General features: G+C 38.5%; 4 protein-coding genes across 4 annotated transcripts in view; 2 read left to right on the top strand and 2 right to left on the bottom strand.

Annotated features, from left to right (window-relative positions):
• LOC117304034 overlaps nt 1-11390 on the bottom strand; it is a 45134-nt gene extending 33744 nt beyond the window's left edge. Inside the window, exons 1-5 of the mRNA XM_033788510.1 lie at nt 11154-11390; nt 9189-9411; nt 8348-8574; nt 6129-6226; nt 4129-4259 (exon numbers count right to left, since the gene is read on the bottom strand). Of these exons, the coding sequence (XP_033644401.1) occupies nt 4129-4259; nt 6129-6226; nt 8348-8574; nt 9189-9411; nt 11154-11257 (783 nt within the window). The 5' untranslated portion in view covers nt 11258-11390. The remainder of the gene's footprint in view (nt 1-4128; nt 4260-6128; nt 6227-8347; nt 8575-9188; nt 9412-11153) is intronic.
• A 17007-nt stretch (nt 11391-28397) lies between these two features.
• Nucleotides 28398-49137, bottom strand: LOC117303865 (growth hormone-inducible transmembrane protein-like). Its single transcript, XM_033788258.1, has 8 exons — nt 49022-49137; nt 47288-47566; nt 45305-45416; nt 43517-43658; nt 33543-33744; nt 32646-32744; nt 29282-29453; nt 28398-28514 (listed from the first exon to the last, which is right to left on the bottom strand). The coding sequence occupies exons 2-8, from the start codon at nt 47532-47534 to the stop codon at nt 28427-28429; spliced, it is 1062 nt and encodes a 353-aa protein (XP_033644149.1). The 5' UTR covers nt 47535-47566; nt 49022-49137; the 3' UTR covers nt 28398-28426.
• Nucleotides 49138-57138: 8001 nt separating this feature from the next.
• LOC117303991 (rhodopsin-like) lies at nt 57139-90656 on the top strand. The gene is made up of 3 exons (XM_033788462.1): nt 57139-57765; nt 57799-58017; nt 90405-90656. Exons 1-3 carry the CDS (start codon nt 57139-57141, stop codon nt 90654-90656), a joined length of 1098 nt encoding a protein of 365 aa, XP_033644353.1.
• An 8842-nt stretch (nt 90657-99498) lies between these two features.
• On the top strand, nt 99499-117692 carry LOC117303990. The gene is made up of 2 exons (XM_033788461.1): nt 99499-99636; nt 114662-117692. Exons 1-2 carry the CDS (start codon nt 99499-99501, stop codon nt 116294-116296), a joined length of 1773 nt encoding a protein of 590 aa, XP_033644352.1. The 3' UTR covers nt 116297-117692.
• Nucleotides 117693-144179: the final 26487 nt, after the last annotated feature.

Raw genomic sequence — 144179 nt, 5'->3', positions numbered from 1 at the left:
TTGCAGAGTCTTTCTTAAGAAGACTCTGCTAGGTCACTTTTTCGCAATGTTAAAAAAAAATTATTAAACAATTAGTAAAAAAGCCAACAGTTTGAACAATCTCATCCCTGTAAAATAATTTATAAGCCTCGAAGTTGTTTAGGAAACCATACTTGCAGGATCCCCACTGATTTTTAAACGGAACAAGCGGGTCCACGCAGACAGGTCAGGGCCCAATTTCATAGAGCTGCTAAGAACAAAAAATTGCTTAGCATGAAATTTCTTCCTTGATAAAAACGGGATTACCAACCAAATTTCCATTTGCATATTGCTTGTTACTGGTATTCAGCTGTTGTTTGCTTATCCTTAATAAAAATAATGTGGAAATTTGGTTGGTATTCCCGTTTTTTGTGTGCTTAGCAGCTCTATGAAATTGGGCCCTGGTGTCTGACAAGTACAAATGTCTAAATGTCACATCAGGCTTGGAATTACCCACAGAGGTCATGGCCTATGTTGCCCCTGGTCTTGGCCTTGGTGCCCTTTCAAACGTTTCCCAGTGCCTAAAGATTTTCCAATGGATGTTCGCTTTGCAAAACGAAAATGGCCTTGCCCTCTCAACATAGTAAAATATGAAATTCAAGTGCTGTGTCGGGCAAGCACAACTGTCTAAATATAACAGAAAAATCCATCCCATAATGGGAATTTACAATCCACCAATTAAACAAATCTTTACAAAAAAAACGAGTCTTAACATTTTACACTCGGTGATCCCAAGGGATCATTATCAGATTGCTCCATTGACACAGCAGGGGTAACCTTAGATCAATATCAAATCGATGAGGCGCAGACTGAAAGTGTGAGTTTGTGGCAAACAAAAATAATAAAACAAATTCCGTTCACATTGTGGTAAACATGCGAGCTGATTTGACTCGTTGTAAAGAGCATTGTCCTGAAGTACCAGGGTCAGTGACTTAGTGGTCAGAATCTGATGATCCAAGTGAAGTTCATTTAATGTCAATGACTGTTATACTGTTCCCGAGTCAACTCAATGTCTGGCCAGTGAACTGCTAATAGTGCTAATTACCCAAAGGAACAGGAAACTGAGAGTTGCTTAGACTTTATTAAAACTTCTTTTCCTTTCTGTCTATGTGTTTGTTGCAGACTGTTTCTCTTATAATGCATTCGTTTCTGTTTCATTTGAAATGCATTAAATACTGTCGGCTCAATTTGCATGAATTTTGATATTTAATGACCCGAGATTTGCAAAACAACAACATTCAATATTTGGTTTATAAAATACAAACTATAGAGAAGACTTGGTCTGAATATATTCGTGCAAAGGCGGAGGAAGAAACGTAATTCAGAAGGAAGGAATTCACTTTGCATATTTACATACATGTACATGGTACGGGCTGTTTTAAGTGTACCCCCCCCCCCCCCCCCACTATTGTTTGAAGTCTTTAAAGCCATTATACACTTTCGGTACAGAAAAAAAAAAGTTCACAGATTTACAAATAATTTACAGGGTTTTACAGAAGGTAATGGTGAAAGACTTTTTTTGAAATATTGTTCCATGAAATGCTTTACTTTTTGAGAAAACATTAAAACAATATAAAATTCTCGTTAGCGAGAATTACGGATTTATTTTGAACACATGTCATGACACGGCGAAACGCGCGGAAACAAGAATGGGTTTTCCCCGTTATTTTCTCCCGACTCCGATGACTGATTGAACCTAAATTTTCACAGGTTTGTTATTTTTTATATAAGTTGTGATACACGAAGTGTGGGACTTGGACAATACTGTTTACCGAAAGTGTATAATGGCTTTAAACAGCGCCCTTGACAGCACAAATGTGTAACAAATAATTTGCATCCAGTGTGACACATCGGTGTACATTGTATAGCTAAAAACCAAAAATTTAATATTTTTTGTCCCCGACGAAATTTGACATCTTTTATCTACATGTACACGTTTATAATACTTACATGTATTTATAACTTCATTTTCAGATGTAAATAATAAATTAAAAAAATGTTCATTAGTATTGAGTCTGTGAATTGAAACTTCATTTGACCACTTAACTTGTTGTGATGGCTACCATTAAAACATCAGAAGATACTTTTATGACAACAGTTTAAAATCTGGCAAATGAACGTTCTTTGGGCCAAGTAAAACGCAGTTTACTTCAGTTCAGCTAAAAGTCTGAAATACCTCATCCTTTAGTCAGTTCTGGGAAGAATGCTTACTCTGGGCAAAGCAGCATACATGTAGATGCTTTAGCTTTCTTTTTTAAAAGACCCTTTTCTAGCGAGAGATTTTGGAAAAAATGCAATGATTTTGCATAAAAATGCAATAAAGAAATACATGTGTGTAAGTTTCCTTCCCATCCAAAAATTAGAATGCGCTTAAAGCTAGATCACACCTAACTACGTAGATTTCTCAAAACGTCCCAACCCGTCCTAAAATATATTTTTTTTTAAAGGGGTTTGGTCTGGCTTTAAAGGGGAGGTACCTGTTTGGTAATTTTTCAAAACAAAATTTAACTTAAAAACTGACTCGGTAACGAGCATTGGAGAGCTGTTGATAGTATACAAAATTGAGGGAAACGACTCCCTTTGAAGTAATGTAGTTTTTGAGAAAGAGGTTATTTCTCACCAAAATAATAAAAGACTTCACATCTGAAAGCACACAATTTCGTCCAACAAGGGTGGTTTTTCTTTCTTCATTTTCACGCAACTTTGATGACCAATTGAGCCAAAATTGTCATGGGTTTGTTATTTTATGCTAATGATGGGATACTCCAAGTGAAGACACTGGTCTTTGACAATTACCAAACGTGTACAGTGCCTTTAACGTATAGCTTTGGCCACTGGATCACCCTTCCCAATCAAACCAGTCCGAGCCCATCCATGAAGTTTGTAAACAGATTGTAAAAAGTCCCTACAACATTGTATCCACTCCGTTTAAGCCTGTTCGGCTAGTTTTTTTCAGAACGAAATTAGACAAAGTTCAGTGTGATGGGGGGGGGGGGGGGGGGGGGGGGGCGCTTTTAGAGGTTGACTGGGGTACAGCTCTTGCAAGCCTCCCTCTCTAACATGTCAATGGAGTAACACTAGAGAAGTATTGGACACAGTGTGAAGCTTCAGATGGACAGAAAGTGTCAACAGAGGGGGCTATTGTAAACAAAATCGGATCTGCAGAACGGCTTCAACCTTGTGAGAATACCTTTTAATAGAGTTCTACAATATACACCCTCCCCTCCCATGTTAACCTTCAGGGTTGTACATGTACATGTAGCTAGACTAACTTTAATGGTTGGCAACGAAACAATTTTTTTTCAAAGTTCACCAAGGAAGTGTAGATCAACAAAATTATTCTTGTTTAATTATGAGGCCATTAATGCTGAAGTGGGGCAAAATTTCTAAACTTCGCGTTATGGGGCCATGCATTAAGTTGAATGGCCTTTGAAGTGTGTTCTTTCTTAGTGACATTTGATACTCTTTATCATTGGGCGGCACAGTGTACTTTGCTCAAGAGTGCTGGGCAAAACGTGAGTCCTGGGCAGGCCCGCCCAGAACCACCCACCATGGCTATAACACTGACCAGTGCTAACCTTCCTACCCTTGCTAGCTCATCCTTCGTACAGTCTCCCGTTTTTTTTTCCATTTGTATAAAAACAACGTATCATGCAATAATAGATTTCCAGGCACTGGACACCTTTGGTAATTGTCAAAGACCAGTCTTCTCACTTGGTGTATCTCAACATATGCATAAAATAATAAACCTGTGAAAATTTGGACTCATTTGGTAATCGAAGTTGCAAGAGAATAATAATAGAAAAAACACACTTGTTGCACAAATTTGTGAGCTTTCAGATGCCTAATAAAAGGCTTCAGGCCTAAAGTCTTTCATTATTTGAGTGAGAAATTACCCCTTTCTGTTTTATAATATCCGAAAGCACACAACTTCGTGTGACAAGGGTGTTTTTTCTTCCATTATTAACTCGCAACTTCAACGACCAATTGAGCTCAAATTTTCACAGGTTTGTGCATATGTTGAGATACACCAAGTGATAGTACTGGTCTTTGACAATTTGCAAAGGTGTCCAGGGTCTTTAAACAAAGTGAGTGTTTTTTCTGACTCACCTCAATGATGGCTTTGTGGCTTTGAGTGTCTTCAGTGATGAGATTCAATGTATTGACTGCCAGGAGAGCGATAGCACTGGATGAGACACCACAGAGTTGAAGAACAGGCTGTAACGCCCCATCTTGAATTACTAAGAAAGCAGAATGAAGAGTAAAACCCATCTTAGATAATCCCAAGACCAAACCACACACTTCGCCTTGAGCTGATATACCAAGTCCTTCTTATTAAACAGCGGCTACAGAATGCACAGAAATATAGAGTTGTTACTTTTTTGTAATACATGTAGATGAAGTCCACGGAAAACAGAAAAAACATATAACGAGTCTCGTACCTCAAGTTAAAACATGGTAAAAATGGTCTTTCCCCGCAACACTCCAAAATTCTGAAAAAGTGAGGTCAAACAAACCCGCGCGACAATGGAATCGTGATGTCAGTAGCGGCTATTTGATGTGGAAAATAGCGCCCTCAGTTGGACAAAGATGGAGAACTGTGTTCAAACCCGATTAGGGGACAATCGTCACTGGCGTCAAGGGGTCATTATGATAGATATGCCGTTTTGACTCTCGGCTCAAAAAGCCGTGCGGAGAGGTGCATTTTTGACTTGAGATATTTATTACCAAACGCAAATTTTAAGCGTAAAATGGTTATAAATCGGTATCTGCGATGTCTGTTTGGCCAAAAAAAGGGTAATAGTTAAAATATTGAGGTTATCCTGTAGCCGCTGTTTAATGATAGCACACTCACAAGAAATGGCTTTTAACTGTGGATCATCTTTGTTCAACTCTTTAGTCCCGACAAAGGCGTAACCCATCGTTTTTCTTATTTATTGTTTCCTATTGTCCCCTTTTTTGTAAGCCCTCGGTTTGATGTCAGAAACAGTATGCGCTTCCATGGCTTTGCCAACCGTGGGGCATTAAAAAGGCAGTCACAAGAGGGCAGCAGAACAGACTATCATCAAGAGACTATCAAATTTAAATTCAACATACAAGTGCCAAACTTCATCAGAATTCTTCACTTATGCTTCGAAGAATCACTTGCTTTTACTAAGGCAGTAGGAGAATGGAGGTAGAAATATTTCTACCTCCATGGTAGGAGGTACCACAGCCCAGTCCTTAGCGTCATACCAGTGACCTCACAACTAAATAAGTCCAGCCGCCTTTTATTTTTCCAAGCAGATCCTTTCTTTTTTTTTTTAATGTATTGACCCCTTGCAGAATCCGAACTCATCTCCCCATCCACTATTTCAACCAATTTGGGAGTCAACTTTCTTGTGATGTTTTGATTCCCAAACTGGTGGATAGGCGCTTGTAAGTGTACTGTGGCACCTTGTAACCCTTCCCTAAAAAAATCTCTTAAAACATTGTTGATAAGTGCTGTAAAGGCACTGGACACTTTTGGTAATACTCAAAATAATTGTTGGCATAAAAACTTACTTGGTAACGAGCAATAGAGAGCTGTGGATGGTATAAAACATAGTGAGAAACGGCTCCCTCTGAAGTAAAGTAGTTTAAAAAAAATAGATACAATCTCTTACTAAAATATTTGAATCAAATAAAAGACCTCAGCTGAGGTCTCGAATTCAAATCATCACGAAAGCACACAACTTATGCGACAAGGGTGTTTTTTCTTCCATAAGGTTTATCGCGAATAGCAAAATATCAAGAGAAGGCATTGTTAAACCCCACACAAAGCTATAGGCGTTGCGTGCGCGAGTCATAGAAACTGCATAGAAACCGCCACATATTCCTTCCCACACTGCAGTGCGGTTCTGAATCGCGATAAACCTTATTCTCTCGCAACTTCGATTACCAATTGAGTTCAAATTTTCATAGGTTTGTTATTTTATGCATATGTTGAGATACACCAAGTGAGAAGACTGGTCTTTGACAATTACCAAAGGTGTCCAGTGTCTTTGAAGCTCTAAATAAAATCTAGTTATTATTATTATACTATCGTGAAGGCAAGGTATCCAAAGTATGAACAAACGTTCGACTCTCACCTCTGGATTTGAGATCAGCCGATTTGCAGAAGATCATCAAGGCACTGAGTCCGTCAACTATTAATCTCTCTTGGGACTCCAAGACGTTTGTCAAGACACTGCAAAGACAACCAGAAGGAAAACACCAAACATCTTGTAAATGTAATAGCTATGATAAATGTGCATTGGGGATAAAAAGAATATTAATTTTGGTTTAACCCTTACACCATTGTACACCGATGTGTGTTATCACTGTAAACTTAGTACTCCCCCCCCCCCCCGAGTCCTGTTTAAAAAATCACAGGCATATTACTTGGGTAGGATTCGAAACAACGACCCTTGTAATTCTAGAGCAGTGTCTTACCAACTATAGACTACCGAGATTGCCAAGTGGCTAGAGGCACTTTGAATCTTATGTGATAGCAGCGGGTACCGTAACAATTTAATAGATTTTATTTTTGCATCGGGATAAATAATATCCTCTAGCAACCCACTCAAGTGATATGCCTGGGATTGACTGTGGATGTGTTTTTACAGAAATTGGGAAAGTACTGATTAAAAGGTGCTTAATAGACCATTATCATGGTCCGACCGTCTTGATTTTCTCCCATTCAAATCAATGTAATCAAACTGAGGCTGGAAGAAGTATTAGTCTGGTTCCTTTTTGTAGAATGAGTAGTAGAGTCCATTACTTTTGTTGGATACAGGGAACATGACCAAGATGGTGGCAGCGTGATGAAGGTCTATACACATCGGTGTAAGGGTTTAAACAAATTACGCTGTTTATCCCTGATGCAAAACTAAAATCTTTTAAATCTTGTACACTATTATATTATAGGTTTTTCTGTAATCACAATATAAAAAAATATTGGAAGATGATCAGTAATTTAAACATTCCAAAGAAATTACCAACGCACGCACAAAATCACTATCACTCTGGTACTAAATGCCTCATTGCATGTATACATGTACATCCAATGAAACATTGTGTCAAAAGACCAGTGGCTGGCTATCTGTTTGTTTGTTTGTTTGTTTGTTTAGATGATCTTCCCATCAAGGGAACTCGGCAAACTCCCACAGGGGGATATAAACACATAGCTGGCAACAACCAATCTCTCTCATACAGACATTGGTTTAACGTCTTATAACTATGAATTGCGCAAATCAAGAAAATGTGTAACTAGACGACGGTATTTATTTTAGTCATTGTGGAATCAACGTTTAATTGGTTGATTTGAATCCACAACCTTGTGATTGCAAGTCATGCAGTCTAACCACTTGACCACGATGATCTTGTCCTTGTCCATCTTTGTCCTTTCAGATAAATACAGGGGACCAGTCCCTTGTAAAGAGAGACTTTTGACAGTAGGTGGCAGCAGACCCAACCTCAAAATTCAGTAAAAAATGGAAAGTTACCTGGGAAGTCTGCTGCCCCCTAGTGTCCTAAAATCCTTCAGTTATCCCACTCACCAAATGGCTTAAAAGCACTGGACACTATTGGTAATTACTCAAATATTTGTTAGCATAAAAACTTACATTTACTTGGCAACGAGCGATAGAGAACTGTTGATAGTAAAAACATTCAAAGAAACAGCTCCCTCTGGAGAACTAAGTTTTTGAGAAAGAGGTTTTCTAATTCAAATTTAAAGACTTCAGACCTGAAGCCTTCACACAAGAGGTTGTTTTGCATTCATTATTCTCTTGCATGTTGGGATACACTAGGTTAGAATACTGGTCTTTGACGATGACCAAAGGTGTCTAGGGGTTGATTTCACAAAGAGTTAAGACTAGTCTTTTCTCGAGTTAAAGACACTGGACACCTTTGATAATTGTCAAGGACCAGTTTTCTCACTTGATGTATCTCAACTCATGCATTAAATAACAAACCTGTGAAAAACTGAGCTCAATTGGTCGTCGAAGTAGCGAGATAACTATGAAGATGAAAAAAAAACACCCTTGTCACATGAAGTTGTGGAAAATTACTTCTTTCTCGAAAACTACGTCACTTGATGACGTTTCTCACAATGTTTTATTCTATCAAACTCTCCCCATTACTTGTTACCAAGTAAGGTTTTATACTAGTAACTATTTTGAGTAATTACCATTAGTGTCCACTGTCTTTAAGATGCTTTACTCGTCCCAACTTAGAGGACTAGCCTTAATTAAAAACTCCTAGAACTAGTCCTAACTCTTTGTGAAATCGAACCTTGCGCCTCTCTAAAGTCCAACAATCTCTTTACCTGCATAGCGCTTTAATAGCTCCGGCCTCTGCCAGGACAAATAGCAACGGTTGATTCGTGGACAGGATATGCAGACCAGAGGCACAGGCTCGTTTGACCTGATCGCTGGAGTTGACTCTGGTTAGGTAGATCAGGGTCTGAATCCCTCCTAGCTCTACCATTGGGATGATGGTCTGAGGGTCCTGGACACCTTTAGAGATTCCGTTTGCCGCTTCGATCTGAAACGCCTGTTGAGAAGACGGTGAAATAATTAGAAATTGACGTTTCGACCCTAGCAGAGTCTGTCTCGAAGGCTTAATGTCAACACAACAAACATGAACAGGTAACTAAGTGTAACATGTGTGAATAATTAGGTGCCAGGTTCCGGGCCTGGAATTACACGAAGGTTACAGAGGCCTCTGTTGTCCCTGGGGTTGGCCTTGGTGCCCCTTCAAAAGATACAATTTACTTCTTTTTTTTTTTTTTTTTAAAACCACACAAAAAAACCACCCCACCAATATGTTTTACAACAAAAACCCTATTGTAAATTGTACTGTCTTTAGAGGACATTAAAACAATTACAAATCTGTTGTAAAAAGAAAAGTTTCATAATCTAAATGAAACTACGTTCATCTAAGGTTTTCCTTTTTCAGGGACTGGTCAGCAGGACCAGTTAGTTTTTCATTTCAAGTCCTGGTCAGTCACCTTTTTTACTAGCCCAAAATTCATATTAAAAAGGGATGCTTTTCAACACTGAACTATCCAGCCAGACCACTTGGATTGTACAGTTTGAGACTGGACCTTTAAACTAGCAATTGGCCAGCGGACCACTGTTATAAGGGAGAAAGAACGCCGTACGTACTGTTATTTTTGAGCGAGCTTTTGTGAGGAGTTCTGAAATCGGCAAACAGAGATCGCAGACTCTTTCCGGATCCTCAAGGCCTAGGTGGGGAAGAGGAACTTTCTCTTTGCAGCATTTGGCGCAGAGTACTCGTCCACATTGTCGGCAGTGATGCTTACGACGTAACTGGTTAAACTTGTTGTTGCATGCAATACAGATAGACACTTCTTCATCTCCGACCCATCTAGAGTAAAAAACAATGAGGAACTTAATTAGACGAGGATTGTCGTTTAAACAAATGCAAGAACAAACAGTGAATGACCTTTATCATTGCTGGTTTCTAATCTGATAATGGACTGATCCGGCCTATCAATCAAACTGTGCGCGTTCACCCATTTGACCAATCACAGCAATGATTGTGGTCAGACAAACTCGGTCATGCGTGCGCGTATGTTTGGCACGCGCGACAGAATCGTGCAGAATGTCATTGGGAATGTTCGTACACGTGTCTTGCTCACGTGCCCGGTGGGCGGAGCTTAGTGGAAAGCCGGAACGGTCCATTGAAGAGAGAATGTGCATTACTCATTACTCAATTTTGTATCTAGGCCCTTACTTTATCTAAACCCAAAGAATCTCAATACTGAGCTAGTACAAGGTATAGTTGCAATAATCGTAAACCTCTTCCGCCATAACGTTTATCTATCAACTAGTCCGTAAGTAGTAATAGTGTAACTATCCATTTAAATGAAGTGGGTCAATTTGTTATTTATAATATCTTAACAACATCTATAATAATTTCTTACTTATTGGGATAAAAGGAGCTTACACGTATCTCACTGAACCACGTAGTCTAAAATCACAGTATTCAATAAGTTCTTTCTAAATGTTGGTTACTTGTTTATTAATATCAGTAATAAAAAAATAAAACAAGCTGAGCCATATATAAGGATCTGCCTGGCGTAGCAATTTTAATATTTAGGTGTGGCAGAACATTCTGTCCCCCCCCCCACCCCCTCCCCGGAGATACTGGTCCCCCTTCTTCTAGAAACTATGGAAAATATGGCTTACCTAATAGAAGTAATGTCCCCCATGTATAGACCATGTGAACTTGGTTTACAATAGGGCCGAAGTGTGACCTTGTACATTCTTTGAGTATTCTGGCAGGCACAATACTGCACAGGTCATAAGGGAAAGTTGACATTCTGTGTCATAATTTCCACATTATGAAAGTAAAAGCTGGACAAGTTTTGAGATGTGCCCCCTTTCATCATATCAAAGGTTGATAAGAATTAGACAGTTCAATCTTCATAAAATATAAGATTTTATGGTTTCTTCCATTAATTAGGCTGTGTACAAATCGTGCCTGCAGGAAGTCCAGGCTCTGTGGCTCTTTTGTAAACATCTGATGTCACAGGTCACATCCTCTATACGGAAATCAGGTACAAACTACCTATGATGATAGCGCCCTCTTTTGAATCATTCCCCTCCAGCCCATAATTTCATAAAAGTGGGGGGGGGGGGGGGGGGACAGAAACTCCGGTGGACGAAATTCCCTGGGACTTCACTTTTAAATGATTTGAAATATAATTCACAAATTAATGGGACATCATCATTATCATTGACATTTGACCCTGTTGTTGACAATACACTTCTATTTTTGCAAGTTTTATTGTTTAGGCATAATAATACTCCCCTCTATAGTACATATATACAAAATGGGATTAAAAACCCTTTTTTTAGAAAAAGACAAACCGACCAATTGAACCGGTGAATTTTAAACAAAGTTTAAATAAAGTAGTAAACACCTGATAAACAGTGGTGCAGCCTACAGTTGACAGAATTATACAGTGCTAGTTAGACAGCAACACTCATTCAACATGCTCAAAAAATAAATAACAAAGTTACAATGTGACATTTTGAATTACAATTGAGTGTTATTAATAATAATAGATTAACTGCTTGGAAAGTTAACGTTTAATAACTTGCCTTGCTTTTGCAAGAATGAACGGTGTATCGACGCAAACGTTTGGATTTCCACCTTCTGTCTTCGCAGGAAAGATCTCCCGACCTTCAAGTTTTATCCTAGCCATCTCTTGACAATGCTAGATAGAGAGATTTAAAACCACTCATTGAATGTGTACTACGGAGGATCACGAGGTTATTGCTCAAAAACAATTCCCCATGTCAAAAAATGGTTGATGGTTGCTTGTTGGTGTTGTGGGCGGCGCCATTGTACTGATCTAGCGCCCTCTGTTGTTTATGGCTGAGGTCAAAGTCCATTATTCGTGACGCAACGCGTCATAAACCGTCGTTGTGTCGATATACAGTGGATACTATTAGTAATTGTCAAAAACTAGCCTTCACAGTTGGTGTATCTCAACATATGCATAAAATAACAAACCTGTGAAAATTGGAGCTTAATCGGTCATCGAACTTGCGAGATAATAATGAAAGAAAAAAAACACCCTTGTCACACGAAGTTGTGTGCGTTTAGATGGTTGATTTCGAGACCTCAAGTTCTAAATCTGAGGTCTCGAAATCAAATTCGTGGAAAGTTACTTCTTTCTCGAAAACTATGGCACTTCAGAGGGAGCCGTTTCTCACAATGTTTTATACCATCAACCTCTCCCCATTACTCGTCACCAAGAAAGGTTTTATGCTAACAATTATTTTGAGTAATTACCAACAGTGTCCACTACCTTCTTTTGATAATTACTCCAACGAGTTATGACCATAACAAAATTACTCGGTAAGAAGCACTGCAGTTGTTGATAATAGCATTTTTAGGAATAAATCCCTTCTTCATTTACATGGGATTAAAACAACATTTCCAAAACAGAGGTACATGTATACTTTGCATTTCAAAATTATTCGAAAGATTTACATAAATGTTGTTGATTTATGGAAAGGACTAGTCTTGGCCAAATGTTTATCTCCATGGCCCAACTAAGACGATAGTGCTCGATATTGGATGGTGTACTACGCGCAGCTGTAAATCGCTAAAGCGCGCCCTCTTACACTATGATTTAATTTACTGTCGAGCTTGAAATCTAGGCTCTTATAGTTGCTCGCCATTATTATAGTCTTCACTCGGATATAATATTAACTCTATGACTCGGCCCGAATACATAGTTTAGATTTCAAGCTCGCCAGAAAAATAAATCATACCGTAAGAGGGCGCGCTTTAGTGATTTACAACTGCGTGTAGTACACTATCCAATATCGAGCACTATCGTCTTGGGCCAAGACTAGACAAGGACAAAAAGATTACCTGTATATTTTTTATGAAAAAGAATATCTAGTTGATAATTCAGACATGTAAACACAAGAGATATAAAATTAAACATCACAAAATGTTGTTGTTTATATTTTCGGACAACCAATGATTGTTATTTTTTAAGCTAAGATTTGAAAAAATAACAACAAATCAGCTCAACCAATTAAATGCGCGTTGTGCTTTGTTTTGGAATGCAAAACATTTCAATTTGTTTCTTGATCATTCCTTTCTACAAAATAGTGAAATAATTTAAAATGATATCAAATTAAATGTGGAGGTGTAAGATATTCCCAAGCACATTTGACGCCCCTTTCTCAAAAAAGAGAACATGTTTGTAATAAATTACAATTGTACCTTGGTTCAAGACAAATTTAGATCCCAATTCAAATAATATTATTTTCTGTTGACATTCGCTGATGACCCCTTTGAAATCATACGATTCCTCAATCCGTTGGTTTTAATAGACACAGCTCTACTTCGCCCACCCTCTCACCAACGGCCAAAAGGTAGTAACCGAGGCAACCACTACCCGGCCTTAGTTTTAATGTGGTTAATCATTAACCCGAGTCGTGTGCCTGAAACCACTCGATACGAAACCTCGAATTGTTCTCGAACTATTTGCGGGGCCCTAAAAATGACGAGCGATCGACAAACAGACAGAGACTCATTAACACACTGTAGCACTTTGAACTGATGGTGTACTTTACATGTATACACAGAGGAAGGAACAAATAGGTTTCTAGTCTGAATTACCAATTAATCTACACAACGATTTTTAAAAGGTATTAGTTTGGTACTACTTCGATGTCTGCAGATTTCGTCGAAAAATCATCGATAAATTATTTTGACAATCTTTGAATGATCAGAAAGTGCGAAACATTCAGAACGTTTTTGGAAGACACTGGACACATTTGGTAATTATCAAAGACCAGTCTTCTCACTTCCAACATATGCATACAATAAAAAACCTCTGAAAATTTGGACTCAATCGGTCATCGAAGTTGCGAGATAATAATGGAAGAAAAAACACCCTTGTCAAACAAGGTGTGTGCTTTCAGATGCCTTGCATTTAAAACCTCAGCTGATGTCTCGAATTCAGATCAATTATTTCAGTGAGAAAATAAACTACGTTACTTCAGAGAGAGCAGTTTATCAAAATAATTTATACTCTTAAATTGCTCGTTTTTAAGATTTTAAGTTTTTATGCTGACAATTATTTTGAGTAATTACAAAAGTGTCCAGTGCCTTTAACTGTATTAAAAATAGAATTTGATTTTACTGCTGTGGAGATTGTTAACCTCTGCTGATTTTTCTCCCTCAGACAATAACAAAAAGAGCATGTTTTAGTTTGAATATTTAAGCCGGCAATAGGTAACCATTTTGGTAAACAAAATGTTGTCCGACCATCAGTTAACCATGACGTTGACAAGTTTTTTAATCATCTTAATTTTGTAGACTTTCTGCCAAATAAAAATACTGTGATTGGCTTGGCGTGTTTCGCGATCACACCGTGTCAAAAGGCATCTCTACAGATATTTAGTTTCATATAATTGATATGCATATATTGGACGTTAATGTCATTACTTTCAATTGACAGCAGTCTACGACTACAATACACCAAAGGTTAATATTTCACTAAAATGGCGCCCGCTACTTCCCACCACCTCCTCAATCTCCAATGCAAACTCCCGAATGCTGATAATGCTCTGTTCTTCAAATTAACGAACAAATATTTGAGTTATTTTATGTGAAAGCTGAAAAGAAGGGATCCCGGTCTTAAATGATGTATTGTAAAGCATTTCTCAGTTGGTTCGAGCGTTTTAATTTAAACACGAAAGTAAAAACTGACAACTTAAAGTTTAGGCATTGATTTAAATGAAGTTGTGGGATTTTTTGTTCTTAGATGGTATCTTGTTTGCACACGAAATAGCAGTTGAGATCAAATTTGGAGACGAGAAAGAACTTTGGACGTTGCTATGGTGATAGAGCAAACACCAGACGGCCCAGTCTTTACACAGCCAAACCGTGTGGGAGGCAAAATGATCAAAGATGAAACTGTTCCATGTCTGGAAAACTCTGGTGACGGGATGCGTTTCTATGACAACCACAAGCGATACTTCACAACGCAATCATTCACGGGGCACAGAATAAGGGTGTGGTAGAACTATATTACACAATATTACTCAGCATGACGTCTGAGCATGCGCATGGATAATGACGAAGCAGACATTAAGGATTATTTTAGGGAAACTAGAGATTAGAAAGCGGTAGTTTAACAACCGGAAGACCCTATGACTGTCCTTATCATTTTGTAAGGGCAGATATTTCACTCAAAACCCTCAGCCGATACCACTGAAAATATTACCGTTATGTTTAAAACATGGACACTACTGGTAATTGTCAAAGACCAGTCTTCTCACTTGGTGCGTCTCAACTAACACTGCTGCAGTGTATGCATAACATAAAAAACCTGTGAAAATTTGAGCTCAGTTGGTCGTCGAAGTTGCGAGATAACTATGAAAGAAAAAACCCCACATTGTCACAAGTAGTTGTGTGCTTTCAGATGCTAAATTTCGAGACCTCGACATCTAATTCTGAGGTCTCGAAATCGAATTCGTGGAAATTTACCCCTTTCTCGAAAACTACGTGACTTCAGAGGGAGTCGGTTCTCACAATGTTGTACACCATCAACCGCTCCCCATTGCTCGTTACCAAGTAAGGTTTTATGCTGATAATTATTTTGAGTAATTACCGATAGTGTTCACTCTGGTGATTCCTCCAAAAAATCAGGTTCATAAAAAATACTTGGTTTGAAGCACGGCTAGCTGTTGATAAATGTAAAACATGGTGAGAAACAACTGCGGTTAAAGGGAAGGTACACGTTTGGTAATTACTCAAAATAAATATTAACTTAAAAACTGACTTGGTGACGAGCATTGGAGAGCTGTTGATAGTGCAAAACATTGTGGGAAACGACTCCCTCTATTAAAAGCAGTTTTTGAGCAAGAGGTAATTTCTCACTAAAATAATAAAAGACTTCCAGCCAGAAGTCTTTTATTCCTATCTGAAAGCACACAAATTCGTCCAACAAGGGAGTTTCTCGCAACTTCAATGACCAATTTGAGCTCAAATTTTCACAGGCTTGTTATTTTATGCTTATGATGGGATACACCAAGTGAGAAAACTGGTCTTTGACAATTACCAAACGTGTACCATGCCTTTAGGGACAGAGGGACTGAAAAACGTGTTACTCTGAGAAACGTTGCTGCTTGAAACGTTTCTCAGATTAAGTATTCCATTTACGAACTATTCTTCCTGCATGTACATAACCTGCTTAAAACGCTCCCACCTTTTCAAGTGAAGTGTTTACAGGCTTGTTTTAATGTTTATATCTACAATTATATTTAGTTAAAAACCATCGAACGGTTAAAGGCAGTGGACACTATTTGTAATTGTCAAAGACTAGCCTTCACAGTTGGTGTATCTCAACATATGTATAAAATAACAAACCTGTGAACATTTCAGCTCAATCGGTCATCAGAGTTGCGAGATAATAATGAAAGAAGAAAACACCCTTCTCACACGAAGTTGTGTGCGTTTAGATGGTTGATTTCGAGACCTCAAGTTCTAAATCCGAGGTCTCAAAATCAAATTCGTGGAAAATCACTTCTTTCTCGAAAACTATGGCACTTCAGAGGGAGCTGTTTCTCACAAAGTGTTATACCATCAACATCTTTCCATTACTCATCACCAAGAAAGGTTTTATGCCAATAATTGTTTTGAGTTATTACCAATAGTGTCCACTGCTTTTAAAGAAAAAAGGTTGCCTTTTCTGGAGTTATGATAATCAATCAACAAATGTATCGATTGATTGATTGACTAGTAATGACTGATTGATTGATATCCATGCGATCCAAACAGCTGTTGAAGCCAGTTATGGGTCCATCTTACCACTCTCCCACTTGGACCCAGCGAGCGTGCCACCTTTTACCCAGAGACAAGAACCCTCCCTGACGACCACAGTCAAAGCCATTGTCGTAGACCAAGTACCATCGAGGTTGGGGAACGAAGTTAAACATTCACAGGAAAATGGCATATTATTTCAGATAACCTACTTATAAAATACAGAGTGTTTTGTTATCCGTGTTTCTGATGAGAGGACATCATTCCATATGGACCTAGGTTTTGGCTGCTGAATGAGAATAACTCTGCAACTTCGTTCCTGGTCTTCTCTCCATTAGTTTCTTGGCTATGTTCAAATTCGCTTTTCTGGGAGTCCTTGGCTTCACAACCGGAACCTTTTTTTATTTTATTTTTTATTTTTTACAAAAGGTGTATTCATTGTCACCTAGAGATGTTCAAAAAGTAAATATCTGGAAAAATTTCCACAAAGCAAACACAAAACAAAAAACTCGGGGTGTTAGAAGAATTGACACACTGGGTTTTGTCGCATGTAGATACCGAAGAAAATAATCAAATTTAACATCATAGCGTGTTAAAAAAACACAAATGTATTAGTTTTTGGAAGATATTTGAACATCCTATGGTGTAAGTTTGGATTCTTTTATTATGTAACAGCACATAATTGACAATTTTACCACCGTTTTTTTTAAAAAATTTTTTTTGGCAGTGCAGTGAGTATCTTGATAATACATGTTTATGAGTAGGCATTCGTCTGTTCGATATATATCGAAAGCTAAATACGTTCGCAGATTCTTTTCCCGCCAAAATTACGTTCTAAATCATAACCGTGTAAATATCGATGAATGTGGGTGGTCATATCATAACAATGATACCTTAATTTAACGGAATGAAAAACGTTTTGGTTTTATTTTATAAGTGTTCATTGAAACGTCATAAAACCATATTTTCGAGAATTGCCACCAAAACAAGTATTGTTTTTAAAAAACAGTCTGTCTGATTTTAATCAGACAGACTGTTTTAAAACATCTTTTAAGATTCAGTGAAAATGAAAAAAAAAAAAAAAACACCCTTAAAAGTCCGAAAAATGACACCTAGCTGCAACAGTAACATTCTACGCCCATTCGATTACGACAGACGCTAGCCTAATATTCTGAACTGATGTTTGTATTTCACCATATTAAAAAAAAAACCGAGATAAAATATCTCATTTTTTTATCACAGACAACTAGGAGTTTTTGCCTACACTTAGCAACGCTCAGCCGACATTTTGTACAAAGAATCACATTGCAACAATTGCCATTGGGTTTGTACACGCAGCCTGTGTATATCGTGTGTTTACACAAAACGAACTGCCTTTTTCAACAAACGGGCAGGAAAAAGGCGGGCTGCTACGGGTACAAAGTGCAGCTTTTCGCTCTCCCGTCTGTACGGGTTGTTGGACATAAAGACATAAAGGAAAATATAACAGCGTGGGTTTTTGGAGACAAAGACCGATGACTCAAATTGACATTCAGGGACAAAGCGATTCACACAATATTGTAAAATAAACTCTTTTTGGAATTAAAACAAATGTAATAGCTAAGAGTTTTCGGTGAGTGCAACTTGGGTTACGCAAGGGGTGTGGTTCATCAAACTTCTACATTTGAAGTTTCTTGTGAAACGAGTGAATAAGACGTTCTATTCTTAAGTTAAGCAAGCCGACGAGAGAAAATGTCACAAATAATTATAAAAAACCCGATAACAGTGAATCGCACATCGTACAAAGCCCCATACTAGTCCGTTATTATGTTTTCTACCGGTATTAAACCGTTTGCTAGTCATCCAAAATTTATAACTTTCAAGAAAGCGTTTTGTAAAATAAATCAATGGATGAATGATTGGATAAATATTGATACGCTACTCGCCGAGGAGAATACATTTTTGCAACGCATGAGTTCATCAGTTCCAAGTCAACCGTCAAACCCGAAATAATTGTTTTGAATATTTAAGCCACACCGTCAAAAAGACGATAGGTAAGTCCTACACGCGACTGACAAACCACGAAATTATTGCAAACAGAAGACCAGAAAGATCAACAGAAAAACAAATAAATATCTCACAAACAACATTATAGGAGTGGTATTTGTCAAAGGCATAGCGCCTATAGTCACACGAGGCAACTTTTGCAGCAAACTTAGAGGCAACCAACTGCAGTGCATTTGCGCTGACTACAAGACCATTTTGGTATCGCATGAGTAATTCTTCATACAATGTATAACGGTCCCCAAGAAAACTATGGAAACATTCAAATGTGAACAGATTCCCTTCTTTGAGATTGCATGGTATGTTGTCTGCCAATTGACTCGTGTGATATAGCCCTATACGACTCCCAACTTGACGCTGCCGAAACAGTTTAAACTACATTATTTGGTTTGCGGTAACACCATGTGTGTATCCACATGAGTTTGCTCTTTAAAGCCAGTGGACACTATTGGTAATTGTCAAACACTAGCCTTCACAGTTGGTGTATCTCAACATATGCATAAAATAACAAACCTGTGAAGATTTGAGCTCAATCGGTCATGGAACTTGCGAGATAATAATGAAAGAAAAACACCCTTGTCATACGAAGTTGTGTGCGTTTAGATGGTTGATTTCGAGACCTCAAGTTCTAAATCTCGAAATCAAATTCGTGGGAAATTACTTCTTTCTCGAAAACTATGGCACTTCAGAGGGTGCCGTTTCTCACAATGTTTGATACCATCAACCTCTCCCCATTACCCGTCACCAAGAAAGGTTATATGCTGATAATTATTTTGAGTAATTACCAATAGTGTCCACTGCCTTTAAAGAACTGTCTTGCTATATTTATCGGATTTTTCCAGGAGATTTCTCAGTTCTGAAAAGAACTGCCCTGCTTATTAACTACTACCTGGATGGAAGGTATAGAAAATCGGCTGGGCTACCGCTTTAGCTTATGGTCGTTATTAACTGCACTACGGCGGCGTGAGTTCTTAAATTGGTCTCAATGTTTCGAATTTAAAATACACATCCAACGAAACCAATACATGTTTCCAACCATAGGTGGCCTATTTACTTTTCAGCTGAAGTTGGTCCTATCATGTTAATAATTTATTTGTTCTAGTTTCACCGAAGGGCACTCAGAGTTGAGCTGTTAGTCTCGGAACAAAATTCCACAAACGGTTAAGGAATAATTCTATTAAAACAATAATAACCATACAGCAGGTGGTGTGTGTAAAGTTTAACCATGTTCTGAATGATACAAATAAATTGAAACCACGCGAGAAAACGTAGATAAATTTGGCGCCAGAAAAGAGTGTGAAAGAGAAAAGTCGTCTGCTCTCAACTCAAAGGCTTTGAAAATGCTGACAAATCTTCAAAACAGTTGTAACAATTGAACATAGTAGAGTTGTTAAACGTGTTTTATAATTATACCCAAAAGTGAAACAGCTTCAAATTGGGAGTTCATATAACTATTGTGTAATACATGTTCATGTAATTCCAAAACTGCTTTCCGTAAAGTTGTTCCATGTCTCTAAATATTTATAAAAACAACTTATTTTATTCTAAATCTGTAGACATTTACACAAGGAATAGAGGTTTTTGTACACAATATAGAAACTGTTATCGACACTGCAGTTCGCAGTGCCAACTGTTATATCAAAATAGAGATAATTGCACACAAAGACTTTTTGAAATCACACAACAGTACACCATTATTAAAAACACTATTCACAGCAGCTATAAAACTAACAGGAAATCACTTACACATTACTGAGAAAACTACAATCGTTCATATAAATCGTAAAATTCTTCCAATGATATGCATAATTATTTCAATACGCAAAAAAAAATGCATATCTTATTTCCTCGTCTAAATCCACAGAATCATAATATCCATTGATGTACGTATGCTGTTACTATATAACTATTGATCCACCACACCAATGGTTTAGCCAATATTTTTTTTGGCAAATAATTAACCCGGACAATGTTTGCTGGGCCTTCGCGTTTTCTCCCGGCCGGTCGGGGCCTGGTCGTTGCAGACGCTCACAATTCACCGGGAGGTTCGCACGTAGACCACCGCCCAGCTCACACAGCTTCTCCTCGCTATGTGACAATGTTTCATCGCAGTTGACGAGTTTTTCCAAACATCAAAAAAAGAACATCATTGGTGAGTAATGTTTCGAAATTTATATTGTTCAAGTTGTAATTAGACATTGTAACAATGTCCAAAGCAACACATATTTGACAGATTTATTTTGGGTGCAAATATTTCGTTTGATAAAAAACAGTCTGGCCTTGTTTTTTTCCCCGTTTTTTTCTTTTTCGTTTAAGAATTAAAGGCAGTGGACACTATTGGTAATTACTCAAAATAATTATCAGCATAAAACATTTCTTGGTAACGAGTAATGGGGAGAGGTTGATAGTATCAAACCTTGTGAGAAACGGCTCCCTCTGAAGTGACGTAGTTTTCGAGAAAGAAGTAATTTTCCACGAATTTGATTTTGAGACCTCAAGTTTAGAACTTGAGGTCTCGAAATCAAGCATCTGAAAGCACACAACTCCGTGTGACAAGGGTGTTTTTTCTTTCATTATTATCTCGCAACTTCGATGACCGATTGAGCTCAAATTTTCACAGGTATAAGTTATTTTATGTATATGTTGAGATACATCAACTGTGAAGGCTAGTCTTTGACAATTACCAATAGTGTCCACTGCCTTTAAAGATTAAACGTTTAATCTCGTTCGGAAGAAATATTTATGTCCAATTCAAAATGTCTTCAATCAAAAACTATAATTTGGGAGCAGTTTGATTCATGAATAAGAACTCCTCAGTAATCAAACAAATTTACAGCGCCTCACGTAGGTTCGAATGCATTTTTCGTTAGCAGTGTTCATGACTTTCATTGCCACGGATGCATTATGATGCTAACACGAACGATGAAAAACAAAATTGTTCCAAAATTGTTCCAATAACATGTTACACTCTGGCGAATCTACTCACTAATTTTCTGACTTGCAAACGACATCAAGTTGATAAAAACACAAAATCCCCCCCCCCCCCAAAAAAAAACGAGAAAAAAAAACTCATGCTCATACCAAACCGTTTTCGAAAACGCAGATCAACGTGATTGTAATTTTTATGTGGTAGTTTGATTTTTAGAGTGAATCAAAAAGTTGCCAAAATTAATTTTCCTTTTTTTTTCAAAAAGTGTGCACTTGGTTCAAATCCCACGTGTAAATAAACTCTATGCATAGCAAATGTTGACATTATACCTTTGTCTAAAGTCGCGACACATACAAACAAAGCGGTTAGTTTGGTGGTGGTGGTGGTGGGGGGGGGGGGTATGGGTCTTTGTTGGACATGTGACGTTCTTTGTTGTCAAGCACGAGGGATATCACTTCAGTTCGGATGTGTGTTTTGGGTTATCAGCATCGGGCTGGGCCTATTTCCAATGACATGTGACAGGCAGAATGTGATTACGTTTATTTTCCAAAATATATGACTGGTTACACCCGTATGCGATTAGTTCCTCGTATAAATGTCGTACCTTTGCATGTCTTTATAAAAGTTGTAAGCCCTGTTCATGCTGCGAATTTGACGTCACAGGGCTAGTTTCGAAGCGTGTTTCGCAGGAGTTGCCCACATTTAAAACGTTGCGAATTATTCGTTGGGAATTTGTGAACTAAAGTATGAACCGGGGATGGTCGCAACCTGCACGTTCTGTAGTCATGAGACCCGTACGAACCGACGTTTCGGCGGTGTCTTCAAGGAAACCCACTGCTTAATACAGAGCGCGTGATCAAGAACTACACCTTTCATTGGTTGGCTCTGTGAATGATGCCAATAAGGCGGCATTGCTTCGGTTATTATGGCCATGATCATATCTACATTTTTATAAATTAATAATGTCTACATTTATTTATCTATATGTAAAAGAATGAAAAGCACTTGTTTTGCCCGCCATGACCGCTCTTTTTTTTTAGGGTGAAAGACGAGTACTTTCAAGCGTGAAGTTTGTTCCAATTTCACTCAAAAAGAGTGACACATATTGACTTTTACTCTCAAAAGAGTGAAACTGACGTCACTCGGACAAGAAAGTGAAATGTTCACTCTTTTTTCATTAAGAGAGTTAAATTTGAGAAAATGGAACCCCAATGAAACCTTGGGCAGAGGTTCAATCATCACTTAAAAGTTTGCTTTGTTGAGCAACCGACGAACTTAGCGTAAGCTACGAGTTTTGTAGTTGAGGAAAAGCGATGCAGGAAACAGCGAAGAACAGGGCGTGTATAGTGCACTTAGACCAGCAAAAGGGAAGAGGTTAAATGATTAACTTTGCTCGTTAAACGTAAACTATTTCCTCTTCTACCTTAACTCGATGAGTTCTAGAGTTCGATATGATTGGAGCTCACTAAAGGCAACTCTACACGTGACACATAAATGATGTGGCTTAAGCAGCAACCGGCCCCTGGAAAACTACTTGCGAAAACAACATCAAAATATATTTGGATGTTGACTTCCGAAAACAAAATCCAAATATTTGGATGTTGTTTTCGCAAGTATGTTTTCCCCACGGCCCAGTTATTTCATTGGGCTGCTTTAAATATGGGCAGCAAATATTGCTTAACTAAACTATTTTCCGCTAAAGCAACAATAAGCACCAGTCACAAATGGTACATGTGTATTTTTGCCGGTAACCTTATTCTGGTAAAGCATCATTCTGTTGTGTGTTTTTATGTTCAAGCAGCTCCATTGAAGCAATGGGCCCTGATGTTTTCTATGATGATCGCTATGCGTGTGATCAAAACGATGTCATACCAAAATTATATCAAAGAATCCTTTTGTGTGATTTGTTTGATATTTTTATATGAAATGAAATATAATTTGTTTTAAAGTAAAATCAAACGAATGTTTTGATGGAGTTTTAAGGATAATTTATAAAGTTTTATGAGGCTAAGTGCTTAAAAAAACTAATGCAAAACTTCACAAAACAAATTACAACGTTGCAGTGTGACTCTTTTGTTGTTTGAACTCTCTCTTTTTGTTTGAACTCTCTCTTTTTTGAACTTGTTCATTCTGGAAAAAAATACTCAAAGTATCAAGTAAAAGATGGTATACACAAAAATATTAAAGTCCAGGGACGCTAACAAAAAACTGTTTTGGGGGAATATTACACAAAGAGACACAAGTCACTGTGTCAATAACTCAAATCGTGTCTCAACCTTCTCGGTTTTCTGGTCCACCAGTGAGTCACGATCAACACCAATGTGATTAAAATCTTCAAATATTGACCAATAGCAAACAACTAGCGTGACATTGGCAGGTGGAGACATACTGCATGAAACGCGCCCTCCTTCCCCACAACCTACCATCATTCCCCCCGAAACAAAAAGTCAACAATTTTAGTTACTTTCACGACATTGGCAGGTGGGACCACAATGGATTGAACCAAGTTCACCCAACCCCTCTCTCACTCACACACACAACCTCGCCCCCAAATAATTCTCAATTTTTAGCTACCTTCACGACATTGGCAGGTGGAAAAACAATGCAGAACCAAGTCAGCCTACCTCTCTCTCTCTCACTCTCACAACCCACGCCCCCCACCCCCCCAAAAAAAAAAAAACACACAAAAAACCCCCAAAACTACCTCCATGGTTATAATACCGGCCGGCCTTTCTCTGTCTTTCATGGTTATACCCTCACGACAGAAGGTATTCGCTAAACGTTCACACAGTTAAAAACACGCACATATGAAGACAGATAACATTGTATCCGTACACACAGTCTGCCGTGATGTCAATACCGAATACTTCGGGCGGTTCCCCCCCCCCCCCCCCCCTCTTGGACAAACGATGTATCAGATTATCGTAAAGAGTCAACATCACGAACTATTGAAATATACCAACGGTTTGTTTACTCAGTCGGTCAAACCGCTAGAGTAAAGCAAATACACATGTATCATGGCTGGCATGACATTCTCGACGATCTATATTACGAATACTGAATTTCAAATCGCTCTTTGTCAAACAAAACGTTTAGGGGGACAACGGGGAAATGCTTACGCAGCCAAGCCTCCTTTTAAATTAAACAATATTTTTAATCACTTGAGATTACCAGTAATGAATATGAGCAATAAACAACCTGTTAATTAATCCTTTAAATTAATCGTTCACTTAACATAAACCGAACTCGTAATAAATTTTTGTTTCAGGTTGCTACGAATTCAAAACCTAAAATTGGCCGTATATAGCTTTTGAGAAAGACTCTGCTATGGTCGAAACTCTGTGTAATTATTTTGAATTTTATATACCGCTGTTTGCGACAGCTGTCGTTTTATTTTCGAATTCAAATTAAGCCTTAATTATTATTAAAAAGTCTTCCTCGGTCGAACGCATAAATTATTACTTTCTTGCTTAGTTGGCACGGCAAGATTTCTCGCAAGACTGTACAATTCTCGCAATTGCGTGAGTTCGAGTGACTGTTTGCCATTGATCTTAATTATTATTATCAAGATAATAAAACACAATGGAAACTGACTAAGTAAATATTAATTACTTGGGGTTGAACAAAGACACATTTACTAGAGCAGGGCTTGAACCTGTGAACTCTAGATCAATGCGCTAGTATCTGCAGTTGTGCGTGGTCCCCCCCCCCCACGTATGACGAACTGTGTACCACTAATCGCGCCCTCTTTTGAATCATCTTCCTCCAGCATATGATTCTATTTGGCACATGTTACTCTCCGATCCTGATGGTGACAGAGATTGCCCTAGGACAGCGGCGCTCTCTACTAACTAATTGATATGCCCCATATCAGCGGTCTCCCTATCTTTTTTTGAAGTGACACTAAATCTAGATCATATCAATGGCTTTGGGTTAAACTGTGCCATTGTTTTCGTCCTTGTTAGTTAGCATTTCTTATGACGTTTAATAGTGTAAAGATCAATGTTCAAAAAGGCGCGAAACATGCACGATATAGAACTTTCCTATCTTTCCCTTGCATTTCCGTTTGTATTAATATTAACCGAGCAAGGTGTTCAGGGGGAAATTGTGCGCGATATCACACACAAGTTGGGAACGAGGCCGGTGTACGTGGGAACCCGGTATTACGAGGTTCATAGGAAAGACTGGACAAACACGCGTGAAACTTGCATGATCTAGCAATGACCCTGGCAATTTCTCCAACTCACATAACATTTCCCTCGTTTTTGTTTCATCTCTGCAGATTAAAAAGCAACGGGAAGATGTAGCATTTGAATGAGCCACAAAGTAGAGCTATCAACAGTAGCCTGAACATCTGACGTCACACTTCGATGCCCGTGGCGGATAAAGACAACGGACCAGTCTAAGCTAACAGTTGGAAGCCAGACCGTCTGCGACAATAATTGAGGGGAATGGGGTAAAGTTCGAGCGCGAGGTGACAGTAAAATACATAGCCCACATAGCCATTAATTTATTTAGAGAGTTGCGATTAGAAGCCATAGGTTGCCTCCAAGTTTCCGATGTGGCAGTAGATTCTATCCCCCCCGAATAGTCGGTCCCCCAATTTCGAACTGTCCACAACCTTCTCCTGGCAGCGCCCTCTTCTGAAACTACCTCCTTAAGCCCCAATTAATTTCCCATCAGGGGGACCAAATCTCCGGTGGACAGAATTCCCTGGGACACCAGCAAGTTGTTACTATGTATAGCTCACCGGAGTCGCGCTTTAATAATGTCCATCTTTTACCCCGTATTAACACTGCGGCTGATGAGGGACGTTAATCCAACCATCAGCCTCGCTGTCAATACGAGGTAAGGGCTGACAGACATCGATGGATCGTCCAATCATCGACCAGAGAAAGAAGTAATATTGACCAAGCACTGTGTCACTCTGGAAGAGCGATCACTGCTGGAAAAGGTAAGATATTGGCGTTGTTCAAATGTCGACAACTGAGGGCGCTGTTGATAATTTACTTAGTTATCCGAAAGGGCACTTCGAGTAAAATAAATGTAAAACTTGTCATTATAGGAATTTTTGTTTACGAGACCACAATAATGCAGTTTGGATGTTAATGATGACATGTAAACTTTCAACCAATCAGAGATAAAGAGTGACCCATTGACCAAACACAGCTTCCTAGGTTTTAATGACAACGAATCAGAGCAGCTCACTGTGAACTTTTCTTATCAAACAATTATAATGTTCTTTTTTCGCCGGAAACAGTTTTAGTGCAACCTTTTTAGTTGTTGTTCTCAAACAACATTTTACGGCTGTTGTAAGGAAGAATTTGTTAGTAGTCACTTACAAGTTACAACAAATAAAATAGAACAATTGGGACAAATTTTAGTTTATCCCAATTGTTTTTTGTAATCACATTTTAATATTTATACAAACTGATCGGCATATTAGCATTGGAAACACCTTTTTTGTACATGTACAATTTTTTGTTTTTGTTCTTAAACAACATTTTATGGTCGTTGTAAGGAAGAATTTGTTAGTAGTCACTTTTTAAAACAAATAAAAAACAATTGCTGACAAATTAAGTTGTAATCACATTATAATCTTTGTACAAACTAATCCACTGTAGCATTGTAAACAATATTTGTACATGTATAATAAATTTGAACTTAATTTGAAGCTGAAACTTTGCATTTGATATCACTCCGTTTTGTCTGTTAAATCTATCAAACATTTAATTAAATATAAGTAAAAATATCACCCTGCAAGAGCAAATTTCTTGAACAAAATGTTTTAAACAAGTGTAGCAACTGTTTGTTTTTGTCAAAAATCGCCATGATTTTTGGCTTAAGTTTCAGACACAAAAAAGCAGACAATACAGAATTGCAGCATGCATCCTCAGAGAAAAACAACTGATGTGTTTGTGGAAGAATATTGGACCCTCCCCCAAAAGAGAGAAGAAAAACCCCCAAAACAAATTAAACAACAACATTGGGAATCATTCAATTTGAAACAATGGAGTACTTGAACATCAAAAGTTGAAGGTGCTCGTTAAATTTGAGTCAGTTAACGCAAAAATAGCTTATGTGGGTTGGTAAACGTTGGGTTTTCCCGTTATTTTCTCCCACCTCCGATGACCGATTGAGCCTAAATTTTCACAGGTTTGTTATTTTATATACAAGTTGTGATACAGGAAGTGTGGGCCTTTGGACAAAACTGTTTACCGAAAGTGTCCATGGCTTTAAGATCATAGATTGGTAAACACAAACAATTAATGACCACAAACATTTACTTGGTAACGTATCACTGCAGCCGTTACGTATAAATATATTTTGAGAAAGGATAACCTTCGAAGTAATAAGGTTTTAAATAAAATTTTCTGAGAAAAGAACCATGCGTGAATTGGGTTTACTGTAAATTCAAACTTCTATGGTGTCAGCTAGCATATGCCGCTGCCAGAGATGCAGTTGGAACCTGCAGTCATCTCGCTAAACTTGGATGGATTCAACATCCTTGATGAAAGCACCTTTTGCTGTTTTCTCACTGAGTAGACACTGTATTCAGCTGAGATTTCCACAGGTGACCTTTACTGTAACTTTCTTCATAAGTTTGCCTCTATGTCAGCATTACGTTGACAATAAAACAATCACTGACCCAACCTTAAAGGGAAGGTATACACTTAGCAATCGTTCTGAAAATTATAGAAATAAACACTTACTTGGTTAAAAGTACAACAGCTATTTATAAAATATAGCTTTTTGAGAGTCATTCCACTTTTAGATGTGGTTATGGAAAAAAATATCATTTCCCCCCCCCCCGACATTTGAATCTGAGAAGCGTTACTGGCAGCAACAACTCTCAGATTGTGTATACAGTATTCCTGCAGGGACATAAACGCTCTGAATTTTTGGCCATATCTCCTAACAAAACCATCTTTTGAAATGAAATTTTCACATACAAGTTTATTGCATACTATAGGACTAAAACTATCGTACGGTTCAAAAAAACAATCGTATACCTTCCCTTTAAAGTCAGAGAAAGAGGCAGCTTTTTCTTAAGGTAAGGGGGAATGTCTTACAATCATGGATGAAAATTTCTTCTTAGCTCGATGTTCATTTCCTGCGACCTCCAGAGGAATTCGACAAGATCATGGCGATTCTGATGAAGATGTTGACTGTATCCATGTAGATGCCCATCGCCCTGGGAGAAAGGAAAAGAGAGTAAGAAGGGGAAACTACGAAGCATCAAAAGGGTTAGTTGGGTTGGCGTAGAGGTGTCTTTCCTCGCCTTCCACCTCTAAAACCCCGTTTCGAATCATGCCGAGGGGCACTACGCCCATTGGGATTTCAGTCCCTACCTGACCGAGAGGGGGGTTTCCCTGAGGTTTTTTTACTCCCAAATCTAAATTTGAAACTTCCTTCTTTTTCTATAAGTTCTCGGCTTCACAACCAGAATATGTTAAGTGAATGCTGGGGACATAAGAGGGCGAGGATGGGGGTATATGGGAGGTGGAAGGGGAGGGGTGTTTGGCTGACCAGGAAACTAATCCATTTTGATCAAAAAATACTGGTTTCTACACCTCTGCATTATAGGAACAAATTATTTTAAATGTGTTTGTTTTACAGGAGGAGATGTAGAATTACAAGGGGTACACCAATCTGAGGTTAAGAACCATTAAAGGCATAGGCGTGTTTGGTAGATACTCCAAATATTTAATAGCATAAAAACATACTTGGTAATGAGCAACAGAGAGCTGTTGATAGTATAAAACAATGTGAGAAATGACTCCCTCTGAAGTAGCATAGTTTTTGAGAAAGAGGTAATTTCTCACTTAGATATTTGAATCTGAGATAGTATTAAGACTGCACACATTTTGTTTACACTGAAAATACTAAGCTCAGCTGATAGTTTATTTGAGCAGCAGTTGCAAAGTTTAACACCGATTATTTTCTGAAGAGTATACTTACGAGTTGATCGGGTCGTAAGGTTGCTGGGCCATGATGGGGTATGTCTCCGCTCGTTTCATAATCAACTGCGTGTCGTATAACAAGAACCCGCTGAACAGAATAAGACCACCGTACATACTGATGGCATAAAGGCCTGATCCCAGAGCCGTTGAAGGGGCAAAGAACATACCTCCTACAAACACAGGAAAATATAGGAGCCCGGTCAGAGAAGATTTCTATGTAGCGCCCTCTTTTGACATGAATAACTACAGAGGCTTCTACAAACAGCTGTAGACTGGGCCCCTGTCTTTATCCGCAAGGAACAGGTCCCAGCTTCTCAGCTCCAGTGATTCCATTGGATACAATCAAACGTGCACAGTGACATGAGCTTTCCATCCTGTCACGTCTGCAACAGAATTTGACTGCGTATCTCTATGTGAAATGTATGGGGTCAAAAGTCAAAACACACGCCGGTTTTTGATGCTGGTCTCTACTCTCTGGCGTTATTCTTCTGTATATATAGCCTGAACATCTGACGTCACACTTCGAGGCTCGTGAATAACGCCAGAGACCGGCATCAAAAACTGGTGTGTGGTTTAACCTTTGACCTCATTCATTTCACATAGAGATACGCAGTCACATTCTATTGCGGAAATGAGAGCAGTGTACTGTTTGGGCATAATGGGTGCGTGTTTATTCAATATCATTGTATCCAATGAGGCCACTCTCGGGCATTATTCACGAGACTGGAAGTGTGACGTCAGATGTTCAGGCTTCTGTAGATACAGCCTCGTTACCATGGGCAGTCTCTTATTAGAATCAGTTACTCCAATCCCCAAGGAGTCTATATCTACATGTACAACCACAAACAGTCTGTTAAACGGCCGTGTACTTCTTGAGATATGGTGCTACAAAGATTTCCCAATTAAATATGCAAATATGGGTCACGTAGTTAATTAATTACGAATTAAAAAAAAAATTGGTCGGTGGTTTGATGTTTGATCTAGTACAAGTTGATTTCACAGAACTCTTAACCACCATACTCTGCGCTTATGATCACCATTTTTCGCTTACTGTGTTTTTAAACATCATATCATGTCATGCATGCACACAGGTTATGTTGGGCTTACAATTGAGAAAAAGAAAAGGCAACACTATCGATATAAAGATAAGAATCAAACTTAAATATTACCAACAGAAATATACGTTTAGTTTTGGGGGATAAAAAAAAAAAAAAAAAAAATTCGGACGGAGATTCGAACTCGCAATTGTCAGATGTGTAGTCGCGACTGATGACCACTAGGCTAGAAGGGCACGATGCAAAAATGGTGGGTTTTTACATGTGTGCATCAACAGAGGGGATTATGATCCGGCGAAATAATTCTTGTTTCATGATTTTGCGACCATTGTCACTAAATATGAACTGCTTAAAACGCCTATAACTATTAAGTAGGGTTGAAATGTAGTATTAGATGCCTTTAGGGGTTTGTGACGACGACGTCGATGTTGTCAAAAACCCCTATCTAATGACGCACGTTCGTTTTAACGAAAACCCATGCACAGAGTAATTGGCCCACAACGCGGTTAGAAAAACAAGGACAGATTTAACGCACGTTCTAACGAAAATCCTAAATGTCCGTACTTTGTGCGTGTACAGAGTAATGTGTCCAGAACGCGGGTAGGAAACAAAATAGTATATACTCCTCTCAAGAAGTCAACAACTCATAGAGGTACATACTGTGTTGTATTACCAAAGAGAATATTTCACAATAACATGAAAGTGACTGCATCAAGTTTACAAATTAAAAATTCAAATGAAGACCACGTGGTTAATTAATTAAGAATTTTAACACTTTTTTGTTACAGTAAAGCTTATGTTCTAAGCTTCAATTTGATATATGATTTAACTCTTTTATCCTTATACTTTAGGAGACGGGGCCTAAACAAAAACGCTGTACAATCGCTATGGGGTTTTAGGCGGAAACAAAGAATAACAATAATAATAATAATAAAAATAATAAAAATCTCGACGAAAACAATAGCTGTTCCGACTGGATCGGAACAGCTATTAATGGGTCCTTCTAATAATCCTTGAAGCTAAACAACCTCGATTAAAAACACTGCACTAATGACTAAATTAAAAATTTAAATTAAACTGCCGGACGACAGAGAGACCATACAAGGATATTGATAATGGAGTCTCATATAGCGCAGTGTATCCAATAATAAGCTGCTCAAGAAACTTGAACAAAGAGAGACACTTTTTAAGAAGTTTTTACATTTTTAAGAGTTACATCAGAGACCCATTTATGAAGCACCTTAAAGGAACACGTTGCCTTGGATCGGTCGAGTTGGTCTTTGAAAAGCGTTTGTAACCGTTTGTTATAAAATGCATATGGGTAGAAAGATGTTGTAAAAGTAGAATACAATTATCCACACAAACATGCCTCGAAATTGCACGGTTTTCCTTTTACCTCGTTGACTAACAAGGTCGGCCATTTATGGAAGTCAAATTTTTGACTCCCACAAATGACCGACCGTGTTAGTTCGCACAGTAAATGGAAAACCACGCAATCTCGAGGCAAATTAGTGTGGATCATTGTATTCTACTTTTAAAACATCTTTCCAGCCATATGCATTTCATAAAAAAACGGTTACAAACGCTTTTTATAGACCAACTCGACCGATCCAAGGCAACGTGTTCCTTTAAATAAGAGTTTAAAAGGTACTGCCATAACGCACTCAGCAGCCACTACCAAAAACACCAGGTAAACCCTTTTTTTAAGCAATAAGTGTTACTAGGGTCCTTGTAACTTGCATTTAAAAATAATTGCATCTAGGCCTAATATTTCTATAATTGCTTGTTATTTTTCGTCTGTATTTTCTTTTTGCTGATTTATAACTGATTTTTATACTTAAGGGATCTTTTATAGAGATCTTTTGTAAATGTTACTCTGATAGCACCATTAGAGCATTGTATTTCGATGGATTAGGCACTAAATAAATTGTTGCTATTGTTAACAACACGGACAAAGCAAAAGTGGTTTAAGACTTTGAGTCTTGCTTGAGGACACAAGTGTCAAGACCAGCGCTCAAACTTACACTCTGTTTATCAGAAACACCAGAGCTTGAGTCTGGTGCGCTTAACCGCAACATACCATGTCAAGACTGAGACTAAAACCCACACTCAGAAAGATCAGAAACACCAGAGCTCACGACCAGTGCTTGACCCCTTAGCCACGACACGAAACCTTGCCTATTAATTTTTTTTCTAAGGATAGCATAGAATGGTTTATTAGCCAATGATTAAAAACAATCACAGAAATTTAAAGTATCAAACTCTCATTCAAAACAAAACAGTTATCGTCAAATTGTAGTGACTTACCGATGGATGCAGCAATAACTACTCCTAGACCCATCGCTAAGGGGCCACCGATGTAAAGAAACTTCTCACTTGGTGCACAGGTAGCAACGCAAGACAATCCTTATAAACAAATCAGAGGGGAAAAAGAAAAAAGTTATTTTCTTATCCAAAATCATGGAATTTCAATTTTGTTCAACTTTGTTTTCCTATTCACAACCCTTCAAAGACGAAGTGCGTGTTTGTTTGATTCTGTTGGACCGAGGATTACCAGAGTGAACTGATCATGCCAACACCTTAATGGAACACGTTGCCTTGGATCGGTCGAGTTGGTCTTTGAAAAGTGCTTGTTGCTGTTTGTTATAAAATGCATACGGTTAGAAAGATGTTTTAAAAGTAGTATACAATGATCCACACACATTTGCCTCGAAATTGCGTGGTGTTCCTTTTACTTTGCGAACTAACACGGTCGGCCATTTATGGGAGTCAAAAATCTGACTCCAATAAATGTTTGTCGACGAGGTAAAAGGAAAAACCACGCAATTTCGAGTGATGCTTGTGTGGATCATTATATTCTACTTTTAAAAATATTCTAATCATATGCATTTTTTAACAAATGAATACAAACGCTTTTCAAAGACCAACTCGACCGATCCAAGGCAACGTGTTGCTTTAATCAGAGTCTAACAGTTAGGTGTTCAGTTACTTACTGGTTTTAGACTGTAGCATGGGTGTAAAATTTTACAAAATTGTGAAAGGACAACAGTTTTTTCTACTGTCCAAGTTCTCTCGCAAAATCTTGTCAAACATTGCAACTTTTTCCAACCATGCTAAAATTAAGCAATTAACCCTAGTTAAATTGCTGTTGTGTATAAAGCATTATAGATGTAACCTCTCAGTGACCTTTGACCCAGTGATTACCTCCAACAACTCCAGCTGTGTACCATGCCGCCCTGATAAGAAGCTGACCTCCAAGAAGGGTCATGGGTGCCAACACCGCCCCCAAGAGTCCACTGTGTGCCAACCACGCGAGCTGTTTGCCTCCCATGATGCCTTCGGTGTAGGGAACCGACATGCAGATGAAGCCCGAACACATGACGACGCCCATCATACCAAGTGCTCCCTGAGGAAGAAATAAAAAAATGTACCGATTAGAAAAATTACACTTTAAACATGATTCAGAGATGGGTGTTTGGGCTCAACAAGCGTACCCGTTTTGGGCTCATGCTTTGCTTCTTAGTGAGCTCCCCTGCAATATCATAAAAGTGTATTTACATGTATATCTGCCTGGCTAAACTGTCGTCTTTGGAACATCTTTAAATTATTGCCTGTATTACATTTGTTACTGTGGAAACAATAAATCTTTGAAAACCTTGAAAGATGAAACTTTGTATGCAAAACAGGGGAATAAGGTCAAGTACACAAAACTTTGTTCTGAAGTGTCTGCATTTTCTTTGGACAATACAAGCTGAGGCAGAGCTGCTTAACCTTACATTACCCATACAATACCTACATAAAATTTGCTTACCATTAAGCAGTTACCATTAAGCAGTTGGCTGCTTAACGGTAAGAAATGCTTTACTTTTTGAGAAAACATTTTAAAAAAAAATCAATTCTCGATAGCAAGAATTACGAATTTACTTTGAACACATGTCATGACACGGCGAAACCGTGCGTACACAAGGGTTGGTTTTCCCATTATTTTCGCCTGAACCCAGAGACCAATTGAGCCTAAATTTTCACAGGTTTGTTATTTTATATACAAGTTGAGATGAAGTGTGGGCCTTGGAAAATACTGTTTACCGAAAGTGTCCAATGGCTTTAAAGGGTGGCTGCAGTGTTTTTATTATTCATTTAAACAATTAAACATGACTTTTTAAACCTGAAATATTTTTTTAAAAATATTTTTTATTAAATACGCAAGTATTTTAAAAATGGTTTTCAAGAGATTAGGGGAACCCACTCCGCCCCTAAAAGGGAGCCTTCATTTGCATAAATGTGACGTCATGTCGGTAACCCGAGCCCCCTGGCTGTGTGCATATAGAGATGTGTGCACTGTGTGGCCTAGGTACCAGGCCCTAACGTGTAGTTAGGGACCAGACTTTTTTTGCCGACGATATGTTTCAATTTCCGACGTGACGTCGATGGTAGGGGGGCAGTAACAATCCACAAAAGGGGGGGGGGTGGGGCATGACTTATTCGCTAATTACGCAAGTCAGATATTTCGGGAATAAACAAAACACATTTTATTGATGTTCAATACATATATCAGAAATAAATGACAGCAAAATTAACAGTTTTATTTGAATTCACTGCAGCATCCCTTTAAGTTCACTAGTCCGGCAATAGTTTATTATCTCAAATGAAACAGGACTGCTGTTCAACTTAGAACTAGCCAGCCGGACCACTTGGGGTGAATTTTGACTGGTCCTTACATAGGTATTTTAAGTGACCATTTGACCAGCGGGACCACTCTTAATCACTGTCTAGGTCAAGGTGAATTATCCAGGCTTCATTATTTGAAGAACAGCTTGGGGCAGGAGTTCAGGACATCCCAGCTGACAAATTGTCAGAGCTGATCCAAAATACACCTGTCAGTTTCCCTTGTGGTTTATATTGATATCTGAAACAAAAAGTCGCATCCCCTTAAGGTAATCCCCTGGCTGCCACTTCCCAGGTTGTATCTCAATTTGGGTGTGATCCCTGGCTACACGACAGTTAGCAGTATGGCTTCTGACTGGCACCCCCAAACAAAGATATTGACAAAATAGGGAGACCGCCAACATAGGGCTAGATAGCTCAGTTGGTATAGCTTTGGCACGTTAATCTGAAGGTCGTTGGTTCGAGTCCAACTCTGAGTCAATTCTTTGTTCAACCCCAATAATCATTCCACACAAGTTTGCTTCGAAATTTCATGGTTTTTATTTTACTGTGCGAACTAACACGGTCGGCCATTTATGGGAGTAAAAAAACTTCACCCTTCCTCAGAAATGTCAAAAAACAGCCTTAATCTTTCCAAAATCTGAGCTCACAAATGACCACGTTGAAGTGAAACCTTTAAATTATTGACCCAGGGAAAAGTTAATAGACCGGTGCAAATTGAATGACCAGTAAAATTAATGGACCGGTGAAATGACGAGCTATCTCAAAATGATTGCAATGGTTAAGTCACTGAAGGACTTAAAGGCAAAGCTTAGAACCATAATATGCTGAAATCCAAGAAAAGATATTTGAGATTCAATTTCAAGATTTGACTGATCATTTGTTTTAAATAGCACTGGTCAAATACCAGTGTTCTCACTTGGTGTCTTCCAACATGTATGCATAAAATAACAGGTATGCAAAAGATAACAAATCTGTGAAAATTTTGACTCAAGTGGTCATCACAGTTGACTCGATTGGTCATCGCAGTTGCCAGAGAATAATGAGAGAAAAAAACACAACTTTGTTGCACACCAGATGCATAATCAAAGGTTTCAGGCCTGAAATCTTTAGTTTGTTTGAGCGAAAAAAAAAAGAAAAAAAAAATTCTTTTTCAGAAACATTGTTACTTCAGAGAGAGTCGTTTCTCCACAAAATGTTATACTATGTTATGCCTATGTTGAGATACACCAACTGTGAAGGCTAGTCTTTGACAAATTACCAATAGTGTCCACTGCCTTTAAGTTTGCAGACAAAGCCATGATCAAACAGTGCTGTTCAACAGTGTACATGGTGTACCCCTCAACAGATTGTTCAAAACAAACTGTCCTCAAACACTCCAAAAGTTATTTCAGATGATAGCAGAGAACCACAGCTGAGCTCTATGTGTAAACTGACACGGTAATCAAACAAAAACTGATATTTTAGGATTGTCTCCTTGATTGATGAATATTGCCCTTTTGAAAAAGCTTAGTTTCTTGAGGCCATTCAAGTTATCTTCTTTCTTTGTGGATTTAAATCAAGATGAAGCATCTTGCTCAAGGGGGGTACTCAGGGTCCCATCTTGAAGATGATAATCAACAAGACAGTGAGAACTGGATAAGGGTTGTCCTTGTAGGGAGCCGTTATCAAGATTGTCTGAGATTGTTCTATAGAAGGGAAAACATATACCCATGTTTGTTCTTGCGTCAACTTTTTCTGTCCAACGGTTCAGTCGGATGCTAATGGCATGTCAAACATGAGCAAATATCTGTCAGTTGGAAGGATTGCGGCCGAGCGGTCAAGTGCACTGCACTCAAGCCCTTGTGTTGCTGATCAGCAGAGAGTGGGTTCGAGTCCCAGTCTTGACACTTGTGTCCTCGAGCAATACACAAAGCTACCATTGCTTCATCCTTCCAATGGCTGGGACATATATGATTTGAAAGGATTTTACAAAGAATCTGAGGTAAAGAAGTTAATTGTTTGTAAATGAGGCATTCATTTTCATTTTGTGTTTTAGCCTTTGAGAAAAACTCTCCCTATTTAAAAAAGAGAGGTCATTTGCATCAATTTTGCAATACTGTGTCTCCCTAATTAGCATTGGAGCCGGGAAACCACAAGGGAGACCAGTGAATGATTTCTCTTAGCATTTCAGAGCAATGCTTCACAATATGTTCAGTTGCTACACCAAAATCATCATTTGCTAACTCAATGTTGGTATTCAGTTTCAAAAGGACATGTCCAGTCTTTAGAATTTTTGCTATGCTCAAATTTCTTGATGAAAATAATCCCTGGAGACCAGTGAAGGCAAACCACACTATAATTGCAAGCACCTTGTACCGACTATAAAAATAAGCTGTTATGAGGAAGTCTTTTTCTTCCCATGGTCACAACACTCCTCTAAGGCACAACCAAAAAGAGGTTATGCTGACGTACATGTAACCTGACCTACCCTGAAAATACAGCCAACCCTGGATATTTTATTTTTTTTCAAGGGAAGAAATTTAATGATTAAAATCTATTAAAGACATTAAAACAAAATAAATGTCATCAAAAGTTTAAAAATATACTATTTGTTGTGTGTAGCCTTGTTTTCATGAACATGAATACTACCGGCTTAGAATTAATTAGAAAACATGTCATTTTCATTGCTGGGAGAAACAAAGGACCGGTAATGATACGATCATTATTTCTTCACTGACAGCGGTCTGATGGCCAGATATTATAGGCCTAACACCTGAGGACCACACACAATAATAAGCCCAACTAGTACAGTTTGTCTACATGTAATTTAGTAGTAATGCTCTTTTCATCGGACCTGCCACCGGGAATAACGGCTGGCCTTTTCACACTATGAGCCCTGTACCCCGGTCTTCCCCCCTCCCTCTCGGTCTACCACGGCGAATGGGCATTCACATGAGGATACATGTAGCCACCTGAGAATACATGTAGCCAGCCCTGCTCCTGAGAAGGGGTAAGTGGTAAAACCCTGGTGTATTCTTGAAACGTGCAGCTGGAACCCCAGGGAACCCCAGGGAACCCCAGGGAACCCCAGGGAACCCCAGGGAACCCCAGGGAACCCCAGGGAACCCATGCCACAAGTAATGGGGAGAGGTTGATAGTATAATAGTATAAAACATTGATTTTTGGGGTTGAACAAAGAATTGACTAGAGTGGGATTCGAACCAACGACCTCCGGATTAACGTGCCGGCGCTCTACCAACTGAGCTATCTAGCCCTATATTGGCGGTGTCCCTATTTTTGTCAATATCTTTGTTCGGGGGTGCCAGTCAGAAGCCATACAACCGTTAACTGCCGTGTAGCCAGGGATCACACCCAAATTACGATACAACCTGGGAAGCGGCAGCTAGGGGGATCACCTTAAGGGGATGCGACTTTTTGTTTCAGATATCAATATAAACCACAAGGGAAACTGACTGGGTAAATTTGTAAATGATTTTTGGGGTTGAACAAAGAATTGACTAGAGTGGGATTCGAACCAACGACCTCCGGATTAACGTGCCGGCGCTCTACCAACTGAGCTATCTAGCCCTATATTGGCGGTGTCCCTATTTACCCAGTCAGTTTCCCTTGTGGTTTATATTGATAGTATAAAACATTGTGAAAAACGACTACGTCTGAAGTGATGTAGTTTTCGATAAAGAAGTAATTTTCTAAGAATTTGATTTCGAGACCTCAGAATTAGATTTTGAGACATGTCTCAAAATCAAGCATCTGAAAGCACACCCATTCGTGTGACAAGGGTGTTTTTTCTTTAAATGTTCTCTCGCAACTTCGACAAACAATTGAGCTCAAAAGTTGAGATACATCAAGTGAAAATACTGGCCTTTGACAATCACCAAAGGTGTCCAGTGTCTTTAAAAATACAAGTACAAACATACAGTATCAAGTAAAATTAGCATAATTATTTCTCCTTCCTTGTCTCCTTGTTCCTTCTAATGAGATCTCAGCTTCATATAAACCAGTTTTCAAGATGCATTTTTTTTCTCCCACCCCCCACAGTTTACGTTACAGTATCAAGTAAAATCAGCATAATTATTTCTCCTTCCTTGTCTCTTCTAATGAGATCTCAGCTTCATATAAACCAGTTTTCAAGATGCATTTTTTTTCTCCCACCCCCCACAGTTTACGTTACAGTATCAAGTAAAATTAGCATAATTATTTCTCCTTCCTTGTCTCTTCTAATGAGATCTCAGCTTCATATAAACCAGTTTTCAAAATGCATTTTTTTTCTCCCACCCCCCACAGTTTACGTTACAGTATCAAGTAAAATTAGCATAATTATTTCTCCTTCCTTGTCTCTTCTAATGAGATCTCAGCTTCATATAAACCAGTTTTCAAGGTGCATTTTTTTCCCCCCATTTCCCCCACCCCCCACAGTTTACGTTACAAGCAGATGTTCCCATGATCACCCTGTCCTAGTGGGTCTATCACAATCACAATCGGAATTAAATCAACCTATCAAGAATGTTTTGCCAACCTATATAATAAACCGGTAGCATACATGTATGTTTTTAGCAATTATCGAACCAGCTTTACTGTACATGTGTACACTCCATTCTTGTCATATAACTATGAGGTCCCTTGGACTGGCTAAAGTTTATGTCCTCTTATGACAGGAGGATGTTGTTAAATACGAGGACAGCAAAACCAAGAAACACAAAGCGGAAATGAGATCTAGGACTTCAGAATGTACAATGTACCTTCTACAACACTGCTCTTTATGACGAGACTGCATTCAAGGCACTGGACACTAGTGGCAATTACTGAAATTAATTGTTAGCATAAAAACTAACTTGGTAATGAGCCATGGAGAGCTGTTGATACAGTAGTAAAAAAACATTGTAAGAAACGGCTCCCTCTGAAGTAACATCGTTTTTGAGAAAGAGGTAATTTCTCAATCAAACAATAACAGACCTCAGCTGAGCCTTTTATTGTTCATGTGAAACCAGTTACCAGACAAAGTAATGCAACACAGAGGGGCGTTTTTTCCTTTTTTGTTCTCTAGCAAGTTCGATGACAAAATTGAGCCAAACTTTTCACAGGTTTGTCATGTTCGTTATACCAAGTAGGAATACTGGCCTTTGACAATTACCAAATGTGTCCAGGGGTCAATTTCACTAAGAGTTACATGTAGAAATAGTCCTATTAGGCCTAAACTTTGCCATAGGAGATGTTAAAAATGTATGGCTACATGTAGTCCTAAGTTAGGACGAGTAACTCGTCCTAACTTGAGATAAGACTAGTCTTAACTATCTTTCCCAGTGCCTTTAAAGGGAAGGTACACTCTTGGTAACTGGCAAAGACTAGTCTTCACAGTTGGTGTATCTCAACATATGCATAAAATAACAAACCTGTGAAAATTTTAGCTCAATTGGTCATCGGAGTTGGTAGAAAATGATGAAAGAAAAAACACCCTTTTTGTGTGCTTTCAGATAGAAGTCTTTCTAGCTAAAAGTCTTTTATTATTTTTGTGAGAAACTACCTCTATTTCAAAATCTGGGCTACTTCAGAGGGAGCCGTTTCTCACATTATACTATCAACAGCTCTCCAATGCTCATTACCAAGTCAGTTTTTAAGTTAATATTTGTTTTGAGTTATTACCAAACGTGTACCTTCCCTTTCACAATCCTGACACAGGATTGCAGAGCAAGAAAATAAATTATAATTGCGGGGTCGATGGACAGTGAGAGTATTACAAATTTTCCAACGACGACGACGGTAAAAACAGAGCAGCTGCAATAAATTCATCTTATGGAAAGAGATGCAAGGTCATTTTAATAGCATTCCGTAATGATTGTAAGCAAAAACAAAAATACATTGGCCACACTCAGGCACAGAAGCATGGAAAACGAAAGAGGGGAAACCTTACTTGGTAACGAGTAATGGGGAGCTGTTGATAGTATAAAACATTAATGAGAAACGGCTCCCTCTGAATTAACAGTTTCCGAGAGTGAAGTAATTTTCCACGAATTTGATTTCATGACCTCAGATTTAGAATTTGAGGTCTCGAAATCAAGCATCTGAAAGCACACAAACTTCGTGTGACAAGGGTGTTTTTTTCTTTCATTAATATCTCGCAACTTCGACGACCAATTGAGCTCAAATTTTCACAGGTTTGTTTTTTTATGCATATGTTGAGATACACCAAGTGAGAAGACTGGTCTTCGACGATTACCAATCATAGTGTCCAGTGTCTTTAAACTACAAATTGCGGATATCTTGCATTCGTCATTTGAAAAACAAAAGACACACAAGACTTTGTTTGGTTTTAGTTTACTGGTTTAGGTCCAATGCTTTTGTCACTGGCCTACGATCCAGTGTATCAAGCGCAGCAGTGCCAGCTCCATGATGCAAAGGCTGTGTGGTGTGCAACTTCAATGTTTCAATGCATGGGAACTTTAGTGCTGTAGCCACAGCACCATACATGTATGCTAGGGTTCAAACTCCCTCTAGCCATGGGGGCTACACAAATAAGACAGCCACTGGAGCAATGCAAAGGTGGTGGGTTCCAATCACATCTGAGTGATTTGGCCGTGGAATTCTTTTTCACAGAACTCGGGAAAGGACTTTATGTGCTTAGTGGACAGTGCTTTACCGGTGTAAGGAGGGTAAAAACAGTTTGATATTCAAAGATGCTTAGTTGGATTTGGCCTCATAATACAAAACTCGTAGTTGAAAAAGAAACTAGAATGGTACTTTTGAAACTGGAAAATGTTCGGAAATATCCCCAAAATGCCAACAGACATTACAGATTGGACTGGTACAGGATGCTTCATATTCCTGAAGATTACGGTACATGTATGGGGAACGACTCTAGATGGGTTTGTAACGCCTCTCCCCCCCTCCCCATCCATGATAATGATGACAATAAACGCAGTTTGTGATTACAAAACCAAGGACTTCTGGATTGTTCATCGATCATCAAGTCCTGCATCAGTTGTTAATTTCAACACTTAATTACGTCGCCAGCAAGGGTCAACTGAACTCATCAATTAACAATATTAAGGACAAAGGCAGCAGCTTCTATCTCCATAAAAAAAAAAATTTTTTAAAGATTGGTAGTAAGTGGGAAAAACATATGATATCATAATAGTTCAAACTTGACTGACGTCAGACGTTTCCTTGCAAAGAATTTTGATGAAAAAAATCAAATGCATGAGAGAACTGTACTTCAAAACGCATATTTGTAATTGCAATGTATTCTCCACACATTTCGTAATGACTTACCGTTAGATACACGAAACTAGTCAAGCCTCGCAAGGTGTCAGCTAAACACACATGTTACATTGTAGCTTCTTCCCGTTTGTGTTATTAAAGGGAAGGTTTGCGTTTGGTTACCAGTCTTAAAGTTAATGGCAAATAACAGCTTTTTGTTAGAAACATACAGCAACGTTTGATACTGATCGAAAAAAATAGTTGATCGAAGTTCACACCTTGAAACGGCCTTCAGGCCTTGTGTGTCTGGTGACTTGCATACTATTTTTAGGCAGACTTTGGTGCTCCATAAATACAAAGTAGGGGAGAATGCTGTGTGATAGTTTGAGAAGCTATTTGACCACTTGATAAACCTAAAGCAGGCATACATTGTACATGTACTGTAGAAAACTACGCATTTCGCGCTCTATGAGTTACATGATCAGAGTATACTGATCGTAACGTCGAGTTGAAACCAACGGTTCTTTTCAGAACCACCCAAACTCATATGGAGATAGTCATTACATGGTGTTACTACAAACCTTTTCATATCTTATCTTTAATGTTGTTGTAATTTTGTACAATACCAAAAGAGTTACATATATGCAACATATGCGCACAGAAATATGAACGAATAGCTTAATAAGGGACCAATGGGGACCTTGAAATCTTGGTAAAACACCCTGGAATGACCAGAGTACGGACGACCGGGTACTGGGTAATGACCCTTGTCAAAGCAGTTAATGATGCGTTGGCTAATCTCTATGGAATACATGCACTTAATACTTGAGTAACGGTAATGGGCTTGTTACCATCACTTGGCGTTGCGTTCCTGTACCTTAACCTGGCCAAGTTTGAAATCTCACGGGACTAGTGCAAGTATTTTAGCCTTCGAGAAAGACTCTACTAGGGTTTGAAATGTCAGGCCATTAACTACTTTTTTCCTTCAAGAAGATATTGCTAACAAATTTTCTGCTTAGTAGAAATTAGCAGGTAACCAGTCAAAAATTGTATGTGACATGATTTTTGGCTGGTAACCCTGTTCTGGTGAGCATATCTTTGTTGTGCTAAAGCTACTTTTTGTGTGTAAGCAGCTCTATACAATTGGGCTCAGGGTTGCGATACCATGCAACCCCTGTTGCGATCATTGATGTAACATTTTAAATCAGATCGCAAACCGACAATCTATCACTTGGTATTTTTTTGAGTCATTACCAAGGGTATACCCTCCCTTAAGACTGCCCTCCCTTAATAAGAGACCCCATCCCTAGACTTACCACCCATGATTTAGGCATAAGGCGTGTCATCAAGGCGGGGTTTCTGGAGATCGCTATGGCCGAGGCGGCTGTTGATGCAATACCGACACCGAAGTATGCATACGTTGCTTGAATTCTCTCACGAACATAAGATGGCCACATCCTACAAAACAGTATTATAAACAAGGTGAAAATTACCACAAATTTACTGAACTTTGACCTCTTCTTCTTTCATAATACATTTGCACACGTACTCTTGCAACTGTGAAGACCAATGGAGATAAAAAGTTCACAGATTTTTTGTTCTTTACATATGTTGGGATACACTTGGTAAAAGACTGGTCTTTGACAGGTCTTTGAAAATAGATCGATCAATTAAGCTCCGCCCCATTGCGCATTGACCAATCACAACGCAACAAAGGTCCGACACTAAGGTCTGACATGCGTGCGCGTATCTTGGTGCGCGCGGCAGAGTTGTGCAGAAAGGCATTGGAGAGCCCCACAGTTCTTGCTCACATGTGCATCGTGGGCGGAGCCTACTGGATCGGTCAATTACCAGAGGTGTCCAGGGCCTAGGGAGAGTACACCTTTTGTGATTACTCCAAAAATTAATGACCAAAAAACATACATCTGTACTCTCAGTGGTATAACGACATGTACAAATATGTATAAAAACATTGTGAGAAAAGACAGCCTTTTTAAGTAATGTAATTTTAGAGTAGGTAATTTTCTACTACAAAATTTGAATCTGAGAACGGCTTTCACAAGCATCTGAAAAGACACAAATCTATGTGAGAATGTTTACATCTTTCATTATTCTCGTGCAACTTGGATGACCGATTGATCCAAAAGGTTTCACAAGGTTGATGCATATGTCGGGGCCACACCAAGTGTTTTTGAATTGATAAGAATAACAATAAAGCAATCCTAGTAAAGCAACATACGTATCCACCCAACAAGTAGGCGCTCAACCATGCGACAAAAAAGGATCAATTAACACAAAAACAAGCATTACCGTAATTTTCAGTTTATAAATTTGTTAATAATGGCGGACAAGGTTGGTGAAGTCGTCCTTATAGCATAAAATAATTTCTTTTTAAAGAATTTTCTGAGTGAGTTTGGCACGCCTGTGGCTGTTTTGTATTTGTTTTAAGAATATTTTACAAACGATCTTTCTTTTAAAAAACATGTTTGCTGTTTTTTTCTTCAATATTAACATGTCGGGATGTAAGCCGCTCAGCACATACATGTAAACTGCAGGTGTTCAAAAAAGGCCAAAATCAACGTATAAACCACGGTTTATAAACCACCAACTAGGGTAAGTGAATTATCAACAGTATTCCCAATATTCAATTGGAGATTACACTGCAGGCTGTAAAAAATTATTGTGCGAAACCACCCAAAAATTCATCAAAGTGTTTATAGTTATTCCCATCACTAGACTCTACATGTAGATGCCCCTTGCGTGACCACAATATTAGTTAAAGGCACTGGAAACAGCATAAAACCTTACTTGGTAACGAGTAATGGGGAGAGGTTCAATATATAAAACAATGTGAGAAACGGCTCCCTCTGAAGTAACGTAGTTTTTGAGAAAGAAGTAATTTTCCACGAATTTGATTTTGCGACCTCAGAATTAGATTTTGCTGAGCAGAACACCATAGCTTGAGGTCAGTGCTCTCATCGGCTCAGCCACGATACCCATGTGTGCGTATTGAATCTCATCACAGACTTGCATTGATCATGACGACAGTGCCCCTTTAACCCGAAGTCCTTGAAATCAATACTAAATCAAATCAAATTACTTACGCCGCTCTTTCTAGTGTGCCAACATCTTTAGACATCCCCAGGCCATAGTAGCAGAGAGCTCCAACGCCGATTGCCGCTGCCCCCGCAACTGCACCCCTTCCAATGCTGATGGCTGTTAACAAGAGGGGGCGGACAACAGGTGTTTAGACAAGACCATGTTTTTCAATAACATGCAGGGGCTGGATAATTCACACTGAACAGCAGACTGTTAGAAGCGTCGGGTTAGTAGAATTAAAACCATACAATACAAGTTCGGAGGTCTTGTGTTTTTGAATAACAACAGCCACTGAATTTTTAATTTGAAATGAAAATACAAGTATCTTTCAGTTCTGTTGAGTATTGAATTGTTACCCATGAGGCAAATGAGTTACACATTCTTGTTCCCCCCCCCCCAAACAGCTCAAATGTCAAACTGTAGTGGTCACTGGGCCATTTAATTCATTCCTCAAATTACCTCAGCTCCCTGGGAGTATACAGCCCGTGCAACAAATATGCCCAATCAACTAAGCTAAATCAATCACAAGAACTATTTCTGTTCTCACAGGTACCAATTTACCCATGGGTGGAGAGTAAAGCAATTATAGTTAAGTGTCTTGCTCAGGGACACAAGTGTCACGTAAGCTTAGTGTCACCACCGGGACCCACACTCTGCCTGCTGAACAGAAACAAAAGAGCTTGAGTTCTGCTAAGCAGAAATGATCAGGATACCAGTCAAAAAAGGTACAGATATCAATAAATGGTAGCTTGTAACCTTATTTTTTATGTGGCTGGCTACTTTTGCTTAAAGATGAAATTGGGCCCAGCTAATCAAAGCAAAAATTTTAAGTTGCATATACAATGAATTTCAGTGTTCTCCACACACGTAACTTGGGAGGGCGGGCCGCCCTCCTAAAATTTAGGCCGCCCTGCCAAAGAATTGGCCGCCCTGCTAAAATCATTACCCGCCCTGCCCAAAAAAAGGACCAAGAGACTATTTTTAGACTGCATTTAATAAGATCAAACGAGTACCTGACAAGCCAGAGCCGACTTCAAAATTATAGCATCAGAAATGCGATCGTAAACAAACGTTAAAACACGATGTACACATGGCCACATGGTTCGTATTTATATGATGCCGAGTGCCATGCATCACCATAGAACAAGACCAACCATGCACACACAAACACACCACGCACACCGTTGACAATGGGAATACCCACTGCATGCATAGTGCATGATTACAGTCCGCACGCTGTGATTGCTTGTTGATAGACTCCAACACAAAACGCACGTTCACAAACCGAGAACGAATTGCCTCACAGTGCCGCACGCATGTACAGAATGGTACAATGTACAGCCTCGAAGAATATTCAAACATGTCATCTTTCGCCCATTGAGGGCGTGCACGATGCGGGGCAAAGTTCATTGATAAATAAATTGTTCGGTGCGTTTACCGATCGTTGAATCACGATTATTTTATTACAAACGAAGTTCTTACCGACGGAACCGCTAATCACTAATTCATGGAAATGGTTTTGGATGGAAAAAGTATTATTTAGGGCCATAATTTGGGGATAAGATTGTCCAAAAATGTGGGTTTTGATTTTTTTTTTCCGTTTTGAAAATTGCACACGAAGACCGTCCAAATCATGGTCCGGCCACCCGCTTTCTAAATTCCAACGTGCGGCACGCTGATCATTCCTTTGAGGTATAGCGCGGCGCACAGAGCAAAATGTATATCAAATTGTAGTTTTGATTTAGCTTTTTAAAATAAGGTTGTTCCAATTGAAATAGATGCCCATCAATAGGTAGGTAGTGTCGTCGGGCCCAGGGGTTAATACATTGTTTTAAGAAAATGTTTTCTCAATCATTTGTTACTTTCACGTCCGATGACGTCATATCAAAATGGGCGCCATTTTGATTACGTCATATTGACGGGCGCCATTTTGATTACGTCATGCCGCCCTCCTAAAAATAAAAAAAAAGTCTGTGGAGAACACATACCTGACCCATCAGCCGGTGCCCCTGCCATCTCCTTTAAGGTCCTTGTCTTAGCAGCCCTCTTCAACCCAATCCTACTCTGTGAGGCGTAACGCTGTACTGCCACCAAGACATTGATCTTGGTTCTCACACATGATGTTGTCCCTCTAGCGTGGCGAGCAGGAAGGGAGATGGAGGCTCTAGTAGCCGGAAGGGAGACTGAGGCCCTCGCAGGGAGGGTGATGACGCCTCTACAGGCTAAAGCAAACATGATGACTCAAGGATGTCTACACTCAGTTAATTCTGATGGAAAATGAGAAAAGATGTCAAACTTGCATTCAGGATAAGAGTTGCATGAACAGCGGGCATCATTAACGGACAGCGCACACGCACTGCCGCATCGCTTTCACATAATGGTTTAGTCCATCTCGGCCATAGCTTGGTGGTTTGTCTATCAACTAGGGTAGTACCCGCGCGTATTGCGCCCGGTGACCAAACATACAAGCGTTGCATATTGAGAAGTCCAAAGACATGCGATGCAACAGAAAAACAACAGTGAGTAGGTCTACCGAGCAAAATTTTTCAATTTTTAAAGGTGTTAATAAATTTAACTCAACAAAAAGGCAATGAATGTATATCGAGTGTGTGGGGAAAGATTTGGTTGTGTCCTGAAGTTATTAATGGCAATCAATCAGAACATGTTCACCTATCAACGACGATTTTGAAAACGTTCAGAGTTAAGGAGTCCCAAAATAATAGACCCCCTATAATAAGGCTCACAGGGGAGCCTTATGGTCATACGAGTTTCTAGAAGAAGGCCATGTCATGTTGGTGGTTGGCTGTATACATATTATCTTTGCCACATTGGTTGAGTTTTGAGTCGTGTTTAATAAACACAATAAATACATTAATTATCCTCTTTGAATTGACACGTTTGTGGGAACTTTACGGACTTCCTTTGGATTGAGAAGATCATTAAGAACTAGTTATTATTTTGTATCATTATTCAGTATCCTGCCACCACATTTTTTTCATTCATTAAGTAATAAATTATAATCTTTTGACTTTAATTTTAGATTTTTATTATTTAACTTGTTTAACTTTAACACAACAAGAACTAGATAAGGATAACTGGAAACTTTCCGAATGGCGCCACCACCTTTTCACTCATGTTTACAAGAAGGGATATCTCATTGAGGTAAATTAGAAACTATATTATTTCATATCAAATGAAAAAGTGGTGGCGCCATATGGAAACTTTTCCTTAGTAAAGAGTAATATTCCGTAATCCTAAGTAACTTAATTAAACTTTTATTAAAAATTAGTAAAAACTAGTGAAAAAAGTGTTGGCAGGATCATGATGGATACAGAAATCTTTCCAAATAAACATCTTTCTCATTTTGTTACTTTATTGTACACTGTGCAGAAACATCGTCGTCTGTCAGGCATATAGAGACATTATATTGTCATTACATTGTTGGTTGAAGTGTAGAAACTTGAATAAGTGCAAAATGTAATGATATTTTATTATCTAATTGTATCATACTCATACTCATCCATAGCAGCGTAGTAGACTAGTAGTAGTAGACTCTGTTGATAGACCGTAGCCTAGCCGTAGAGAGCTCCATGTATGTACATAAATACATGAAATAGGTAGTACTGTAGTACCTGCAGGCAAACTCAACTCAGTTCAACAAGTGTAATTGTCTATCCAGATTTCTTTATTTAATAAACGACTGTAAGAACGTCTTTACTTACCTCGTGTTCAAGTTTAGTATTATTCCCTACTTGTAACAAATGTAATAAAAAGGAGCAAGATTAACGACGAATTACATCACTCAATCTCGTCTACTTTCTGTTCTGCGTCGATGATATTAAACGCTACGTAACCGTTCCCAAGAGTTTACCATCATTGTACACACTGGTTGGATCGGGGTTGAGTAATAATTCCGTTTGGGTACGAGGACTTGTGCTGTCTTGCATCTGTTGCTGTTTACATCAACGAACCGTTGATTTCGATAAGCAATGAAGTTGTATTACGGTAGGGGCTCAGACTAATAAAAATAGAGAGAAGGCACGTTGGGGGGGGGGGGGGGGGGGAGGCAGTGCAGGAGATGAGCATGTTGGAGATTGGACTTGGAGACTACTACGTGCAGAACTCAAAAGGAGTAAACTCGAGGAATTGTTTCAGCAATTAAATATTTACTGAAACTGTAAATTTACTGAAACTGTAATTTAAACAAGGATCGAGGCTTATAGACACTTTCCGGCACACTGCCTATTAGTTAAAACTTTCCAGTCAGTTTTTAGACGTTGTACAATCTGGCAACAAAATTAACACATTTAAAAGCCCTTTTACAACGGTTTGAGTCAATTTGTCTTGTATTTGTCTTGAGTAGACTTGGCGTTATCTTGAGTTGATATAAATAGTGAAATCACTATTGTCTGACTGATAGTCGACACCTAGCAATGTACAGGTACCGTACCAGGAAATCTCAAAGAAGAGCATCCATTTACACGTTATCATCTTAAAGGCAGTGGACTCTTATTGGTAATTGCCAAAGACATACAATAACAAACCTGTGAAAATTTGAGCTCAATTGGTCGTCGAAGTTGCGAGATAATAATGAAAGAAAAAACCCATTATCACACGAAGTTATGCGCTCTTCAGATGCTTGATTTCGAGACCTCACTGTTCAAATAATCTGAGGTCTCGAAATCAAATTTGTGGAAAATTACTTCTTTCTCGAAAACTACGTTACTTCAGAGTGAGCCGTTTCGCACAATGTTTTATACCAACAACCTCTCCCCGTTACTCGTTACCAAGTAAGGTTAAGCTAATAAATGTTTGAGTAATTACCATTAAATTGGTTGGCTCACAAGATGCCTGAACACCCAGCAGGGTGGATTGTCCGCATTACAAGTCTTATTATTATTATTATTATTATTATTATTATTATTATTATTATTATTATTATTATTATTATTATTATTATTATTATTATTATTATTATTATTATTATTATTATTATTATTATTATTATTATATTATTATTATTATTATTATTATTATTATTATTATTATTATTATTATTATTATTATTATTATTATTATTATTATTATTATTATTATATTATTATTATTATTATTATTATTATTATTATTATTATTATTATTATTATTATTATTATTATTATTATTATTATTATTATTATTATTATTATTATTATTATTATTATTATTATTATTATTATTATTATTATTATTATTATTATTATTATTATTATTATTATTATTATTATTATTATTATTATTATTATTATTATTATTATTATTATTATTATTATTATTATTATTATTATTAGTTGCATCACAGTCGTGTATATAGACGCAAAGGCCAATGACCTCACACTGGCCAAGAGATGAACTAGCCAAATACATACAAAAAAACCGCCACAAACATGTTTGTTGTTTTAAGGAAACTTTAAAAGGACCACTTGACTTGATGTTTGCAACCCGGTATATTTTACTGATGAGAGGTGGATGTCAAGTGCGAATTGCACGAAGATACCACGTGGGCGCCCAGTGCGGTACGTTGCCTTATAATCAGTAGTCATTAACGAGAATCAAGTGTCTTCAATTAGCCCACTTCATTTCGAAGCCACTTTAGGCCCTTGAAGGCACCGGACACCTTTGGTAATGGTCAGAGACCAGTGTGCTCACTTGCTGTTTCCAACATGTGCATAAAAGTTTGAATAACAAACCTGTGAACATTTGGACTCAGATGGTCATCGAAGTTGCAAAGGTGAAGGAATAAACCCCCACGTCATGTTCCACAAATTAATTTCTACTTTCAGATGCACAACTGCTTCAGATTCGAGCGAGAACCTCAGTCTTTCCCACTCAAGTATTAAAGACACTGGACACTGTTGGTAATTGTCAACTAGTCGTCACATGCAGCTGGATCTCAACATTATGCATAAAATAACAAACCTGTGAAAATTTGAGCTCAATCGGTCGTCGAAGTTGCCAGATATTAATGAAAGAAAAAACACCCTTGTCGCACCATGGTCACACGAAGTTTTGTGCTTTCTCTTGATTTCGAGACCACAAATTCTAAATCTGAGGTCTCGAAATCAAACTCGTGGAAAATTACTTCTTTCTCGAAAGCTACGCAACTTCATTGTGTTTCTCACAATGTTTTATAATTATTATCAACCTCTCCCCATTACTTGTACTCAAGAAAAGTTTTATGATATTAATTATTTTGAGTAATTACTAAAAGTGTCCACTGCCTTTAAAAGACTTCAGAACCGAAGCGTTTTATTAGGCATCTGAAAGCACACAAATTAATTGTGCAACTTAGGGTGTTTTTTCTTTCATTATTATTTAACTTATACATAATGTTGGGAAACACCAAATGAGACGACTGGTCTTCTACGTCCTGGGCCCAATTTTATAGAGCTGCTAAGCACAACAATTTGCTTAGCATGAAATCTTTTGCCTTGATAAAAACAGGATTACCAACCAAATTTTCGCGTGATTTTCACGATAAGCGAACAACAGCTTAGTACCTATAACAAGCAATATGCAATAAATGGAAAGTTGGTTGGTAATCCTTTATTTATCAAGGAAGAAAGTTCATGCTCAGCAAATTTTGTTTGCTAAGCAGCTCTAAGAAATTGGGCCCTGGTGGGGTGGATTTCACAAAGAGTTAGGTAGGACTACTCTGATATCTTGAGTTCGGACGAGTTCTATAGGGCCGTGGACACTATTGGTATAGCGGAGACTCTAGAGTAGTGTGGGTCAAACGCTTAGATTTAGGACAGGGCAGGCAACTGCATTAAAGACACTGGACACTGCAATTGTCAAAGACCGGTCTTCTAACTTTAGTGTATCTCAACATATTATGCGTAAAATAACAAACCTGTGAAAATTTGAGCTCAATTGGTCGTCGAAGTTGCGAGATAATTATGAAAGACCTCAAATTCTAAATCTGAGGTCTTGAAATCAAATTCGCAGAAATTTACTCTTTCTCGAAAACTACATCACTTCAGAGGGAGCCCTTTCTCACTTTTATACTATCAACCTCTCCCCATATGTAAGGTTTTATGATTATAATTATTTGAGTAATTACCAGTAATGTCTCAGCCTATATAAGATTAGTCCTATATAGAAAGTTACATGACTTGTCTTCACCCCGCTCCATTCGAAGGCCAACATCAATTACGTTACGCCACGCCAGGCGGCAAAGTGTCGGCTCGACTTTATAAAGGCTGAAGAAAAATGCACGAGTTTGACAAGGTAACTATCACATTTCCGTTATAGACGTGTTAAAAGCGTTCGTCCCCTGGGTTGGATTCTGTGCTGTGCTTACCGGTCAGGCGTGTACGTCTTCGTGTGCTCCTTTTTTTTTGAGCTCAAGGGGATAAGTTAATGATCCTGCATCTCAAAGTTTATCTTGAATATTCCTCCAAGATAAAATTGGGACAGGTTCGCGGTCAGGGACGAGGCCACCTTACATTTATCGGGGAACGTGGTGTTTATCATCTTCACCCTAAAGTTGATTTATATAGGCGTCCAATTATTCATAATTTGTACACGTGGCCACATAAGTCACTGGAGATCCATACATATTACATATTCCTGGTAGAAACCAAGGATGCCTCTGTTAACTTAAAGGCAGTGTGGACACTATTGGTAATTACTCAAAATAATTATTAGCATAAAATATAACTTGGTAACGAGTATAAAGCGTAGTGAGGAACGGCTCCCTCTGAAGTAATGTAGTTTTCGAGAAAGAAGTAATTTTCCACGAATTTGATTTCGAGACCTCAGATTTAGAATTTGAGGTCTCGAAATCAAGCATCGGAAAGCACACAACTTCATATGACAAGGGTGTTTTTCTTTCATTGTTGTGTCGCAATTTCAACGACCGATTGAGCTCAAATTTGTACTGGTTTGTTATTTTATGCATAAATGTTGAGATACACCAACTGTGAAGGCTATTTTTGACGTAGCAAGCACTCTTGATACAGGTTTCCTCAGGCCTACGTGAGCCAAAAACACTGGTGTTAAAAACCCTCATCTCTTCAACGGTAAGTGTTGTTCGTTTGGCGAAACCATGAACTTAAGTCTGGCTAGTTTTCCGCATGGCAACTTTTCTTCTGACAACGTTGAACTCAAATAGTTGGGGGGGGGGGGGGGCAGCCATGTCCCTCTCGCACAGAACATACCGGCAGGCCCCTCCCATCAAAATGAGACAAAACAAAGAGAAGGAGTGAACAGTGCGATGTTGGCCTACCCCTAAAGTGTCTTTATTTGTCGCCACTTACAACCCCACCCTCACCCCCTGTGTCTGGTAATTCGTCACTGCCGTATCCTTGAGAAATTCTGTATCTTTCAACTGCTTGTGGTTTTCACAACAAATATTCATTTTGTAGCGGCGTTTTCGACTGGCGAAACCAACACTTAAAAAAACCCGAAGAATGTTGTAAAAGTCTACACTCGTGACGAACACAATAGAGCTATTTGATTGTATAGGCTTTTAACATTCTTTGTTTTTGTAAGGGTTGGTTCGTCGGACAGTCGCCTGAAGACCTACACGCTTTTTCACTGGTGGTTTGTTTCCACACATCATTAAGTTTTATGTTGATACACATCAAGATAAAAATACATCCAAACAAACACATGAACAACAAACCTGTGAAAAATTTTGGCTCAATTTGGGAGTTGAAGTTGCGAGAGAATAATAGACGAAAATACGCCCTTGTCGCACAAGTTGTCTGCTTTCAGATGCTTAAAAAAAACTTTGAATAAATATTTGGGTGAGAAATTATACCTCTGTCTTGAAAAACTACGTTATTTCAGAGAGAGCGGTTTCTCACAATGTTTTACAATATCAACAGCTCTCCTTTGCTCGTTACCAATAATCTAATAATAATTAATCTATAAGCATTATACTATAGCGTTCTTACACAAAAAGGTACCACAACGCTTTACAAGTAAGTTTTTATGGTAAACATTATTTTGAGTAACTAACAAGAATGTCTTGCCTTTAATTAAAAACCCCTAATTGAGATAGTATTGATACTACACCGTCACCGGTCTCCGCAGGGACCTTGTGAGAAATTGTGGTCAGCCAACCATAGAGCTAGGACCCCAACAAGCCCCATTGAAACATACATGTACAACAACCAAGCCCGTTCATCGGGTACATTGTTTTGCAAATCATCAGTGGCGCTGGCGAACCGATAGGTAAATTGGCAGAAATTGTTAGCAAGGTTACTTCTATCCATCTGTTCAGACCAATTGAAGAAGTATTGTGTTCCCCAAACACTTTTAATCACCAGTCGAGATCATAGCAACATGGTTTGCGCAATATGCAGCCAATCCAGCCAAAAACACCGGGCGAACCCCTTCCTTTTTGATAAGTACACTATGTTATTTTACGTGCGTTACACACCACACGGGACCAACAGCTTTAGGTCCCATCCAAACGACGAAGCAATGCTTAAAGCCATTGGACCCTTTCGGTTAAAAAAAAAAAAAAAAAAAAGTTCACAGATTTACAAATAACTTACAGAGTTTACAGAAGGCAATGGTGAAAGACTTCTCTTGAAATATTATTCCATGAATTGCTTTACTTTTTGAGAAAACAGCAAAACAATATAAATTCTCGTTAACGAGAATTACGGATTTATTTTAAACACATGTCATGACACGGCGAAACGCGCGGAAACAAGGGTGGGTTTTTCCGTTGTTTTCTCCCGACTCCGATTGAGCCTAAATGTTCACAGGTTTGTTATTTGATATAGAAGTTGTGATACACGAAGTGTGGGCCTTGGACTTTACTGTTTACCGAAAGGGTCCAATGGCTTTAATAAGACATTGGGCCCAGCAGAGCTCAAGTCCGGTGCCTTTTACCACTCGGCCATGACACTTATTTTAAACATTTACATCAGCTTTAAAAAACAACCTTATTTGAGACAAAAAATACAATTAATAATATAAACAAATTACAGCTATGAATAGTTTATGTTATAAAGGATCCGTAAAGGCTACGTTTAGTAATGATGCTGTAAATTAATGACAATAAAAACTTATCCCCTTAAAACAAAAAGTACAGCGGCTTCGGGAATGCACTTTGAGAAATTGAACTTCATTTCGAAGTACTGTGATTATGGAAAAAAAGTTATCACTTTGTATCCCCCAACATTTGAATCTGAGAAGCGTTACTGACAGTAACATTTCTCAGATTGTGTATTCCAATTGAAGTTCTCCCTGCTTGGACATAACCGGTAGGCCTACATGTTTTAGGTAATATCTCAAAAAGCTACCACCTTTTGAAAGGAAAGTTTCACACCTTATTTTTGTCGATATATATCTACAACCATATGTAGAATTGAAAGAAACAGTGGATTCCAATCACCAAACGTGTACAATCCCTTTAAACGCCACAGTTTAGCATCAATTCGCGATCTTATAAACCACTCAATATTATAACGTCTTGTGCTAAAGTTAAACAGTCATTACACGTCTCAGAAGTCAACGATGCGAAGTAAACTCTGTATCAAGTTTCTTAAAAAAATCATAATCTTAAAAAAGTAATTACTAATTAGTGAAAGATGATACTATATATACTTGAGCGAGTGCATGTTTATTCCACACTGTCTGTATAACGCAAGCCAGATCCCATAATTTATATAATTAATTTTGGAAAACAAGTGCTCGTTAATTATCATTTTTTCAATCAATCAATCAGTTTATTTCCACAGTTTCAAAATCACAATCAGTATCAAATCATAGGCAATGTATTAGTTGGAAATAAACAAATAAATAGTTGTTTGATAAGATTAATTAAATGAATAATAAGCATTGACATTCGTGAAACTGTGGGGGACCCATACAGAAGCAAGGCTTGTAAGGGTATGGTTCCCTGAGCAAGCTTGTGCATTGAGCCGATAATTATTTAAATTGATGTATTGTAGAAGAAGATACCCCAAAACCCAAAATCTCGGTCCAAATTGGCTCACCAAGAAAAGAGTATTTTGGGACTTCATTTAAGACACTAGACACTATTGGTTAGTACTCAAAATAATTGAGCATAAACAATTATTGGTAACGAGCAATGGAGAGTTGTTGATAATATAAAACATTGTGAGAAACGGCTCACTCTGAAGTAACGTGGTAGGCCTGCTGCACGTGTTGCTAATTTAAGAGTAAGAGTAAGAGTAGGGTTGCCTCACATTAATCATTATTGTGCGTCAAAAGTATAGGCCTACCTTTTGCAAATTACAGTGTTTAAGGTCGACGCCAATTAAAACCACCAGCTGATGTGACGACATGACCTGTGAACTTGATTGCATTGTTAGAACTGCTTTCCGAAATAACACAGGACTGCAGGCAAGCCTGGGATATACGGCCGGCGGCAGAAAGCATCCACAATGTATCGCGAACGAGGCACTTAAGTCTAATCTCTTGATACACAAAGTAAATTTCCAGGTGACAATAGATTTGTTGGTGATCTGATGATTTTGATAGTACGAAAGAGACATGCTACTAAGTGAAAATCCTTGAGGCAGTTTATCCAAATGGCCGCCACAGTTTTAGCTAGCAGTGTGACGTCATCACCGTTGCAGCGTCACTGAGACTAATAAAAGGTACCTGCACCACATGTGCAATTGTCAGACGATCGAAACACAATGATGACGGAGTACGCGTGTGTAAACACGATTATTACCAAAGAATACAGCTTTTAGCTGAATATTGGATGTCTGTCAAACCTGTGTGAATAAGTAACCGCGTGTGTGTGTGAATAAGTAACTGTTGCAACATTCACGATATCCACTAATTGGATTCCACTGCAGCCAGCATGGTGGAGTATAGTAGCTATGCGGTCATAGGTGTCTACCTCTCGACCGTCATCCTGGCTGGTTTCGCCGGTAACGTTATCGTCATCGCAGCCTTCTTAAAATCAAAGAAACTCCGGACTCCCAATAACTATTTGATCATGAACTTATCCGTGAGTGACTTGGCTATGGCGCTAATTGGGACACCCATGTCATGTTCGAGTAGCTTCGCTGGGAGGTGGTTATACGGCAGTTTCGGGTGCTACTACTATGGGTTTATTAACTATTATTGCGGGTGCATCTCACTCAACACATTTGTGGTTATCGCAGTGTATAGATATTTAGTGGTCCTTAGACGACCAAACGGACCCCGTATAACAACTACAATGATACTCAGAGCCATCGTCGCCGTTCACATTATCACGTTGCTTTTCGCCACTCCCCCACTCTACGGTTGGAATGGGTTTGTACTTGAGGGTTTCTACACCCAATGCGACATTGACTATCGGACCAAATCGCCACTGTACGTCTCCTACGTGGTTTTCATGTTCATTGTCTTATTCACAGTTCCTCTTTCGGTCATCTGCTATTGCTACTGGAGCATCTTCTCGTTTCTCCGACGTAGGACGGGGGAGCAGATGTCTCAGTCCGTCTCCATCCAACTTCAATCGTCCGCTCGCGAGATGGAGAAACGGACCACAATGATGATGCTGATATGTGTGGTGCTGTTCTTAGTAGCCTGGACTCCATACTGTGTGGTGTCACTGTGGGCACTGTTTGGTGATCATCGTGGTATCTCCCAGGCTACCTCAGCAGCGCCCTCTCTAATCGCCAAGTCGTGTATCGTCTTTAATCCCATCGTTTACGGAGTGTTGAGCCCTCAGTATAGACGAGTATTTCAGGTAAGGTCATGACATCATAATACTATAAATAGTACAGCGACAGATTTGCAGGTAGTGTTTGCAATTAAGTTGTGTGCCATGTTGTTTATTGTCTGAGACAAGTAATTACAATTATTCAGTTGTAGAATAACATCTGCAAAACATCACTGTGTGAGGAATAATTGATCAATCACATTGATGTGTTTTTAGTGGAAACCGACACGCAGATATAGAATGTTAAAGGAACACTTTGCCTTGGATCTGACGAGTTGGTCTTTGAACAGCGTTTAAAACCGTTTGTTGTGAAATACGTTATCATGGTAAGAAAGATATTTTAAAAGTATAATATAGTGGCCGACCGTGTTTCTTAACGACGTAGTAGGAAAACCGTGCAATTTCGAGGCATGTTTGTGTTGATCATTACATTCTACCTTTAAATTATCTATCTAACCATTTGCATTTCACACAAAAAAAGGTTCCAAACGCTTTTCAAGACCAACTCACCCAATCCAAGCCAACCTGTTCCTTTATTGTAATTTTTACACCGGACTGAATCTGAGGTCTCAAAATCAAATTCGTGGAGAATTAATTCTTTCTCGAAAACTACGTCACTTCAAAGGGAGCTGTTTCTCACAATGTCTTATACTATCAACCTCTCCCCATTACTCGTAATCAGGTTAGGTTTTTATGATAATAATTATTTTGAGTAATTACCAATAGTGTCTTTGACCGTTACCATGACCAAAGTGTCCAGTGTTTTAAGTTTCTGAGATGTCGGTGGTGATCGTTTGAAAGCTCCCTCAAAATGTCGCTTCACTAATAAAGAGTAATTTGACCTTATTGATGAAACACCATGACATAGTTTTGCTTTTTTCCCAATAAGTATTCATTAAGAGTCCCTGCCTGTAAGAGTGTACCAAGTGGTGATTCATGGGTTCTCAGATCTTCTTCTAAAAAATTAGAGTGATACATCATCATACCAAACGAATAAATCCAAAATTTTAGTTTGCTGACGCGGCTTTCGTTTAATTTCAGTCCTTTTGTAACTTTTGTTGTCAATGTTTGTCTGTAATAAGTATATTTGAGAAAATATAATTAGCTGTTGCAAACAACTTACCAACCAAATGAACCGATGGTATAAAATGCAAAAATAGTTAATGGCCTGACGTTTCGACCCTAGCAGAGTCTTTACAGTAAGAAAAAAATACGTAAATATAAAAACTAACAAATAGAAAAATAAATGAATTTAAAGCTAGTGTTAAAGGAACACGTTGCCTTTAGATCGGTCGAGTTGGTCTTTGAAAACCGTTTGTAACCATTTGTTAAAAAAATGCACATGGGTAGTAAGATGTTGTAAAAGTAGAATACAATGATCCACACAAACATGCCTGGAAATTGCGTGGTTTTCCTTATACCTCGTCGACTAACACGGTCGGCCATTTATGGGAGTCAAATTTTTGACTCCCATAAATTGCCGGCCGTGTTAGTTCGCACAGTAAAAGGAAAACCACGCAATTTCGAGGAAAGTTTGTGTGGATCATTGTATTCTACTTTTAAAACATTTTTTCACCCATATGCTTTTTATAAAAAACGGTTTCAATAGACCAACTCGTCCGATCCAAGGCAACGCGTTCCTTTAAGGTTTTCGGTGTGAATGACATTCTCAGAATACCGTTTTGACTTTATGGCATTCCGAATTCCTAAAAAATTCCTGTCTGTCCACGGTCTTTACTGATGATCGCAAGGGCCGTGAGGTGACCCTATCCGTCATGCCTCACTCTCCACTAATTCTTTCTAATTACTGTGGAATGACCAACGCCATATCGGGTTTGATTTATTGTGTAATATTTATTATTATAGGAACCGAAGTATGAATCGTGTCCGAGAGCTACAACAACCATAGACAGCTTACTGTTGGAAAACTGGATTTGAAATATTAATTTTTTGTTTTTACCCATACACCGATGTTTGTTAGCACTGTATACTCAGTACTTTCTCGAGCCATGTGAAACAGATATCACAGGCACATTTACTCGGGTGGGATTCGAACCCATGACCTTAGCAATTCTACAGCAGTGTCTTATCAACTACCGAGATTGCCCGGTAGCTAGAGGCAGTTCGAATCATATAAAAAAATTATGTTTTGGTGTATGTTGGGTAAAAAAACAAAAATTAGTATTCTTTATCCCCGATGCATATTTAACACCTACTATTATATGGATTTGAAATGTTTTTGTTGTTGTTCTGTGTAATGGTTCTGTGATGAGAGCTATATGTGGGTGCTTACTTTTGAAAATTGGACTTGACAAACTACAGTGTTTTGGCAAAAATAAAATGTATGGAAGCTGAATCAACCATAGGCAGACAACTTTGTATTGAAACTTGACTTGAAAAATGTTGAGATAGCTATATGCACCTATGCTGTTGAAAATTAAACGTGACAAACTATTGTTTTGTAGTAATTCTTTATGATATCGGACTTGGAAAGCGTTGTTGTTGTTCGGTAAGAGATAAAGGCAGCTAACACTGGAAAACTAGACTTGACAAAATATTTCTGTTGTGTTTCTTTGTTAATGGGAGATATACAACCATAGGCAGTTTATTGTGGGATAACTGGACTTGAAAACAATGGTTGATTTTCGGTGGGAGCTAAAGGTAGCTTTGGAAAATTGGGTTTGACAAGTGTTGTTTTTATAATTATTTTGTGTGTGAGAGCTGCACCAACCATGTAGGCAGCTTTATGTGTATATAACTGCCTTGAAAACATGGTTGCTGTTCTGCGACACGAAGCTTACTGTTGAGAGCTAGATTTGACAAAATCTATATGTTGTATTTCTTTATGAAGAAGTCACCGCCACACGGCGGCGGCCATTTTGAAACGCTAAATACAAAAGCTGTTGAATGCACATGCGGGTATACAAAATACGATTTTTTTTTCTTTCCCAGAAGCCCTATATCGGTGGATCAGCCTCCCAAAATGGCGCGCGGCAAGGTCAATCACGTGATTGATGTGGGTCACTAGCATTCCGGTCAGCAGAGAGACGCAACGAGTACCAGCACAATCCGTTCATTTGCCTAATAAATTGTGTAGTATTGTCCTAAGCTGGGGTAATTCGAGTTCTGTTTATGAAGACTAATAGGTAAGCCTGGGCAACAACACCAGAATATAGAGATAATAAATTTTTAAAAATGGTGCAGCAACAAAAAGCAGGAGTAAATATGAGATGGTAAACAAATAAACCGAAACTAACAAGCTACAGACTGGGGGTAACTACAGATAAATTTAATTTCTTGAATATCAGTGAGTCTTCAACATTGATTTAAATGTTTGTATTGTAAAACAAAACAAATTTGGCTCCACAAAATGGCCGACCGTGTTAGTTCACGACGTGTAAGGAAAACCGTGCAGTTTCGAGGCATATTTCGTGTGTGGATCATTATATTCTACTTTTAAAACATCTTTCTGCCATATGGATTTTATAGCAAACGGTTTTAAACGCTTTTCGTCAACACTTACTCGCCCAATCCAAGGCAACGTGTCACTTTTAACTGTCTTTTCAATTTACCGCTTGACTGATATCTGCAAACTTTGCTCTAAACTCATTGATGATTGGAATTTGTATTTTAGAAATCGTCGGTGAATTGAGTTTATTCAAGTTTCACCATGCAAGGACCCACTGTGGGTGTTTTGTTTTCTTCTCTAAACATGCAACAAACAAAATTGTTACCATGTATCGTTCTGATGTATAATTGCTCACTAGACCAGCATAGACAGTGAAATGGGCACTGAAGTAGGAGTTGTTTGAGGGTTTTATTGGGGGATTTGTTAGGACTGTTTTGTTTGACTGGGAGTTTGAAAGGACCACTTACTGAGATTAGGCTATTTATCCATACATGTATGTCACATGTCATTCGAACAGGAATTGACTTCTCTCTCGAAAAAAAAAAAAGGACAGCGACATGCTGTTTAAAGGCACTGGACACATTTTGGTAATTTTGAAGGACCAGTCTTCTCACTTGGTGTATCTCAACATTTATTATGCATAAAATAACAAACCTGTGAAAACTTGAAGTCATTATTGGTCTTCGAAGTTGCGAGATGATAATGAAAGAAAAAACACCATTGTCACACGAAGTTGTGTACCTTCAGGTGATTGATTTCGGGACCTCAAAATCTAATTCTGAGGTCTCAAAATCAAATTCAAATATTTTAGTGGTAAATTACTCCTTTCTCGAAAACTACGTTTCTTCAGAGGGAGTCGTTTCTCACAATGTTTTACACTACCAACAGCTCTCTACTGCTTGTTACCAAGTAAGTTTTTATGCTAACAATTATTTTGAGTCATTACCAATTGTGTCCAGTGGCTTTAAAGCTTTTCTTGTTGTTTTTGTAATAAAGTGCGATGACCTGTTTTTCAGTTCACTTCGAGCTCCGCATTTTTCCACCTCCCATGGGGTTTACCCCACCTACGATGGGGTTAGGGGTCTGGGAGGGCACATTGCTTGGATGACAGATTTTAAAACCTTTGACTTACTCTGGACGGCCCCTGCCAACAAAGAATTATGTCCGAAGATTTAAAATAAATAAACAGACAACAATGGTTGATTGATGTTGTGAATCAAACATTAAAGACAGTGGACACTATTGGTAATATTGTCAAAGATCAGTCGTCTCACTTGGTGTATCTCAAAATATGCATAACATAACAAACCTGTGAAAATTTGAGCTCGATTGGTCGTCGGAGTTGCAAGATATTTATGAAAGAAGAAAAAACACCCTTGTCACACGAAGTTTCGTGCTTTCAGATTTCGAGACCTCTAAACTAGAGGTCTCGAAATCAAATTCGTGGAAAATGACTTCATTCTCTAAAAATACGTCACATTTCAGAGGGAGCCGATTCTCACAGTGTTTTATACTGTCAACCTCTCCCCATTACTCATTACCAAGTGAGGTTTTTTTGCTGATAGGTTTTTTGAGTAATAACCAAAAGTGTCCACTGCCTTTAAAGGCAGTGGACACTATGGGTAATTACTCAAAATATTTATTAGCATAAAACCTTACTAATTGGTAACAAGTAATGGAGAGAGGTTGGTAGTATGAAATATTGTGAGAAACGGCTCCCTCTGGAGTGGAGTAGTTTTCGAGAAAGAAATAATTTTCCTCGAATTTAGAACTTGAGGTCTCGAAATCAAGCATATGAAAGCACACAACTTCGTGTGACAAGGGTGTTTTTTTTTCTTTCATTATTATCTCCCAACTTCGATGACCGATCGAGCTCAAGTTTTCACAGGTTTGTTATTTTATGCATATGTTGAGATACACCAACTGTGAAGGCTAGTCTTTGACAGTTACCAATAGTGTCCACTGCCTTTAACTACTATCGCATGTACAATGTGACAGGTATCCTGCTAACCTTTTGTTCAGCAAGCTGGTTGTTGAACATAGTTTTCTGCAAAACACTCTTTGAAGTTGAGCACTGACAAGGGTGGTTGCTTTGTGTACCACCGGGGTCAACCCCTACTCTTCTTACACGACAGGTCTTCTGGGTTCACTTACGTGCATTATTCCTATATTAAAGGCCTCCATGGGACCTACGGTTAATGCCGTATCCAAACGACAAAGCAATTAATTACCGGGGAAAGTATTCTTGCCCAAGGAAACAGCTTGTTTCAAACAAGCGCCACGACCTGACGTTCCAGAGCACCCCGAGTCTAGTGCGCTGTCCAGTCAGTCACGACCTTGTTCGCAAGATGTTTCAAATAGAAATACAAACATTAATAATAACTAGACAACAAGAGTTTGTCAACAACACAAATCTGTTACTTTTTTTCTTTTCTTCCTTTTTTGCAGTGATTAAGCACTTTAAAGCTTTCAAGTGGATATGACTTTAAAGATAAAAGACCATGTATCTTCGATATGCCCTCATTTTGATATTCAATGCTCAAAGAGGCTCGCACCGAAAAAAAAAAGAAATTAAAAACCAGGTGTGTAGTATAACTATACTTTTTATAATAGCGCTTTATCTATGGACGTTGCAAAAGCGCTTATCATAGTTTATTTCCAGACAAGTTTTTAAAGAGTTTGAATCATGAGATCATTTTATATGTAACACGTTAATGCAAGGGGACGTTTACAAGGTGCTGCTGCACATTTCAACATCCACCGTCAGAAACGCTGGGGCTATAACCCCCTGCCCCCCCCCCGTCCGCAATCCCCCAGATGCGGAAAGCGTTTCTGTACATTATCGTGTAATCTCAAAGTTGCCAATTAATTTTATCAGATGTTCACAAGACTCACCAGGCCGTCTAAATAACATTGACTTTATAATATACAAAATTAATGTGGTCCGCAGCCGGGCACTGTCGACAGAGGGCGCTGTGGCGTTTATTTTGAAGGGGACGAGTAAACTTTATTCGGTACCTCTTTATGCCTCCCTCCCTGGTCCCAACGGGCTCATCGATGACCGCTGGGACGGGCTGAAAAAGAGGTTGACTTGTGCAAATTAATTCTTGTTCAGGATGTAGTGATGCATCATGGGAACGATCCGACAGTGTGCGCAGCACACACAATCACAACAGAGTAGCCATTTAGACTTATTTGAGGAACTTGTGCAAAATATTATATACACACACAATAATATAATGTTAATATATAATTATATGACAATACATGGGTAATGTAAGCGATAAATTAATAGTCAGTTGAGCGCCTCTGCCGGGGATGTACCCCACTAATAATCCCCCATAGCACACCGTGCCAAGTGCTTAAGTGGTCAAAATTACACGACAAATAATTACTGCTTGGAAATGTACTTAATTATTTGAAACACGGGCTGAACTAGGTTTAACAAGAGGGCGCTATCAGAAGGAAATTACACACAGCTCGCTCGTTGTTGCGGGGACAGAGTCTCATGCACACACATGTCCCCCACAGTACCAACTTGGAAGTCAAAAACCTAAGGTCACAACCGACACTGTACAGTATCCCTTTTCTTGAGCTCTAAAATAATTATGTTAAAGTTATGAGGGTCTACAGAAAATAAGGCCATTAATCTGCTTTCTCTCAATGAAGTATAGTAAGATGCGAATAATGATTTTTCTCAACTGCAGTATCGCCGATGAGGGCGGTAAACAGAGTTTTACAAGGGGTCAATCAGTACGAAATTTGGAGATCAGAATCATCGCAAATCAAAAACCTTGTACCAAGATGTTGTTTCTTCATGCACACGGGACGGGAGGAGAAAATGAGGGTAGATGCAGGAAAATGTGAAAAAGTTTGAAAAATGTAAGAGGCGAGTAACCCACTTTGCAAGCCGAGAATGCTGAAGGTATAATGTCAGTGCTCAATTTCATAAAGCCTTTGTAAGCACAACAACTTGCCGAACACAGTAGAAAAGTATTGCTTACAAATAGGTTACCGCCAATTGATGTGATTGGTGCTCTACTCAATTTTTGCCTAAGCAGAGAAATTTGCTGCGCTAGTCCCAAACGGCATTTCGCCTCAGAATTTCAGATCGACCAGTCGATCTTTATATTAATCGATCGAACAAACGATTACAGTAAAATCGACTACCCATCTTGGGCTTTAATCCCGGTCTGTCATCACTGAACTGGCGACTTTTACTACGCAAAATGGAAAGACCCTTTTTCGTCTTCTGTTCAACTTTGGCTGTTTTCGAAACTACGGCTCGGGCTTTGGGTATCGGCTTAGGCATTCGTTTGTCTGTTTGAAGCCCTGTGCCGAAAGTGTGCATTTTCAGCGACTGAGCCCATAAGCCTATCAGCCGACCAAAATGGTTTCGAAAAGGTTTTGATTTGGTTAAATTGACAGAAAACCAAGATGGCTTTAATGTCAGCGGCAACGGCAACGGCTGGATCGCCGCGTCATCATGCATTCAGCTAAACGAAGTCCTTAGCAAGAATCCGCCAATTCAGAAATCAGAACAAGGATCTGAATGGATAAAATGGTAGTCTTAGCCCCAGACGTCACCATCTCATACTCAAAGTTAACTTAACTTAATGTAACGTAACGTGACGTTACGTAATGTAACATAACGTAATGTAATGTAACGTAACGTAACGTAACGTGATAACCCGACAGAGGGCGCTATTCGTCTAAAACTCATTTCGATTGACGGCACTGCATGGTCTGCTTGAAATCGAACCAAGAATAGTAACGCCCTCTGTTGTTCGAATTGGTCCGTAAGGTGCGAACTACCAAGTTGTTAGATTTTATCCATGCGAAGGTCTCGGAACCAAGACTACAATACAAATTGTAGCCGAGCCCTCATCGGATCGGACGCCGGAATGAAGCTAAGATTATGGCTACGACTACTGTTTCGTCGTACCGTTAGTGTTATAAAACACTAATGTCCATATCCATAGACGGCAGCTGTGGATACGGCTATTGCTATCTCGGCCACGGCCTAAGCCGTTGCAATTATTTTAGTTTAGGTAGAAGCCACCAATTCAGAAGCGGACTGAAAATAAGCAGAAATCTCGTTTAGCAGATTGTGATTTGATGACCCACGATAGCCCCCCCCTCCTCCCCGTCTTCTGTTTCTCAGAACACAGACAGGACTTTTAATGAGACATTGTCAAAAACAAACAAAGTCAGCGACTACACAAAGATTTTAAGACAGAAGTTTTCTAGAAATCTCGTGTGAGAGAGTATGTTTTGTTGACACAGGATAGCCCCCCTCTTCCGTTTCTCAGAACACTATGGTGACATAATAAGACATTTTTGAAACACATACAAAGTGAGCGATTACAAATATTTTGAGATAGAAGATGTCCAGAAATCTCCTATGTAATTTGATGGCCCAGTGTACTAGCCCCCTAATACATCCCTCTCCTGGTTCTCAGAACACTCCGGTCCTCATTATGAGGGAGATTTTATGAGACATTTTTTCAAAAACAAAACAAGTAAAGCGATTGTGAAGACTACAAGGGAAGAGACACAGCAGATTGCCTTCCCCAAGTATGATTGAGGATTGTCTCCCCAGAATCAATCTAATCCCACTTCTAATGTCAAACGTCAACCCACTGATTTAAAAACCGAGCTGTGTTACTTAATACACAATTTTAAAAACACAGAGACTTAGACAATCTGGCGTTGGATTATGCAGCGAGAGAGTTTTTTTTTCCACGAAAGGATTTGAGAGTAAGGGGGGGGGGGGGGGGGCGGTAGGGGTTCGGGGGACACATCAAAATAAATGCAGTCTGGTACTCGTACGAGGCGTGTACACCAGACCACTGCGTGGTTTAACCATAGCGGTTTGGGAACGCACGTGCTACCACACGGCGTTCATTTTGCATAAGGTTGCTTGGCGGGAAGGACGTACTGTGTGAATGTCTCTTTCTGTGTGTGTGAATGGTGATCGATTGCGCTCTGATACAACTGGGCATACTGATAGACTACGCAGTGCGTCGTTGTGAATGAGTAAAATGTGTACATAGGTGTGTTGATACCATCACTGTGGTACCATCATGATTCAGGCTTCTAAGATGAAGGTAAGTGTAATCGAGAGATAACATCTGTATAAATTGTTTGCTTTCTTTTTGATCCTGCGAGATTCTATACGAGTCATCTCATCACCACTTTAAAGTCTGCACTTGTTTGCATACACAGTCATATTTAAATGCACTGGACACCTTTGGCAATTGTCAGAGACCAGTATTGTCACTAGGCGTATATCAATAAATGCATACATTGATAATAAACTTGTGACAATTTTGACTCACGTTGGTCATCGATTTTGCAAGAAAATAATGCAGGAAAAAAACACCCTTGTTTCACCAATGTGTGCTTCCAGATGCCCAATAAAGAAATTCAGGCTGGAATGAAGTCTTTTGATATTGGAGTGAGAACTAACCTTAAAAAAAACCCCGTTACTTCAGAGTGAGCCATTTTCTCGCAATGTTTTTTTTTCATACTATCAAGTTTTTATGCTAACGATTATTTTGAGTAATTACCAATTCTGTCAAGTGCCTTTAAATGCAATATGCATGACTTCTTAGGGAGAAGTAGGCTACATCCAGTCAACTGCTCTAATTTTCTGTGGGAATGTTATCGAAACGAAATCGGTGGTCATGTTTATGTGAACCAAACGTAAACTTTTGTGTTCATAAATCAGGTACTCGCCCGAGTCGTCTATGCTACACGGCAATTTAAAGAATCATCAGAAAGAGCGATTTTCTTTAAAGGCAGTGGACACTATTGGCAATTGTCAAAGACTAGCCTTCACAGTTGGTGTATCTCAACATATGCATAAAATAACAAACCTGTGAAAATTTGAGCTCAATCGGTCATCGAATTTGCGAGATAATAATGAAAGAAAAAACACCCTTGTCACACGAAGTTGTGTGCGTTTAGATTGTTGATTTCGAGACCTCAAGTTCTAAACTTGAGGTCTCGAAATCAAATTTGTGGAAAATTACTTCTTTCTCGAAAGCTATGACACTTCAGAGGGAGCCGTTTCTCACAATGTTTTATACTCAAGTGAGGTTTTACGCTAATAATTATTTTGAGTAATTACCAATAGTATCCTCTGCCTTTAAAGTCTACATCTGAAGTAACGTTTGTTTTGATTATTGTAACAGTAAATAAGTTATTGAAAAAGAACTACTATGGACAGTTATTTGTTGGTAAAACTTTACAATTTCTTTTAGACTGGATCATTCAATTTTTTTTTCCAGCAACCATAAAACTTAACGTTTCGATCAGTATTCCGATCCTCGATCAACCAACACTACTACTCAAAGAGAGGGTACTTAACCGTTCATCTCACCTGTTTATACTCCCAACATGTAAATGTTCAACCTGTTCGACAGTTATTACATAATTATTCCTTATTATATGTACACAACTAAAATTCCCTTAAGCTAGACAAGTCATCCTTGTGCCCGTCACGCCCTTGCACGTTTACGTAATTAAACTGCGATTGGTGGACAGTTTATCACCTTGTAAACCCTTAACAAGATGCTTCATAAATCGGTCTCATAAATCATACCAACTTTTTCAACCTGTCTTAAAGGGTTTGGGTACGTTTTACTCGTGTTCGGTTGGTGTTTTATTACTATTTTTTTTTTTTTTTAATAAGCGCTAACTGCTTTCAGGTGTAAGACGCTTCTAATTCCTGATGGATGATTTATCACCTCTCTGATTAAAAGGAAAAGTATACCCTTGGCTACTGGAACCTTTTAATTATTTTAATCAGCGTTATGTATACATGCAACAAAACTTAACTGTAAAAAAGTTCATTTCAAGACGTGGCTCAGCGTTTTTGAGATATCGCTAAAAAATCCACAGCGGTTATCTCACGCAGGAAGAAGAACTCATAAAAATACATAATTTTTCAGACAGAACCGTTTCGTGTCAAATTTGAATTTGGGGTGATAACGTCCGCAAACATTTACACAGAGCGCACTTTTGAATTTTTAAACCATATATAAAACATGTATATAGACGATACTTGTGTGCGATTTATTACGAAAGTTTGCGTAGGTCTTTCATTATGAAAAAGCATTATCTGTAAATATCCGTGCAGAGACAATAATTACTCTGAATATAAAAACTAAAAAAGGACAATTAGCTAGGCCATCCCCAACTCAACTCAATAAAGAAATACACGCAAAGCTAGATTATAGTAATTGTCTTTGTATATAATAATTATAATTATTGTGTTCATTATTCGCGCTCAACACACAGCAAAATAATCGCAATTTTAACGAGTAAGCATTAATTTATTTACACGGTGGTAAGTATAGTGGCATACTTCTCGAGTGACACACTACACACCGCTGCCACTGTGTTAGGAGCTAAACCATAAGGGACGTTGCCTTGGTAACCGAAGGTTGAATGCAAGCTTCTATTCATTCCAATTAGCAGTTACTGGAAGAATACCGAACGAAGCGTGAAGACAGTTAACGAAACAGTAGAATACATTAATACAGTTTGTTCTCTGAGTTGTTTGGTTCTAGAGTAGAATTATAGAATAAAACAAAATAAAACAATACAAACAGTATGGCGAATTATTAGTGCGAAAATTGTGTTTTCTTTCTTTCATCATTCTCTCGCAACTTCGTTGACCAATATTGAGTCAAAATGTTCACAAGTTTGTAAATTTTTTTTAATACGCCAAGTGAGTTTACTATTCTTTGACATTTACCAAACGTGTCCGGTGCCTTTAACCTGTTGATAAAGACAGGGACCAGTCTATTCGTAACAATGGATGCGTTCGTTCAGCTTCCCTGGGTCGACCCCGGTGTGTGGCGTTTTTTTTTTCAAGGACGAACGTGTGCCGGTAGTTTCCCACGTTCGTCTTGGAAAAAAACCCGCCACACACCGGGGTCGACCCAGGGAAGCAAAACGAACGCACGAAATACAAGGGAAACGCGTCGCAGTGTGTATAGTAATTCCAGCGTGCATTATTACAGTGCGGCGTATGATGAGCGCTATATTGAGCAGTCGTAATGGCTTCATGACCCTGGGGTAGAGTGGAGTTATAGTGTGGCAGGTTCGTTCCATATGATTTGTCATGGGAGGTCTTTGTGGACACCGAAGGTTCGGGTTGTGCCTTGATGTAGCTTGGTTGAGATGTAGTCTTTTTATACGGACTACTATTGCAGGTTTGTTTCCAAATAACTGACTAACGGGTCTTTTGTGGACTTAAATTTGTAGTTAGTGCCTTATTAGTTTAAAGACAGTGGACACCATTGGTAACTGTCAAAGACCAGTCCTCTCACTTGGTGTATCTCAACATATGCATAAAAATAACAAACCTGTGAACATTTGAGCTCGATTGATCGTCGAATGTGCAAGATAACTATAAAAGAAAAAACACCCTTGTCACACGTAGTTGTGTGCTTTCAGATGCTTTCGAGACCTCAAATTCTAAACTTGAGGTCTCGAAATCAAATTCCTGGAAAATTACTTCTTTCTCAAAAACTACGTCACTTCAGAGGGCAATTACCAATAGTGTCCACTGCCTTTAAGCCAGGGCCGTATTTCATACAGAGCTGCCTAAGCAGAAATAAATGTCTGCTAAACAATTGCTGGTAACCTTATTCTGGTAAGAATCTTTTTATTATGCTTAGCTACTTTTGAAATTGGACCCTTGTCTATTGAAACTGTAGCCTTTGAACCTATATCATTGTAATAAGGCGTTGTATAAAGGCAACATTAAAGCGTACACGAACAAACATTTCGAAAAGTCGTCTATATTTTATGCGATCTTTGGATATTATTTTTTTCTCGTAATGTCACTTTGATGATTCGTCGTTTTTCCGTCCGATCCAAAATTGTACGAACTTGTTTTCAATAAAACATGTTTAGTTTACATTTGAGAGCGTCTATATAAAAAGGAAAATGGATTTACCTTGTTCAAGTTCAACTTCAATTTCTGTCCACTCAAAATGACAAAATGTAACTTTACAGGGGAAAAAACACACAATATATTAAGTGAAGGAGGTTCCCTTTATGAAAGCTTGTTTGATGGAGATCCCCCGAGTTGTGTACAATACAACGTATTCATGAGAAAGAACAATGGAAAAGAATAGACTGAAATAATTGAAGGCACATAAACCATAATAGTTACGGGTACATGTTTGGGGCTACATTTAGGTCCGGGCTACATTTAGGTACATGTTTGGGGCTACATTTTGGTCAGGCTACATATAGGGCTCGGGCTAAATTAAGGTGCTGCACACACGGACAAAAGCATTTTGGATATCCCACAAACTGTAAAGTCCATTATGTTTTTCCCGCCTTATATGTCAACTAGGTCTCTTCATGCTCAGACACACCAGAAACCCAAGTCAAAGTCAAACTCATCGATTGATCCAAAATCACTGTTTTCAAACAAGACATTTCGTTCCAGCTCCAGGTCCCCACCACCATCACAGCAAGGAGACAGTCAAAGCACAAAGGCAGGATGGCCCTTATGAAAAATGCAAATGGGCAACCTAGGACAAAACCCAGCTCGGAATAAGCGTGACCCGATAAGAAGCACGTACGTGTTTGGTACACTTCCTTCGAACCGTGTATAGGAAGCTTTCCTAAAGATCGCCAGAGGCACATTGACGTCATTTCTGGTTGTAATTCAACGACCTTTTTTTTGGTGTGTACCTTTTGACAAGGGCCTTTTAAAAATGTGGGGGAAAAAACAAACCATCGACATTACACGGTGTAGTTGTAAATGATGATGATTGTAAGTGAAATGCGTTCACTAAAAGCTTGTTTACTTCACAGAGACCTAATTGAGTCAAGTTAAGTTCTAAATTTAATGCGTATGGTAAGATATACGTGCGCTTTTGCGCTGGCTACATTGACCTCGACGAGTCCCCCAACTCTAAAGGTGCATTTACCACAGACCACGCGGTCGGGGACCATGCTCTCTTGACATATACTTACACCGTTTTTGTATGATACATTTTTTGTGGCTTGTATAGTGCTTTTGTACTAAATGGTAAACATTTATTCTAGTATTCTCACTTGGTGTATCGCATTCCAATTTGGGCTCAATAAACCACTTCGGAATGTCAGCGGCACATTATGTCTGTTATTGCTGAAAACGGATTTTGTCTATCTCCCGTAACCTTTTAAATACCCGCTGGGATTGTCAAAAGGTTATGTTCGAATTTGCAAGAGAAAAACGAAAGGAAAAACACCATAGTATAAAGCTTCAGCTAAAGTATTTTATTATTTGAATGAGAAATTACCTCTTTCCAAAAAAACTACGTTACTTCAGAGGGAGCCGTTTCTCACCATGTTTTATACTTTCAACAGCTCTCCATTGCTCCTTACCAATTAAGTTTTTATAGTAACAATATTGAGGAAATACCAAAATGGTGTACAGTGCCTTTAATTTAATTTACAAAGTTATAGTAGTGGTTACTCAGTGCATCTCTTAATAATTTCCATATTTATTTTATTTAATTTAACCCATTTCCTTGCATAATTTAAAAACTCATGCATTTTTATCAGTTATTTCATAACTTCCTTAATGAAATTAAACCATTAATACCAATCTAAATATAAATTGAGGAAAATGAAGATTAGTGTACAGTTTAACTTTAATAGCCTCCGTCCCCATGTTGGTATAATACTAAACTTAAATAGCCTAAGTAAACTAAATTAAATCGAAGTAAATCTTATAAGTCGCTCTTGAAAGTTACTGATCAACAATTAGTGCTCATCGCATATATTGATAGAAGGACAAAAAGAAGAAAAAACAGAATAATATATTTTCCTGCATACTCTAATGCAAAAAAACATTAAAAAAAAACATCGTAGAGCGCCCCGGGCAACAACAGTTCTTGATAGGAGCCGATATTGTGTTTACTGTTGTACGTTACAAGGAATCAAATGTCACGAAGAATGCTGTGACAGCCATGAGCACTACAACTACAAGATTAAAAAACGAAATTCCGTTACAAAGGTATCTCTTTATATATATTCTTTTTTTTTGTATATTAAAAAAACCCTGTTATACCGTTACGTTTATTGGAACTCACTAACTGTCACTGACAGGTAAAGGAAATTGTAAACGAAGTTTCCTTTCGGTTGGTCCGAGTGGCGTGATGTACAGTTATTAAAAAGAGTGTTGTACTTTTATTTGATGCATGATTTATTTATTGGAAAGTGGCACAATGGGTTGAACGCCCACAGTCTATTGAGAGATATTTGGGTTCGTGAAAAGTGGTGTTCTTACACGACGATGCTACCTTAATCGGCCTCATAATACACAACAGTTTTAATAAGTTATGTTAATAACATGCTTCTGTCTATCAAAGCGCCTTGAATACCGCTTTGAGTAAAATTAGCTAGATACGTGCGCTATATAAGACTATTTAATTATCATATATTATTACTTTGTCTTTTGGGGTAGTTTGACACTGACCCTAAAATGATTCAAGATTATGTTGACTGTAAACGAATCTTGCGTATTTAAAATAGGAAGCCACACGAATTCTGACTGCAATTCGAGTCATAATTTTAGAGCAATTCATTTACCGCTACACCAAAATCATTGCGGTTGATGGATCACAGAGATTGTAGAGCTTCTCGGAAATATTTAATCGTATGATATCGAAGAAGGGGGACTACTTGTGGAATTCCTGGTAACTCTTTTATCAACGGAAGTACAAAGGCAGTTTCATTTCACTCAACATCCAAAATAAATCAGCCTTTTCGTAAATTCATGAGGTCGTCAATTCATGAGGAGTCTATCACAGGTTGTCCTCCAGGGAAGGTGGTATGACCTAATCAATAGACTCCTGGAAGAAAAGATCCAACTCATGAATGAATATTCCGTTAGGGCCAGAAGGTGCCTTGCCGAGAAAGGAGAAAGATTTGATTAGCGTAATCGGAGAGAAATGTAGTGCGGTATGGGGACGGGTAATTATTGCACAAACCACGGGGTTGTCTGTTCCCTGCCAATACACGGTGACTGAACACACTAACTACCATGGATGGAGGTAGAAAAAGGCTTCCAGCGAATGGAGCAGATTGCGTCTCCAGCAGTGTTCCTCCACTCCTTGTGCTTATTAATTTAAAGCCGGCGGCTTATAGGGGGAGGGGGCTATAGAAGTACAGACGTTTATTATGAGATATTTGTTTCATGTCTGTATTGGATTATTAAAGGCAGTGGACACTATTGGTAAAACTAAAAAATAATTGTTAGCATAAAACCTTACTTGGGGGCTGTTGATATTATAACACATTGTAAGAAACGGCTCCCTCTGAAGTAACGTAGTTTTCGAAAACAAGTGATTGTCCACGAATTTGATTTCAAGACCCCATAATTAGGTTTTGATGTCTCGAAATGAAACATGTGAAAGCACACAACTTCGTGTGACAAGGGTGTTTTTTTCTTTCATCATTATCTCGCAACTTTGACGACCAACTGAGCTCAAATTTTCACAAGTTTGTTACTGGATGCATAATATGTTGAGATACACCAAGTGACAAGACTGGTCTTTGGCAATTACTAAGAGTGTCCAGTGTCTTTAAGACTCCTGATAGAGCAGCTATGTGGCAGTTTCTCTGACTGTTTGGCAAATATCTCAGCTGTTTTCTATCAGACGTTAGGAGTTTCCCATGCCGTGCCTCCGTCGTATCGAGTTAGTTTAGATAAGGATAATCTGAAAAGTACAGTGATTCCACACACAAAATTACATTACAAAGTACATGTACAAGCACAATCCGACCATAGGCAGCGGCCATTTTGTTTTTTCGTTCGTACGCAAGCGTGACGTCAGTAGGCATATTAATTTATGGCACTGGGTCCTTACACAATTACATTACACAGTATATGCATAATCCAACTATAGGCCGCGGCCATTTTGTTTCTCGTTCGTACGCAACCGTGACGTCATCAAGCATATAGTATGGCACACGTTTTCAAACGATTAATGAAGCTTTAATCGTCGTTGTGTGAGGCAGGGACCTGGATTAAAGGATGTGGTAATGATAATAGATTCTGAGTCTGCGGGTGGTAGCCATCTGTTCTTCCTGGACTCTCTCTCTCTCTCTCTCTCTCACTCGGTGTCTTCACCAAAACATTTTTGACTTCATCTAAAAGTCAAACAATTATTCAAATTGTGCAGACTTGAATGAGCAATGATTCATGTGCAAAATCAGAAAGAACATGTAATTAGATCAACGACCCAGAGAGACATCTGAGGGTAAACCTTTTATCTCAACGTACTGTATAAAACATTGGGGAAAAGTCACTTATGAAATTGTCGTCTAATGGGCGATTTTTGAACACTAGGTGGCAGCAGACTTACCAGGTAAATTTCCATTGTTGACGTAGTTCTGAGCACGCGCCGTTACCGAGAACAATGGATTTTACCTGGTAAGTCTGCTGCCACTAAGCGTCCCAAAAGTCTCCCATTGCTGTCATTATTGTTGATCATTTATAGCTGTATGCCCAGGAGTCTCTAATAACTATAACATTTACATACAGCATTCGGCAATGCAATGACCACCTGAATAATCATAGCCACTCATTTTGGTAATAAATAAATAGGTTTATGAGTACTGAAAAAGTCAATATTATAAGCAGTAAGGAAAACTTCAACGCTGGTAACAGTATAGGATTGCTGTGTCACAACGTGAAAGTATGTTTTAACCATATGAGTGAATCAGAAAAGAGCGGATACATTTTATTCGACCGTGTTCAACCGCTCAAAAAAACCTGTTATGTGATTGCTTATTTACAGTGGTTGAGAAGCAACGTACAGGGAAAGTCGAAGCAAAGTCGAAGCAAAGAAATTTTAGTCATTGCCTGTTTTATACACATAAATACAGGTCTATAATGGTCTGGTATCTTTCATCAATGCTGTAAGGTATCTTTGTTGTATACGATTTATTTGATTTATAAAATGCAAATGTTACTCTGAATGTAAAGGACACGGTGTCCTCAACAAACCCACAACCTCTCGCACTCCTGGGGGAAAGAACATCATAAATTGGTCCTCGCCATGGTTGAATTTCACCTGCCCTTTTACGCCGTTTGCCTGCAACCATCTTAGTATTGCTGTCTGTATTTTAATTAGTGTAACCAGGTAGCTACTATAAACCATCGTGTGTAAACACACGGAGTGGGTTTTACCCGCGTGTTGGATTAAAACGCCCACACCGCCAGGGTAACCTATCTTCCATATTAAGTTTCACGTACACTTTCTGAGCTAAGACAGTTTAGTTTGTTGAAAGAGTGGACGCTGAAAGAAGTCTCAGGGGTGAACAAAACAAAATCGATATACTTTCGTTTCCTTCCAGTTTTAATTGTGATAAGAATATGGAAAGGAGGCTAGTCGAAATAGAAAATAAAAAATGTGAGCTATATAAGCGTCATGAACCAAAAGTCATAATTGTGACGTCACATTTGAGACGACCAATTTACCGCAAACCGAAACCAACGGGTTGCAATAGTGAAGCTAGTCTTCTGACCCAAACGTTAACAGCAATGCGACCAGTCGTGTAGCAATATTGAGGAAGGAGAGGTATATAATGGGGTTTATAGTAAACCTAAACCAACGTGTTGCAATAGTGGAGCTAGTCTACATTACCAGACGTTTGCAGCAATGTAACCAGTCGTGAAGCAGGGGTGAAACAGGGGAAGCCAAACTGTAGGTTTATAATTCAAAACTTAGAACTTGGTTGATAAATAATCATTCAGAAGAAGGAAAACGTATTGTTTAAAAAGTTGTTTAAAGGTTCTGCTAATGTGGTCTAATGTTCTAACATGGTCCTTTCTCTATGTTCTAATAAAGCCATTCTTAAAGTGCATCTTTCATGTCACACACAAACACAACAACAAGTCAGTTGATCACAAACAAGACGGCAATAGAAAGACTGAGAAACTTCAGCGCCATAGTACAGTTAGTAGCTAAAGAGCACTCATTTCCCATTGGAGACGACTTGAAACGCCACCGCACCATTTAGAGGGCACACTCGTCCCTGATCGGCGAGGGGCTTGTCGCTCCGTCTGCCCCGGTCGGCAAGGATGCAATCATGCGCTCTAGATACTTCCTTGCAGGGTCCAGTTTCTCTTCTCTCTGGAGAAGATGCGAAAAGTTCTCCGGTGATCTATGGAGTAGTGTTATGAGTGATCAGTCAATTACAGATGAAACGCGATTGCTGTGTACGGGCTTTAATTTGTATTCCTTGTTCATCACTGGCAGCTAGACTTCAGTCGTTCCAATCCTTTAACATTTCAACTGATACATCATCCTAGCCAAACGTGTGAAAACTTCAATAAAGACTCTGTTAGGGTCATGTAGGATTGGAACAAGCAGTTGGGTTTGATTACCAAACGTATCTTTTTAAAGGGTTTGGGTACCTTTTGTATGACATAAAACAGAAACGTCCACAGATTTATTTATTTCCTCAAAACCTCCAAAAATGGAGAAGATAAAAAAGATTTATAAAAAATTACATCAAAAATACAAAATAAGGGACATAAACAAGCGATCAGTCAATTACAGATGAAACGCGATTGCTGTGTACGGGCTTTTATTTGTATTCCTTGTTCATCACTGGCAGCTAGACTTCAGTCGTTCCAATCCTTTAACATTTCAACTGATACATCATCCTAGCCAAACGTGTGAAAACTTCAATAAAGACTCTGTTAGGGTCATGTAGGATTGGAACAAGCAGTTGGGTTTGATTACCAAACGTATCTTTTTAAAGGGTTTGGGTACCTTTTGTATGACATAAAACAGAAACGTCCACAGATTTATTTATTTCCTCAAAACCTCCAAAAACGGAGAAGATAAAAAAGATTTATAAAAAATTACATCAAAAATACAAAATAAGGGACATAAACAAGCAAATAAAAAACAGGATAACAGGACACTCTCGGACGACCCCCATACCATCCTGACACTTACACAATTTAAAGTTAGTGATCGTACAAAGCTTCCCTTAAAACATAACTTGCTGAGGTGCTGTAGTTTTTGAGAATTCAAATTAATTATTAAAACAATATTGTGCGAAAATAATTTTCGCCTCAGTGACATTGGATTTACGCGACTCTTCTGAAACATTGCTCTGTGATTTTCACATAATTCTTTTTCTTTCAAGAACTTGACGACTGAAAATTAAACTGAACATAATTTAAATTGAGTAAGGGTTCATATAATGACCGAAAACTTGAGCAACCAAAGGTCAAAACCCTTTAATGGCAGTGGAAACTATTTTTTATTATTCAAAATAGTTGTTAGCACAAAAACGTACTTGGTATGGAGACGTGATAAAAGTATAAAACATTGTGAGAAATGAAGTAAGGTGCAGTTTTCGAGAAATACGTAATTTTCCACGAATAGATTTCGAAAATCAAGCATCAGAAAGCTCACAGCTTCGTGTGACAAGGTTTTTTTTTTCTTCCATTGTTATCTCGCAACTTCAAAGACCAATTGATTTTAAACTTTCACAGGTTTGTTATTTTATGCATAAGTTGAGATACACCAAGTGAAAAGACTGGTCTTAAACACCAAAGGTGTCCAGTGGCTTTAACAACCCGTTACTAAAGAAGATAACTTGCTGCTGCTCGCAAAGATTGACAGATAAGTTCCTTTTGAGTTTTTTTTATAACCAAATTCTCATCCTGTAATCTATTAATTACGGCCAGCTAGATAAACAGTTTCTGCTGCCATAATGTTTGGACTAACATATAGAAACGCTTCGTAGCTCATGATTATTGACGTAAATATCTCAAATGTATAATACGGGTTGGCGAATTTAAGCGTACAGGAAGGATGTTATAGGCACAACCACCTGTCGAATTAAGGTTGATAAAAAAATTAAGATTGATTAGAGAACTTAAATACATTAAATGAAATGCGTTGTTCCGGAACATGGATTCGCAAAGATTGGGACATTGCCGGTCTTCACGTGATTAAAACATTCCAGTTTGTATTGGATTTGTGCAGGGGTGGTTGGGGGGGGGGGGGAGTTCCGTTGACGGGAAGGTCATCTAAACAAAACTTTGAAGAAAACAAAAATGAAAAAAAAAGGAAATAACGAAACTGTGTTTTTCTAATAAAATGTCTACATTTTTGTAAACCCTCCACGATTATGCATTCCCGTATGTACTGGTTTGTTTCTCAATGAAGAAGCTTAGAGACAGAGAGAGAGAGAGGGGGGGGGGACTGGTTCCAGGGGTGTGGGGGGGGGGGGCTCTTAAGAACGTTATTACACGCAAATACCAATCAGAATAGATAGCGTGATTCCTGCACATCACAACAGCGGGGCCCTATTTATACATAACGGACTTAAAGACGAAAATTGGAAATGCAAATCAAATCTCTGTTGGGGAAAAGCTAACAAAAAAGCAATTAGCGAATGGTAAATGGCGACCACTGGAGATTGGCTTGTCTTGTCGAACGACGACAAAGGTCGGCACTAATGTACATCAACAAGACAGAGGTTTGATGATGGGGGGAGGGGGGGGGTTGCAGAAGAGGGTTGCGCTAGGCGGAGAACGGGTTGACTTATTGTGGAGAGGGTGATAGTACCCAATTAATTAGCGAGATACGCTTCCGCCTCAGCGATTATGGTCAGTACGCAATTCGCCATTTGCCGCCAAATCTTTTGTTTTTTCGATTGCATGCTGGATTGTTTGATTAATAGACCAAGGACAACTACCAGTGTCCCTACCTTTGTTGAAATATTTTGTTTAAATTTAAATTTGATTTCTCAGGGGGCTGTGCCAGTCACTTAAAGAAAAAAAATCAGAAAAAAACTCTTTCATATTTACCCACATTGCATTGCGGCTTTAAAATGATAACGCAATAGCGTCATAGTTGAGTGTCACGTGGTTTGTTTCCCATAAGGAGACAGTGTCAAACCTTGTTGTCTCCACTCCTTGCCTATCATGTTAACTAATTAAAAATGCATAGGCTACAGGTTATCGTGTTACCAATATGCCTAAGCAACCTTGCGTTGGCGTATCGCTTATACATACCTCCCCCACCCCCCCCCCCCCCCCTGCAAGCGTGTATGTGTCACTTTTCATTCCTTTTCAGGCAGTGGACTTTTCAGGCAGCGGACACTATTGGTAATTACTCAAATAAATTACTGCATAAAACCTTATCATTGGTTATGAGTAACGGGGAGAGGTTTGGTAGTATAAAACATTGTCAGAAACGACTCCCTCTGAAGTGACGTAGTTTTCGAGAAAGAAGTAACTTTCCACGAGTTTGATTTCGAGTACTCAGATTTAGAATTTGAAATCAAGCATCTGAAAGCACGCAACTTCGTGTGACCAGGGTGTTTTTTCTTTCATTATTATCTCGCAACTTCGACGACTTATTGAGTTCAAATTGTCACAAGTTAGTTATTTTGTGCATATGTTGAAATACACCAAGTGAGAAGAGTACTGTGAGTGTCCACCGTCTTTACGGGCAATCACTCTTAAAATTAATGGCAATGCAAACTGGTGGTTAGAAGCATGTAAAGCAGCTTGTGAGAATCATTTCATTTCGTAGTAATGTTGGTATGGAAAACTATGAGGGTATTTATGCCCAAAAATTGAATCTGAGAAGCGTTACTGCCAGTAATGTTTCTCCGAATTGGATTTCCTTTAATGGAATATTCTTCCTGTTTGGTCTGAACCGCTCCGGATTTTCTGCAATAACTCAAAAACTGCGTCCACCTTAAAACAAAATAACGCACATCTATAACTCTTTACAATCGAACGGTTAAAAAGCAAACGGTGTCCTCTGCCTTTAAAGGGTCCGGGTACCTTTGTAACACAACACACAATGTCCATAGATTTACATTAAACTGAGTCACACAGTTTGAAGACAATGATGGTAGAAAGCTCACCTTAAAATATTTCTTGATCAGGGTGCTATGGTTTTTAAAAAGTGAGTAAAAGAATGTCACGAAACCCATACGTTTTACATGATAAAATAATTTTCATGACATTGTTTTACTAATTTCTCAAAAACTACAGCACCCTCAGCAGGTAATATGTTAAGGGAAGCTTTCTACCATCATTATCTTCCAACTGTGGTAGTTTAATATAAATCTAGGGACATTGTTTTTGTGTCCTATTGTTTTGGTTTTCTTGTTTTAAAAGCTACATCAATTTGTTCCATAATATAAATAAATTTGCTCATGGAACATTGGGAATTATTATAATTGCGTACCGTGACATATGTTTGTCCTCTTGATGACTCTTTCTATTATTTCCTTGAAAAAAAACCCGCGAAGGAACATACCGTGATACATAAACAATGAAATCAACTTCATCAGACAAAACCCAATCAAGTGGAACAAAACATTAAAATAATGCAGAAATTTTTTTGAAAATTGCCCCTTAACAGTGATACAATAAAAATGGTTATTAGAGAAAAATAGAATATCATTATAAATATGACCAGACAAATATGATCAATTAAAGCCATTGGACACTTTCGGTACGTTAGTCCCGGACCAAAATGATCAACGCTGTCAACAATTTAGTTAAAGGTAAAAAGTCCAATTGAAACAAGCACATCTCTGGTAAATGCATTGCAAAGGTAAACAATTAGAAATCGAAAATTTTGTTAAATTTTTTTTTTAAACATCCAATGATTGTGTTTTTTTATGACTCACTCGGTACATTGTGATAGTGAACAGAGTTTTGGAAAGGAAGAGTGAAGTCATACATGTAGCCTGCAGAGAAATTTTGCGAATAGGGAAGACAGTGTAGCACCGAAGACAGTTCTGATTGTTTTTTTTTTCACCAGGAAATGTGTGCATCAAACAACTTTGTTAGTGTATGTATAGAGGCCTTGAGACAAACAGAAAACGTTAAGAAACCGGTACACCCTCATGATGTTTCAAATATCTGTAACGGCAAATGAATGCATTAGTCCATTACAAATCAGCTTGTAGTTATGATAGTTTTATACAGTTATCACGGGTAAGAACAATGCTATTGATACCTAAAGGAGGGGATAAAGCAAGCATCAGGGGTGAATAATTTATCTATGGTATTCCACCTCTGTATTACCTTATTAGCCAGTGACCTTTTTGACTTCAGTCGGCATAGAGTCTTCGAAAAGTCAGATAAAAATTGCACAAATCCCCTATAGGCGAATTGTACTCTGACTCTTAATAAAAGAGTGCGGTTTCACTCTCTGGTCCGAGTGGTGCAGTTTCGCTCTTTTGAGAGTGGAAATCGAGCAATGCCACTCTTTTTGGATGAAATTTGAACAAAAGTGAGTCTAAATCGAGTTGAAAATACCAGTCTTTCATTCTTAAAGGGTTGTCCCGCCATGTGGCTCTTTGCAAGAGTGGTATGATGGCGGACAAAACGAGTGCATGGTTTTTCACTGTTTATACATTAAGAGAGTATGATAAGGGAAACATGATTCAAGACATGGCTATACGGCTTTAGATGTGGTTGAATTTAGCCTGACACGGCTTATGGATATGGCTACGACTGCTTGGTGTTGATGTGAACAAGCCCTGAAGCAGTCTTGGCTTACCGTGACGGCACAGAGCCACGGTGTATGTTGATCAGGTTTAAAGGTGTCACACGGTAAAGATGAAAAGCACTCAAACAGATTTAGGTTAACTAAGTATATTTTAGACGTAGAGGGATTTTTCGTATGATGATACAACAGCTCTACACAGCTGATCAGACTGCTCATTTTGCTAAAGAATAACGCATTCAAAATATTACAACTAATAGGTATCACAATAGGTATGGTTTTCGTTACATAAATGTCAGGACAACATTGAAAAAAAATGTAACTTTAAAAGGTGTAAAAAAATACTTTGTACGTGAGAGAAATAGCGTCGACAAACTGCGTAATAGTCACGCTTACAGCATGTTTTATTCATTCACACGCAATGGAGTATGAAACAGAGTAGGGCTCTTCAAAAAAAATGAGTCAACTACCTCACGAAAACCTTTAAAAAACAACGCTCCTATGTTTAGTCTGAATTCGTGCGCACACCGCACCTAATGATTCCGTGTGCATTATGGATCGAGCTGGCCGACCACACTCAAGTGCGCTGTTCCTGGCAAAAATTATGTCAGAGTTCTCATTGTGAATGAGAAAACGGTAACCCGAGCCGAGCCGAGGGCCCGTCATCGCAGATACAGGTTTTCATGCTATGACATTTTTCTCGACGGCTCATTCAGAATTTTTTTTTCCCCATTCATAAATTTTGTACTGACTCTCCGTGGGCTTGCTGTGGATGCACTGCATACAGCCTTTACAAACGTGGAGGGTAAAGCGTGGATTATGTGAGCTTTGAGTGGTGTAAAAGTGTTATCTGTAGCTCATGTTGGATGTTTCTAAAGTGCCATTCACACGACAGCAATTTAACTGGGGTCCTTCGCTTAATTTTAGCACGGTTGTAAAATATAGCAATATTAGGAATCCAAATCCCACCCGAGTAAAACTAAGATGGAAAATCACCACAAGTGGTATTCGCGATACCTCGGCTTATGCCCCGATTCCGGGCTTCATTTTGATGTTGAAAGCATCGCGAATAATGCACCTTCATCTGATTAGCTATCACAGAGCCGAAACAACTGTCCCTATATTTCGAAAAAGGCCCTATAGGATTCACGTTTTGAAAGAGAAATGTCAAAATCCAAATGATGGAAGGATTATAGTCATGGACTGTTTTTTTTTTTTTTTTTTTTTTTTTAATAATTGAATGTTGTCCCTTTTAATTGATATTTTCTGCTGACTAATGAGGTATAGGAGATCAGGGTATTAACGTTTAATTAGTAACAGACGGAAAGACATCCTCTCTTTAATTGTTTTTTTTTTGGAAAAACTCATTTCAGCTTCAACATACATGAATAGGCTGATTAAACTTTGATGGAAAACAAAGTGATATCATTAAAAGAAAATCATGATACCCAATTTAGTTGGTCTTAATATTTTAATTAGTAACGGACGGAAACATGTTCTCTATACAATATGTTTTTGGAAAATCTCATTTCAATTTCAACATACATGATAAGCTGATTAAATATTGATAGAAAACAAAGAGTGATACCGTTCAAGAAGTCTTGCTACCCAATTAGTCGGTCTGATTGGAATTTTGTAATTTAGATTAAAAACACATAATTATTATTGAACTTTGCATGAGTAAAGTGCCCGACCATTTCGTCTTCCAGCCTCGGTTAACATGCGTGTGTTTATGTACAGAAACACAAAATTATGGCTGTCCATCAAGGTCTAGTACCCAGAACGAGTATCATTGTAATGTTTTCCCCATTGCATTAGGAGGCCACGCGAGGCGATGTAATTAGCCTCGTATTCCAGCCGTTATAGTTTACATAAAGTTACCCTAAACAAACCTGACACGTCTGACATTTACCAATGCCACTGAGACCCGAGACTAGACTCGATCGCCGGGGCCTGCACTGGCTGCGTAGCTCAGCTCTCAATAACGAACGAAAACGTGAACATTCACAATTTGCTGATTTGCAAAGCGGTGTGATGTTTGCAGTGGATTTTTATTTGAGCAGCGTGTTTCAGACAATCAATTTATTCAGTCCATAAGAAAGATTCAGGAAACGCAGCCGTTTGTTTTTTACGTCCAGTTCTTATGAAGGCACTGGATATTATTGGTTTTACTAACAAATAATTGTTAGCACACAAACAAAAACCTTGGCAATAAGCAAAGGAGAGTTGTCTGTAGTAATACAACCTTCTCTGAAGAACGTTTTCTAAGATAGAGGTTATTTCTCACTCAAATAATAAAAGACGGCAGACCTGAAGCCTTTCATGGGGGATCTGAAAGCACAAAATAATTGTGTACAATTTGTGGGTTTTTTGTCCTGTCATCATTCTCTTGAAACTTCGAGGAGCAATTGAGTCAAACAGTTCACCGGTTTGTTTTATTGTGCATATGTTGGGGTGAACAAGGTGGGAATACTGGTAACCCAACAGTTACCCAACAGTTAATTATTAGCCCAAAAACCTTCTTTGTAATGAGTAATGGGAGAGGTTGATAGTATATGAAACATTCTGTGAGAAACGGCTCCCTCTGAAGTAATGTAGTTTTAGATCTAGAGTTTGGGGTCTCAAAATCAAGCATCCGAATGCACACAACTGCGTGTGATGACAAGAATGTTTTCATATTTCATATTATCTCGCAACTTCGACGACCGATTGAGCTCAAATTTTCACAGGTTTATTTCTTTGTGGATATGTTGAGATACACCAAGACTAGTCTTTGACAAAATTACCAATATAGTGTCCAGTGTCTTTAAAGTTTATGCTTCATTACATAACTGTGTCTTGACATTTCATAATAATGACAAAGCTTTTTGAACATTTTGAGTCCTAATTTTTTATTTATTTTTTAAACTGTCTATTCTCGAATACAATCAAACAAGATTTCTTTTCTTGTATGGTCTTATTGAATTATTCACCTGCACAAGCCATCACTCTTCCCTTTAACAAACAAATTTGTATTTAAATTATGCATCGAAGTGAAATATCACCAGGTTATGATGTGGTAATTACCAGTCTACATACATCATTATGGGGCATTATCAAATAATAATAATAATAATAGTTGCTTCTTATAGTTATAGCACGCATATCCGTCTCGCAGTGGCGCTAAAGGCGCTTTAACATACAGTATTTGAAATGCATGGTGGGACTGCGTTTGAATTATGAGACCCTCTTTAAAGCCATTATACACTTTCGGTACAGAAAAAAAAAAAAAAAAAAGTTCACAGATTTACAAATTATTTACAGGGTTTACAGAAGGTAATGGTGGAAGACTTCTCCTGAAATATTAGTCCATGAAATGCTTTACTTTTTGAGAAAACATTAAAACAATATAAATTCTCGATAGCGAGAATTACGGATTTATTTTAAACACATGTCATGACACGGCGAAAAGCGCGGAAACAAGAGGCGGTTTCCCCGTTATTTTCTCCCGACTCCGATGACCGATTGAGCCTAAATTTTTACAGGTTTATTGTTTTATATATTAGTTGTGATACACGAAGTGTGGGACTTGGACAATACTGTTTACCGAAAGTGTATAATGGCTTTTACAAGGTAAGTTTCGCAAATGCTTCCATCAAACCAGGAACACCGGGGCGAGCCCCTTCTCCTTCCGATAAGTGTATGTTGTTCGTTTACGTGCGTTACACCATAGAGCTGGGTCCTAGCTATATGGTTACACAAAGCACGGGACCAATGGCTTAACGTCCAAACCGAAGGACGAAGCATCGTGGTTAAGTGTCTCGCTAAAAGGAATTGAACACACATTCTAATTAGAAATACCATTGTTTGAATCTGGTGCACATTTAAACCGCTAGGCCACGACCCGCCTCACGTAAACTAACAAAACAGTTTTTGTGGTCAATACTGTTGGTCTCTTCGTTTGATTAGCCAGGGCCCAATTCAATGGCCCTGCATGCTTGCAAATAATCGGCTTTTACGAAAGCAGGGAATTCCGTGCTTATACTCGAGCGTATTTTCGGGTTAGCGGGGAATTTTTGCTTTTGCGCTTGCGTACTTCACGTTCCTAGAAATTCCACGCTGCACGTATGGGGATAATGGTGATCGTAAGCGCAGAATTCGGCGGTAAGCAGAGCCATGAAATTTGGCCCCGCACACGGCCACATGTATGATTAGTATTCCAATTATTCGACCAGATATTAGATATCACCATCAGGTCATTGTGTGGTAATTACCAGTTTACAGTCATCATGATAATAATAGTCTAGCCAAGATGCATGGCGTCACCATGACGCAGAGATCAATCATAGACTGGCCTCGTGACACTATCCTCTAGGCTCTGGACACTATTGACAGTTTACTCAAAATAATTGTTAGCATGAAAACTTACTTAGTAACGAGCAATTGAGAGCTGTTGTAGAAATGGGCCCTCTGAAGTAACAGTTTTTTAGAAAGAGGTAATGTTCACTCAAAATATAAAAGCAAAAAAACTTCAGACCTGCCGTCTTATTAATCAATCAATCAATCAATCATAGAACATTTATTTCAACATTGTTATGATAATACATAATACATACACCATTAAGTTAACACTATTATAACAACATATTTTAAAAGACGAAATAATCATTTAGGACTAATGACGGGTCCCAACCCGGCACTTAGCATGCAGACCTTAAGATTAATCCTAAGTTAGGACGAGTTACTCGTCCTAAACTCGAGATCAGACGAGTCCTAACTCTTTGTGAAATCGACCCCTGAAGTCCTTTAATCAAACATCTGAAAGCACACACATTTGTGCCACAAGGGTGTGTCTTCTTTCATCATTCTCTTGCAACTTTGATGACCAAATTCGATGATTCCAAATTTTCACAGGTTTGTTGCTTTATGTATAAGTTGGGATACACCAAGTGAGAATATTGGTCTTTGACAATTACCAAAGGTGTACAGTTCCTTTAAGTATAACGGTTCCAGAGGACCTTCAATCAGCGACGTATAAATCCATCAAGATTTGATACGTCTAAGCCCAGCCTCAACGTTTCCTCATTACAAAAAAAAACCTCTTCAATTCTTGGGGATTGCTCGTAGTAAACATTCTGCAAACCGAGTCGACAGTTAAACCTTAAAGCAAATGCTTTGGTCTTGTAATTATCGCAAACAAACATATTATTTTTCACTATAAAGCCCTCTGATTATAACAGTTTCTTGCAGTAGACCCTATACTGTTCAAAAAATATTGAAACACACACAAGCAAAATATATTAGTCAAAACAACACTATAGTAGTCATATGAGACACGATTTTGACTAACTTACATCAGGCTGTGAAGGGACGGCTGGGATGGCTGATTGTGCAGGCTGTGAAGGGAAGCATGTTTTTGCATGCTTCCCTAGCAAAACAAGCCTAGAATCTTGGGCCAATTGCATAGCTCTGCTAAGCACAAAACATTTGCTTAGCATGACATTTCTCCCTTGATAAAAACAGGAATGCCAACCCAATTTCCATGTGATTTTCAGAACAAGCAAACAACAGCTGAACACCAATGAGAAGCAACATGCAACCAATGGAAATTTGGTTGGTAATCCTGTTTTTATCAAGGAAGACATTTCATGCTAAGCAAATTTTTATGCCTAGGAGCTCTATGAAATTGGGCCCATGTCTTATACATGCTGTGTTCAAGGATGAGAGAGGGCCTCAGAATCTTGTCTTGTTACATTATGTGTTCCATAGCCCGCGGGCGTGCCCTCCGATCAGCTGAGACCACACGGTTACATCGATATTAAAATCTTCTAGGGGTTGCCACGATAAGAAATCTTCATTGCGTGAGAGGCGTGGGGTCACAATCGATGGTTGCAAGCTAATGTTTGCATATAGAGCAGCAAACCATCCAATTTCATAATTACAGCCCCCCCCCCCTAAAAAAAAAAAACCTTTCCTTTTTGTTTAAATAATTGTTAGCATGAAACTTACTTATAGTCTATAGGCGATTGGTGAAAAAATTACTCAGAATGTGATAGAAGCATGAAACTTGGCACAAATGATCATAACAACATTCTCAACCTTTTCAGGGGTGGAGCCACCGAGAATTGTATCCATCATAGCAACGGTTGCTATGTTACATATTTCCCATAGCAACTAACACAAAACATGCCCACAGGCACTTTGAAAATACAAATTTCAACTTTTTATTCATGTTTATCTTTACCCATCATGTTAACATCAATCTGGAGCAATTGGCAAATACAATAGGCTTAACATGGTTGCTAGGCAACATATTACCCTAAGCGACTAAGTTTTCCATAGCAACCAGCACAAAAACTGCCCACAGACAAATTTAACTTAAATATTTCATTTTTTATTTAAATTCAACCTAACCTCTCATGTTAATATCAATCTTGAGCGATTGGCAAATACAGAAGGCTTAACATGGTTGCTAGGCAACACATTTTCCTTAGCAACCAGTACATAGGATGTCTATACATACTATTTTTCACAACGATTATTATGCAATAAGCATTTTAAATATTAAAAAAAAAATCCTTAGATGCTTACTTCACTCATGATAAAAACTTACTATAGATTGCTTCATTACTTTACTAAGCAACATGTACATGTTGGTATCAACACGCCAGTCTACTAGTAGACATCATCCATTGACACTATGCCGCCCCTTTTTGCTTAGGTGACCACACCCCTCAATGACGGGTCACTGCTTTGAAGTTATTCACCCAGCCGTGCATACAACATGTCAACCTTTAGCCAGATTCCAGTTATAACTGTTTATCAGCCCCGTTTGTCAAGATGAGAGCAGTACATTGTCTATAAAGAGGCTGTGTGGTGAGGACTACATGTAGTTTGTCCTACGTCTTGGGGACGTCAACAGATGACTTTAAACAAAGTCTTTGGTCATTGATTTGAAGATAGTGGTTGGTGGGAAACTCTCCGAGAGGCAGAAGTGGCAGCCCCTGACATTGTGAAATCGATCTTGAAGGTATCCTATGTCTCCTGTACCCAACATGCCCAACAAGTCCACATGTCTTGAACTGAAACTACTTGTGTTGGCTCGTTCATTGTGTACGGCTGACTTTGAGTTGTACGACTCTTAACCAGTGCACCTATTGTCAGTCCACTAATAGGAGATATGTGTAACCTTGACAGGAACCAATACTGATGCTGCCCGATAATTTAATTGACACAGGAGGATGTCGGAAGCTCCATTGAAGGTCTAGTAACGCAGGGTCACAGGTCAGTCTTCCCAAAAGTGCATTCTCTCTCAGCAAGCATGTATGTTGCAGTTCCCTCCTCAACCAGCTCCCTGCTCACTTCTAGTCCCAAGCCAAAGACACACCAAAGTACTGTCATATCAAGCCCTCTGCATCCTCCTGCCCTCGTTTCTTCGGTCAACTCAAGATACACAATGCTGGTGTTTCTCTCTGCCCCAACATTGCATCCAGGGAGGGGGTTCACCAACCTACAACACAGCCAGTTGGCACACCAACGTCTCACCAACATCAGACGTCTCAAGTTTCACCCTTAGTGGGCCTCACACATCACCATATCACCAACTGGCAGATCGTCAACACCATAAGGACACTCAACTCAGTCAACCCGAAATTCTTGTCAGTTTTGAGGAAGTCTCTCTCTTCACCAACATACCAGAGAAGCACATAATCGCCAAACAACACTTCAAGCTGATCCCACAATGACTGACCGTACAAGCCTCACTCTTCAAGAAGTCGCCGATATGCTCATCACCTGCGTTTTTCACCAAGCTTCCAATTGAGGGACCGGTTGTACGAGCAAACCTATGGGACGGCTATGAGATCCCTCTATCCACGGTCCCCTGGTGAATTTTTTCATGGAAGAGCTCGAACTATCGAGAACCAAGATCTTCGCACATCAGACAAACCTCCCATCAGAATGACCATCACGCAAGCTCCAACGTGATCTTCAGTCAAGCTTAAGTCAAGACTTTCCACTTATTACCCAACTTGATTCATGCAGCACCCCATACACTCAAGGAAAAGCAAGACACCCAAGACATGACTGTTTTTTACTGCACTCACTGCCTATATGGTAAAGTATGTACCGGGGAGGCTGGTCACATATCTACATTTCTAGAATAAATGAGCATCAATCACATGGCATACTGGGACACCTGAACAAAATAAGCAACCATCTAGCATTCACAAGAAGAAGATCATTTCATCGACTGGAAGTCAAGACCATTGCTTGCAACACAGTTCCAAAAACACTTCATTGTCTTCATCAATGACATTTCCAGCAGCAGCTGACCACCATACTGATACACACCAGCGCAAACGAGTCCAGCCAACAGACAACTTCACAAGCATCAATGATCAATAATCAACATAATTATTGGATACTTTACTTTGCTGGTCGAGACCACACCGACTCGTTTCGGAGCCAAGCCCTTTTCACACTACTCTAATCACCAGGGTTTGCACCCAGGGATTAACGGCCGGTCTTTCCACACTATGGTTGCTTTTTCCTCAGTCTGCCCTAGTCTGTCTACCGCTGCAAATGGGCAATCCTTGGTGAAAAGCCACCCCTGCTCCAACTGCTCTGCAGCAGGGATAAGCCGTAAAATCCTAGGTATTCTTTAAACATGCAACCGGAACCACATGCAATACACAGTGTGAAAGTGAGATGGGGTCATCGCAGGGTAAAACAAGTCCCGGGGCATCCTGGGGCTGTTTCACACAGGGATAAGATATACATACAGTGTGAAAGGGCCAAAGGGCTATATATACACACTGTTATACACTCAATTTCACTGTTTAGTGTTATTTATTATCAATGCATTGTTTAACGCACAACAAGCAGTGACAACATTGTCAGTTGCTAGTTTCTTTCTTATACCTTTGATTTAGTACATAGCAACAATGTTTGGATTCCATGTAGGCTTAAGGTGTAAAATACCATTGCTCTCCTGGTATAAGGTAAACACTTCTTTTCAGTATTAGAATAAATGAGTTCAGTGAAAGTGAAACCTGTGTTCACAGGCAGTCTTCTATGTGTACTCGGATGGTTGCTATGGTAAATATGTTACTAAGCAAGTAAACATTAAAAAAATTGTTTTGTATAACAATTATGACAATCTTGAAAATTATTTTACCCATTAATTATTCTCTTCTATAGACCGAGAGGCAGTGTGAAATAGAAGCAACATTCTAACAAACAGTGGATAGACTATTCGTTCTGTTTATCCATTCCCTAGCAACAAAACAATTGTTTCTTTTGTTTTCTGGTGACACTTACAGTATTGTTTTGTCTCCTGATGACACTGACTGTCTTTGAAACATGTCCACTGATAGTTCTGATGTTCTTGAACATGGGACAAGGCTATCCGGGTGCACTAGGGAGGCTTAAAAGCGCCGTTGCTAGGGTAAATGAGTTACCTAGCAACCGTTGCTTAGAAAAATGCATTTTTCAATGGCTCCACCCCTAAAAACAATCAGTATGGGTTGAAGAATACTTGTGCCAAGTTTCATGCTTTTATCACTTACTGAGCAATTGTTACAGTATTTTGCACCCATCGCCTAGACTATTAGTAACAAGCAATGAGAGTATAAAACATTGTGAGAAACTGCTCCCTCTGAAGTAGCATAGTTTTCGAGACCGAAGTAATTTTCCACTCAAATAATATTTGAATTTTGATTTCGAAACCTCAGAATTATATTTTAAGGTCACAAATTCAAGCATCTCAAAGCACACAATTTCGTGTGACTAGGGTGTGTCCTCTTCCATTATTATCTTGCAACTATGATGACCAATTGAGTTCAAACTTTCACAGGTTTTGTTGTGTGTGTGTGTGCATATGTTGAGATACAACGTTGGAAGACTTGTCTTTGACAGTTACCAATGGTGTCCAGCTCCATGAAATCGGCCCCTGCCTATACACCCGGCCACATGTATGTCGTCACTCTCCCCTTTACACACGGGGGTGCGTACGTATTCCCCGAAATCACGACCAATTGATCTTTAATGTTTAATTCAAACACGGTCTAGATTTATTCCGGAACCCAGCCGTAGCTGGCTGACCTATCTAAGCAAATTACACTTGCAAAACTTCTCTCATTAGAATAACAGGAATCGAAAAGCAAATAACACGCATCCTGTCCAAATATATTATGGTAAAGAGTTATATTTCTAGACACTAGACACTATTGTTAACATATGTATCTCAACATATGTATAAACAAACCAGTAAAAATTATCAATTGGCCCTATAAACAAATACACAAACCCTTTTTTCCCGGTGTAAAATGAATGGTCAAAATGGTATCCAATACTTGTGGTTGCAAAAAATATAAATGTTAAAGTAATAGAAAAAACTAAGAAATTACTACTTCCATTTTTCTATATTTTTTTTTCTTCGAATCGGCCATGCTCATGACTCCTGGAAGAATTAATATATTATTTAAATGACATGTAAACTTAATAAGACATATGTCGGTACTTCCACCTCACGAAACACATTTAGTGTCACTGTAGCGCGATGCACTTTTGTTTTTAGTATTCAGTAGAGCTATTAACATCATCAGCCACTACTAATTTTGGTGATTAGTAAAACAAAATTATAAAGAAAAATGCAAAAATTCAAGGCCATTGTACTTTTTTAAGCTTGCACTATACACGTTCACCGCCACTTAACTGTTGTTGTCACCAGACAATACATATCACAAAGCCTTTTATGCCTCATAAATTATTGAAAATTTTATTATATGATGACAGGTTACGTCGCAATTTCTGCCGAATTATTACCTTCGTATATTGAGTTTCAGACGGGGATACAACATTTCAGGGGATGGTGTGTAGGCGAAATCTCGTTAAGACCGTGTTTTGTTGTTGTATGTATAAAATTTTGGTTTGTCTGCAGAAGAAAACAATATTATGTGAATTCCTTTTTTTTTCTGAGAGGAATCATACATGAGTCTATAGTAATGGAAAAGTAATCTGCTCGATCCATCTTTAAACGGGGGGGGGGGGGGGTATCTAACGTTACTTTTAAGAATTCCTACGCGGGATTTCAGCTTAAAATATCACCGGTCGCAAGGCTTTTCCCTACATGTAAAATAAAACCTGAGGCTCGCTGATGGACGTTTAAAAAAACAAAAACAATACAGCCTAGTTTTGACGATTATTAGAGCAAGCTAGCCGCAACGTTACAAGTTAAGAACTCACTCCGCATTTAGTGAAGTTAATACCAAGAAGTCCACTCGATCCACTAAAAGCTAAAGTAGTAGTCCCGATCAGTGTCCTACCTTCCGCCCACGTAAGTTCTCCCGAATTCCGAAAAATCTAGTCCGCGGTAGTAAAATAATATCAAGACAAGTTTGTAAAAGAACATCTACCCGGCAAAGTAGATTCACCACACACAGTGTTACCGCAAACCAACAGTCAAGTTATTAGGAGTAAATACAGCTCCCAACAACGAAGCTCACTTAACTTTCAGAACAGATAATAAACCTAACATCACATCCAACAAAAAAGGTACCCTTTTTCAGTAATACCTTTGTTAGATCGAACAATGTGGAACACAGATTACAAAGAGTAAACATTTGAAAGACCGCAATGCGTTAACTTTCGGGGTATACTTTCACGCTGATGGTAGTTTGCACAGTCAGAAAACAAATAATAATATCCTGTGTTCCTGGACTTGTTGTTTTCGTAATTCCCTGATCCTTGCCATCGACCCGACTAAGTGCATGGCGTGGAGAACCTTCTAGGTGGTGATGTAATTCATACAAGTAGGTTACTAGACTTGATTCAAGTCCCGTTCTCGTGCGAGGGGAAAGCATTATTCTCCGTCAAAATAAGGCTATTGATGGTCCCGAGAATGCCCCTCAGGTTGGGGGAATCTCACGGGATTGGGACTTTAGTCACGTCTAGTGGGTTACGGGAGTCAAAGTCTTTCGAACTCGAGCACCAAGAAACATCAAGTGAGACTCAATCCATGATCGGGGCCTCTGTCTACGACGTATTCCTACATTATTATTATTATTAACCCGAGACACCCACCGGTAGGTGTAGCACTCTGCATAATACAGGACAAAGCATAAACCTATTTTAAGCCGACAGCACTGTTCTAATTACATGTGACACTTGACCTATGTACAGAGCGAGGTCGTTGACGTTTCGTCTAGCACGCACTTGCCTTCATCTTTAAAGTTATCGTCCATTCTGATCATCGTTGTCTGTGTTTTACCTACCGGTTTCTTCACCAAATGAGGGCGGTATACCCAATCTGCTGCTCGGCACTACACTGTTTTTAGTAGAAAGAATTATTCGAGATCCGACATAGACCTTATCGCAAATACCAATGCGCAAGCGCAGACTGTTGAATGAGGTGCATTGTGGGATATATATGGATCAAATTTGGATACCAGCAAGACCACAATGCACCCAATTCCAAGCTTTACGCGCGCGCCCCGGTATTTGCGAAAAGGTCTATGAACGTGAATGAGAAGGCAGTAGAGCGCCCTCTGTTGGAATTGTGGGTGGAAAATGTGACAAGCAGTTCTTAGCTGGATGAAGTTGCGCCCTCTGATATGATGCAGTTATAATAGGGCGGGCCTTCAGTGCCGATTTAAAAAAAATACATTTAGGTTATGATACATTAAATTTGAAATTCTTTGTCCACCTTTTCAGATTATGTTAATGGCACAGACAAAAACATAATGACAACAAATAATCATGTATGCCTGTCATAAATTCATCTCATATATCCCTTCATCCACTTGAGGTAGAGGGGCCGGCATTGGGTGCGTTTGGGCCTTCACATGAGTTTTTCTCAATGCCTCTCTGTCCCACTGCATGGGATGGAGCCAGCCGTCCTTTACAACTGAGAGATTGTTATCGTTTTGGGTTACATACAACCTTATCGGTGATTTTAACTGGCTGAATACTTGTATTCCTAACATCAGAATGAAACCAGACGATACTCTACGTTCTGCCATCATTTCGTCGTATTCCATACATCTTAAAGCACGCCCTCTATATCCCAGATGCCATTATAACAACACGTTGTTTACAATACTTATGTTGCCTTGTGTATAGCCAGAATTAAACGTTAACCATAAGCCGTATACCCAAAGCAAAGCACTTTGTGAGGTTATCATTATATTCCTTTATATACATTGTTGTTATAACCACAAATATTTTGTTTACATTGGATAACCGTAAACATAAATTGTGTTGACATTATTGATAACCGTTACTATTATGTTTACATTGGATAACCGTAAATGGTTTGTTTAAATCGGATTATCGTAAACAATTTGTTTACATTGGATGACCGTAAACATTTTGATTACATTGAATAACTGTTAACATCAAATTGTTACATTTGATAAGCGCATTTTTTTGTTTACATTGGACAACCTTAAACATAATTTTTTTTACATATTGATAACTGTCAACATTTTGCTTACATTTGATAACTTTAAACATTTGTTTACTTTGGATAACCGTAAACAATTGGTTTACTTTCGATAACCGTAAAAATGATTCATGTATGTATGTACGTTGGATAACCGTAAATTAACAGGTTAATTATTTGAGTTATTTTGTAAAGCGTTCAGAGACTTTTTATTAGGCGCTATATAACTCGCATAAATTATTATTAAGGGAATAAACGAATAGCGACTACTTCTTTCACGGCCGGTTAAAAACCGACAGGGTCGAATTGCCGTGTGATAAAGGCCAATATCCGATCACAACCGGTTATAAACACTGGTCATAACCAAAGGTTTAAACACCCCCACGTGACGCGCTCTCCACCAATAGGAATAGCGAAACTGAAGGGTATTTATGAATTTTTGATTATCATACATTGTATAACCGTACGCAGTATGTGTCGCACATTGGATTAATAACCGTCATCTCCTACATTGTATAACTTTAACATTATAAACATAATTTGACATTGGACAATCGTAAACACTGTGTTTAAACAAAATTATCACTGTCGCTAATATGCACAACGTAACGTGAAGCGTCAGCCCACTCTGTGGCCAAATGAACCATAGCAACCCTCCGGGGACGAGGTTGAAGATATCCGCAGCCCATACTCAAGTGTCGTATCAAGCGAGTTGATTGTACTGTAAGAAACACCACGGGTTGAGTCGAACGAAGGGACAAGGTTGCGGCCGAAGCACTCTATACGAGTACACCACACTTTTGTGTCATACTCAATTAAGTCTTGTGAAACATCAGATAGATATGTCATCTGCACCGTGATTGCGTGCGAGAGTGTTTTTTTTTATTTTATTTTATTTTTTATTTTTTTTTACTTGGGCACAGTTTAGTCAACCTTTAAATGTTTTTCATCCAACAAATTAAAGGTTTATTAAAAGTCAAAGGTTGAAATGAGTGATACATCAAAATCAAGATGGACACACCAATGTATTAGGCTGGTTCTTTTCATGCACAACATAGCTGTTGTTATCACTGTATGTAGGGTACTTGACCAATAAAACGAAAGTGACACGATCAGATTCTGTTTATTTGGGTAGACTTACAACGCGTCCATCGCTCAGTTCCGGGCATTAGACTTGTACACAAGTCTAACACGGAGGAGACCGAACCGCCCACACTGCTCGAGTGTGATCAAGCGGGACACTTGAATGTTGAAGAGACTGCGACCGTCTCTAATCACGGGAGGTACGAGTGTTTGTTTTTGGAACAGGGTTAAGATGTTGAGAGAAAGATCCGGTTTGGAAGTCAACAGAAAGGTTCTTGGTAAAATTTGTATCATAGATGTTGACGCCAAATCGCTAAAAACTTAAAGATTCAGAAAGTTGTTTGCCTTTAATATGGATTATATAGAAAAACGATTTCATCAGAAATTCCAACACAGACGGCTGCATACCTTTCATTACATCTTGTTTTATGAAAACATCATTTTGAAATACAAAACTGTATTCACGCGCGCAGGAATAATAATCCCTATACGATTACGCTTCTTGTGATATACTTGTCCGTAATCGAAAACTTCAAAGTGCACTCACTGTTTCTCAAAATGCGTTATGAGCATTCTACCTTCATGATTAAACAATCCAAATGTACTTCTTACCACGTACGTTACTTTTCTTTGCCACTGATTTTCAGAGTCATTACGAAACCTAAGAGACACTTTAAAGGCACTTGTACACACACCGTTGGTAATTACTCAAAATAAAAGTTAGCATAAAAACCTACTTGGCAACAAGCAATGGAGAGCCACTGATAGTATAATAAAACATTGTGAGAAACGGCTCCTTCGAAAGTAACGTAGTTTTGAGAAAGATGCAATTTCTCAATAAAGTATTTGAATTGAATTCGAGACCTCAGCTGAGGTCTCGAAATCAAGCATCTAAAAGCTCACAACTTGTGCGACAAGGGTGTTTTTTTCTTCTCCATATTCTCGCTCGTAACTTCGACGACTAATTGAGTTCAAATTTTCACAGGTTTGTTATTTTATATGCATGTTGAGATACACCAAGTGAGAAGACTGGTCTTTGACATTTATAGTGTCCAGTGCCTTTAAATTGTAAGCGAAATGTCAAGCGGTTATGTCTATAGAGGAAAGGGGCGGGCAACCTTGCGCGGTGATAGTTCAGGAGGAAAGGATCGGTAATGTTCTGCAATCTTAAGAGGACAATGACTGTACTTGATGACTTCATCCTTTGGACTGCGTCTTGTCAAGGATGACCCGGGAAGAGGTTAAGAAAAGTACAGTCGAAGCTTGCTTCCCCTGGAACACTCAATGATTTAGTGTATGTTGACTAGAGAGTGGTTACGAGGTTGACGTCATGCGAGCTGTTATAAAAGCTATTCCGCGGCTTCTAAAAGGCACTGGACTCCTTATAAGTTACTATCAAAGACCAGTAATCTCACTATCTGTATCCTAACATTTTTCATAAAAATAAAAAATAAAATTGTGAAAGTTTGGACAAGAGAATAATGAAAAAACAAAAAACAAAACTTACACAATAATTTGTGTGCTTTCAAGATGCCTAAAAAGGCTTCAGGCCTGACGTCTTTTATCAGATTAAAACATTGCAGTGATTATTACTTCTTTCTCAAAAACTACGTTTCTTTTAGAGGGAGCCGTTGTTTACCATGTTTTATACAATCAACAGCTCTCCATTGCTCATTAGCAAGTAGGTTGTAATGCTAATAACTATTTTGAGTTATAACCAATAGTGACCAGCCGTCGATTTCACAAAACTCGTCCTAAATTAGGAGTAATCTTATGGGCTTAGGACGAGTCCCAACCCTGCACTGTAGCATGCAGACCTTAAGATTAATCCTAAGTTAGGACGAGTTACTCGTCCTAACTCGAGATAAGACGAGTTAACTCTTTGTGAAATCGACCGCAGGTCCTTTAAAGGTTGCGGTTGGTTGTATAAACGATTGCGGAGCTGCATGTGCACGAACCTCCTTCATTACTGATACGACCAAAATAAGGTTTACAAAAACGTCAATTCGCTATGGCTTTAAGCAATGAAGCCCGACAAGTTGTGCAACAATTTGAATAATATGAGACTGCATTTAAATAGTGGTTGGCGTGAGAGCCAGGAGTCTCGGGACTTACCGAAACCCACGCAGAAAAGTAAACAGAGACTCACCCGTAAGTCTGCTCCGGTCTGTAGGGAGTCTAACCGTGGTCTTCTGAGAGTCAGTACTCGAGAGATGCGCGTCAGTGCATCAATAGTTTCACCGCATGTGAACGACCTCACCTTCAACACGTCTTACTGGATATGGCAAGATAGTTGAAAACAAGAACATGATTTTATCGACCGTGAAATTGAACAACATTATCTTTGTAAACCACTATGTGTAAAGTTTATATCAGTAATTTTTGGGTATTTTGTTTCCCTATCTATTTTCTAATACATTTCCGTGGATTGGGGTGTCAATAGTTCAAAAGTTTCTTCAACAACTTATGGTCAATTTCATAAAGCTGTTGCGTAGAAAATACTGCTTAGCAGAACAAAGAATAAGTAAAGCATTTAGTTGCAACTGAACGTAAACTTGACGGGTAACCAATTTCTGTAAAAGCGAGTTTGTCTGTGCTTAGCAAGTTGTTGTGCTAACAAGTTTTATAAAATTGGGCTATGGATATATTGTTGCAGGGCTGCTAAAGCAGAAAGTATTGCATGTTAAGCAATCGTCTGCTAAAGAAGCAATAAGCAAGATATCAATCACGTTATATGCTACATGGTATAATCTTATTTTGGTGAGCATACGTTTGCTGCGCTTAGCCACATCTTCTACTTAAGCAGATCTATATAATTGGGACCTGTTGTTACATTTCTGCTCGTCAAAGTTGAAAAGTGTTAGGCATTGGTTTGTGACATAATTTGTTTTTAGATATACAACGTCACCTGGTTGACCTACTGTACCCCATGAGTTTAAAGGCACTGGACACCTTTAGTATTGTCTACCAGTATTCTCACTTAGTGTGTCCCAACATATCCACAAACTTGTGTACTCTCAGATGCATAATAAAAAGGGCCAGGCCTGAAGTCTTTTAACATTGGAGTGAGAAATTACCTCTTTCTCAAAAACTACGTTACCAACAGAGTGAGCCGTTTCTAACAATGTTTTATACTATCAACAGCTCTTTATTTCTCGTTACCAAGTAAAGTGTTTATGCTAACATTTTTGTTTGAGTAATAACCAATAGCGTCCAGTGCCTTTATAATAACAAACAGAAGATTGAGCCCATTTCCGATAATATGGACACAGGTGTGAGTCACAAGTTCATTACTCCCACTTCATCCTTATTTCTCAAGATTCTTATATCTACTCGTCATGCAGAAAAAAGATGCCAATATAACGTCTTCGTTTTTTCGTATAAGCACTAATGATGAGAAACACATAGTTCGTAGAAAAAAAAAGATACAATCAAACAGCAAAAAAAACAAAAAAAAACAGCCAAGGGCTGAACGAGGCCTTTCCCTTAAAATAAAATTAAAATAATATAAACGAATTTAAAAAATGGATGTTATTTTGCATCGGTGATAAATACCAATTTGTGTTATATATAATACCTTTTATCGATTGTGTGTTATTGAAAGCATTGTATACTCAGTACTTTTTCCCCTGAGATTATGTGAAAAGGTAAACACAAAATATACAAAACAGAATCTAAAAAATGTTGTTGACATTTTTTTTATTTTAGATTCGCTGGATTGCCTGCAAGCGTAGCGTTCTGGTTCGGCTTTATTGGTAATTGAGTAGTAAAAAAAACATTTCCCCTGCGAGTCATTTAAAGGGATTTTCCAAACACATTTCAAGATCAACAGACGGGATTTACAAAACACTTGTTTCTTTAAGGCACTGGACACTATTTGGTAATAACTCAAAATAATTGGTAGCATAAAAACTTACTTTTGGTAACGAGTAATGGAGAGCCGTTGATAGTATAAAACATATTTGTGAGAAACGGCTTCCTCTGAAGTTAGGTAGTGTTGAGAAAAATGCAATTTCTCACTGAAATAATTGAAATGAATTCGAGTTAACACATGTTAACTTTGAAGGATTGAACAGTAAATGGTTATCCACCCCATTGACAATTTGTTTTAAATGTCATTAAAAGCCAAACACTTGAAAGAAAAATAAGACGGAGCTTGTTTGTTTAAGTGATTGCATGGTACATGGTGAGTTAAGCCTAAGGAAGTAGATCCCTTCCACATTGCCCGAACAATTCAAATATCAAGTAGAAGTATTTCAGTCATCAGTTTATAAAAATAGACTGACTTAATTAGAAACGGTCAAAACACAAACCGCAAAAACCGGATGTATTATTTTAGCTACTTCTCCGAATGGTGAGCTATTGTTTTCCCTCAAGATTGATGGCAATAAGCTTTTTACAAATAATGCACGGATATGCGTAGCAGGTATTAATGAGGGGTTGGTTGTAAATAGTTTCAAGTCATGAGCCACACTGGAGTCTATTTTTAAAGATGAAGTGAGATTTGCATTGGTCAGCAAACAAACGTATTATGTGCTTTGGACGTCGAGTGATCCCTTTAATGGGGGATGTTTTTGACGTGGATTTAGATTTGGTGGATTTGTTTTACAGCGAAAAGAAAATCCGGGGGACAGGTTTTTTTCTAGGGTGGGAAAGACCTTCGGAGTATTATTTTGGAATTTTTAGCAGTTATTGGTTGTTTCGGGAGTTTGTCATCATGAGTTGCATGACTCTTTTACAATAGTCATGGTTCCGAGACGTTTGAAATACCAAACGTTAAGTACTTTACTTTAATTGACGTTACGTTACATTGCGTTACGTTACGTTGCGTTAGGTTACGTGTTTGAGATAGTGACGTCTTGAACCAAGACTTAGTTTACATTAGTCTTGAAGCTTGTCCTTGTTAGTATCTAATCAAGCATACCAAACGTTACGTTACGTTACATTACGTTACGATACGTTACTTTACATCATGTTACGTTACGAGTATGAGGAAGTGACGTCTTGTACCAAGACTACTTTTACACTAGTATTGAAGCTCGCAGCCATGTATGTATCTAATCAAGCATACCCAAGCCGTTTTAGCGAAACACAGAACTAAGACTATCTTTGAGAGAGAACGGGAGACAGAGCGGAAGACAGTGAGGCGTCGAGGGATATATATAGACATCTAAGATGCTTTAAGATGCTGGCAGAAAGGTAGACGTCAGCACAAACGATGGTCAGGTAGAGTGTTTCTGACACGTCATGGAAGTTATGATAAAGATGAGACGAAAGAACGTTGAATACCACTTTTTAGATGAATGTGTTTGCAAATTAATTTATTAAAGCCTTTATAAAAAAACTCTGATATAGGGTCAAAACGTCAAGCCTTGAACTGTTGTGCGCATTAATATAATAGAGTCTTTTGGTTTGTGCATTTTGCAACAGCTACTCCTTTTATCTCAGATAAGTTACTCCTTACGAATGTCGCAATGAATGAAAAACCCGTTAAAATACAGATTCCAATTAGTTTAGAAATAATGTAGAAACACGTTTTGCAACTGGAATGCTCACTCGGAACTTTCTGTTTTGACTTTACAATATAAAAATATATTTAATGTAAAGAACACAACAAGGTTTAACAAACTTTTAAATGAAGATCGCAAACCACCCGGCTGGCCTTTCCTTTTCTTAAAAGACAGTAGTGGAGACAATGTCCCGCGAACAGATTGTCAAGAAATTCCTTCGAGATTTGTTAATATCAAGACATTACTCTGACAGCGCAACCAACGATCAAAACAAGCTGACTTTAAACGCCTACAAACATGAAGGGATCCCTCCAATATTTGACGCTCCTCACCAATTCTTGTTTCACTTACAGGTAAAATTGAAGACGGTCCCCACAACAAACACAAAAACATCCAATATTCTCCGAGATCGAAACTTGACATAAACAAAACATTTCTTCGCAGCTCGACCTGTAAAAACAACACTCGAGACGAAGGCGAAACAACCTTCGAGGTTTTCTTTATATGTTTACGGAGCTTGCCTTCTAGGCTAGCGGTGACATTTTAACAAGTTCCACTGATCAAAGCTCTTGGGGTTACCATTGTCAATTAAAGGCCCGTCTGATCGGACTGCATAAGGTGCCCCATAGTCTTTTTAGTTTGGTTGACTTAGAGTCTATGTTTAGAGAATTAAAACTCTAGCCGGTCTTTCATGGCCCCCAGCCAAAGTGAGACGCCAAACAACCGAGGTTGCTTGCCGTGACAGAAACGTTCAACACACGCTAAAACATAACTACATTCAAGAGAGCTTGGTATTGACGATGTGACCTGTGACATCACATATTTACAAAAGAGCCACACAGTCTGGACTTCCTGCAGGCACGATTTGTACACAGCTCAATGGAAGAAAACATAAAATCTTATACTTTATGGAGATTGCACTGTCTAACTCCTATCATCTTTTGATATGATGAAAGGGGCACATCTCAAAACTTGTCCAGCTTTTACTTTCATAACTCTTGGATTAATGTGGAAATTATGACAAACAATGTCAACTTTCCCATATGACTAGTGCAGTATCTTGCCTGCCAGTACTCAATTTTTAAGAAATTAGAAATTAGAAATTAGAAATTAGGGTGGCTGGTTAGTACTCAAACATGGGTACCAACTCACTGGTACTTACACCCAGTCTCTATAAAGTTTAACTATACAGTAGTTTGGGTTGTGTTGATTTTATGAGTATCTATATCAGTGTTACCATTAAGTTGAGGACCAAGTACTACCGAGTACTATAGGGTGGCTGTTTAGTACTCGAGTTCGAGTGCCAAAAACTATCACACATTCTATTTTTGGCATTCCTGTGGATACATCGTATTTGCTTTCCTTTGTCCATGTGTTTAAAAAGAACCTCCCATAGATTTTGGTACACAATAATATTATGTGTCAAACTTTTTGACCAACGTTTTTGCAGTGCTGGCACTTTAAATACGGTTTTGAATGAAATCAAAATTCCTCTCTGATTACTAAACGAATCATGAAAAGGAAAATACTGGGGCGTTATCCAAGCGTCGCATCGTCAAGCTCCGGCTCCATGCTGAATCTGGTGTTCAAACAACCGGGGCAAAGTACACGCAGCCAAAGCTGGAGCCGGTGTGACAGGAGATTCGGTGTCCCCGGAGATTATGTACCCCCTTAAGGCGAACTGTGTACAAACTTCTTAGATAGCGCCCTCTTTTTAATCAACATCCTTTAGCCCATGTTACTTTCCAAAATGGCGTACATAGGCTTTGGGAAAAGGCCCGGAGCAAACCAAAATATGATAAATATAATGAAAGAGCAGCCATGCTTCGTTTCCCTCAAAATTAACACATTTCATCAAACTGAGGCCGTGTCCGAATTGGCGACTTTGGCTACAGCTACGTCTAGATCAGCGCGTCTGTCAGTGTTGAAGAATAGCAGACGCGCGCGCCCTAGCCGTAGCTGTAGCCGAAGTCGCCGTTTCGGACACGGCCTGAGACTGGAGCTGCAAAATAGTCGGATCCAGTTTCTCTATCGAGAAGCACTTTAAAACGCATACCGGATGCAGACAACCAGACGACAAGATGGCCGCTTCTGGATGAATCTAAAGGTCTTATCTGTCGTCATCAACTTCTCAAAGAAAGGTCTACGTGACTTTTTCCTCCATCCCAAATTACGATTTAATTCAGTTCACCTAATTTGCTCTTTCCCGTCTCTCTGAATGGCAAACGATTTTCCCCTCATCGTTCTGCAATGACTGTGTTTTTTTTTATCTAGACGAGCCTCAAATAATCATTTCACGAGTCGGTTTGCCTATTAAGAAAGAGCAGGTTGAAGTTAATAGCGAAACAAATCGCCAACTTAAATTTAACTGACTGTCTGAACTCTTCCCTTAAATTATGATTAAATTGTACTCGCTTTGCGTTGTTGGATTGTTTTATTACAAATTTTCCCGTTGATAGATTATACAACACAAAACATACGTGGTTAAAGGTAGAGTCGTCATAGATTGGGATTTGGGGGTCAAAGACAATGATAATTTATTGGGAACATTTTCAAGCTCAGTACAGTGTCTACTTGCAGAGACAAAAAGACAAACAAAAAAACACAAAAGCTGTCATGGTATTTTCACACGAACGTCGACTCCATCTATATTTAGCGAGGTGACAGCAGGTACCAACCACATCTCTTGCCGGCCGCAGCATTCGCTATAACAGAACATTAATGCACGAATCGTTTCGTAGATTCAAAATGTTTCTGGGTGAACAATTTATCCAAAACATTATTACTTCCAATTGGAATCCCTTCTCAAAATAGTTTATAGGCCTACACTCTTTCAACAGCTGAAGTTCTTCTCATGTAAGTTGCTACAATGGTCATTAAACTTGCTTGAGTTTGTTCACCCTAATGTTACATTTTTATAAAGTCATACACTCGCTTTGCGATGTAATTTTTTCCCCGTCTCTGTAACATATAAGATCTTATGTTTACTTCCATTGAGCTGTGTACAAATAATGCCTGCAGGAGGTCCAGGCTCTGTGGCTCTTTTGTAAATAAAGTGATGGTTGTACCAGTGTACAATGGGAGACTTTCTGGGACGATAGAGGGCAGCAGACTTACCGGGTAAATCCATTGTTCTCAGAATTATGCGCATGTTCAGAACTACGTAAACAATGGAAATTTACCCGGTATGTCTGCTGCCACCCAGTGTTGGAAAGTCTCCTATTATACAATTTTGCATTTTAAGTTTTACGTATCAGGATGAGGGTGTGACGACATGACATCAACGTTTGTAAATTTCGAAACAAACATACATTTCCGGAATTCTGTTTACGAGTTTTGATGGATTCTTTGAACTATTTGCATATTCTGTCCATGTTCTCGGTCAGTTTCACGAGGTGACCGCTCATTCCCCGTAGAAGGACTCTGTTATCGTAACAATTCAGTCGAGAGGACTTCACGCCACGGAGGAGCCTTTTTTTTGTAATTTCACACAAGACTGCGCCCTCACACGTCAAGGGATACCCAGGGATAACAATAACACGGCAATGTAAACACAGCAGTTAGCTCTAATAGCACGCCAAAAATAGGTCTCGCATTTTGGCTTTTATAGTTGGTTCGGTTGCGAAGATATCTACATGATTGTGTGTCCATTTTTATCCTAAAATCAATTTATATAGGGGCTCTAAGGTATGCTATATAGGCACGCGGGTTCGTGGTCTTAAACGCTACACAGAACAGAGGATAGTAACGGATACGAATCCCTTCGAGCTAAACCATATATAATTCAGAATATTCAAGAGGCACGTTTTGTTATTTACATACTATTGATCGAATCCATTTTGGTTTTGGAACAACAAAGAAACCTACTTTAAACCGTTTACCATGCAGGACGTTTGTAAAGTCTTACAATTTATTGATTTTAATTTCCTTAAAACTAATTCACCCTTTTCAAGAGTTGGCAAAGGGATTATTTAAACGGACAGGAAAACACTTCGCAATAGTTTAATAATTGATAGAATGCATTTTGGTTTTGGAACCATAGAGAACTTATTCAAAACGTTTTCCTGCAGAACGTTTAGTCTTCTACATTATAATTTCCTTAACTCATTCAACCTTTACAAGAGCCTGACAAGGGATTGGTTAAACGGACTGGGAAACACTAAACCAAGAGTACAATTATAGACATAACTGATAACATGCATTTTGGTTTTGGAACCATAAATAACTAATTCAAAACGTTTAGCCTGCAAAAGGTTTAGTCTTTTAGATTATAATTTCCTAAACTAGTTCACCCTTTTCAAGAATTGACACAGAGATTGGTTAAATGGACAGGACAAAACACTTAGCAATAGTTCAATTAATGGCATTTTGTCAAGGAACTCAATGAGCGGTCAGTGATATTTCTATAACCCATGCGGTGATGAAATACTTTGTTATTTTCGACTTGAGGTACAAGGTCTGAAAGCCAGGGGTCATCTCGGCTTGGATTCAGCTGGGAGAAAAACGACACCGAGAACCGTCATCAGTCGTGGATATTCTAACAGCAGACAAACTCTGATGAGTTGTCTGCACAAACCCTGAAGATATATCAGGGGATCAAATTGCTACGTTGTGCAGGCACGTTGTAGCAGAATCATTGCACTCAGGCTCGGAGGCAATATGGGGATACCATACTCTGCCTACTGCTGATAGCTGATGAAGGCGGTGGCCTATACTCCATGCATCCGTGTGCATTGACGTCATTGAGGAGAAATGATATTGATTAGACTGTTAGTATTTGTCTAAACGAACATTAAACATGTGGCTGCTACTCGATAGAAACAACAAGAGAAGACCTACTTCTGTTTTGTTCATTGTTTTTCTCGTCTTCCTGCTATTTGTTTGCGGAGAGAGTGTTTCGTTTTCGTGTTGCTTATTTGTAGAAGCGGCCAGCTGTTTGTTTTCCCCATATCCACGGTTTCGTTTTTGTTTACGTGTATCAATTACTTCTTTATTAATATGTTGGCCTTTTCATATCACCATGCCGACTGCATTCACACAAAAGATAGAAAATCTAACACCACTTGGCATTTGTACAGCACAGTTTCAAGAGTGTTATTTTGACGATGCACGGCGTCTAAAAATAGAACGATAGTTCTCGTACAATAAGACGGTGTTTGAGTGACCTGACCCACCCATCCATTCGAGCTATAGCACGCTGTCACTTTTATTTCAACGTCTTCTCCAAACCACCGTGTAACTTAACCTTTACATTGAGTCTTTGAAAGGGACAAATAACTCTGATGGGAAGAAATCACAACGGCGGAATATCATTTGCGCGCCATAATTTAATCAAGGTTTCAAAAAGGGTAAAACGACCCGGCGTGTGGAGAGAATTGAAAGGACGAACTGACGTTAAGGCTAGGCGTTCGTGAATAATTATATGGACATTTTTTTCTATGGGGTTCGGGTACTGCATGGTGTAGTTGCATTGCATGTACAATGCATATAGCTCTGTACGTTTCGTGAAATGTACATGTACATGTAATAAAAAATGAGTCAGATTACCAAGACTCGATATGTAGGCCAAAGTCGGAGGTTTTCTGTTGATTTTAATAACAGACGGCGATCGTAATAAAACAATAACACGTACGTACAGTCTAGTGTTGGTTAAAAAAGGGGCACATATTTTATTGATTTTAATAAGCACTATATAGTGAATATTTTCAGTCGATGTTGTGTTTAATATAAGGTGGACTTATCTTTTAATTTAAAAGAATCGAATATCACAACAAACAAAATTCCTCTGATAATTTTTTTTTTAAATGTAACTAATGTAACTTTTAATAAGCACTAGTGAATATTTTCAGTCGATGTTGTGTTTAATATAAGTGGACTTATTTTTTAATTTTAACGAATCGAATATCACAACAAACAAAATTCCTCTGAAGAAAAACAAATATAATGTAACTAAAAAATGTAACTATCTAGTGACCAATATCCGTAAGCAGAATTGGTTTGTACTTTGCTAAGTACTGTGCATCAGCAGCTCTATTTATTTGAGCCAATTTCATAGAGCTGCTTAAGCAAACAATTTGCTTAAGCACGAAAATAGCTCGCTTATTTTTCACATGTTATTGGCAAAAATGTCATTCCATATACAATGCTTGTGACTGGTTTTTAGCTATTGTTTACTTAGCATAACAATTGAGTGGAGTCTTGGTCGGTAATCCGATTTTACTAAGCAAGGATTTTTTTTTGCTTAAGCAAATTTTGTGCTTAAGCAGCTCTATGAAATTGGGTCCTGTGTTTAAACTTTTAAAAGGTTATGTCTTTTCTTACAGCGATCTATTTTAATCGTGATATAGGCCCCTACGTGATATGTATTTATGTTTGGAAATTATTTGATATTTCTTCGAACACATGTTTGAATATTTTAGTTCTATGGTGATTATAGGCAACATACCAAATAAAATGCTGTGTTTGTGTGGACAATATGAATGGAATCATTGTGAAATTGTGAAATTATTGTGAAATTGTAAAATCATTGTGAAATTGCAACAGATTTGTTAAAGGAACACGTTGCCTTGGATCGGACGAGTTGGTCTTTAAAAAGTGTTTGTAATCATCATTTTTTATAAAATGCGTCTGGTTGGAGAGATGTTTGAAAAGTAGAATACATTGATCCACACAAGTTTGCCTCGAAATTGCGTGGTTTTCTTTTTACTGTGCGAATTAACACTAACACGGTCGGCCATATAAATGGCCGACCGTGTTAGACGACGAGGTAAGGAAAACCGTGCAATTTCGAGGCATGTTTGTGTGGATCATTGTATTCTACTTTTACGACATCTTTCTACCCATATGCATTTTATAACAAACGGTTACAAACGCTTTTCAAAGACCAACTCGACCGATCCAAGGCAACGTGTTCCTTTAAGAGTAACAAACAAGATCTATGGGATTTCAGGCATTGCATGGTGTGGTATCAATATAAATAGGGGAATATTTATGTCCTACATGAAGCTTTGCTTTCAAACTGGGATATGCGAATTTTTTTAGTTGGAATAACTTGTGACATGAAGTACAAGCGGCCATTTTGGATAACGAGCCATCGTGCACGTATTGCACTTAGTCTCGAATAGTTTCTATTGCAAACAAAATACGCAAATGGTACGCACTGTTAAGCAATCTAAAGGCCAAGGGCTGGGGTGGGGAGTTCTACAGTGCTAAAACACGAGTGTTTATATTCTGACCCAATGGTCGCAGCATATAAATACAAAAACAAAATCTAAAATTATGCCATAGGATGTTTAAACGTACAAACTTACATGGTGAGAAACGGCCCCCCTATAATTTTTGAGAAAGAGGTAAATTCTCACTCAAATATTAACTTCAGGCATGAAGCCTTTTACTAGGCATCTGAAAACACACAAACTTGTGGTGAAAAATTAGATTAATAATTTTTAAACTTGAGCTAAATCACTTATGTAATTCAACCAGTTATTCTGCTGATTGGAAATAAAAACATCTGTGTGTCAAACTAAACGAAAGTTAAACTATTTGTTGATGAAGCATCATGGGGGCGTTTGCATAACTATAAATTAGTAAACACCACCGGTGGAATAAGTTAATCAATTTGAATAAATTAATGAAATTTGATTTAATTTATTTTTCCGGCGCTATATATTTTTATCGGGACTCGGTTTGTGGAAATGAGCGAAATGGGACGAGACAAAAAAAATTGGATTAAGATGGGATTTAAATTTAAGACCATGATTCAGCGAGACGAGGTTTTATCCTAAAGTAGTTTTGCATTTATTATTTGTTTTAAAACAAGGTCATAAAAAAGTGATCTCTCCTGCTTCGAGCGCCTTGGGCACATAAATAGATCTGTGTATTATGACTCAAATGTTATATACAATAAGAAACAGTTAATTATAGACTGATCTTGAAGGGGTCTAAATGACCACATTCAACTTGATCATTGTAATAAATATAAAAAAAACAAAAAAAAACTAAACAAACTATAAACATTAAAATAAACAGAAAATACATGCAGATTTATTTTTCAAAAATAAAAATAAAATCATGGTCGTGTTACAGGAATATCGTTGATCAAGCTGAATGGGATCAAGTTAAAGGAACACGTAGCCTTGGATCGGTCGAGTTGGTCGTTGATAAGCGTCTGTATAACCGTTTGTGATCAAATGCATATGGGCAGAAAGATGCTGTACAAATTGGAATACAAAGATCCACACAAACATGCCTCGAAATTGCACGATTTTCCTTTTACCTCGTCGACTAACAGGGTCGGCCATTTATGGGAGTCAATTATAAAAATTAACGGCCGACCGTGTTAGTTCGCTAAGTAAAAGGAAAACCACGCAATTTCGAGGCAAACTTATGTGGATCATTGTATTCTACTTTTATAACATAATTCCAACCATATGCATTTAAAAACAAACGGTTATAAACGCTTTTTTAATAGACCAATTCGTCCGATCCAAGGCAACCTGTTCCTTTAAACATAATATAAATATGTTTATTCTTCTGTCATGCTTGCATTCCTCTACGAATAAACGATTTCACAGTCATCCAACTACTGATTCGTCCCACCACAGTCACACTCTAACAGCGTCGTCATCAGTCGTATAATTTTTTGCACGCCAGTATCCAGATGTGGAAAATTCCACACTGCTCTCTAATAGCCGTTAAAGCCATTATACACTTTCGGAACAGACTGTTTTTTTTAAGTTCACAGATTTACAAATAACTTACAGGGTTTACAAAAGGTAATGGTGAAAGGCTTCTCTTGAAATATTCTTCCATGAAATGCTTTACTTTTTGAGAAAACATTAAAACAATTATCAATTCTCGATATCGAGAACTACGGATTTATTTGTGGGTTTTCCCACTTTATTTTCTCCCGACTCCGATGACCGATTGAGCCTAAATTTGCACAGGTTTGTTATTTTATATATAAGTTTTGATACACGAAGTGTGGGTCTTTGGACAATACTGTTTACCGAAGGTGTCCAATGGCTTTAAGGAACGAAAACCCTGTTGATTCAGTACTAACAATCCTTTTTAGACAGCACTTAAACTCAAATGTATAGAACCCATAAATGCTGGGGTTTTCTTGCTGGTATCACACACTTTAACATGAAGAAATTCAAATTTTAGTCAAGCGTACAGCCCGGTGGTTCGTTATCATTGTCACGTAAAGGTAAAGTGTACTTTTGGTTTGGGGAAACGTACGATTTTTTTAATCCTATTTGATTGTACGCAACAGTAAAACTAACACGTTAAAATTTCATTTCAAAACGCATTTGGTCGCGTTGAAATATCGCTGAAAGTCTGGAGCGAATAAATTATCCACGCTCGAAGAATCACCCATAGGTGTACACACTATGAGACGCGTTACTGCGGTAACGCTTCTCGGATTCCAATATGGCGTAAAACTGACAATTATTTTTAAATTGCTTCGTTGTGAAACGATTCTCAAAATGCTTCATCAACGCTGTTGTATAGGCTTGTAACCAGTCGTTTTAATATTGCCGTTGATGAATATAGGAGTGACTACCAAGCATACACACATTTCCTGGTGGAAAAAAATCAAATCAAACTGTCTTCGTGGCTACACTGTTTTCCCTATTCACACAATGTTCTCTGCAGGCTACATGTATGATTTCACTCTTCATTTCCAAAAATGTCATGCCATTGTCAGTTGTACACGAATATCATCATGCACTACAGCCAGTAGACCGTCAGGTTACGTGAACATCTCATTTGTATTGATTTAATATTTTTTGCAAAACTAATAACGTTCCCAGATGTTGAAGAGATAGTTCGAACAAAAAAACTAACAACAATTTATTTTATAATTTATTTATATTTAATATGCATCTTTGTTGACCATGATAAATGACCTGGGCTAAAGTGTGCAATCTTTTTCCTTTACCTATTGATATTATGCATGTATTGTTTTGCTCATCAATAAATATTGATTGCACACAGCTAGTCTGAAATACAGTTTTTTTTTAATACTTCGAAGATTAATCGGCTGAAATCTCACCAGGGCCCAATTTCATAGAGCTGCTAAGCCCAAACAGTCATTTGCTAAGCATGACATTTCTCCCCCGATAAAAACAGGATTACCAGCCAAACATCCATTTGTTGCATAGTGCTTGTTACTGGTATTCAGCTTTTGTTTGCTTATCCTGAAAATCACATGGAAATTTGGTTGGTAAACCTGTTGTTATCAAGGAAGAAATTTCGTGCTAAGCAAATTTTTGTGCTTAGCAGCTCTATGAAATTGGACCCAGATGTCACCACGAATACCCAGAAAAGGCAAATGCTGGGAAATATAAACATCTGTAAACATTTGTTTATGGTTCGAGAGTGGGAGTTAACTAACCGGTCGAAAAATATATATTTATTTATTTTATTTATTTATTTATTTCTTGTTTATCCTGGGAAATCCATTCAATAAGAAAAACTCACTGATCTCCCATGGATCCCAGCTAATAATATTCTACAGAAGTGAACTTAAGATAAAATATTAAAAATGTACACAGAAAAACATTGCACATTCATTTAAAAAAGCACTAGATCCAAGCACACATACATTTTGAAAACTACAAAAAAAACGTTTTTTTAGAAGAAATTTAATACACGGGGGTAAAATACACATCCATTAAAAACACGCAACCAAATAAAAAAAACCAGAAGAACCACAATGATGTAACAACCAAAGCAGATGTAACAACAACCAAAACAGATGTAACAACAACAACAACCAAAACAGATGTAACAACAACCAAAAATACCAAGAAACCAAAGAAATTTAAACAGGTGCAGAGTAGGCGTGAATCCCCAACCTACTCGGCATAATTAATGAATAACACTGGGACTGACGTGGTTTGTTTGTTTACTATTTCAAGAACTGTAGGAGCTTGGTGAAAACAATGGCTGAATATCACCGCTTTCACCCCGAGAATGCAAAGAATTGTACTTATTTAAACAGCTGACTTTTGCAGGCCGGAAGCCAAACTTTGTTCGTTAGTACTGTCTTCAAGGGTAAACGTCACATGTCCTTAGTTACAATAGACGGCCATGTGCTCAACAACAATTATCAATTTACTGATAGATTAGCTTTAAAGGTACTGGACGCCATTGGTAATTACTCAAATGGTTGGCATAAAAACTTACTTAGTAACGAGCGATGGAGAGCTGTTGATAGTATACAATATTGTGAGAAAGGACTCCCTCACTAAAATATTTGAATTGAATTCAGCGGAGGTTTCAAATGCAAAAGGTGTTTGAAAGCACGCAACTTGTGCGACAAGGGTGTTTTTTTTTTTCTTTTATTAATCTCTCGCAACTTCGACGACCAAGAGTTCAAATTTTCAAAGTTCGCTACTTAATGCATATGTTGAGATACACCTTTGACATAAAGGCCTACCACACATTATTCATCAGAGACTGCACAGAATAAATTAGACGGGAAGTGATTACTGCTAAACGACTTATAATTATTCTTTATTTTAATCGAGCCGAACAAATTATTCATTCGCATTCCAGCGAGTTACTCCTTCTTCGAAATTTGTTTATCGGGTCGTCATTTCAATTTGGCCAAGGCGCACCTTGCACGATTTAATGACCGGGGTAATTTCCGTTGACTTAATTGTTATGTAATTAAACATTTTGTTTGATCATCTTGTCTTTGTAGGGCCTGTTCCGAAGGAGGCGATCGCCACGACGTAGCAGCAGCGACACGGCAAACAGCGGTAGCAGACAAGTTGGATATAGCGGTACGGAATATGTCATCACTACACTGCCTAGCAACGTAGAGCCCAATAAAATGAGCTCCCAGGACAATGACACACCTGACATTAATGCAAATGAGCCGGACGTACCGGAGCAAGCAGCCAATCAGGAGACAGTCATCTCTGACGTAGGTAGATATAGGCGATCCCGTATGAAACGAACGAGCAAACTCAACCGATCCGCCAGCACGAGCAGTGCCGATACACCGCGTGCAAGTCTATCAACGTGTTCAGCCAGTAGCACAAGCAGCGATCGCTCGTGTACAAGCCTCGACGGGGTAGATATAAAATCACTTCGAGCCATCTCATTCGCAAGACGAAATCAGTCCTCATCGCTCCCACGAACACGATCGGAGACCCGATTTGGACCTAAATCACGCACGAGGCTGTATAAAAGATCCCTTCGCCACCAGTCGTCTGATAGTGTTGTGATCATCGGTAAAATGGACGGCGAGGGTAAGATATCACGCAGTCCGTCCGACACTACCATGTCGAGTTCCAGCTCAGTCGAACAGGTAGTTCTACCCAAACCTAAAACTGGACCACATCCAAAGAAGAAGATGCTCAGATCTCACAGTGAATCCGCCATTGATGTATCGATGCTGAGAAGACCACAGAACATGCTTCAAGATGACCCGCGACGTGGGACCCCAAAATCAGGCATCGTTTGCTCCAATGAAGACCTCATGAAGATACTCTCAGATGCCAAGAAGCACAAGTTCTCCAGAAAGAGGAACAACACCATCATATCTCGACTCGATGCCACCCCTGAGTTACCACAGGAGACATCGGTGAACGGGGAAGCAGAGACGTGTCTGGACGAGAATCTCGGTGAGCTACCCTCACCAAAGAGTAGCACCGTAGAAGCACCACCCATCACCAACTCGGCTATCGGGCCTCGTTCATGGGCCACTCGACACCACAGCATGCGAATCACAAATAACCACACCTCAGCAGCGGATCTCAACACCCGTGCAATGGACTTACAGGGCTGGTCCCCGAAACACATCAGTGCAACCCAGAACAACAATACCACAACCGCAAACTTTCCCGCTAAGATCTTCTCACGTGGCGAGAAGAGGAACTCGAACGGGTACTGCCGAGTCCGGTCCTACCCCACTACTGCCCAGTGCCCAACCGAACTGGAGCCCATGCTTGGAGAGGTTGAGGTCGAGAGCGACCAGGACGATAACGGTAACACGGTTGAGGTCGAGGTTGTTGATAAACCAGTCATCACGACCACCCCGACCGAACCCACCCCGAAACCAGTGACGAAATGTGAAGCTAAGGACCAACCGAGCACGAGTCAGGCCCCCGCCGCACCTCAGACCATCGTTTGTACGGGATTTGATCCGGAGCTCTTGGGGCAGGCAATCGAGAGGCACCTATCCATTGCTAAGGTGAGTCCAACACACGAGTCCAAACCGGACCGTAGCAGGTCCGGATCAATCAAGAACATGTGGACACAGAACAGAATCAGCAACCTTGTCACCAGGTTTCCGTTCAGAAGAGAAAATTCAACGACTGCAGCCGTTTGAAATAATACAAACAAACTCTTTAAACATTGATTAATAATCATATGTGTAAATTGTAAATATAAAATGTCTAGATTATTTATGAATGACGTTTTAAGACGGACGAAACTGCATTTGCTTTTTTATAAAAGGGAAGGTACAACAATTTTGTTACATGAAAGCTTCATCAAGCAAGCCAGTTTAGTAGACCTGAAGTCCATTGGTTCGTAACATGTTCCTCAAACATGAGCCTGCTCACAATTTATGAACTTTAGATGTAATTCTTTACTGGCTTTTTGCTCTCATGAGCAGTGCTTGAAAAAATGTCAGACAAATAATTTTGCTGACGACTAACTTTTTTTGAGAAATCAATTTCAATGACCTATGAGAAAACAATTTCATTTGGAATACTTGCAGAGTTGATAGTGTGACTCAAACAATAGATGTAAAAACAAGTTCTGAAGTTTTTACAAATCATACTTCATTACCAATGTTGTACCTCCCGTGCAGAAATGAGAAACGGGATATGTATTCGACAATGTTATAATACTGTCTTCATGAAATATCATGTAAGTGTGATCAGTAATCACGCACAACTCAATATTAATGTGTGTATTCATATTAGTGACTGGAGAGGAGATGGTTATATTTTGACTGAAATACAGCAGAACACTTATAGTAAAAAGGGACCAATTTTTAAAACTCTTCCAAAGTTGGAGTTGGGAACCGCATTGTTAAAATATATATTCAAAATATATAAGAACTATTTAAACAGAACGAATACTAGTTAGAGTTATCACCAGTTCCATAAATGCAAAATAACCAATTATCAATTCCATTAATATACATCTAATGTTGAGTGTAAAATTAGAATCATAAACGATATACTTGAGACTATAACATCTTGACATCATATTTTTAATAATAATTATACCACGGAGTATCAGAAACTATAAAATATATTGAAGTTATTATTTTTGCACGAATATCTTTATTTATTTTACAATTCGTCGCTGGTTCGATGTCTTATTAAACTCAAACCCAGAAAAAAAACTGGGAAATTTCACATTTTTCATTTGAAACTGTCAAAAAAAAAAACACGCAAAAGTGTTACTGAAACTGGACGCTGAATTATTAAAAAGCTTACATAGTTTTACAGTTTATTTTATTATTATGAAAAGATAACTTTATACGCAAATGGTTTGATATACATGTTTTGTATAGTTATTCCGTCGCCAGAGCCTATGATTAAACATATTGATCTACGTAATGGTCGGGAATACTATTTTAGAACGTCGATGAATCAAAACATAAAAGTCGAATGTTGTTTGCATTAATTTAGCCATGAAACTATCCCGAATAGTAACATTCTGGTTTTGTTAACGATGAGAGAAACATAGAATAATGAGTCAAAGAAGAACATAATTATATCAGCTGTAGGTTTACCAAGAACAACTTGAAGATTCTTTTCAGTCGCATCAAGAGAACTTTATAATAGTATATTATTAACAGTTTATAAAGATAGCTTAGAACTGTTATATATTACTACAACGAATAGCGACAGATATATGCCTATGATAATATACGGGAATATTGTTACTGAGAGTTGTCTGAAATCTTATAATAACTGAGATGGAGAATTGTAAGTTGTTAAGTAAGATATAGGCCTATTCCTCATGAAGCAAAACTCAACCTGATGCCGTGACACGTATCCATATGGTTGGGGTATGTTTATGAATTTCAAAGTAAACAGCCAATGACCAAGTTATGAACTGAAAACGGTCTGTTGCACTTTTAGTTTAAGTACCCTGTTGAGACTATCATAATTACTGTCAGCCGTCAAAATTTGCATTGGAGGAGGGCTCCGGGGTGAATTGTTTGAGAGCAAGGACGGGAAAACAAAGGCCATCTGCTCTTTCAAAAGCAAAGGACAACAAACTACACATTACACAATTTCCCGCTCTTTCTGTCACCACGCTCAGAATTTTTTTATATTTTGCTGAGCGGATATCACTATCAGTTCGTTTCTATGCTCAATCTTGTCGCAACTACTGTTTCTCGAATGAAACTATGCTAATCGCGTGTTTACAAAACATTTAGAGGGTTTTGAAATTCGAATTATGTCTTGATTTTGACGCGAAAGGGGAGGTCGATTTTGATGTTTACTAATTCAAAATCTTGGTAGGATGCGAACTGGTTATAAGTTCTATCTGGTTATAAGTTTGGAAAATAGAATTAGTTTTTGTTAACTGCTTGCCAACCAACCCGGCCTATGGTAAAAATGCAATACATGACTAATGGCATGACGTTTCGACCATAGATTGTTTTCGAAACCATTAAGAAAGAGTAAGACTCTGCTAGGGTCGAAAAGTCAGGCCATTTAGCTATAATTTGTTTTATATAATTAAAATCACAAGATGTTTAAATGTTCTCCTTGTTAACATCAACAAATTTGTACAAGGAAAAACAAGAGAACAGTTTTGGTTAAACCTGCAAGTTAACTTCTAGGTTTTTCTTATTTTAAAGATAATGGCATATTCCACACTGGAATTACGGCACACGTAGAAAACATGTATAGACACTGTTCTAGAAAAGCATGGTATACCAGCGACTCTGTTGTACATTACTGTGCAGAATGCAAAAGTCAATACTACACTATTTTAACCCATTGTGTCACCAACGCGGTTTACATGGTCATTTTAACTCCTTTACATGGCGCCTCCACTTTTCCCATTAACAATTTTGTAATTTGCATTTAGCCTTCAGACGAGCACACACACGTTGTAATGACGGTAGTAGTTTTATTACAATGCGTGGAAAAACTAGCATGTGACTCATAAGTCACACACGAATAAAATTTTCCTCAAGAATGACTATTCTTGATTTGTATTGTTTTAGAGGCAACGTACACGTTTGGTAAATTGTCAAAGACCAGTGTTCTCACTTGGCGTATCTCAACATTTGCATAAAATAACAAACCTGTGAAAGTTTGGGCTCAATTGGTCGTCGAAGTTGCGAGAGCACAATGAAAGAAAAACACCCTCGTTATACTTGGTGTGCTATTAGATACATTCAAAGGCTCAGCTGAAGTCTTTAATTATTTGAGTGAGAAATTATCTCTTTCTCAAAAACTACGTTACTTCAGAGGAAGCCGTTTCTCACAATGTTGTATACCATCAACAACTCTTCATTGCTCGTTACCAAGAATTGCTTACAATTATTTTGAGAAGTTACCAATGGTGCCCGGTGCCTTTAAGAAGGGAATTTATCCGGATGGAACTGTCCCCACTTGACACAGAGACGTTCGGGGTATTATACATGGCGCCGTGTCGACTTCTATTTGCAAGGTTGCCAGTCCCATGTATGAATTATGAAAATTACAGCAAGCACTGTGGAAGGTTTGCCCGAGATGTAATTAAGCGTAATATACGTTATGTTTAATTTAAGATTGTAGAACACCACTGCATATACCCGAGAAGGACTGCGCAATGAGGCGCTGACATAAATTGACTTTATATTTTTATGAAATATTATAATTCTACATATGATTTCATGTTATTAACAGTTCTATTGGAAAGCACACAGCGTGAACAATAATACGGTCACAAGGTTACAAATTAAATGTAATATTTTTCTTTAAATGGTTTTTGTTAACCGCACATGTAATATTTCTTTATGGTTTGTGTTTATTTATATTCTCACAGAGTTTGGTATACATGAAATTGAAATCCTTGATATATCGTGATATATTATGATATAACTGATATAAGTGAAGTATTACATTTTGTACTTATGTATAATGTGAACTATATCTTGCCGTTATAAAGATAGAATGAATAAATCGGCACATGAAAGGCAAAATAAATGTTAGTTTGAATTATTATACTGTCCGTCGTATCTGCTCTATCGTCGTCTCTTTCCTGCGATGAAGCTGATTGCAAGTTTTGATCAATACAAATAACAAAAACATTTGTTTTTCACTTATGACATTGCTGTCGGCATTTTCTAAATTACCTTTACTAAACAAAATGTTTTCTTCGCGTAACCACTTTACAAAGAGTGGCTTTACCCTTGTTTGAGAAAACTTTAATACAAAACACAAAACAACAAAGAATGTAGGCCTAGTAGGTATCAACGTATTTGGTTTGTGGTAATACCGTGGGTTTATCTTCGTTGATGTGTAGATTTTGTTTTTTTAGAACAAACACAAAATTTAGGAAAATAAACCGGCCTCAAAAGCTAATAAACCAAGACCCCCTGCCGGACCCCCTATACTGACCCTCAGCCGGCCCTAAGTTGGATCCCAAGCCGGACCCCTGCCGAAGCCTCAGGCGGACCCCAACTAAGAGGCCAAGCCGGACCCCCAGGATGACCCGAAGCCGAGCCCCCTGCCGAACCTTCAGCCAGACCCCCTGCCAAACCCTCAGCAAGACCCCCTATCAAAGCCCCAGCAGGGGAGCTGATGATAGTATACAACATTGTGAACTACAGTTCCGTCTGAAGTAACGTTATAGTTTTCGAGACAGAAGTATTCTTCCAGGAATTTGATTTCTAGATCTCAGATTTAGAACTTGAGGTCACGAAATCAAGCATCTGAAACCACACAACTTCGTGTGGCCAGGGTGTTTTTTCTTATCATCTCGCAACTTCGACAACAAATTGAGCTCAAACATCGGTTCATACATTGATTTGAACGAGAACAACAAAATGGCTGCTCATAATTAAACTCATAATTAAATAGTATGTCAAGCGCAACGGAATACTTGTTATCTCCCTTTACGGTTTTAACAAGCTGCATATCTAATAATTTCAATCGACATTTTCCGCGGACCTTTACATTTTATATGCTTCATTGAATAAATGTCTGGGTATGTTTATATTAACCTTTTATATAGCACAATTATTGAAAACTTGATTATTCATGCAATCATCACAATTCCCAAACGGAGTGCTATTTTCTGGTCAACATTTTAAAAACTCCGTCAATTTTAGTTCTTGAGTACAGGTTTTTTTATATTTATTTTTTTAACAACAGATTACGCGATTAACAATTGCAACTCCATCCATAAACCTAAGATATCCAATTGTCTTCTTTTGACCTTTAACAAAAAAAAACGATTAACCAACGACTTTGTGAATTGGATTTTAAGAATAATCTTCGCTAGAAAACAAGGGTCAATAAATAATTGCTTGAAAATGTCAAGACAGGTGGCGGAAATTTACATGGGGGTGATTGGGGAGGGGGGGGGGGCAGGCTGAAGAAGGACGAGCGAGACGTGGATGTTTTTTTTTTTTGGGGGGGGGGTGGTCGACAGGTGATGGAGGATGGAAGGGTCTGTATGAGGTCAGGCCTCGCGAACAGACAGCTGCATAGTTGGAATTTTACCTGAAATAGTCATCTTATTAGGGGAAATAGTAATCTTGTTATTAGGGGAAAACATTACGGGAAACAGTCATCACCAATGTGCAATCCATAATTAGTTTAGCTGGTAACCTATTTGACTTGACTGTTAACTGAAGTATTATGGCCGGGAAACGTAATTTGTGACCGAGTTTGCTCAAAAGGTATTGGACAATTGGTAATTATCAAGGACCTGTTCTCGCTTGTGTGTTCTAACATAATATGCATAACGAAAGAAAATATGTTAATAATTGGGCACAATTTGGCATCAAAGATGCAATAAATAAACACTATTGTATAATTAGCGTCATTTTAGATGTTTGGAAAAGGCTTCAAACAATGAAGTCCTTCTCATTATTTCAATATTTTAGCGATAAACTTCTTTCACAAAAACTACGTTAATTCAGAGGGAATTGTTTCTCACGATGTTTTATACCTTTAGCAGCTCTTCGTAGCTCGTTAGCAAGAAGGTGTTTATGCTCATACTACTTTTTAGTAATTACCAAACGCAGATACTTTGGTTTCACAGCTCAATGGATGCACGCCCATGGTAGATTTCCAGGTCAACTCTCTATAAATTATCCCGTGATTCCGTAGAATTTACGGTCAAATATTGACAGTCGTGGGTGTACTCTAAGAGACCGCGGTGGGTTTTTACCAAATGGACCGACCAATATTATTTGAATACATTTAAATACTTTATTATGTGGTTAAAAGCTTTCACTGTCCGACATGACACCCTACACCCTATATCTTGAATTATCCAAGATTTAGCTGCAGTAGTCTCGGAGTGTGGTAGAAATTATCAGTGCGGGGGTTGATGGAATAGACTACACTACTGCACTGAACTACAAAACAACATAAGAATAATAACCATGAAACGAAAGTACATTCTTTGTTATATTCACCAGAAATCAAATTCACAAGAACAGTGTCTGAGTCTCTATGGTAGCAATACTCAACTCAACTCGTTAATTATGCACCAGACTACAATGCCTCTCAGCCTCGTTTTGGGTTACATTAATTATCGAATGGAAGATAATAATGGCTGTACAATCAGGGAGGGTTTTAGGAGGAGAGTACACACGATCCTCAAATGCTGTTCTAATCCCCTTGCATTATTACCGCATTTATTTTTTGCAAAGTTCAATTTGACACCGTGCGTATAGTAAACATGCTTCTCAAATTACAACCCCTCGCATCAAAATATTCCCTCGGCCGCGGCTGCGTCCTGCATTCTACACACGGGACTGACCTTTGACCGATTCTACCGGGGATGAATTGAGATGAAATCTTCAGCCCGTTGCTAAGAGACACGAATTCAAGATCCATAACAAAATAATGTCAAGACAATCAATGAGAAGACGAAGGTATAGTATAGAGGGAAAGAAACAAATCGCGACCTTTGATTGTGAAATCTAAAAATGTGCTATTGCTGGCCCTAGGGCGGTCGTGGCATTGGTGTTTTTGCTTCTTCTTAATGGCGCGGAAACTAGACACCAATTTGAAGATGACATTGGGAAATTATCAAAGTCCCCCCAGGATTGCTGATTCATAATTGAATTCTCTACCCAGGGACTTATTGTGGTTGGAGGCAATTTCATCGTTGTCACAAGACAAGAAAACGGAACAGTCTCCAAAGACATACAAATGAAACAGTTATTTTCGCTACAAAAGAGCATCCGCAAAGTTTGCTTGGAGATAATTAGAACAAAAAACATATTGTCGGTGCCGATGGAAATGTCTCTGAGTCCGGATTGTCTGTTTTTTTTAATACTATATATGAGCTATCTAGAATCATAGCTATTTTGTTATAAAGAGCATCCTATTTACTGGAAGTGTGGATGAAAGCCGATACATTTAAAGCAATTTATAAGGAGCTGATGAAAACATCGGATATTTAATTTTGTCTGAGATTACCAAAGTCTGATGGGGGTGCCGAGTGAGTTGAGAACCCCGTTTCGTTGCAACTATCTTAACCTGTTTTCATCTTGCTCAATATTTCCGGAATCCATCCAGTTATTGGAGGAAATTGATCAAACTATTAGACCATATTGGAGGCGTCTTGGAGGTTGGAATTATCTAGCGAGAATTGAAGCGATCCGAATATTCGAGTTTGTGTTGCGATACACATTATCAAGTAAGGTTATCAAGGAAGTGCTTTGAGGAGTTATCATTTTTGTGCTGCTCATTCCTAAAGGATTTTGGGTACTTTTTGTAGGACGCAAAATACAAATGTTCATAGATTTACATTAAACTTACACGGTTTGAATATGATGTTAGAAATATTCCGTTAAAGTATTTCTTGCTGAGGTTCTGTAGTTTTTTTGGGACACGAGTAAAACAATTTCACGAAAATTATTTTAGCATGTAGGGCCTACATTGTACAACCGTACGGATTGACGCAACTCTCCAAGTAATGAAGCTGAAACTTCTACATTTCATTACATACATCTTCCTTCACAGTGAGTTGAGAGAACTAGTAATGGACAAAAACGTGATCTACAAAAGGTATCGTTACCCTTTAAGGTTGGATTTAAGACAGAATCTTTGATCGAAGATTTCCTTAAAATATGGACTATTCTTCAACCCCATGGGGGTGCCACAGCGCGGCAATAACAGCTTGACATTTACAATTATTATTCTATTATTCTCCAGGAATTTGAAAGCCATTATTTAAAATCAGTGAATACATTATTGTTCTACGTACAGCTAAAAATGTGAGGATTGTTTTTCCTCGAGTAAAATGTAATATGCCATATAACAATCCTTCATTATAGCAATGGGAATAAAATAATACATACCAATGACATTGGACATTATGCTCAGTAATTAAGCAAACTAGCTTAATCGTTAACATAATACCGCTATATTTGTAGAAGGCTCGATGTAAATAAACTGGCATGTCTATATTACGTTTGGTATATCAATCTTAAAATTAAAGGATTCGGGTACCTTTTCAAAATGTCTTTTCAAGATTACTGGACCAACAAAGTGGTAAATGCATTGGAGGTATTTATACAACTTAAATAATGTTTGTAAAGGAATACAACGATCGAACTTTGCCTTAAATAATCTTCGAAATAGTGCCGCTCTATTCTGAGAACAGACTCTACGTAATTAAACGGGGTTGTATTCACGACGCACGATGTTTAACTCTGGCATTATAAATGGTAATTGGCATCTTGATGTCATGGTCATGAGTAATCCCGAACATTGTTCAATTTAGCGTCGAAGTACATGTGTTTAGATACTGCCGCGTCTGTCTCCCCAAAACACAACCTCGCGAGGCATCTTGTCTCTTTCTTCTTTAAAGGCACTGAACACCTTTGGTAATTGTCAAAGACCAGTATTCTCACTTTGTGTATCCCAAAAATTATGCATACAATAACAAGTCAAAGTAAATGCTTCAGGCCTGAAGTCTTTTAATATTAGAGTGAGAAATTTCTTTCTCAAAAACTACATTACTTCATCAGAGGAAGCCGTTTGCCTCAATGTGTTTTCTTATCAACAGATTGCTCTCCATTGCTCGTTACCAATAAAGTTTTTATGCTGACAAACATTTTGTAGTTATTACCAAAAAGTGTCCAGTGCCTTTAAGATTTCTACCCCCGGGGTCAAATTAACACCTTAACAGCAGTGAGGGTACGCGGGTGAGGCTGGTTAACCAACCATAATAAAACAGGTTCAATATTCTCAACACCCAGCAAATTCATATTAATAACTGGGACAGGCTGATTTGATAATAAAAAAAAGTCTTGTAACAGGTGATTTTGGCTGGTATAGGATTTGTTATTTCTGTCAACAACATTTACGATCAGGAGATATAAATGTGACTTTTTCAACTCCATTTCTTCAGGGAAATTTGGAGGCAATGTAAAAATCCCAACCGCTACGGGACAAAATATTGATGCAGGTTTCTTAAATAGAGTTAAGTCATGTATTCAAAGCATTTACAATTATTTTGTTTTGTGTTCAAAGCATTAAAATTAGTGTTATTTTTTAAGAAACAAGTTGAGTAACCCAATGGATGCATATATGGCAGTGGTACGTTGTGCGGCTTTACATGGACACAGCCTTTAAGTTCGCGCAGTGGACAAAATATTGATGCAGATTTCTTTAACAGAGTTAAGTCTGTATGCACAGCATTACAATTAGTTTGTTTTTGTGCTCAAAGCATTAAAATTAGTTTTATGTATAAACAAGCATAGTAACACAATATATTACATGCAACACAGCTTTTAAAGGCATTGGACACTATTGGTAATTGTCAAATACTAGCCTTCACAGTTGGTGCATCTCGACATATGCATAAAATAACTAACCTGTGAAAATTTGGCCTCAATCGGTCATCAAAGTTGCGAGATAATAATGAAAGAACAAACACCCTTGTCACCCGAAGTTGTGTGCGTTTAGATGGTTGATTTCGAGACCTCAAGTTCTAAATCTGAGGTCTCGAAATCAAATTCGTGGAAAATTGCTTCTTTCTCGAAAATGTTTCTCACAATGTTTCATACTATCAACCTCTCCCCGTTACTCGTTACCAAGTGAGGTTTTATGCTGATAAATATTTTGAGTAATTACCAATAGTGTCCTCTGCCTTTAAGCATGGTGCGCAGTGGACATAATATTGATGCAGGTTTCTTTAATAGAGTGAAGTATGTAATCACAACATTCAAAATATAGTTTGTTTTTGTGTTCAGAGCATTTTATATAAGTAGAAACGAGCTAGCTATTGGTAACACGATGGGTGCATGGGCAGTTGTACGTCGTGCGTCTTTCATGGACACATCCTTTAAGATCGCGCAGTGGACATAATATTGAAGCAAGTTTCTTTAATACAGTTAAAGATGCTATGTCAGATGTTTGGCCCCAAACATTAAAAAATTGATTTTTTTTGAGTGAATAGTTTTTCAAAGAGTATCACCCGCTCTAACGAAAAAAAGTTTAACTTTTACTTTTAACGGTCAGGAACCATGACAAAAATTTAAAACGTTTCTTATAAAACACATAAAAATTGGTCACGTGATATATTGTCGGGATCCCGACAAAAACTAATTTTGAGCACTTCATTTCACTGCTACTAATAATTGGCGGACTTTTTCGAGCAATGGCTTAAATGAAATATTGTAACTTTCTCGACCCCAATCAAAATACCTATTTAATTTTAAATCACAATTTTTGGGTCAAATTGGTCAAAAATCTGACATAGCATCTTTAAGTGTGTAATATTCACTGCATTAAAATTAGTATGTTTTTGTGTTCAAAGAGTGTATTCGTATACTTATAAGTAACACAATAGATTCATTTGAACGTGCGTCTTCCATGGACACAAGCTTGTACAGTGGACATATGTCATCCAGGTTTCTTTCATCACAGCATTAACATTAGTTGTGTTTGTGTGCAAAGCATTAAAATTAGTTTTATTTTTGTAAATACAAGGGATGCATATAGGCTGTTGTACATCTCGTGTCTTTACATGGATACAGTCTTTAAGCTTGCGCAATACTGATGCAGGTTTCTGTAATAGAGTAAGTCTGTATTCACCAGCATAAAAACACAGTTTGTTTTTGTGTTCAAAGCATTAAAATAACTTTCATATTTGTAGAAACAAGGTATAGGCAACACAGAGGCTGCATAGGCAGTTGTACGTGCATCTTTTACCTGGACACTTTTTTGGCGCAGTATGGATTTTTTTCTTCTGTACGGGTTCTTTGTGGAAGGCAAGCGTATGAATTATCACATGATGCGTGGTACACTGCCGGGAATATCTTTATACCCGTTGCAATTATTCTTAAACATGGAGCATATGGTACCATATAATACACTGTGCATGGCTAGCCACGCTACGATATGATAATTATGTCATTGGGTATTTATAGGACAATCTATCGTGGGACTTCTGCATTTTGAATTCATTGTGAGAGATGTACTCAGTAAAAAAAAAAAAAAAAAACACACACACACACACAAAGTCTGCCCAGAGCCAACATGGCTAAACACGCCGATGTTTGTACCCAGTTTCAATTGGCATTAAACGACTGAGATTATTTCTATTTCCCCCTGGACAGGATGCCAGTCCATCGCAGATTATTCCCCAGCTCTTGTTAGTACCCATTGTACTCCTGAGTGGAGAGAAGCTATTATGATTAAATGCCTTGCCCAATGACACAAAAGAGTGTCGTGACTGTCCAGGCCAGGATTCGATCCCAAAATCTGTAAATTACGTAACACGAGTCCTGAGAAAATGGGCCATGACAGACGCACGATTTTGCATAATAATCGGGAGTCTTGGAATAAAAAGCCCTTATTATATTTTACAAGGCAAAGTGAGTTGAAATTTCTATGTATATTTAAAGAAACACGTTGCCTTGGATCGGACGAGTTGGTCTATATGAATCGTTTGTAAGCGTTTGTTATAAAATGAATATGGTTAGAAAGATGTTGTAAAAGTAGAATAAAACGATCTACACAAATATGCCTCAATTGCGTGGTTTTCCTTTTACTTGCAATTTTGAGGCGTGTTTGTGTGGATCATTGTATTCTACTTTTACAACATTTCTACCCGTATGCATTTTATAAAAAACAGTTACAAACGCTTTTCAAAGACCAACTCGTCTGATCCAAGGCAACGTGTTCCTTTAAGCACCTGAAAGCCTACACATTGTGCATCAGGGTTGCTTTTTCTGTCATTACTCTCTTGCAACTTCGAGGACTAATGGGGCCCTATTTTTAAAATTTGTTGTTTTATGTATAATGTTGGAATATACCAAATGAGTTTTTCTTTTGACAACTACCAAAGGTCTCCAATGCCTTTAGAATATTGATATTGCACTGCCTAATTAACCACTTTAATGTAGTTTGGAGTCCAACTCAAATTATTTAGTACAACTTTTTTGTTATTCCGAAAACAAGAGATAAATGTTCAAGTATATAAAATACGCAAACAATGATTTGAAACTTTGCATGGTGGAAATACGATTATAGTATAAAGGTTTGCGGGAGCGCCATGTAATGATAATCTCTAAATGAGTACGGGTGGTTCTGAAAAGAACCGATGGCTTCAGCTCGACGTTTCGATCAGATATGCTCGCATCGTCTTCTGGAGAAAGCTAAATAAGTGAAAGAATATCTTTCACAGATAGATGATATGATTTGAGGCATTGCATGGTGTTGCATCCTTTCCCCCCACCCTGAATGAAAAAGGGGGGGGGGGTCCCCCGACCCCCGATCCGTGCCAGATTTCACCTACATTCATATGCAGACGGACCAATCAAAACTGAGATATAAGTAGCTCATGGCCCTTTACTTATTATTATTGGTTTATAAAAAAGCAAACATGGCGACAAAAAAACCGAATTGCGTATGCATATATACAAAGAGTAAATACAATAATTATTACTATAAATATATTAAAATTTGAGAAAAAAGCATTTTACACAAGGGAGCAGGTATACAACAAAATCCAAAAAGGCACTAAAAATACCCCAAACGAGATTGCACATAAAAACAAACAGTCATATTAAAAACAAAACCTGAAAACTGGGTCAGCCAGAGAGTTGTTAAGAAAACAGAACACCACAGATAAAAACACTAAGATTTGTGATTAAGCAGACTAGTCAATTTAGGGATACAACTGTTATTATATCTGCTGAATATAGTCTGAATTATTATTGTTATTATTTACGTAGCCACCATTTCGGCTTTGGATTCGGCTTCAGTCTCCTTTTCTCGTCTGAAGCCATTATCACGTACGCGAAGCACGCGCAGTTGTCAAAACAACCGTGGGGCCAAGCTAGCCTGAGCCGAATCCGAAGTCGAAGCCGTGGTTTCACTGTCACTGCACGTTTATCCAATGAAACTGTGGGTGCGTTCGATTGGCTTCCCTGGGTCCACCCCACGCTGCTCACTCGGGTGAGCCCCTGACAAGAGCTAATCGAACGATCACACTCACCGCTCTCGTAGTGACGTCATGCACCTGGGGCCACCCCCCCCCCAAAAAAAAAAAAGTGACTAAGGCCGGATCCGAATTGGCGGCTACGGCCACGGCTACGGCCGGATCGCCGCGTCATCATGCATTGAAGTATAGGACGCCCTTAGCAACACCCCTGGCAACGGTCGTGGCCGCATCCGTAGCCACCAATTTGCGGATAAAGCCATAGTCTGGTCCCTGACCAAAGATTCCTTGACGTCTCTTGTTAAAAATCTTAGGTCAGGTATCACCCAGGGTCCTACTACTTGCCGTCAACTCGCCGTCAACTCACTTGTGCCGTCAACTCGCCGTCAACTCCTCCAATATACATTTAAAATCTACAAAAGAAGCATAGAACGGTGACGTATCGGCTAAAATAGAATTTGCGTAAGTTTTAGGTCATATTTCGGAATAAAATTGAGTTTTTTTTCTTGTAAAAAAATTATCTCGAAGCAGCAAAACCGTCGGCCGCCATCTTGCTTTTTCATATGGATTAATCTTGGCCCAAGATGTCAATGATTGGTACTTTTTTTATCAACACAAAGTCGTTTTTGTAAATGAATTTGTACCGAAAACCATGAGAAATATGTAGTTTAGCCCAGACTTAACACTTCCGTGCCCCATTTATAAATTGTTCAAGTAAATTTAATGAGTTGACGGCACGAAAATGATTTGACGGCGAGTTGACGGCAAGTCGGCGAGTTGACGGCAAGTAGTAGGACCGATCACCCACGGTTAAAAATAGAGCATGGCGCAACTTGTCTGGGTCGGGGGTCATCTTCAGTGAAACCATGTCTGCACTAGTTGCGATAACGTAACCCTCCTCCCGACGGCCGCCAGGCCGGAGGGTTACGAGATTCTTTTGATCGGCAAATGACAATCTGGTTCAACACGTATAATTTCGACAGCTAGTCACCAGATTTGCCCCATTTTTACCACTTTAAATCCTCAATGTCTAACTCTAATGAACACTCAAGTCAAAACACCATTGAGTTGACTAATACTGAGAAAATATTTATTGAAGAAAAAAGACAAAAACTTACCAGATCCCGGAGCGATTTCCCAGGTTTATATTTTGAACTTGTCGCATCGCTTTGTACAACGCCTGCATTGGCTTTAAATAACAATAGCATGGCATACAAACTCCTGGATCTACGGCCGACAGGACTGACAATATGATTCAATACCGACCATCAACGATACTGTCCGAATGTTGACGACAACACATTCTGAACATTTCGGATAACATCGAAAAAGGAGGAAATCCTCCTTTTTGTTCACGTGGTTTTGGGTGATACCGGACCCTAAATTCAACAGAGCCTAGTCGGAGATTTTGGGGTCTGGGAACCGGACTAATAAAGCCAGGGGCCAGTGTGTGGAGACTGGAGATATTAGAATAAAAGACGTCTTTAGGCCCCATAGCATCAAGTCTGTAGTGTAGCCTGCCCACAGTAATGAGTTTGGTCAGAGCCAACGCCCTTCTTTCATGCTTTACTGCTCATACATAGTGACTGCTCATACATAGCTCATACATAGTGACTGCTTTCAAACACATTCTTTCAAATAACGCGCTCAGGCTTGAACCGACTAAATTACATTGGAATTCGGCCGCTGGTGTATGTAACATTATTTTACAAGAGACATTTTGCAGCTTGTTGCATGTTTGATGTCCACACACCATTGAAGTTCTTATCGTGTTTCTGCAGTCGATAAGTTTAACTGCATAGTTTTTTAAAGACACTGGACACTTTTGGTAATTGTCAAAGACCAGTCTTCTCCCTTGATGTATCTCAACATGCACAATATAACAAACCGGTGAAAAGTTGAACTCAATATTGGTCGTCTAAGTTGCGAGATAATAATGGAAGAAGAAAACACTCTTGTCACATAATGTTGTGTGTGCTTTCAGATGCTTGATTTCGGGACCTTAAAATCTAATTCTAAGGTCTCGAAATCAAATTCAAATATGTTAGTGGCTTTCTCGAAAAACTACATTACTTCTGAGAGAGCTAGTTGCTTGTTTTGTTACCAAGTAAGTTTTTGTGCTAACAATTATTTTGAGTACTTATCAATAGTGTCCAGGGCCTTCTCAACAACTCTGACTAGTTTAGTAATTTCTGTGAGTTCATTCAGTCAAATGTTTTTGTATTCGGTTTTGGGGCTGGATTCTGTCCTATAAGATAGCAGTTGAGATATTATGTTTGGTTTCCATTAAAACACTTGTCTTATTTCTGAACATTCAAACAGGTATTTCAAAGCATTTAAAGGCACTAGACACGTTTGGCAATTATAGTAGGGAAGTGTTCTCACTCAGTGTATCCCAACATGTGCATAAAAAACAAACCTTTGAATTTTGAAATGTTGACACAATTTGTTCATCGAAGTTGCAAGAAAAGAATGAAACAAAAGGGGTTCTTGTTGCACAAGTTTCTGTGCTTTCATATGCCTAAAAAAAATGTGAGGGAGAAATTAATTACCTCTTTCTGAAAAATACGTTACTTCAGAGGAGCCGTTTCTCAAAATGTTTTACCCGACCACTAGCAGTCTAATGCTCGTTACCAAGTAAGTTTTTATGCTAACAATTATTTTGAGTTATGTACCAATAACTGTCCAGTGCCTTTATATAAGAAAATAAACGTTACTTGGAATTGTTTATTTCAGCCAATTACAGTCTGATTGATTGGTTGAAGAGTTCACCAAGAGCCGGATTTAAGATGAAATTGTTCCTGTTAGTCCTCGTTGCTGTGTTGCTTCTTGTACCCGACGATGGTAAGCTGTGTAAAAGTCACGGAACTGTTTATGAAATCAAAGGGTGCGTTCGTTTAGCTTCCCTGTGTTGACCCCGGTGTGTGGCGTTTTTTTTTTCCCAGGACAAACATGGGTAATTATCTGCACACGTTCGTCCTGGAAAAAGAAAACGCCACACACCGGGGTCGACCCAGGGAAGCTAAACGAACGCACCACAAATCAGTTTGAAGAGTCACGGGCAAAGCTAGCTATAGACGATGTGGCGTCTGACGTCACTCGAAAACCATGACATGTTTCGCGCGCATACCGCCGGGCAAAACCTTTGTGTTTTGGCAGCCAGCTTGAAAGGGTATGCAATCTTACCATGACTATACGCGTCTTTTTGCCCGGCGAAACACGACGTATATACAGGGTGGTTTCTTCTGAAAATGCTTATGCGCTTATAAACTCAGTGGAACAGTATCTTTTCTTAAGATTTCTGGATTGTTTGAACTATGTAAACCTCATAATGATAATCCCTCCATTGTCCGGAGTTTGGAATTAGCAATTGCTGACTGGATCGTGACTCCCGATTTCGGATTAGCGGTAGCGTCCACTTCACAAAACATCTCTTTTGTATGTCTTGTAAAAGCCACAAATAACAACTTTACAGTCTGTACAGGTATTTCCTTTGTTGGTTTTTGTATTGTTCTCGTTATAAAAGGGTTTTTAACAATGTCTTGCTCACTACTACCGTGCTCGTATAATCAGTATTTTAATGCATTGAAACACGCATGGGGCCGGCAAAAAACCTCGTAGTAACCGGAACCTCGTTATAATATGCGAGCTCCTAATAATGGGAGTCGACTGTACTGTCGGTGTTTTTTCAACAAAGGGCAGTTTGAATGTAAACATATACATGTAGGTTACATCATCTATAGGTTGCGGTGTCCCCAGTAAAATCTGTCCGCCATGGATTCTGTCCCCCATATAAAAGATTATTAAACACATTTTCGCGTGACTTTCAGCAGTAAGCAAACAAAAGCTGAATACCAGTTTAACAAGCAATAGGCAACAAATGGAAATTTGGTTGGTAATTCTGTCTTTATCTAGGAATAAATGTCATGCTAAGCACATTTTTGTGCTAAGCAGCTCTATGAAATTGGGTCAAGGTATATTGCAGGAGAGCAAGTTGTGGGTGCAGCTGCTAATTCAGTAGCGCGCCCACAAGATACTCGGCTTTTTTTTTCAGAACACTCCCCCAAAAGAGTTATTACATAATAATGGTTGTTCCCGCAACTTTGTATCAAAGTAAATTAAAATTTTCCACAGTAAGCAAAGCTTCAAACGTCACTTACTTTTAAGGTGTGAGTTAAAATTTACCTATAATCTCACCTTCGATAAGCCATGTCACAAAAAATCCAAACATTCTTGCTCACATTTCTGTTTATTTGAATAATGCTGGCCAATCGCTTCTGCTTGTTTTTTTTTTTGTTTTTTTTTTTGGCTTAGCAGTTGTTCAGGGCTATTATTTTATTACTAACTGTTACTTGTTTATTTTTATAGATTGTATTGTGGATTTTTTTTCACTTTCAGGATCGGCGGAGATAACTAGACTTCAAAGTAGAAGAAGAAGAAGAAGATCAGTTGTTCAAACACGAGGTTCTGTCGCCAGACGCGCTGAGCTAGGTATGAGTGTATTTTTGTCTAGTACACATTTTGAAATCAATGTTCCTGTGGCCCGTGTCCGGGTTACTCTGATTTAGAAAGTGGTTGCAAACTCATCGTGTTTCACTCCACTGCAGGAGGAATACCTCTTCACCAAGTCTCCATTTCACTCTATCCTGAGTTCAGTTGGTTGTTTAGCACGCCCATCTATTTTCATGCCTCATATAGCTGTTTATAGGTGGTCTGCCCATCTCGACTTAAAGCCATTATACACTTTCGGTAAACAGTATTGTCCAAATGCCCACACTTCGTGTATCACAACTTATTGTTTGAATATTATTGGTGTTTGTTGTTGTAATTTTAGAGTCGATGGTCGAAAGAGTGCTCGATGAAGAATTGGATCTTTACCAGGCTAAAAAGACGGCGAACGACAATACCGACACTTCCCCTGCTGGTTATCTTGCAGCTCTGCGAAATGTCGTTGGTAAGTGACACAAAACCAAGCCTCACAAGGTCCGGGTCATAATATTCAATAATCAGTAACATTTTATATCAATGCTGTAATTCATTACAAAAAAAGCACATTAAGTTGAAATTACTCATTAAGTAACACGTGACCATGAATAAGAGTATAGCTGATGTGGATGGTCACATCACCGTCCAGAACAGATATTCATCATGCATTGAGCACTGATGGACCACATTTAAAACTCTTGAAGGTTGTCCCAATTTTGTACACCTTTTACCCATTTCGTTCTGCAAACTATTAGGCCTATTCGAACACATAGAGACAGCAGAAAGCAAGAATCGATCCCTGTGAATTTAGAAAATTTGCATCCCGTTCACATTCGCAGGAAGAAACGGGATTTCAAGTGGTATAGATTCGTTACTAACTTTAGTGAATAGTTCAACTTAAAAATAGCTGTCTTTCCAAATTGAAAGATAATCGAATGATGTGCACCAGCAAATCTGTCAATTTTCCCCAAAAAACAAATTCTAGCTAACTTAACAATTCCTTCTTTTGCAGAATCCTATCAGGAGTCAAAGAAGCGTTAAACCGACGGTGACCTGGATCCTCTGGCCTCAGAGTGAAATTAACAACCAGGAAGAGCTCGCACATAATTTAAAAGTTATTTTGATATTGCTTCCAAATTTGGATTAATTTCTTGTATTTTCAAAGGCAGTGGACACTATTGGTAATTACTCAAAATAATAATTATTATAAAACGTTACTTGGTAACTGTAATGGGGAGAGGCTGATAGTATAAAACGTTGTGAGAAACTGGTCTTTGACAACTTACCAAAAGTGTCCATATTATTGTCTTTAGTATTTTCATATCTGGGTCTGTTGTTTCTAATGTCTTTAGTTTGTTTCTAGTTTTGTGTGCATTATTTAATCTTGTTAAATAGTCACTAAACAATGTTTTCCTTTTGCTAATATTGCTCATGGTTTTCTTTTGAGTTTTTGTGCTCATAATATACGGGCTTTATGAAAGAGGACCCAGAAGACTGACTCGCGTGTAATTTGAACATTAATTTTGAGTTTGTGTTCTTCATACGTGGACGAAGTGTTGTTCCACAAGAATGTTCAACCGGGTGAGCCTATTCCTGTAGCACGATTTACTCGTAAACTGTATTGCTTAACTATACAAGAATTTTGAATTAGGGAGTTGGCAGTTTCGAGAACTTTTTGCTTGTTTATAAACTTCAATGTGGTGGGATTTCATTTTGTTTTCTTCTGATTTACGTATTGAAGACAAGGCAAAAAAGTCTATTATCTCCCAGGCGGATTACTACTACACTACGAGCGGACTTTTCTTCTCCAAAATGCAGTAAGCACTTTAGAAGTCCACCATTATACATAAACTGAAGAAGAAGTTCGAAGAAGTAGAAGTTCGAAATCGATCGGCCATCTGGATCACGAGAGATTAGGGAAAACACGATTACAAATTAGTGCATCGATGAACATGAATAAAACGCCCACTGAGCGATCAACTCCACACGCGAAATTATATTTGTTTACTTCTCATCAATTAATACGAAAATTCAGACAGAAATTTCAAGGGATGTTATCTACTATCATCGTCATTAGACCGGTTAAGTTTCATGTAAATCTGTAATCTTCACGATTTTCAATTCTTACCAATATTCTGTAACATTCTTTTAATACTTATTAATTCCGTATTTACATGTAACTGTTTTTCTTTATTTCTTTTTTAAATATTAACCAATTTGAACAAAAAAAACTACCTGTATAACAAAAACAAAGTTTTATATTGTTGAGACTTCTTTGTCAGTAGATTTTTTTTCTTGATGTAATGATAATAATATGATTTAAAAACAAAACAACAACTGTCACTCAACACCAGTGAAGATTTAGACACCACTTATTTCTTGCTTGTCTGAGGAAACGCAAAGAAGAATAAAATTGACCATGCTTGGCTGAACTTTATTATCCGAGTAAGTAGCGAAGGGTATTTATAACATGTCCAATGTAATTAATTTGTTTTGTCACGTATTCCGCGGACAGCTTGCAAAATGAGTACCTTTATTAAGACACTGAACACTATTGATAATTGTCAAAGACCAGTCTTCTCACTTGGTGTATCTCAACATTAAGCATAAAATAACAAACCTGTGAAAATTTGAGCTCACTTAGTCGCCGAAGTTGGGAGATAATAATGAAAGAAAAAACACCCTTGTCACATGAAATTGTGTGCGTTTAGTTAGTTGATTTCGAGACCTCAAATTAATTCTAAATCTGAGGTCTCGAAATTGGGGTCAATTGGTCATCGAGGTTGCGAGAAAACGATGCAAGAAAAAAACACCCTTGTTGGACGAATGTGTGTGTTTTAAGAAAAGAATAAAATACTTCTATCTAGCTAGAAGTCTTTTGTTATTTTAGTGAGAAATTACCTCTTTCTCTAAAACTACGTTTCTTCAGAGGGAGTCGTTTCCCACAATGTTTTATATATAATCAACAGCTCTCCAATGCTCGTTACCAAGTCGGTTTTAAGTTAATACTTGTTTTGAGAAATTACCAAACGTGTACCTTGCCTTTAAGTAGACCACGATTGTGAATGTGGTCGTAAACAAATGTTATAAGTTGATGCTATATTGAGACTAGCCATGACTACATGCACCATTGAAGCGTTACATCCAATCGTTATTGGTATTTGTCCCGCGGTTTTAAAGCCATTATACACTTTCGGCACAGAAAAAAAAAGTTCACAGATTTACAAATAACTTACAGAGTTTACAGAAGGTAATGGTGAAAGACTTCTCTTGAAATATTATTCTATGAAATGCTTTACTTTTCGAGAAAACATTAAAACAATTATCAATTCACGACAACGAGAATTACGGTTTATAGTAAACACATGTCATGACACGGCGAAACGTGCGGAAACAAGGGTTGGTTTTCCCGTTATTTTCTCTAGACTCCGATGACCGATTGAGCCTAAATTTTCACAGGTTTGTTATTTTATATACATGTATAAGTTTTGATACACGAAGTGTGGGCCTTTGGACAATACTGTTTACCGAAAGTGTCCAATGGCTTTAGCATAATCCAGGCACGAGCCGTGCAAACCGTGACTGCAAACACGGATATTAAAGTCACGTTACATTTTATAACAGAGCAAAAACAAAACAGGTTAAAACAGTAAGGAACTGATTAAAGACCTGGGTCCATAGAGCTGCTTACGCAGAAAATATTGCTTAACATTTTCCTGCTTAGCAGACAGGAGCAGGATACCATTTCACAAGTTGTACATGTGACTTAGACTTAGAAGTTTTGCTGGTAACTTTACTGCGGTAGAAAAATCATGATTGATATAGTGCTTAGCTAATAAGCAGAAATGCGCAGGATACCATTTTACAACTTGTAGGCCTACAATTGACATAAAAGTTTGGCTGGTAACTTTATTCTGGTAAGCATGATTGATATAGTGCTTCGCTACTTGTTGTGCGTTGGGTCCAGAACTTATACAACATTAGCTACTTAAAGGCACTTGACAGTACCGTTGGTAATTATCAAAGAACAGTCTTCTCAATTGGTGTATCTCAACATATGCATAAAATAACAAACCTGTGAAACTTTGAGTTCAATTGGTCGTCGAAGAGATTTGGCCTAATGGAAGAAAAAACCCTTGTCGTACAAGCTGTGTGCTTTCAGATGCTTGAATTCGAGACCTCAGCTGAGGTCTCGAACTCATTTCAAATATAGTGAGAATTACTTCTTTCTCAAAAACTACGTTACTTCAGAGGGAGCCGTTTCTCACGATGTTTTACATTGACATCTAAGAGTGATACCAAGCGTTTTATAGTTACATTCCCTTTAAATTAAAAACATCTTTGTAAATCTCCTTTTGATATGAAAATACAAATTATATTTATGTCTCTACTTTACATAGCAACATAAGACCACTTAATCACGTGAAACTGTTGTCAACAAACCAATCCGGGGATTTAATTTTAATAAAGATAATTGAAGCTCAAACGATAACCAAGCACTGTGGCTGATCAAATATTGTTGTACAAAATCACACAAAGCAATGGCCGAGGAAAATGCGAAAGCAGATAACCAGTAGACCTTTATCATGGAGCAGCCATCTTGAATTTCTCACATTAATACCAGTGTTACCAAACCGATGCTAGAATAACAAAATAGTCTGGTTCCTAATTGCTAAAAGGTTGTTAGCACTCATTCTTGTTATTCGATACGAGGAACATGACCAAGACGGAGGCAGCATGATTTAGGTCAATAGACCCTGCGAATAACACTTTAGTACGCGGTAAATATGAAAATAGTGTGATGACGTCATGAGCTCGAGAGCTGCAGGTAAACAGCAGTTTCCGCAAACCAGGTGTGATTCTAATAAGCTTTGACAGGATACCATGGAAATATGGAAGGACGATATTAAAGCTGAAGTGCATGGGGCAGATCAGCTCATTACTGGCATGATTTTCAACTTCAAACCGGAATTGTTTTTCTGTCAAACTTGAGTTAATAACGAAAAATGGAAAACCGTGACTACCGGGTATTGTGTTTGACAAATGGTGTAAATATTTACAAATGACAATCTTGAGTTTGCTTTTTATGACTGATTTTTGGAGACTAATGAATAACCTCATATTTTTATGAAAACATCACCATATTTTATCAAAACATGAAATATTCTAAGACTGACAATGAATCTTAATATCTAATGCATCACAATTGATGGAGTGTCTCAACAACATGCGTGGGAACGCAGGACATGTTAGATTTGTTATACATTTTAAGAAAAAAGATTCATACATGGTTTTTATGATTAATTAAGAACCGTAAAGCCCTTTGCATCTGAGACACTTTGGGAACAATCACGTGATGACATCTGTGACGTCAGTGGCAAAGATCGTGAGACAATCAATTATTTCGTTCCCGACTCCTAAAAGTTCGTCACGTTTGTTTGTTTGTTTGTTTTTTTATTTTTCAAATGGAGAGAGTGGAGTCATTATCACATCAAGTGTTGCTTGTGAACTGTCACCGTCGGCCTGTTTCATGTGGAGACACGCGGCTACTCAACAAAACCCCCACTCATCATCAGAATATGATCGGATACGTCATGTCTGACGTGCAGGGATGACGGATTGAATTTCATATTTTGTATTTTGATGGTAATGATCTGAATATTAATTTACAAAAGTTGCGGTCAGAGTAAAGAGAGAGATTCACTGTGGTTCGTGACACGTAGAAATCCTATGGTTGTATCTTTACAAATGTCACGAATCTGTTTTTTTTTTAGTCTATTGGTGGAAATGGATACATATCTCCAATTTAAAGGGGAATGTTACCGTTCGGTAATGAATCTGAAAATTAATGACAATAAAAGTATATACAGCAACTTTGGACAGTATAATGCAGTTTGTCTTACATTGCATTCACAAACGATATAATGTCAAACAACAGTTAGTTCCTCTTATCAACACTTGGCATCTGGATGATTATAGATTTAAAATTTCATTTGCTAGAACTAATGCTTTTAAACACTCCGTTTTTATCAATTTCCCTTATGTGTGGAATAGCTAACCCGTTCCCATTAGAGAAAAATCTATTGACTCTCATAAGTATAAGTCAGTAACCCACAAACATGTTCTTCCTTTCTAGTTTAGCTTCAATCGCCTACCTGTATTTTTTTTTTTTTTTTATGGTTCCTTTGAGGTTCCTGGTTTTACTAGTTTTGTGCAATATTCTAATTACTGTATTTTGCTTGGCTTTGTAGGAAAAAAGTATTGGGGTTTAGGGGGATTTGAAGGGAATTTGATTGGCTTCCTACCTTTTTTGAAAGGAGCGAGGATGCGTGGTCTTCTGGTTGATCTATATTTTTGGATGCAAAATTTAATGTATTTTCTACAGTTTTTATATATATATTTATATTTGATACGGTATTTGATGTGCAATTTGTTATGTCGTTTTTGTCCTTGTACCCTTTTGTGCCTTTGTTATTTTTATTGTCTGGATCGCCTTTAGATAGTGATTATTTTCGCTTTTTGGTTATCCGCAGGCTTGTTCTCTGTGTAATCTTATTTTTATTGCCTATTCTTTGTATGTATTGTTTGCCTGGAAATAAATAAATAAATAAATAAATAAATAAATAAACTTTCACGTGGAAGTACTGCAGTTATGGACAAATATATAACTTTTTTATCCCCACACATATATGAATCTGAGAAGCAGAATTAATATTCTTCATCCCCGATGCAAATTTAACATCTATTATTTTGGTACCCGCTGCCAAAACATAGGATTCGAACTGCCTCTAGCTATCCGGCAATAGTTGGTAAAAAGACACTGCTCTAGAATTGCAAGGGTCGTGGGTTCGAATCCCACCCGAGTAACATGCCTGTGATATTTTTTCACAGGTCTCGGGGAAGTACTGAGCATATACAGTGCTAACACACATCGGTGAATGGGTAAAAACCAAAATTAATAATCTGAGAAGTGTTACCAACAGTAACGCTTCTCATTGTGTACTCCAATCGCAGATTATTCTCCCTGTGTGGATATAACCGTTCCAGAAGAATTACAGCAATATCTCGAACACCATAACAGCTTATGAAACGGGTTAGTTTTATCATGGAGGTAGAATGGTTTTATCTACAACGTTAAAGGATTGAAACAAACGATTACCAAACGTATACACTCCCTTTAAAGCGGATGAAGACATTTAATCTTGGAAGAAGGCTTGGGGAGTTCCCGGGACAATCAGCACACTGCCAAACATAATAGACTGGTCCCCTGTCTTGATCACGAGCTTCGAAGTGTGACGTCAGATGTTCAGACCAAACATGGTATATTGTTTGTTTTACTCCCGACAGACTATTCTTAGCTCCATTCGTGACTAACGGCTCAGACTGCGGTCCGTGTTGGATAATTATCTGGTTTAGCACTTCCACAATACTGAGTTTTACGAGCAAACAGTAAAACCGGAAGAAGTAATTTAACAAATATTGACTTACAACTGAAGGGGTTAATTATTGTAGAAATAAAAAAATCAATTAGTTTATGGTTTCATCACACCTTTTATAAATAGTTTTAAATGGCGTCAATGGCAAATATTGAATTTTAGAATTGGACTTTTAGCTGGTTATCGGTTTAAGTTTAGGGCCGGTGTGGTGGTCTCTGAGCTCTGGCGGTCTCAGAGCTCCAGATTACCAAATACGGTAGTATTACGGCGGTCTCAGAGCTCCAGATTACCAAATACGGTAGTATTACGTCATGCCGTGCCTGCGCACACCAACCGAAAGTAGTCGATTCTAGCGCCGTGCCGAGTACACTCTCGTAGTAGACTTAGGGACAAGTCGTTTATTGTCCCACGCGGTGAGATAGTCGAGTTGCAGCGGTGCTCTCCGCGCGCGAACTGCTGGTTGCGCAACTACTGCGCTGCCCGACTCAGGCAGCTCGTAGTAGTCGCGCAACCAGCAGTTCGCTACAACTCGACTATCTCACCGCGTGGGACCATAAACGACTTGTCCACAAGTCTACTCTCGTAGCTGTCATGGCGGCGCCCATATGGTGTGGTGAACGAGTGGAGCGTATGCGACAGTATTATGAAAAAAGTAATCACGTTTTTAATAAGTATTAAGTGGGAACTACAAAGAAGGTTCTTCTGAAAGCCAGAAAAGGGTTTTGGGTTGCCCCTCGGAAAAGCACTCGTACGATAACAAAACAGGTCTCGAAGATTTAGTGGCGGTGGGGGGGGGGGGGGGAGGGGGACTCACGCTCGCAACGACAGCATGCTACGTCATCCCGGAGAGCTTGGCACGCCAGAGATCTGAGACCGTGATTACTGCGTGCCGAAATATCCGGTGACTCTTAGACCGCCGGAGCGCTGTGGCCGCCACACCGGGCTGGGACAGAGTTGGGTTTACGACCGGGCCCAATTTCATAGAGCTGCTAAGCACAAAAATGTGCTTAGCATGAAGTTTTTGCCTTGGTAAAAACAGGATTACCACACAAAATTCCTTGTGATTTTCAGGATAAGCAAACGACAGCTGAATACCTGTAACAAGCAATATGCAACACATGGAAATTTGGTTGGTAATCCTGTTGTTATCAAGGAAGAAATTTTATGTTAAGCAAATGTTCGTGCTAAGCACCTCTATGAAATTGGTCCCTGGTAATATTGAAACGGGCCATACTGCGGAAAAAATACAGCAATGACCGGTAACATATGCGGCCACTAAAGAACGGGATTGAAACGTGCCACACTACGGAGAAATTACAGCAATACATCAATGACCGGTAACATAAGCGGCCACACTAAAGACCGGGTAACATTGAATCGGGCCCATATTGCGGATAAACTTTAGCAATAAATTAATGACTGGTAACATAGGCGGCCACTTAAGACCGGGATGGAAACGGTCCACACTGCGGATAAATTACAGCAATACATTTGTACATCAATGACCGGTAACATAAGCGGCCACACTAAAGACCGGGTAACATTGAATCGGGCCCATATTGCGGATAAACTTTAGCAATAAATTAGTGACCGGTAACATAGGCGGCCACTTAAGACCGGGATGGAAACGGTCCACACTGCGGATAAATTACAGCAATACATCAATGACCGGGAGCATAAGCGGCCACTAAAGACCGGGTAACATTGAAACGGGCCATACTGCGGAGAATTTACACCAATACATTAATGAGCGGTAACATAGGCGGCCACTTAAGACCGGGATGGAAACGGTCCACACTGCGGATAAATTACAGCAATACATCAATGACCGTGAGCATAAGCGGCCATACTAAAGACCGGGTAACATTGAAACGGGCCATACTGCGGAGAATTTACACCAATACATTAATGAGCGGTAACATAATCGGCCACTGAAGACCGGGTAACATTAACGACCGGATACATTTATTTGTTTACATTACATTACATGTAAGAGACCTCATAATAACCAGAATATGTTAACAGCATCAATGAGCGGCCGAATTTAGATTTCAATAAAAAAAAATATATGTATATATTTTTTCTTCCGGAAAGTCAGAAGCTTTCATTTAATAAGGATTCTGCATAAACAAATGAGCCAGGTTATAAATGGTACAGGTAATTAAATTTTATATCAAAAATAGCAATAAACCTTGAGAGACACAAACGGTAATTCCATTAGACTGAGAAGTCACTCAATTACAGCGAACAACGTGAGAGAAAAGCTCCTGAACTATTTAAGTTCAATATCAAAGATACTATATTTATCCAAGTTAAAATAGCAATAAAAACAGCAGCATCTGTATAAATTATTCGTTAACGGGTTTGGTACCTTTTGTAGATAAAGTTGTTGACCATGAAAATAATCCTTAGGGCCTATACTCACTGTGAATGGAGATGTATTAACCTGTCGAAGTTTCAGCTTCATAAGTCGTCGGTTTTTGTTTCAAGTGAAAATCAATGTTTTCAGGAGAGTCGCGCAAATCCGTTGATGTGCTAAAAATTGTCGTATCCCTTAGACGAACAATGTTTTTGTGGTTGTTTTACTGACTCGTTTCTTAAAAAACTACATCACCTCTTCAAGTACTTTTTGAAGGGAAGCTTTCTAACATTGTTATCTTCAAACCATGTAAGTTAAAAGTAAACCTA

The sequence above is a fragment of the Asterias rubens genome, chromosome 20, assembly GCF_902459465.1.
Source record: "Asterias rubens chromosome 20, eAstRub1.3, whole genome shotgun sequence".
NCBI classification, from domain to species: domain Eukaryota; kingdom Metazoa; phylum Echinodermata; class Asteroidea; order Forcipulatida; family Asteriidae; genus Asterias; species Asterias rubens.
The sequence above is the reverse complement of the archived record's forward strand: the minus strand, read 5'-3'. Positions and strand labels throughout refer to the sequence as shown.

Excerpts from the sequence above, each read along its gene's own strand:
- LOC117303991 (XM_033788462.1), top strand. The coding sequence starts at position 57,139 with ATGGTGGAGTATAGTAGCTATGCGGTCATAGGTGTCTACCTCTCGACC. Across the intron at positions 57,766-57,798 it reads GGGAGCAGATGTCTCAGTCC|ATGGAGAAACGGACCACAAT; the intron begins GTCTCCATCCAA and ends TCCGCTCGCGAG. Across the intron at positions 58,018-90,404 it reads AGTATAGACGAGTATTTCAG|GGAGGGGGTTCACCAACCTA; the intron begins GTAAGGTCATGA and ends CATTGCATCCAG.
- LOC117303865 (XM_033788258.1), bottom strand. The coding sequence starts at position 47,534 with ATGTTTGCTTTAGCCTGTAGAGGCGTCATCACCCTCCCTGCGAGGGCC. Across the intron at positions 33,745-43,516 it reads TTATGCCTAAATCATGGGTG|GGAGCACTTGGTATGATGGG; the intron begins GTAAGTCTAGGG and ends TTTCTTCCTCAG. Across the intron at positions 29,454-32,645 it reads AGTTATTGCTGCATCCATCG|GAGGTATGTTCTTTGCCCCT; the intron begins GTAAGTCACTAC and ends CTGTGTTTGTAG.
- LOC117303990 (XM_033788461.1), top strand. The coding sequence starts at position 99,499 with ATGAGACTGCATTTAAATAGTGGTTGGCGTGAGAGCCAGGAGTCTCGG. Across the intron at positions 99,637-114,661 it reads CTAACCGTGGTCTTCTGAGA|GGCCTGTTCCGAAGGAGGCG; the intron begins GTCAGTACTCGA and ends TTGTCTTTGTAG.